We start from the raw sequence: 144,179 nt of genomic DNA, 5'->3' as shown, positions 1-144,179 counted from the left end.
GAGATGTACTACTTTCTCAGGCTGCTGTAGACGTAATACCGGGGGTGAACACACCGGTATATAAGCACTGTGCAGTAATCTTGTATTCAGTGTAGTCCCTACCTCCAACCAGTAAAGACCTGTTTTATTGTTACTGATTAAGTCTGAGTATTAATTACTTGAACAACTCACAGACATAACAGGTGGCTCTGAACTTTTATGCAAGTGGCTCCTTCCAAGCCGCTGCTGGGGACATAGCGAACATCTCCCAGTTCGCCGTGCATCACTGCATCCGGCAGGTCACCGATGCACTTTTCGCGAGGAGACACCAATTCAACTCCTTCCCCATGACCCGACAGAGGCAGGAGCAGCATGCAGTCGGATTTGCCAGGATCGCGCGCTTCCCCATGGTGCAGGGCACCATTGACTGCATGCATGTGGCTATGCGGGCACCTTTCGACAATGCCGAGGATTACTGCAACCGGAAGGGCTACCATTCCCTAAATGTACAGCTGGTGTGTGACCACAGGCAGCGCATCCCAGCTGTCAATGCCCGCTTCCCAGGAAGCAGCCACGATGCATTTATCCTGCGCCAGACTACTGTGGCTGACATGTTCGAGGCACAGCCTCCACCAAGGGGATGGCTTATCGGGGACAAGGGCTACCCTTTGTGTACATCGCTCATGACTCCGCTCCGCGCGCCCAGGACCCCAGCGTAGGAGGCATACAACGAAAGCCATCAAGCCACAAGGAACATCATAGAGCAAACGATAGGCATCCTCAAGCAACGGTTCCGCTGCCTGCATCGTTCCGGCGGATCTCTACAGTATTCGCCGGATAGAGTCTCCCAGTTCGTCCTCGTGTGCTGCATGCTGCACAACCTGGCTATCCGCAGGACTCAGGCACTGCCACCTGACATTGCACCACCACCTCAGGAGGACGAGCAGGAGGACCATGAGGAGGAGGAGGAGGAGTACCAGCCCAGGAGGGAGCCACAAGGTCCAAGGGCCGTCCGCCGGTGGCTTATTGATCGACACCTCTAGGCCACCCTGTCAGGTAATCGGCTGTGGCAATGAACGCACCTGAAGCCAGCCACACCGCAAGCCCTCAGCCGGTTAACGCAACAACCACTTGAAAACTGAGACGTGGACATGCTGAATAAATAAAAAGCTTTATTTCACAAACTCAGGGCCCTTCCCACATGAAACAGATAAACAGGCAAGACCCCCAAAAAACAGTCAAAAACATCTGTCACTCCCAAAACCTGGGGAGGACTAACAAAACTTGGCCATCCAAATGGCCTTCATCATCGGCCTTACAAAAATAAGCCCCCCCCTCCACAACACAAACACCCCCATAAAAACAAAAAATGCCTTGATCCTCGGACTTACCAAAATAATGCCCCCCCAGAACACAAGCCCCCCAATATAAAAAAAACCGCTATCACCACACTCTAATGGGTGTGCCGAGAGGGCGAGTCTTTAGACAGGCTACTCTGGACCCTGCCCGACCTGCTGCTCCACCTCAACCTGGGCCCTGCGCGTGTGGCAAGGCTGGGGGAAGGCTCATGAGGGCCACAATGCGTGTCGGCAGATGCCCTTGGAGGTCGGCCTAGATGAGGCCCGGCCCGGGAGGGGCCAGCTGCTGACTGCTGCAGCTGTGGCTGGCCAGCATCAGTCTCAGCAGCAGCTCGTCGCACCTTGGCTGGGGGAGTGGCAGTGTCGGCTGCACCAATGGGGGCAAGCTGGCTGATGGCAGGCGCGCGCTGCTCACCAGAGACACTGGCACTCGGCCGGCCTGGCAGTGCAGCAAGTGCAGCAATCTGGTGGAGGCCAGGCCGCTGTGCTGCAGCAGGGCGGCGGGTGCTCTGGCGATGCTTCCGCGCCACAACGAGTGTGGCAGAAGTGAGTGCCCGAACTGCCCTGGTATGTGTCCGCATCAGCTCTGCCAGTGTCTGGACGGCACCACTCATCTCGCAAGTCGCGTCATGGGCTGCCGCGAGTTGCTGGACACCCCTGTCGTGCGCTGGCGTGAGTTGTTCCACCACCCTGGCCTGTGATTCCCCAAAAGCGACCACACTATGAGCCAGGGACTCAATGGCCTGAAGCATCTGTTGCACAACCCCCATGAACTCCTGGTGGCACCGCTCAGACGCCGCCGACATCTCATCGAGGAGGTGCACCGCCTGGGCGAGTACCGTCTCCGGACTGGAGGGCGGACTCTTCCTCTGGGGAGAAGGCCGCCGAGCTGGCCGACCCTTCCCGCGTGCCTCGAGCCCACTGGACCCAGGATCTGCCCTCCCCTGCAACACTACCCCCTGGCTCTCCTGCAGGCCAGATGTCTCCCCTCCATTGCCATCCCCTGGTGCGGATGAGGGTTCCCCCGATGTGCCGCCTTCCTCCTGGTCCTCGTCGTCCTCCTCCTCCAAGGGCCTGGCACTCTGAGCTTCAGGGACCACCTCCTCCTCACCAGCTGAAAGCAGGAAGGCACAAGAGTGGCTTTAGAGTGAGGAGAGGGCGTCAGCGAGGGAGGCCTGAGTGGTGGCATTATGCGCATTTGTCGGTCAGTGCGAAAGGATGTAGATCTGAAGCGCAAGGGCAACGACAGAGGTCCAACCGGTCATGTCCTTACCAGTGGGTCCCAGTACAGGGTCCGCATCTCCGATCGCAACAGGGCCAGTCACCCGGGCACGCATGTGTCGAGCCACGCTCTCCTCCAGCTCACTGAGCGGCTGGTACTGGGGACGGCCTCCCCCGGTGGCAGACTGGCTCCTCAAATTCTGCGCCAGCTTGGCCTGCAAGAGAAAGGACGGCCTCTAAGCACAGAGTGGTGCCCTGTTGCTGTGTGCACTGCCTCCCATGGTGGAGTAGCTTGGCCAGTGTGGTGCCCTGTTGCTGAGTGCACTGCCTCCCATGGTCGAATAGCTTGGCTAGTGTGTTATGTGCAGAAAGTGCTATTGATGATCATGCCAGTGCCATTGCTGCGGGAGGAGGGCTGCCCATTAGTCCTTTGAGGTCCCTTTGCCCATAATGTGAGGTGCACATGCAAGGATGAGGAGGACACTGGAAAGGGTACTCACCTTCACCATCCGACTGAGGTCGTTGTACTTCTTGCGGCATTGGTCCGCACTCCTGGGGACATCGCAGGTGGATGGCACCCTGCGGGAGATTTCCCTCCAGGCTTTCCTGTGCTGGCTCCTGGGAGCCTTTTTGCCACTGTCCGGGCACAAGATCTCTCTTTGGTTTTCGACACCATTAATCAGCTCCCTCAGAGCATGCTCTGAGAAGCGCTGCGCTCGTTCACGGGCCCTCTCCATGGCTCCAGGCGCTATTTTGGCCCACCAGCACTGTTGAGGCCTAGCTGCAGGGCTCCAGTATGCAGGGCGTGGCAGCAGTCAAAGTCGACCCTTCCCCCTTTAAGAGCTGGCCGGCGTCAGGGTGTCTGCTGTCAATCAAAGCATGACCGCACCTGCGCTGCGCCCGGCCTCGGCGTTATCAGGCCGCATCGCCGGCTTAGCCCCTGAAGAGAGCATTGCAACGCCAGTTTCAGCGCTCGGCCAAACTCTTGGCCAACGCTACTGAATTTCGGCGATGTGGCCTACACTTTCCGGCGGGCGCTAACTTTAGCGAACGCCCGACTTTAGCGCCCCAAAAGTGTCCAGACTGAATTTCTAGGCCAATGTGTCTTGTTGCCCAATAGCTGTTGACTATCTCACTTTTAATGATTATTTAACAGATTCCGGTAATATCCTCACTGCAGAGACATTTATCCACCGGGATAATCAGTGAATATAAATGCGGGAATGCCAGCTGTCCGTGCAGCCGCTGACGCGCTGTTCTCCTCGGTAGGTGGTTTCCCTATACTGAGGGAGGGCGAGGGTGATTCCCCGGCACCTCCAAAAGTTCATAATTCAGTAAAGGTAGTGTTGCTCAGTGTCCACAGTAATCACTTCATTTGTGCTGTCGTTCCCTGTCTACATTAAGTTGATCATTCCTCGGACTGCAGACACCTCCACCCAACAGGGGACTTTGAACAATATTTTGAGAAATAATTGCAGCTCGGGAATGTGTTCCCATCCTCTAGGCAGCGGTTGGAAATAAATTGAAAGCTTTTGCCTCAGCTGATTATTTTATTTGAATTATATCTTTCCATTAATTGCTGTGGAATTATATTAAATACTTGACTGAAGTTTGCTGGAGGGACGGTGGATTTTCAGTTCCTCTATTTTGAATGTTCAATGATTTCATTACTTTAAATAAAATGTCGTGGACACTCGCTTATATTAATGAGAATAATCAGTGTCTCTGATCCTAAGTAGGGACAGATCTGAACCTTTCCCCCCAATAAGCTGTGAGATGTGTCCCAGTGTCCCCGTTACTGACCTCTTCTCCCTCTTTCTCACAGCGAACCTACTGACAATGGTGATTCTCTCCCGAGGAAACTGCGGCACTTCCAAGAGTATCTCTGTCTACATGGGGGCCATGGCAACAGCAGATCTACTGGTCATGATCATCAATATATTTGTGAACCGCATTTTACGTTATCACTTGCCACATCCATTCTTGTCCTACACTGTCGTTTGTAAGATCATTATGTACGTGCAATGTGTCGCCCTGTATGTGTCGGTGTGGTTTACAGTCTCGTTCACATTTGACCGATTTGTAGCTATATGTACTGAGAAGTTAAAAACCAAGTATTGCACAGTGAGAACTGCGGCCGCGGTTATAACAACGGTCTCTGTCCTGATCTGTTTACAGAGCCTCCCTTTTTGTTTTGCATATGAATCTGATCGAATCATTAACAATGGTCCCTCGGGTTGCCGCTCCAGAGTAGCGTTTTTATCTTCGCCTTTAGGTGTGGCGTTTTCCTGGTTACGAAGCATTTGTTTTGCTTGGTTTGCCTTTGCTTTGATATTACTTTTTAATGGACTGACAGTCAGACGTGTTTTAGTGGTCAGCAGAGCCCACAGGGGTCTCCGGGGTCACAGCAGTGAGGATCAGAGCGATCCAGAGATGGAGAACCGAAGGAAATCCATCATTTTACTGTTCAGTGTATCGGAAAGTTTTATACGGTTGTGGCTGACAACTGTCATTAAATTTGTAAATACCAGAGTGACAAGCACCGTGCATTACAAAGGCGATTATGCAGCCCCTGCCTATATTGCTGCTGAAACCGGATATTCCTCATGTATTTGAGTTCCTGTACAAACACGTGCATTTATGCAGCTACTCAAACTAATTCAGGGAAGAGCTGAAGCAGGTGATGAAAATTCCTTTGACATTTATTGGTAAAAGAATGAAAAGTAAAATCAAAGCTTCCTATCCTAACCAGAGTTCAATTACAAACTGCGATCTATTGTAGAATAGCCATCTGTCTGTTAGGATGAAAATCGTTTGTTGTTGTGGGAATTAACAGGTATCAGAAAATATTTCTCCCATTTTATGCCTTGTGTTTCATGTCGGCTACTTTCCTCGGGTGAACATAATCGAGTTCTCATAAAATAGCGCACTTCCCACTCAAGATTCAAGGAGAACACTGATGTGGAGTAGAACATGTGGGCGTCAGCGTTAAGTGCCTCACACCGCAGTCAAAGGAAAGAGTCACCACAGTTTAATTAATGTTTAAAGCTTCCTTTAGTGTAGAATCACTGGCCCAGATATTCCGATTCCTAAGGGTGGGTACGCGCGGTGTACCCCCGCGTAGGTACATCAAAAATGCTGGTTTCAGACATGCACAGCGCATGCGCTGAAAACCATTGGTCCAGAAATTTGGGTCGGGGATATCCCGCGGGTGCAAGCCCCTGACCTGCACTCACTTGCACGCTGGCAGTTGAGCTGTAGGGCCCCGTGGAATTCCGATCAGGGGCCTGGCCCAGGTGCCGGCGCGCAGTGCTTGCATGTCCGAGGGGCGCAGTTAGTTCGATGCATCCCCTGGGATCACGTGGGCCATAGGCAGCCAATTGGAGCAGGGAATGCTCCATTCATAAGACTTGACAGGAAGTGATGTCAAGACTTATAAATACTACGGCCCCAAAATAGCAGTAAACCTTCAAATAAAAATAAAAAATCAAATTTTCTAAATAAACTATAAATTACATTAAATAACTATTTTAAAGAATAATTAACATTTTTTGAATTTTTTTTTAATATTCTAACGGTGCTAAAAATAAACTTACCTTGCTTTAAAGTATTTAAAAATAATAAACCTGTGGAAAAAATGTTTTAATTTTAATTAATTGACCACTTCCCTTGTGAAAAGCAGGCCTTACGCCTAAATTCTAAATTCTAAAGACTTACCCTCACAGAAAAACTTGTAAAAATACCATAAGTTCAAAGCGCACACGCAGACTCCCCCGTGCACGTGTTCAACCTCTGAACTCCTGCATTCAGAGGAACGGAAGTGCCAGTTTCCCACGCATGTACAGTGCATGCTGGAAACCGACACTTCCATTGGGCTACGGCTGAGTACCCCATGAGTACTCAACCGTGGAGAACCGAATCTCTGGGCCAATATTTCCGATCTGTCAAGAATGGTCTTGACAGATCCTCCAGCTGCCCTGGAGAAGGGCCTCTGTGGACGGATAGTTCCGCTTCTTGGAGACCCTCCGCCCGCAGAAATCCCTTACAATTCTTATGCCTGGTAAAAGCATAAGGCCTGCTTTTACCAGGGTAAGAGTTGAAAAAATAAAACAGAAAAATGTCACTGATATATCATTATCAATATTTTACAAAAAGGTAAAATGATTTTTAGCCAAGTAAAAAACTTCCATTATTTTTATCAAAATATTACATTTTTGTTTTAAATACTTAATTTATTGTAATTTCAAGTTATTTATAAAATGTGATTTTTAAATGTATTTAAAGTTTTACTATGTTTTTGGGATGATCGCCATTCATATATTGGACAGGTCTTTGTGTAAAGTTTATGAAGGGAGACTCCTTTCTTTGATTGGCTCCCCATGGCCCACCTAATCCCATGGATAATGCGAACTACATGCGTCTAAGGGATAGTTGGGCCCTGCGCATTTGTAGTTTGGAGAGGCCATGGTGCCGAAATGTGTGTGTCCCGGTAGCAATCAGGTAAGGGCGTAGATGTTTCCAGATCGCAGACCTCCACCCACGGGAGGCCTGCGATTGGAAAATACGGGTGTTACAATGGTGGATATTTGTAATTCTGTAAACTCAGTGTGAATGTTGCAAGCGCTGTTCTCCACATCACACTCCACCCACATTGTCTCCTGGACCAATAGAATGGGCCCCTGCCTCCTGATCAGTGTCTAATGCTGGAGACAGTAGTGACTTGACTCGTCAATGTGACATTAGACATCTTTGTTCAAAGTTATTTACGTGAAATCTCAATTGTTCATCACAATGTTGGAATGTTATAACAGGGGCACAATCCATAAGTTCCAACCAGTCCTTGTCGGCGTTTACACTCCGCCCCAGTAATTAGTTCTATCCAATTTACCCGCCATGTGTCAACATCACTTCAACCTGTTGTTACTCATCCATCTATATAAATTAAACTTCAATATTGACATAATTTCTGCCTCCGTTATTTCAAGTCTCACAAATCTCCGTGTAAAGTGGTTCCTACTACCATTAGTTCTAAATCTCTAACATATATTGGTCCGGATACTCAGATCCCTAAGTGTGTGGATGCACCCGTAGGGACATCGGAAATTCCGGTTTCAGGCATGCACAGCACATGTGCTTAAAAGCGGCATTTCCGATCTGCCAAGGATTCTCTTGACAGATCCTCTGCCTGCCCTGGAAAAGGGCCTCTACGGGCAGAGTATTCCGCTTTCTGGAGATCCTCCGCCAGCAGACAATCCTTAGAATTCTTAATCTTGATAAAAGCAGGCAAAAGGACTGCTTTTACCAGGATAAGAGTTGAAAAATATTTTCTTTTTCACTCATTAATCATTTAAAAAGACTTTTGAAAGAAGTAAGTTTATTTTAAGCCCCGTAAAAAACTTTAATTATTTTTTCAGAAAAATACATTTTTGTTTAAAATATTGAATTTATTGCAATTTCAACTAAGTTTAAAAAGGTGATGGTGTTTTTTAATGTATTTAAAGCTTTCCTGTGTTTTGGGGTGATCTCCATTCATATATTTGACAGGTCTGTCAAGTGCATCAAGGAGATTCTCGTCTTCTATTGGCTGGCCTGGCCCACGTGATACCCGGGACGCTTGTGAACTTCCTTCGCCTCTGAGAAACGTGGGCCCTGCACACTTGGAGTTTGGAGAGGCTCAGGATCGGAAGTGTAGGCACCTTGGGATCCCTCAGGTAAGTTCGTAGATTTTTCCTGATCGGAGTTCTCCACACGCAGCGGGCCTCTGATCGGAAAATACGGCCCAGTATATGTATCTCTGGCCGTTAGCTCTTGATCCTCAACTAATGGAAGCAGTCTGTTTCTATCTATACTTTCAAGTCCCCTCTCAACTTAAATCACCTGGGTACCATTCGCCGAAATATATCAATCTGCTATCGAATCACAATCTAGTGAAAGTCAGGTAGCTGTAGTTTAGATGGATAATTGTTAACTTTTGCTTGGAAATGGCTGAGTCCTTGTTTATACTGAACAATGAGAAGAATGTATTTGATAGCTTGGTCACTATCCGAAACATCAGGACCATGCAGGGGGAGATTCTATTCAAACACCCCACGCATACCTGGTCGTTCGATATGATAGCCAGAAAGGAAAGGGGAGGCTTTATTCAATTTCTCGCACGGCATAATCTTTGGAATCGCTGAGTGTTCAGAAGTGACATGTCGTGCATAAAACAAACAGCATGTGATATGCTTGATGAAGAATGGATCCCAAGGCATGGTCAATCAAGTTGATAACACCACTACATGAAATGGTTAATTTGGCTTAGGTGAGTGAGAGCATATGTAAAATCAAGGTGCAGATTTCTGTGCCATAGAATAGGTCGAGACAGATATATGATGCTGATGAAAAGTTTTTAGTGTTGACCCTAAATATTTTATGCCAACAAAGGGGGCATTGTAAGGAAATGGTTAATCAGACCATCCGAAATTCTTCTCATGCTATAATGTATTGCTTTGTCTATCTATTGTAGTAATGTTAACCTTTAGTCTTTTCCTGTTACGCAGGGAAGTGTAAATCTACGTCAAGTACAACTGGGCTATTAGGCCAGCGCTGACGCTGCAGCAATGGCCAGTTTCAGGATGAAGTCATAAGCGATTTAATTAAACTCATCCATTGCAAACAGATTCATCAATTTCAGGGAACTATAAACATTTGTTAACAGTGTGGGAAGACAGTTCTGCAAAGGAAAACATCCGGGCATCCATCATCATTTCCAATTAGTACAATAGATACAGAAACAAAGACAGTCTTACTACTAAATATATCAACTGGTACAATTGGAATTATATGGATCAAGAGTAAAATTATCGATCATGTATGCCAATTAAATTAGCTTTAGATGGACTTTTGTTTTAAATGTGATAGAATCTTGTAATGCAGGATTGTGTGGATTGACAAGTACAGGGAATGAGAAAAATGCATGAAAACTGGCAGTTTTATTTAATATTTGTTTTTAAAAGCCAAAGAAACCTGAGCTCAGAAGTGTGACATTTTTGGCTCACCACCCAACCAATATCAGGTGTGATCTAACGTCTAACGTTTAAATGTATACTTCAATACTATTGCATTTAATATGTGCATTTAATAAATCTATAGCAAATCACTCCAATATTCAAGAGGCTTATTGAAAACATTACGCTAATCCCTTTGGAATTTAATTGTGAATGGGCTCCATTTACTCACTGTGATTAAGAGTCCACTTTAGCCGACATTCTTTAAGGTTCCGCTTGACCTTGACATTCTCCAAAAGTCAAAATACAATTGGTGTCAGGTCCCCATGGAAGCTGCGCTCGGCAATCCGGATGACATCCAACTTCTGGGGAATATGCTCATCAGTTGCAGACAGTTCTGTGTAAGAAGCACATTCTCATTTATCTCAATTCAGGCGAACCACAATATATAAGGCAGGAGGCAGATATTTTAGTTCCATCTGCACCCAGCTGCAATCGTGAAAAGGCGACCTGCAATCAATCACATCATCCAAACTCAACAAGTAAAATAGAAAAGAAAGGCAAGAATAATTAACCATTACATTAACGGATCACTTTCAGTCTGATGTGGTTGTGATTCCTTGTCCCCTGTTTATAATTGAAACGTTCTTATACTCCCTTTGAGTTCCTCTATTTCTAATTAAACAGTTATTGTGTTTCCCTGACATTCCATGCCCTCTATTTGTTATTAACCAATAACTGTGTTCCCCTGTCAAGTAAATCTATATCCATGGTTACTATGTTCCATGCACCACAATTTCTAAGTAAACAGTTACTATCTTTCCATGACATTCCCTTCTCCTCTATTTCTAAATAAACAGTTACTGTCTCCCCAGTCCCCTACTTTTAAATCAACAGTTACTGTGTTATCCCATGTCTGCTTTTATACTATTTCTAACTAGACAGTTCGTTTATTCCCGTGAGTTCCCTTGTCCTCTATTTCTGATTGAACAGTCGCTTTCTTCCCCTGTCCTCTATTTCTAATGAAACCCTTTATGTGTACGCCTATATTGCCTTTATTCTTGTTCTAATTAATTGTTAATTTATTGCACTTAACTTTACTGTGCTCCATTTCTAATTAAATATTTACAGTGTTCTCCTCAATTGCCCTTTATTACATTTCTAATTTTGCTGCTCTTGTTCCCCTGAACTCCCCTGTCGTCTAGTTTTAATTACAAAGATTAGGAAGGAATCCTGTTCCATAGATAGACAGTTGCTCACTGAAATAATCTTTCCAGAGATTAGTTTTGAATTTACCCCCCTTCAATCTCACACTGTGTCCTCTGGTGCACCTGTTCTGGACAAGATGAAACAGCTCGTCATGGTCCACCTTATCGAGTGGATTAAGACCAGTGTCACGCACACATTCAGGTCCCGGATATTCCTATAACCTTTGTATGTTTGTAATAGGATTGTTAATACGAAAAAGTATAATTAAAGTGCCGGTGGTGTAATCAACTTTATTTCAACAGTTTCAGTGGTTTACATTATATTTTAATTCAAAATCTAACAGCCTATAGCTTCGGCCAATATATCATCCAAAGTATACATGTCCTATTACTTCAATGTCACTATGATATCTCACTTACAAGCATTCTACTTCACTACACATTCGCCTTAAATAAACGTTGTGAGTATCACGCAAGATCCCATTGGATTTAATGTGGTCTGAATTACAAGTAAAGTCCGCACCTACCTGGTGCCTCCTTCCCTTCGAAGACTCACGCTCCTGGGTCTGCAGGCGTACGCCTGAGCAAAGGCCCACATATCCCAGGGTCGCATGTGGTATTTGACCATTCCTGGGATCATGAGGGCAGGGCCAACCAATCAAAAAGGGTGATTTCCATTATGCTTATTGGGATTCCACTTAAGTATGGACTCCCCATAAGCATAATAGGAATCCCAAAAAACACACCTTTGCACCTCTGAAAATAAATATTCACATGTCCAAAATAATTAATATACAATTTAATTAACCATTTAAAATAAAAATTATATGGTTAACTGATTTTAAAAATATTTAAATATAGATTTATACACTTAGCCTGGTAAAAGAATGCATCACGCCTGCTTTTTCCTGGTTGTGTTTCATGGGCATTCTTTATGCACTAGTTGAAAAAAGAGCCCAACTGCGTGCCAGTCAATTTACATTTCCTGCAGATGTGCATGTTCTGTGAAGCAACAACTTGACAGAGCGCGCAAATTTCAGGTTTTCGCGCATGCGCATTACATGCGGAAACCCTGAATCTTTAAGGCACTTACAACGACTACCATGGTAAAAAGCCCCGGAAAAACCACGCCAATGTTTATTAGGTAACGTGCTCGTGGCCCAGTGAAAAGGCTAACGGAATGTGAACGTTTATCTCAAGCGGGCTGGAAAATAAAGTGGAGCAAGTTATGCTTGAGTTGTTTCGAGCTTTCGTTAAACCCCACTTCTTTCGGTTTTTTGCACTGCACCCCAGAAAGGGTACATTGGCCTTGCAGGCGTTACAGCGAAAAGATCACCTAAAATATTCAAAACCAACACAAGCAAGAATGGGGGATCTACCCGCACTCTGCAGATTACAAGAACAACGGCTTATCATTTGTTCACTGCAAAGCCTCAATGCTTTATCAGTGACTTCAGACGCTACACTCCCGATGTCAAACTCCAGAAGCCAGACTCCAGATCTTCAACAATTTTCAATGTTATTATATGAAATGACCTCCCTCCACACAGAGCTGGGGTTCTGACTGATAGCCGGTACTTTTCCATTTCCCTTTGTGATGCATTAATGCTATTCGCCTCAACATACTCCGTGTGGTTGCGACTTCAACATTCTAAATACTCTCTGGGTAAAGAAGTTTATCCTGAACTCATTTTGGATTTATTAGTGACTCTCTATATTTATCACCCCTATTTTCGGATAACCCCCACAGCCTGAAACATGTTCTCTACGTCTACAACTCATAATTTTAGAAACTCTATTAGGTCACACCTCAGCCTTCTCTTTTCTAGATAAAAGAGTCCCTGCCTGTTCAGTCGTTCCAGAAAGTTATAACCTCTGAGTCAAGTAGGTTTTCCCTCGTGTTGGTTCTCTCACCACCTGCCGCAAGCCCAGTCTGTTTGCACCTCCTCCAGTGCCTCAATATCATTTTTTGTAAGATGGAGTCCAATCTGTGCACAGTTCACCAAGGGTGGTCTAACCAAGCGTCTACACAAGTTTAATATAACTTTTCTGTCGGAGTATGCGGCGTCCTTATTACTGCTACCAAAATAGATAACTTCACATTCTTATACTGAAATTAGTTGGCCATTTACACTCACATTCAGCAAGTTTGTTACAATTTTATTGTATTTTGTTGCTATCTTCCTCAGAATTATAGAATCATAGAATGGTTACAGAAGTGGAAATGCGGTAGATGATCGGCCATTATCTTATTGAATGGCGGAGCCAGCTCGAAAGTCTAAATGGCCTAGTCCTGCCCTTTTACTTGGCTCGTCGAGCCCCTGACAGTTCTCTGCAAGAGCACTTCATCTCGTTTCACTCCCAAGCCCTTTCCCCGGAGACCTGCACTTTCTTATCCTGCAGAATCTTATCAAACTCCCTTTTGAAAGCTGTGATTGCGTCTGCTCGCACCACACTTTCAGGAATTGCATTCCAGATTCTAAACATTTGCTGACTAAAAAGTATCTCCTCATGTCGCCTTTGGTTCTTCTGACAATCACCTTAAATCTGTGTCCTCTGGTTCTCAACCCTGTTGCCAATGTAAACAGTTTTTCTCTATCAACTCTGTCCTGACCCCTCGTGATTTTGAACATCTCTATCAAATCTACTCTCAACCTTCTCTGCTCTAAGGAGGATAATCCCAGCTTCTCCAGACTATCTGGGTAACTGAAGTCCCTCATCCCTGGAATCATTCTCGTAAATCAGTTCTGCACGCTCTCTAAGGCCTTCACATCCTTCCTAAAGTGCGGTGCCCAGAATTAGGAATTATACTCCTGTTGATGTCGAACCAGTGTTTTGTAGAAGATTCATCATAATCTAAATGGTTTTGTACCCTATTAATCTTTTTATGCAGCCCAGTATCCCGTAAATTTCTTTTAACTGCTTTCTCAAACTGCCTCTCAGTATTAACTTTACCTTCCATTTTGGTGTTAAACGCAAATTCTAATATTGTTCTTCAGATTCTCGAGTCCACACAATCTGTGTAAATGGTGAGCAGCTGTGGCCCCAGCACCGATCCTTGTGGGACATCACTTTCCATCTGCTGCCTGTCTGAGTAAATATCCTTAATCCCCACTCTCTGTTTTCTGCTCTGTAGACAGTTAGCTTTCCATTCTGCTGCTTGCCCCTGACTCCACATGGTCTGACATTAGTAACATGTGTACTCTGTGGTAAATTATCAAAGGCCTATTGAAGTTTCAGTGGACTGGGAAATTTCCATGCATTGTGAAAGTCAATGGACTGGTTCATATCAATGGATTGGGAAAGTCAATGGACTTGGTCATATCAATGGATTGGGACAGACAATGGACAAGAATCTGTTAATGGGTTGGAAAGTAAATGGACTGGGATATATAAATGATTGGTAATTCGATGGACTGGGTGATATAAATGAATGAGGATAGTCAAGTATTGAAAACACCAATGTTTTCAGTAACGGCAACAGATTACTTTAGCATGGTAGTTATGTTTTTGACACAGTAATCCAAAAGTATGGGCTAATTATCCTGTGACGGCAGCTCAAATCCCACAAATGGCAATTTGCTGACTTTGAATTCAGTTAATTAAATAAATCAGAAAAAAAATAACATGATTAAAGTTGACCATGAAGCTACTGGATTGTCATATAAACCTAACTGGTTCACTGATGTTATTCAGTGAATGAAACATGTTGCCTTTACTCGGTTTGGCCAGTATTTTAAATTCGTTCCAGGGATGTGGGTTTCGCTGGCAACACCAGCATTTATTGCCCATGCCTAGTTGCCCCTGAGAAGGTGGTGCTGAACCATCTTCTTGAAGGACTGCCGTCCATATGTTGACTCAGGCTGTTAAGGAGGGAGTTCAAGGATTTTGACTCAGCGATGCTGAATGATCAGTGATATATTTCCAAGTCAGGATGGTGTGTGACTTGTAGTGAACTTGGTGGTGGTGGTGTTTCCATGCGCCTGCTGCCCTTGTCCTTCTAGGTGGTAGAGTTCGCTGGTTGTGAGGTGTTAGTCCACAACCACATATAATGTTAGAACAGCGACACAACAGTTAATGTTAATTTCGGGATTCCCACCCAGCAATGTTAGTAGTGGAATCAACACCTGCAATGTTGGTAGTGGGATCACCACCAGCAAAGTTAGTAGTGGAATCACCCCCAGTGATGTTAGTATTGGGATCACCAGCAGCAATGTTAGTACTGGGATCACCACCCGCAATGTTAGTATTGTGATGACCACCAGCAATGTTAGTAGTGGGAATCACCACCAGCAATGTTAGTATTGGGATCACCACCGGCGATGTTAGTAGTGGGAGCACCACCAGCAATGTTAGTAGTGGAATCACCACCAGCGATGTTAATATTGGGATCACCACCAGCGATGTTAGTATTGGGATCACCAGCAGCAATGTTAGTATTGGGATAACCACCAGCAATGTTAGTATTGGGATCACCACCAGCAATGTTAGTATTGGGATCACCAGCAGCAATGTTAGTAGTGGAATCACCACCAACAGGGTTAGTACTGGGATCACCGCAAGCGATGGTAGTATTGGGATCACCACCAGCGATTTTAGTATTGGGATCACCAGCAGCAATGTTAGCAGTGGGAGCACAACAAGCAATGTTAGTATTGGGATCACCACCAGCAATGTTAGGAGTGGGATCACCACCAGCAATGTTAATATTGGGATCACCACCAGCGATGTTAGTATTGCAATCACCAGCAGCAATGTTAGTAGTGGGAGCACCACCAGCAATGTTAGTAGTGCAATCACCACCAGCAATGTTAGTAATGGGAGAACCACGTGCAATGTTAGTACTGGGATCACCACCAACAATGATAGTAGTGGGATCACCACCAGCAATGTTATTAGTGGGAGCTCCACCAGCAATTTTAGTATTGGGATCACCACCCACAAGGTTAGTATTGGAATCAACACCAGCAATGTTAGGACTGGGATCACCAAAAGTGATGTTAATATTGAGATCACCACCAGCAATGCTAGCATTGGGATCACAACCAGCAATGTTAGTATTGGGATCACCACTGGCAATGTTAGTATTGGGATCACCACCAGCATCATTAGTATTGGGAGCACCACCAGCAATGTTAGTATTGGGATCACCACCAGCAATATTAGTATTGGGATCACCACCGGCAATCTGACCTTAAGGTTATGGGTGCGGTAGCATAGTGGTTATGTTACTGGAGTAGGATTCCTTAGGCCCCGACAGAGTGATCTTGCTAGATGTTAGTTCAAAACCTCCAAAGAACCTAAAATGTGAAGCTAGTTTCACGTAATGTTGACCATGAAAGCTAAGAGATTGTTGTAAAAGCCCAACTGAATCATTAATGCCCTTAAGAGAAGGAAATTTGCAGTCAGTTCTTTCCTGCTCTTGCCAATATATTTGACTCCAGACCCAAAGCCAGGTGTTTGACTCATTCAGAAATGGTTTAGCGAACCATTCGGTTGCATCAAATTGCTACAAAAGCCTTGATCTTATTGAATGGCTGAGCAGCCTCAAATGGCCTACTCCTGCTGCTTTTTCACATTTTTAAAAATCCAATCCGGCCAATTAGCGCCATAACAGCCGACTCTCAATCATCAGCAAAGTGATGGAAGATGTCGATAGTGCCATCAAGCTGCAGTTACCCACGAATAAACGGCTCACCGATTCTCAGTTTGAATTCCACCAGCACCACTCGGCTCCAGACCTCATTACATCCTTTGTCCAAACATGGATAAAATTTATAAATTCCAGAGGCGAGGTGAGAATGACTACTCTTGATAACAATGAAGCATTAGACCGAGTGTGGCAGTAAGAAAGCCAAACAAAACTGAATTCGATGTGGATGACTGTGAAAACTCTCCACTGGCTAAAGTCTTGCCTAGCAGAGAGCGGTTGTTGGAGGCCAATAAGCTCAGCCCCATGACAAAGCTGCAGAAGTTCCTCAGTGCAGTGTGCTAGGCCCAAGCATATTCAGATGATTCTTCAATGACCTACCCATTGGTATAATGTCAGACTGAACATATTTTCCCTGAAGATTTCAGAGTGTTGCATTCGCTATTGCGCAGACAAAGAAGCAGTGCGTGCCCACATACAGCATGCCCTGGACAACATCCAATGTTGGGCTGATAAGTGACAAGTGTCATTCACGCCAAATAATGCCAGGCAATGACTAGCTCCGAAAGAGAAAACCACTGCCCTTTGGCATTCAATGCCATTACCATCGTCGAATCCCCCACAACCAACATCCTAGGGATCACAAGTAATCAGACATTTAACTTGACGAGCTTGATAAATACTCTGAGTACAAGGGCAGGTCCGAGGCTGGGTATTCTGCGGTGAATAACTCTCCTCCTGACTCCCCAATATCTATCCAACGCCCACAAGAGGGAAGTCATGAGTGTGACGGAATACTCTCCACTTGCCTGCATGTATGCAGCTCCAACAATACTGAAGAAACTCAACACAATCCAGGACAAGCAGTCCACTTGATCAGCACACCATTCACAACCTCAAACAGTCACTCTGTCCACCATCGGTGCACTAAGGCTGCAGTATGTACTATCTACACGATGCACAACAGCAACATGCCAAGGCTTATTCGACAGATCCTGCCCAACTCGCGACATCTTGCATATAGGAACAGGGCAGCAGGCGCATTGGAACACCATCATCTTCAATTTCCACTGCAATGAACACACCATATTGACATGGAAATATATAGTCGTTTCGGCTTCGTCAATGGTTCAAAATCCTGGAACTCCCTATCAAACAGCTTTGTGGATTAACTGCACCTCATGGACTACAGCGCTTCAAGAAGATGAGTCACCACCACATTCTCAAGGAAAACTAGTGATGGGCAATAAAGGCTAGCCTTACCAGTGGTGGCCACATCCGAAGAGAAAAAATAAAATAAAAAATAACTTAAATATTCCCTTGGTGCTGCTGATCTCTATGTTATTCCTTGAATACCAGGTGACAACTGAGATGGGAGACATCAGCAACTTCATTCACAGAGCCGCCTCATAGCCAGAACCTGTCACTACATCGATGCTTTGGATACAGCAAAATTGAATGTGAAATCATAATATTTTAACCACCTAGATTATATCAAAATATAAATGTCACTATATTGTTTTCTGTTTTAAAGCCTTTCCCATTGTTGTACTTTCAGAGACTGGCAATACCGTGCAGAGAACTCCAGCTTCGAAAATGAAATCAGCGAAACACACAAATTTTGCAGGAAATACATATTGTGTGGTTACCAGGAAATTTGAAAACTATGCATTGGGAAGCCCCGAAATCCAACTGTTTTTCAAGTGGTGGTAAGGCACATATAGACCCGATGAACACATCTGGGCCACGAGCCACAGAAAGCCCGACGTTCCAGGTAGCATCTGCATCACCTATTTGCCAACAAGTTCTACTCTGAAATGGGCAACGCAGTTGTGTCTCTAACCTGTGTCACTCTGGCTCTCTCTCCCTGTCCCATCTGTCCTTCTGTTGGTCTCTTGCTCTTTCTGTTTTTCTGTCTCAGTCCTGTCTACCTTTAAGTTTCACCCCTGGCTACTTGTGACTCCCTATCGCCCTGTCTCTCTCTCTGACTCTCTCTGTCTGTCTTGCTCTGTCCCTCTCTCCTTCTGACTGTCTCGCCCCCTCTCTGTCTGTTTCTCTCTCCTTCACTCTCTGACTCTCTTTTTTGTCTCTCTCTCTCTATCGATGATGCTCTTTCTCTGTTTACTATTCCCTCAATCAGCTCTTTCCAATAAGCTTTCCATTGTTGTACCGTTTCTCAGTTACATGTTCTTTCTATCCTGCTAACTCTCTGTAATTTTTCTATCCCAGTTCTCCCTCTGTTTCTGGACATCAGTCCCTCACCTCCAAATCAGTATTCACATCTTCTTGATTCTGCCTATTTTCAAAAGTAGCTTCTCCCCCTCATTCCATTTCTCTCTCCTTTCTATCGTTATTCCAATTCCCATTCTTCCTTCCATTCGCTATGCCTGTAATTATATCTTTCTCGGTCTATCTGTCTCTATCAGTCTCTCTCTGCTCTCTTTACCTCTCTGCTTTCGTCTGTCTCTGTGGCCCTCCCAGTCTCTCCCTATGCTTCTCTCTTTATCTCATTCTCTTCCATATCACCTTCTTAACATTTATATGTATGTCCCTCTCTCCGTGTCTGTCTATCTGTTTGTTTCTCTCTCTCTGTACAATCTAAACTAGAACAGTAATTAATACTGAACAAAGTTCCCGTGTTAGACCTGGCCCACAGCTTAATCTTTGGACTAGGCTTGCGAATTTTTATGGCATCAGACTGAAGATCCAATGAATTCGAACCCCACTCCTAATAGTTCTAATAGAAGGATATTTCAGATGAATATGTGGCTAGAGGAATGGTGCAAGGGGGAGGAATTCAAATTCCTGGGACACTGGAACTGGGGGAGGTGGGACCAGTACAAACTGGATGGTTTGCACTGGGGTGGGACCTGGACGGATGTCCTAGAGGGAGAGTTTGCTAGTGCTGTTGGGGCGGGTATAAACTAAAATGGCAGGTGGTTGGATACCTGTGCAGGGAGATAGAGGAAAGGGAAGTAAGGATAGAAACAAAAGACAGGAAGGAGAAAAGCAAATGTGGAAGGCTGAGAAATAAAGTGTGTAAATCAAGCAGGGCTAGAGTAAATAATAATTCTAAAAGGACTGAGAGTGTTAAAAAAACAAGCCTGAAGGCCTTGTGTTTTAATGCGAGGAGCATTCGTAATAAGGTGGATGAATTAGCTGCTCACATTGATGTAAACAGATATGATGTACTTGGAATTACGGAGACATGGTTCCAGGGTGACCAAGGCTGGGAATTCAACATCCAGTTTCAGGAAGGACAGGCAAAAAGGAAAAGGAGGTGGGGTAGCATTGCTGGTTAAAGAGGAGATTAACACAATACTAAGGAAGGATATTACACCCTAGGGTACATAAGATAATCTACATCCTAGGGTACTTAAGGAAGTGACCCTAGAAATAGTAGATGCCTTGCTGGTCATCTTCCAAAATTCTATAGACCCTGGAATACTTCCCATGGATTGGAGGGTAGCCAATGTAACACCGCTATTTAAAGAAGGTGGTAGAGAGAAAATAGGGAATTATAGACCGGTAAGCCTGACATCAGTAGTGAGGAAAATGGTAGAGTTCATTATAAAAGATTTAATAGCAGAGCACTTGCAAAACCGTGATAGGAAAGGACAAATTCAACGTGGATTTACCAAAGGTAAATCATGCTTGACTAATCTATTGGAATTGTTTGAGGATGTAACTGGTAGAATAGATAAGGGAGAACCAGTGGATGTGGTGTATTTGGACTTTCAGGAGACTTTTGATAAGGTCCCACATAAGTGATTGGCGTGTAAAGTTAAAGCACATGGGATTGGGGGCAAGATACTGACTTGGATAGAGAACTGCCTGGCAGACAGGAAGCAAACATTTGAATAAATGGGTCTTTATCTGAGTGGAAGGCAGTGACTAGTGGGTTACCGCAGGGATCGGTGCTCGGACCCCAACTATTCGCAACATATATTACTGATCTAGACAAGGGAACTAGCTGTAATATCTCCAAGTTTGCAGATGACAGAAAGCTGGGTGGGCGTGTGTGTTGTGTAGAGGATGCAGAGAAACTCCAGTATGATTTGGACAGTTTGGGTGATTGAGCAGAAGCATGGCAGATGCAATATAATGTGGATAAATGCGAGGTTATCCACTTTTGTGGCAAAACAAGAAGACAGATTATTATCTGAACGGCAATATATTGGAAAAAGGGGAAGTGCAACGAGACGTGGGTGTCCTTGTGCACCAGTCGCTGAAGGTAAGCATGCAGGTGCAGCAGCGGTTAAGAAGGCAAATGGTATGTTGGCCTTCATAGCGAGAGGTTTCGAGTACAGTAGCAAGGATGTGTTATGCAGTTGTACAGGGCCTTGGTGAGGCCACACCTTGAGTATTGTGTGCAGTTTTGGTCGCCTTACCTAAGGAAGGATGTTCTTGCCATGGAGGGAGTGCAGCGAAGAATCAGTAGACTGATACCTGGGATGGCAGGAATGACGTATGAAGAGAGATTGGGTCGATTAGGCTTATATTCGCTCGAGTTTAGAAAAATGAGAGGGGACCTTATTGAAACTTATATAATTCTAATAGGACTAGACAGACTAGATGCAGGAAGGATGTTCCTGATGGCGGGGGAGTCCAGAACCAGTGGTCGCAGTCTAAGGATAAGGGGTAAGCCATTTAGAACTGAGTTGAGGAGGAATTTCTTCACCCAGAGAGTGGTGAATCTGTGGAAAAGTGAATGGACAGATACCATCTTTGGATTGAGAAAGTGAATGGATGGATACCATCAATGGACTGGGAAAGTGAATGTACAGATACCAACAATAGATTGGGAAAATTAATGGACAGATATCATCAATGGATTGAAAAATAGAATGAACAGATACCATCAGTGGATTGAGAAAGGGAAGGGACAGATAACATCAATGGATTGGGACATTGAGTGGACAGATTCCATCAATGGATTGGGAAATTTAATGGACTGATAGCATCAATGGATTGGGAAAGTGAATGGTCAGATACCGTCAATGGATTGGGAAATTGAATGGACAGATACCATCAAAGGGTTGGGAAAGTGAATGGACAGATACCATCAATGGATTGGGAAATTGAATGGACAGAAACCATCAATGGATTTGGAAATTGAATGGACAGATACCATCATTGGATTGGGCAATTGAATGAAAAGATTCCATTAATGGATTGGGAAAGTGAATTGACAGGTGCAATCAATGGATTGAGAAAGGGAATAGACAGTTACCTTCAATGGATTGGGAAATTGAATGGACAGATGTCGTCAATGGATTGGGAAATTGAATGAACAGATACCTTCAATAGATTGGGAAAGTGAATGGATAGATACCATGAATGGATTGTGAACTTGAGTGGACAGATACCATCAATGGATTGGATAAGTGAATGGACAGATTCCTTCAATGGATTGGGAAATTGAATGGACAGATACCATCAATGGACTGTGAAAGTGAATGGACAGACACCATCAATGGATTGGGAAAGTGAATGGACAGATACCATCAATGGATTGTGAAATTGAGTGGACAGATACCGTCAATGGATTGGGTAAGTGAATGGACAGATTCCTTCAATGGATTGGGAAATTGAATGGACAGATTCCATCAATGCACTGGGTAACTGAATGAACAGATACCATCAATGGATTGGGAAAGTTAATGGACAGATACCATCAATGGATTGGGAAAGTGAACGGACAGACACCATCAATGGATTGGGAAAGTGAATAGACAGATACCATCAATGGATTGGGAAATTGAATGGACAGATACCATTAATGGATTGGGAAAGTGAATGGACAGATACCATCAATGGATTGGGTTTAGCGGACTAGGGAGTTGGAATTGATTGGTACAGATGAACAGCGTATAAATATCAATTGATTGGTGTAAATCTGATGGATGTTCATCCACAGACCTGCAGAAATGTCGAGACTCCGATAGGTGGGATCAGTCCTCAATGTCCGTAATCAGCAATTGAGGAAATTATCCAATGAAGTACACACTGTTGTTTTACCGGGGCTGGCGCTTTGTCTCAGTAGGTAGAAGCCTTACCCCCGATCACCATCCGTGCTGAATGTTTGGGTGTCACGCTCCCGGATATATCAATGAATGGGGAAGTCTCTTTGCTGGGGAATGTAAGTGTATCTGTCCTTCTCTATCTCTGTCTGTCTCCAGGTCTTTCTCAATTGTGTTAAGTCCAATTCCTCCATCCCCTTCATCTACCCTTGTACATGCGAGAGTTTAGATTACAGACCGGGAGCTGAGAAGCGCGGGATCTCTGAGTGAGTGTTTTCGGAAAAAAATTGGTTCAGGGGATATAAAGGGGTGGGCCTCATTATTTGACCGGTATAACATGTCTGAAAGTAACCATTCAGTCTTGTTAGGCTGGAAAACAAACGCAAAGCACCGTGGGATACCTGGTTATATAAACCCTTTTTAAACTAACATAAATAAATTTAGCTAACCAAAGACATTCTGAAGTGTTGCCTGTGGACCAAAGACATTCTGAAGTGTTGCTTGTGGTTGCACTGAGCAACTATTTAGAAAGAAACAGTTCGCGAAAGAGATAGGAGTACAAAGGCATGATTAATGAATAGCAGCAAGGCCTTGAAGAGTAGTCAGCAGGCTACATAACTCACTGTGGCTTTCTAGTGATCCAGCCATGTCTCTGATGAAAATACCTTCCCATACTGATAACAAGAGTAAGAGATAGCTGAGGAATATAGAAGTTAGAATGAAGCCTCTGCAGTCCATAAGCTTCTTACTGCCATATCCAGAGGATACTCGAGTTCAAAGGACAGGCCTAATAGTTGATTGATTGATTAGTCATGTAAACCAATGGAGTATCAATATTCTCCTGTATACACCCGCAAAAATAATAAGTGGGTGATCTCTAATAAACTGTATAAACTAAGCTGGTTTGCAACTTTTTCCCTTGAGAATGCTGTCTCTAGCTAAGGGTAGCTGAGATAGTTCTCCCATGTGCACCCCTAATAAAACTATTGATCTGGGTAATACCGGAGTCTGTTAGATCTATTTCACCTTCCAGGTTTTCCTCGCTTACAACTTGGTGTCAGAAGTGGGATGCCGCCAGACTGCTGATCGATCCTCCACAACGACATACATGGAAGGGTGAGTAGTAATATTCACCCTTAGCGTGGAAGTCCATGAGATGGATCGGGGTAGCGGTGGTATGAAGAACAGCGAATGAAGGAGCAACAGGCTTCAGGAGTGGACCAATAGGGTGCGTTTTAAGGTATAAAGCTGTGCTTGACGTATTAAGTGGGAACAAACCGACCCGAGGAGTTTAGAAACTCTCGGGTGGGAAAGACGAAAGCGTTTAGAAACCCGGGTGGGAAAGCGTTAGAGGATTTGGAAACCCTCGAGGAAACGGGTTTCGAAACCTAGAGTATGGAAATACCGGGTGACGATCTGAAGGGATTCAAGTTAAAGGGTGTTCAGAGTATAAGTGTTTAGCTGTTTAGAGTGTAAGTTTTGTGTCGTTGCTCTTGTAAAGTATAAGTTTGGATCCTTGCGAGTCACGGGGTGATCGACACAGACAAGGGTGGTTGACTATCTCAAAAACTAGCCTGAGCACGAATTAGGAGGACGTAGTCCCACGTGACGGCCAGGGACAAGTAGGTGTAGGGAACTATAAACACCACAGGATCGTGATCCCGTGACGAGTGAGTGTGCGCAAAATAAGTGTGTGTGGGTGGATGATAGAGTACCATATGAACCATTGAGAAGTAAGACGCAAGTTATATAGAATGCCTAAAAAGGATGCAGAAAGAAAAGGAGGGACGGACCATCCCCTTGGGGAGATCCAAACTCTGCCATCCGCTATTTAGTGGACGAAAATCAGAAACTCATTGAAACTATGAACAAGAAAGGATGGGATCCCGATGACAGTGCAGAGAGCCAAAGGGCTTGGTGGAGGGGCAAACCAAAGATAAAGAGGGAAAGGTAATCTTAGCTTGTTACCAGAAACAATGTAAGAAATTGAAACAGAAGGATTAGATAAATAAGGAAAACGATCTAATTTGCAGGCTAAGAAATTTGAAAACTCAGCAAAGGAAGGGAAAAAAACGGATTTGGAAAGCCAGGAAAAGCTGCTGAGTCACCATTTTAAAAGGAAAAAAAAGATAAACTTAAAGCTTTACCAACATGGAAGTTATTAACATTTGTGCCGAGACAAATAAAGCACAAGATTTGCTGAGTGAAAGGAACCTTAAAAATATGCTGCAATTTCAGTTTGTATGAGAATGTGTGTTAAAGTGTGAAAGTTTTCCTGACTATGAATGTTTAAGAAGTTACAGTATTTCTTTTGTCTGAAAATCTGTCTTTAAAAGAAAGATTCTGTCATGTTTGTTTTAGCTCCACCCACTTCTCTGTGTTAAACACGTTTATCTCTTTTGTCTTGTCTTGGATTTTGGAAGTTTTAAGAATGTGCGAATACGATTGTGCCCCCAGATTTACTTGGAACTAATTTAAGTTAAGCTGGTGTGTAAAAAACTGAGAAGAACAAAAACAATTTGTTTAACAAAACATTAAGATTCAGTCTAAGATTTAACCTTGGAGTTGCGGATGCTATGATGAAATCTTCCAAAGAAGTTTGATTTGATTTGTTTAAATGTTGAAAAACTAATTTTTCTCCAATGTTTTTACAGTATTTTGGAAAGACATCTGAAGAAATGACAAGAAATATGATGTACTTTACTGTTTTCTGCAAGAATGTGCTGTTTTGTTTTGTTTTATCTGTTCACTGTTTTACAAAAGGTAATCTTCAGCCTTGAAGTTACAGTTGCCAATGTGCTTGGAAGAAAATGAATTTGAATGTTTACAAGGCATGAGTGATTGTTTCTTTGTTAATGTGGCTTCTTTGTTTGCTTTCAAAGTTAGATTAAAACAATTGCTCTGGCTTAAATTGGAGTTATGAGGTTAATTAACCTATTAAAACCAGACTTTCATTGTGGCCACGGTGAAATTCTGGTTGGTGTAAATTGGTGTAGTCCGAATTGAATAAGATAACTTCGCTCCGCAAGAACATCCTATAGTGGCAGGTTCCTCTACAATATTTAATTGACTACGGTACTGGGAGCCCTACAGAATGCGGGACTAAAGTTAAACCATAGAAATGTACAGGTAGGGAAGGACGAAGTAATCTACCTAGGATATATAATAACACAAGGGAAGAGACAAATGCCCAAAGTCGAATGGGAGGGGCACTAGGACCAAATGGGAAAGTTAGCAGCAGTAGCATGCAACAACTGGCTGCGTGCTATGGTTTCTCATAGTCCCGTACTTAAAAGCAGCTAGGGATAGCAGCAGCAAGGGACCACGCCAGAGAGGGGAGGGGGTCAAGCATGTATTAGGGCTATTTAATTATTTCTGGAACTTTATCCCAGAATATGCAGAAATGGCCCAGCCTATACAGGATTTGATCAAAGGGGGGAAACCATCCCAGGAGCTGGTGGACTGGGGCCTGGACCATGAAGCAGCTTTTGTAAAATGAAACAAGCCCTCGTAAGTGCTCCTGCCCTGGGATTACCAGAACAGAATAGGCCATTTCCCATCTATAACTACCACAGTAAGGATCAATACAATGGCAACGGACAGGTTAAAAGGGAATGTCAGCTAGAAGGTAAGCCTATCGGCTCAGGTAGCAGAATTGGTGGCTCTCACGGAAGCCCTGAGGTTAGCCGAAGGAAAAAGTGTAAACATATACAGATAGTCAGTATGCCTTTGGGGTGGTGCCTGATTACATGGTAGCCTGGAGTAGATAGGGATATATGACATCAGAAGAAGGACCCATAAGACACGAGAATATAATCAAGGAATTAGTAGTAGCCTCTCTCCTATCCCAACAGTGTGCAGTAATAAATTAAAGCACACAAGCAGATTACTGACCGGGCAGATGAGGCATCCAAGCGGGTAGCTGAGAAAGGGAATCTGACCAATGAAGCCCAAGTGTTCATGTTTAGTTAAAGTGTGAAAACACAACAGCCTTTTTCGATCGGGAATTTTTAAAAAGTTACGTGAAGTGACGGAATAGCGTGCATCTGATAATGTTTTGGTCCACCTTCAAAAGCCTGGAAAGGAGTTAACCCTTTCCACTAACAGCTGTTTAAGTTCACCAAGCAACAACTTCAGTATTACTGAATGAAATTTAAAGATATTGGACATTATTAAATTTAAGTTTCTTAATGTTAAGTTAATATTCCCCCACATGATCGTAGAGCTGCTAAATGCAGGAAGACTGAAAACTCTCTCAGACAGGAGAAGGGCCAAATGGGAAGCAGTATTACTGCCCAAGGATAAATCCATAAAAGTAGTTAGGGACATTAAGACCAATCCAGCCGAATGGGTTGTCACTGAGGGAGAAGACCACAAGTGTACGGATATGGAAGAAAATGAAAATGTAGGACGAATTGGGGAAGAATCAAAGGAGCAAGTAGATTTAACCCTGTATGTAGATGGGTCAAGGAAAGTAACTGATGGAGTAGCACGTACAGCTTGGGCAGCCATACTTCCCTTTATCTTAATGAAGCTAAGAGCTACCCCGAACCATGCAGCGGGGTAAACCCCTTATGACTCATGACTGGGCGAGCTATGCAGCTCCCAGCTGATGTAATTATAGGAGGGGCGGATGTAGGACCTGTCAGGGAGAAAGTCTGAAACTATGTTAGACAGTTATGTGAACACCTGCACGATTTAAAGGGTGAAGTACGAGATCGACAGATCATTAAAGATCTCGAGGGAAAAACGCAACAAGCCAAGATTAAATTACCAGAGATAGGGGATCGGGTTATGGTTAAAAAAATACCAGCCAAACCCCGGCTGATGCCCCGGTTGACAGGGCCACATCAACTGGTAATATTAAGTGATACTTGTGCATGTGTGGACACTAAGCAGGGACCGCGATGGCAACACTGGTCCCAAATGAAGCCACATGCTGCCACCACTAAGAGCCGTCCGTTTGTTTCCACCTACAGGTGCTTCACCTACTGGAGTAACCCAGGAAACGGGGACACCTTCTGGCAAACTACATTGTAAACAACGAAATGGGCAGGATATGGGCACTCCTCCTCCTGGGAGATTTGTGTGCTGGAGCCACAGCAAAGATTCCAGCGAAAACCAGGAGATGTGAGTTCCCCGCACATTCGTTTAATGGTAATAGTACCACAGGTTGTGTATGTATAGTCACTCACCCTAAGTGTGTGGATAACTCCTCTGAACAGTCATTATGGGAGCATAACACAGATCCAACAACACTTATATGTGGGACACGGGAAAACAACAAAGTATGCAAACAATTGATGCATCTGGATGTAGGGTGCCGCTGGGCTAACAATCAGGGGTGTCCTTGCCAAATGACTATCCGGCCTTTTACAAGGTGCCCCCTGGTGTACCCACAACCCTCACCTCCAGAAGGGGTATATGGATTACTGTGTGGGTTCTTTATACAATCAGGAGACCAGTGTTCCGACCGGAGTACCATAATCACCCAAGAAAGGCAAGGCCAGAATATAACCGTATGTTGCTCGGGGATGCGACACGCAACATGTGTTAGTACGATCACACGGGGAAGCCTCAGCTGTGTGGGGGAAGGGAAGTCAACTTGTACCCGGACGTACACAATACAGCAGCCCCCAACAATCCCCATGTCAATCAAACCTATAACGAACTCACCGACTGCCTTTCGACCCCTGGCCTGCCCAATGCAATCACCGGGCACTACCAGTGGCTTGGTTATAACCCTCACTGAAAATGTATTGTATGATAATGTGCAAAGTGAGCTTGTACCGGCAGTGCTAGATTTGACAGATACGGCCGTACCGATGTGATGTTCTAAGAAAACTCATCAATTATATCATCACCTTCTAACTCAAGTTTTAAAACAAGGCACGACATGGAGTGGTGGTGGGCACACTAAAAGAGATAAACAAATATAGAGACATGAAAGGTCTGTGATAAATAACGCAGCAGCTGCATTTAATGTGGGTACCTCCGTTGTTAATACTATTGATTTGGCGACACTGGATCAAAAGGTTAGAGACCTAGGGTCTCGCATTAAAGCTGTATTACAAAAAACACATGAGAATACGGATAAGGAATTATCTGAGGATCAAACGTTGACCATACATTTGCAAATGATAGCTACAGTGCTAGAAACACACGCCCAAACGATTATTAAATTAATAAAGGAAGAATACAGTGCATCTCAGCAGGCGGCTGCTAATGACATATGTAGCACATATGGTAACTGGATTGTGGAACAAACCAGAGAAAACCTGGCCCAGATACAGGCAGGGGAAGTACCCTTATGGATAACAAATCAACAATTGAGGGCGAACCTGACCAGTGGGCACAAGGGGGATGGTACCTCCAAACGGATGATGGCAAGCAGAAGCTTGATGGCTTGCCAGTTGAGAGTAATGATTCGGGTGTACCCCACACAAGTCGAGTGTAAACCTGACGGGGGAGGGTTCCTAGTGTTGGTATTGGTAATACTGGCGATGGCACCCGAAGCCCAAGGACAGGAGGTGTACCGAATCCAGAATATTGGGGTAGTGAAGGATGGAATGCACATATCCCATCACAATATGTTACCATATGCTGTAAAGATTAAAGGAAATTTGGCTGGAACGAAATTGGAGGGATGTGTTACTAGACATGCTATCACTGTATGTCCACATAGTATTGGACACAGTCCAGAAGCAGTGTGGGTTTAACAATACTGGTAACAATCAAGATATTAAGTGTACCATGGAGGCCCCAGAGGCGGATTTAAAACCCACTCAAGTGGCATATTCCGGAAAGGGTGAATATTGTGTTAAAACTAATTTGAAAATGTTTAAATATACCAATCTAACTTGTGATATTCCAAGTCCAGAGTTCTGCTAAACCCCTGAAATCCCGGTACGGATTGGAAACGAGGGATTGGTGGACTTTCAGAAGGCTTTCGATAAGGTCCCGCATAAGAGGTTAGCGTGCAAAATTAAGGCACATGCGATTGGGGGCAAGGTATTGACTTGGATAGAGAACTGGTTGGCGGACAGAAAGCAAAGAGTTGGAATAAACGGGTCGTTTTCCGAGTGGCAGGCAGTGACTAGTGGGGCACCGCAAGGATTGGTCCTAGGATCCCAGCTGTTCACAATATATATTAATGATCTGGACGAGGGAATTGGATGTAATATCTCCAAATTTGCAGATGACACAAAGCTGGGTGGAAGGGTATGCTGTGAGGAGGATGTCATGAAACTCCAGTACGATTTGGACAGGTTGGGTGATTGGGCAGAAACATGGCAAATGCACTATAATGTGGATAAATGTGAGGTTATCCACTTTGGTGGCAAAAACAGGAAGGCAGATTATTATTTGAATGGCAATAGATTGGGAGAAGGGGAAGTGCAAAGAGACCTGGGTGTTCTTTTGCACCAGTCGCTGAAGGTAAGCGTGCAGGTGCAGCAGGCGGTTAAGAAGGGAAATGGTATGTTGGCCTCCGTAGTAAGAGGGTTCGAGTACAAGAACAAGGATGTCTTGCTGCAGTTGTACAGGGCCTTGGTGAGACAGCACCTTGAGTATTGTGTGCAGTTTTGGTCACCTTACCTGAGGAAGGACGTTCTTGCCATGGAGGGAGTGCAGCGAAGATTCACCAGGCTGATACCTGGGATGGCAGGAATGACGTACGAGGAGAGATTGTGTCAATTGGGCTTATACTCACTGGAGTTTAGAAGATTGAGAGGTGATCTCATCGAAACCAATAAAATTCTGTCAGGTCTGGACAGACTAGATGCTGAAATGATGTTTCTGATGGCCGGGGAGTCCAGAACCAGGGGTCATAGTCTAAGGATAAGGGGTAAGCCATTTAGGACTGAAATGAGGAGGAATTTCTTCACCCAGAGAGTGGTGAACCTGTGGAGTTCTCTGCCACAGAGGGCGGTGGAGGCCAGTTCATTAAATACATTTAAGAAAGAGTTGGATATATTTCTTGAGGCTAAAGGGATCAAGGGATATGGGGAGAAGGCAGGGACAGGGTACTGAATTTTGATGATCAGCCATGATCTCATTGAATGGCGGAGCAGGCTCAAAGGGCCGAATTGCCTACTCCTGCTCCTATCTTCTATGTTTCTATGTTTCTATGACCTCACCACCTTACAAGTTTCTGAAGATATCAATAAAGACTTAAAGGACTGTCAGAACACATTTGGGTATCCGATACCCCCGTTACCTGAACAGTTGAAAGTATTGTGAATGAAGATACGCCTCTCCCAGTAGCTTTATTATAACCTACAACAGAGTAATAAAAGCATTAAGTATGACATTGACCAAATTATATGTGTGGTAAACCACTGTTAACCCTGTACATATCTGTGTGGTAAACCACTGTTAACTCTGTACAAGTCCGGGCATGTCTCCACCCCTGGCTCCACCCCTAAGCCCGGGTATAAAGGTGACTCACCACACTTCCCCCGGGAGCTCTTAGGATGGATTCACTAGCAGAGGCATGCTCCAGTTCTTAGTCAATTAAAGCCTACTTCATATAAGTCCATCTCATAGTCTTTGGTGTTGTTGATAGCGCATCAAGTTTATTGACTAATTTTCGACATGGAGCAAATCTTGAAGCCGGAACGTTTAGACCTGGATCCTCAAGCAGCAGATGCAGCCAATAACTTTGAACACTGGCTGAGCTGTTTCGAAGCCTTCCTGGAGGCCTCCAGCACTACCGTCACTACAGATGACGTGAAACGGCTTGTCTTGAACTCACGGGTGAGCCACCGAGTCTACTCGATCATCCGATACGCCACTACTTACGCGGCCACCATCGCGATGCTAAAGGAACAATATGTGAGGCCTGTTAACAAGGTCTACACCAGACACCTCCTGGCTACCCGAAAACAGCGCCCCGGGGAATCGGGCGCCGAATATTTACTGGCACCGAGAGTCCTCGGCCGGGACTGTAATTGCAAAGCAGTGACGGCCAAGGAATGCACGGAAGACCTGATCCGAGACACCTACGTAGCCGGCATCAGGTCCAACTATACTCGGCAGAGGCTGCTGGAACAGAGGGGGCTCGACCTGCAGAGGACGGTGGCCCTCGCTAACTCGCTAGATCTGGCCCTCCAGAACATGGACGCCTACCCCACTGACCAGATGGCCACGTGGATGCCACGGGAGCAGCCATCTTGGGACCTGGTAAGGCCACAAGCCGCCAGCAGCCCAAGTACAGCTGCAATGACCAGAGGCCAGAAATGCTACTTCTGCGGCCAGGCCAAGCACCCCAGACAGCAATGCCCAGCAAAGGACATGACCTGCGCCAAATGCGGCAAGAAAGGCCACTACGCGAGAGTGTGCAGGGCGAAATCGGCCCCCAATTCCAGCAGCGCCGCGTGTGAACCATACAGGCCGCCATTTTGGACCCCACCAACCACGTGTGAGCCGTGCGGGCCGCCATTTTGGGCACCACCAGCTGAGGGGGAGCCGCCATCTTGGACACCATTCCGGGACCAGGCACCAGGCGCGGGCGATTACTACAGCGATCCACCGACCTCGATGATGGCCTCCATCGCCCTGGGCCAATCTAGGCCCCATCAACTAGTCAGGTCCATGATGAACGTAAAGGTAAATGGCCATGCCACAAATGGCCTTTTCGACTGCGGAAGCACGGAGAGCTTCATCCACCCCGACACGGTGCGACGCTACTCCCTATCAGTTATGCACACACACCACCAGGTCTTTATGGCCTCAAAGTCCCATACGGCGGACGTCGGCGGCTACTGTGCAGCGACTCTGACAGTGAACGGCGTGGAGTACAGAGAGTTTAAATTCCTCATCCTGCCACAGCTCTGCGCTCCCGTACTGCTAAGATTAGACTTCCAGTGCCATCTGGAGAGCGTCACGATGGCATATGGCGGGCCCCTGCCCCCAGTTACAGTCTGCAGCCGGCAGAAATTAAACACGGTGCCGCGCAAAGTATGCAGCCTGTCCACCCTGAAGTTCAAACCCCCCCCGTTGTTCGCTAACCTTGCCAAAGACTGCAAGCCAATTGCTACTAAAAGCAGGCGGTACAGTGCCGGGGATAGGAGCTTTATTAAATCAGAAGTAGAGAGACTCCTGAGGGAAGGGATTATCGAGGGCAGCACCAGCCCATGGCGAGCCGAAGTGGTGGTAGTAAAGACCGGCGAGAAACAGCACCTGGTTATTGATTACAGCCAGACGATCAATCGATACACGCAATTAGACGAATACACACTTCCCCGCATATCTGACATGGTCAACCAGATAGCACAATACCGGGTATTCTCGACGATTGATCTGAAGTCAGCATACCACCAGCTCCCCATCAGGCCTGAGGACCGCCAGTACAAGGCCTTCGAGGCTGACGGTCACCTCTACCACTTCCTCTGAGTCCCCTTCGGCGTCACCAACGGGGTCTCGGTCTTCCAAAGGGTGATGGACAGGATGGTTGACCAGAACGTGCTGCAGGCCACCTTCCCCTATCTAGGCAACGTCACCATCCGTGGCCATGACCGGCTGGACCACGACGCCAACCTAGAAAAATTCCTCCGTACGGCCCACCGGCTGAATCTGACATACAACAGAGAAAAATGTATGTTCCGCACCGCGCGCCTTGCTATTCTTGGCTGCGTGGTGGAAAACGGAGTCATCAGCCCCGACCCCGACCGAATGCGCACCCTCCTGGAACTACCCCCCCCCACTGCCTAAAAGCCCTGAAGAGATGCCTAGGGTTCTTCTCTTACTACGCCCAGTGGGTGCCCAACTATGCGGACAAAGCCCGGCCCCTCATCAAGTCAACCTCCTTCCCCCTGATGGCAGAGGCCCGTGCGGCCTTCACCCTCATAAAAGAGGACATTGCGAAGGCCACAATGCATGCAGTGGATGAGTCCATCCCTTTCCAAGTGGAGAGCGATGCATCCGACTTCGCCCTCGCCGCAACCCTTAACCAGGCGGGGAGACCCGTGGCCTTCTTTTCACGGACCCTCCAGGGCCCCGAAATTCGACACTCCTCAGTCGAGAAGGAGGCCCAGGCGATAGTGGAGGCTGTACGGCACTGGAGGCATTACGTGGCTGGTAAACGTTTCACCCTGCTCACTGACCAACGGTCAGTAGCATTTATGTTTAACAACAGACAAAGGGGGAAAATCAAAAATGATAAGATATTGCGGTGGAGGATCGAGGTATCCACCTACAACTACGATATCTTATACCGGCCCGGGAAACTTAATGAGCCCCCAGACGCCCTATCCCATGGGACATGTGCCAACGCACAAGTCGATAGGCTACGGACCCTCCAAAATGATCTCTGCCACCCGGGGGTCACCAGGTTCTTCCACTTTATTAAAGCTCGCAACCTGCCTTACTCCATCGAGGTCAGGACCATGACCAGGAACTGCCAGGTCTGCGCCGAATGCAAACCGCATTTTTAAAGGCCAGACAGGGCACACCTGATTAAAGCCACCCGCCCCTTCGAACGTCTCAGCGTCGATTTCAAGGGGCCCCTTCCCTCCTCTGACCGCAACACGTACTTCCTCAATATTATTGACGAGTTCTCCCGTTTCCCATTCGCCATCCCCTGCCCGGACATGACCAGCGCCACAGTCATCAGGTGCCTCAACGACCTATTCGCCATATTTGGCTTCCCCAATTACATCCACAGCGACAGGGGCTTGTCGTTCATGAGCGACGAGGTGCGCAAGTACCTGCTCGTGAAGGGCATAGCCACGAGCAGGACTACCAGCTACAACCCCCGGGGTAACGGACAGGTAGGGAGGGAGAACGCAGCGGTGTGGAAGACCGCCATGCTCGCCCTAAAATCCAAGGGCCTCCCAATCTCCCGCTGGCAGGATGTCCTCCCCGATGCGCTCCACTCCATACGATCACTGCTCTGCACTGCCACAAACGCCACCCCTCACGAGAAGATGTTTGTCTTCCCCAGGAAATCCACCTCGGGGACATCACTACCACCATGGCTGACGTCTCCGGGACATGTCCTGCTCAGGAAACACGTGAGGAGCCATAAGACAGCCCCCCTGGTCGAAAAGGTTCACCTCCTCCACGTCAACCCACAGTCTCAATTCGAGACCTCGCACCCTCAGGTACCACCCGAAACACCATCGATCACCATTCACTACCTCCAGCCACCACCACGACCCGCGACGCACCACCGGGGTGTCTACCACGAACTGACGACATGCCGGTGCCATCCCTACCCCGAGAGGATGACACGCCAGTGCTCCGTCCCACGCGAGAAGCGGCCGCGGGCAAAGAACCACCGCAACCGGCACCCCGAAGATCATTTCGGCAGACAAGACCCCCGGAGAGACTTTCGTATACGAACCTTTGAAACACTTCACCCCGCTGGACTCTTTTTTAAACGAGGGGTGAATGTGGTAAACCACTGTTAACCCTGTACATGTCTGTGTGGTAAACCACTGTTAACTCTGTACAAGTCCAGGCATGTCTCCACGCCTGGCTCCACCCCTAAGCCCGGGTATAAAGATGACTCACCACCCTTCCCCCAGGAGCTCTTAGGATGGATTCACTAGCAGAGGCATGCTCCAGTTCTTCGTCAGTAAAACCTACTTCATATAAATCCATCTCCTAGTCTGTGGTGTTGTTGATGGCGCATCAATAAGTCACCACTTGGTGGGATGACCTCGAGTTGGGGACTGAATATACAGATTCATCCTTGGATTAGATTAATCTCACATGTATTAGTAGTGCAGTTTGTTGTAATGTGCTTCTTGAATTTCATGACCTGTAATAAATGTCATAGGCAGAGGACGAAAAGTTCGGCAAAGGCAGTAAAACAGAGCCTGGGTGAGAATGTCCCCAGTGTCTCTGATCTCAACAAAGAACACGCCTGAGTGGTACAGGGAGGAGCATCTAACGGGGTAAGGTCCATATAGAAGAGGAGACAATCATAGATTGATAGGACTATCAGATGTTCTGCCTTTCTTCCACCCAGACTGGTGGCCACCACGAAGGGAACTTGGTTTGATGAGGTACAGCATCTTGCATATGTAAATATCCAGGGGATGCCTAGGTGCTTGCAAGAGGGCAACACCTAGCGGGGCTCACCTATGGGCAACCATGGGTGACAGATAAGGGTTGGCTACCTTGGGGTTAGCCAAGGGCCAAAAGGGGGGATTGTTAGGATAAAATTTGGTTTAGGGGATATAAAGGGGTGGGCCTTAATATATGACTAGTATAATATGTCTGAAAGGTACCATTCAGTCTTGTTAGGCTGGAAAACAAACGCAAAGCACCGTGGGATACTTGGCCAAATTAACCCTTTTTAAACTAACATAAATAAATTTAGCTGACCAAAGACATTATGCAGTGTTGCTTGTGGTTACACTGAGTAACTGTTTAGAAATAACCTGTTCTTGAAAGAGATAAGATTACAAAGGCACGATTAATGAATAGCAGCAAGTAAGGCCTTGAAATGTATGCAGCAGGCTATATAACTCACTGTGGCTTTGTAGTCATCCAGCCATGTCTCTGCTGAAAATACCTTCCCATACTCATAACAAGAGCAAGAGAATACAGAAGTTTGAATGAAGCCTCTGCCGTCCATAAACTTCTTACTGACATATCCAGAGGGTACTCGAGTTCAAAGGACAGGCCTAATAGTTGATTGATTAAGCATGTAAACCAATGAAGTATCGATATTCTCATGTAGACACCCCCATTAGTAATAAGTGGGTGTTGTCTAATAAACTGTATAAACTAAGCTGGATTGCCACTTTTATCCTTGAGAATTATGTCTCTAGCTAAGGGTAGCTGAGCTAGTTCTCCCGTGTGCACTCGTAATAAAACTATTGATCTGGGTAACACCTGAGTCCGTTAGTTCTATTTTACCTCCAGGTTTTCCTCGCTTACAGAGGGTCACCATCTCTGTCAAACTCTCACACCCAGAAATCTGAGACTCTTGAGAGACAAAGAAGGGAAGTGTTCTGGGTTTTTCAGCCACCGTCCGATTTCAAACAAGTGAATCAAAGAATGACGAGTCTTGTAGAATTTCTCAATATGTATCATGTGCAAGTTTATTTAGAGAGGTTGTCACAGGAGCTGAGACAGTAAGAAATAAAATGGCTGGACGAGTCAGTCAAAAAATATCGCCTGAAATATTCAAAATTAGCATAGGCAAGGACGCGGGTTGAAACCACGCTCTTTGGTTGACAAGACCGATACTTTACCATTGGACCACGGTGCCACCTCCACAACAGCACCGCACATGATACTCCAGATGTCACACTCAAGATGTCAAATATTGTCCAATGTTAATTTCGGAATTGACCTTTCCCCACGGGAACTGGGGTACTGACCGATAGCTCGACCACCAAATGACCTGATAATGGCTTCGGTTTAACATTTCATTCGAAGAAGCAGCGCCGCTGACAGTGCGGCAGACATTGCAATGCCGGGGCGGAGCCAACAGCTGCCTCTCTGCAATAAGTGACAATGACGGAGCATTGGAACAGGCCCGGCCAGCTCAGTTGGTGGAGCGTTAGATTCTCAATCTCAGGGTCCTGGATTCCAGCCCCACTTTGCTCTAAGTTTTATTTTACTTTCACAGCCGAAGTCCGGTTCTAAATACTCGTGTAGTGGCACCACGCTGAAAATGCGTCTTTAGCCAGTACCTTGTGCTTAATAATATAATTATACTGTCATAGCGTCAAAACGGAACAAAATGAGTCCATTCTGCCCATCGCGTCCTTGCTTGCTCTTGGTAGAACAATTCAGTCAGTACCATTTCCCCAGTCTATCCCCGTAGCCCCAAGTTTATTTCCCTCAAGTGCCTATCCAGCCGCCCATTGAAAACATAGAGGCCTAGAAATTTGGTATTGCCGCGTTTGGGGTGCTAGTCCTGGCGATGCACAAAGTTTAGCGCCAGGCGCAATTTAGCGCCACCTGGCGTGATATTGGGTTGCAGCGCCCCTAAGGTGGTTGCGGCGTTAAATCAGGCGCTGCAGGCTACTCTTAAGGTGCTAAGCCGGCAGCGCAACAGAATTTCGCGGCGGCACGGCGCAGCGAGGGTGCTGTCAATAATCACTTTCTCTGAGACACACTGGCGCCGGCCAGCTCTTAAAGGGGCGGGTCAATTGGCATCACCAGACACACACTGCCTTGTAGGCCTTCAAAGCGGTGGGAGCCTACCTGTGGTGCACCAGCCGAGCAAGACGTGGAAAGGATGAGGCAGAGGGCGGAATGCCTCACTGATGGGGCATTGGATGCTTTGGTTGGCGCAGTGGAATCAAGGCCAAGGAAGATGGTCAGAATGTGATTTATGTTTTGGACAGTCTCCTGGGTGTGCGATGCAAGTATCCATAGTTTGCTCATGGTGTTTGAAGGAACCACATTTTGTTTAATAAAACACTTTCTTCATTTACAATGGCTATGCCTTCTATTTACATGCATCATGCCCTTCACAGGCTTGGGGGTATCGGACCGGTTCCATTCCTGTTCTTGGAATGGCAGCAAGCATTCCATAAGAGGGGCCTAGAAGCGACTTCTGATCAGCCTCTGACGCGCAGCCTGTGAAGAGCCGCTGGCGTAGAAGTTCAGGCCAGCAGCCATCTTCCCAGCCACCGACAGCGATGTCCTGCACCTTATCTGAGGCTGCAGATCTGGCTGAAGCAGCTGGCACAGCTCAGTCACCACCTCCTTTCTAAATCGCAGCCTTCTGACACACTGCTCCTCCGGCATGTTCATGTAGGAAAACTGCTGTCGGAAAATCCTTCCAGCGTAAGGTCTGCTGTGGCGATGTCTGTTGGCTCTCCTCCATCTGGCCATGCCCGCCCCCCTCTCCCAGCGTCTCAGTGCCCTTTCCAGATGATTCAGCAGCAGGTCGTTCCCCTCCAATGCAGCCCCAATAATAAGTGCCCACAGGAAGGTTCCCCATTGTCAAGGCTCACCAACAGCAAGGTGATGGTCAGAAGGCTGAATATCGTCTGCCTGCTCAGGCTCAGTGGTCAAATGGCTCTCAGTGTGCAGCTCAGCAACTCTTTGTAGCTCTCGAGGAAGTGGTGCTCCAAAAATGGCTGCCGCTTTTAAACCACACCAGTCCCCTTTAAATAACGCTCCTCCAGCCCGAGAGTGACTTGGTAAGGGCCAGGTAAGCTGTCACTATTAGCACCAGGTGCTACGGAGGGGGGCGCCACTGAAATTCCGGTCTGGGGCGCCCATAAGGAGTTGCACACTCAAATGACATCATAATCAGCCTGCGCCCATGAGCGGGCGCTAAGATTTAACGCTGGCGCTAAATGCATGCAAAATATGGGGCGAGGCCTTGCGCCCGCCTGGAAATTGGCCAGTGCCCCACTTCTCGGCCTCTTTAGGCATTAATCGGTGGCGCTAACAAACATATTTCCCCACCTTTGAGTCAAATGTGCATGTGTGTGCCCACAAAGGGCCATGGGTGCTTGCTGGCAGATGGCCAATGGGGCACAGGCCACCCTGTAGCCATAAAGTCATGTGCAAATGAAAGGATGCAGAAGTTTGCAGAAACAACACTCACCCTCACGACCCGAGTGAGGACATTGAATTTCTTTCTGCATTGGACAGGGCTCCTGGTCACCATGCTGCTGGAGTTGACCCTCTGGCATACATCCCTCCAAGCTCGTCGGTAGTCCTTATGATTCGGCCTCCTGCCATTGTCTGGGTAGAGAACATCTCGCCGGCGCTCCACTGCGCCCACCAATTGCTCCAGAGCCTCATTGGTGAAGCGCTCTGCTCTGTCTCACCTTCTCCATCTGGTCCAAGTTTTTAGCGCCAGAGAAGGGCCTGCGCCGATTCTGAGGCATGCAAGGTGCAGAGTGTGGACGCTGAAGCTGACTGACCCACCCCTTTAAGAGCTGGCCGGCGCCTGGAAGTTTCGTGGTCATCGGTAATTGAGAGCACCTGCGGTGCGCCCGTCTGCTCTGATATTGGGTTGCCCCGGAAGTTTAGCGCCTTACGAGTCCCATGTAATGCCTGAATTCACGCCTCAATCACCTTTAGGGGCGTTGCAAACCAATATCGTGCCAGGTGGCGATAAGTTGCGTCTCGCTATAAACTTTGCGCTGCGCCAATTCTAATGCCCCAAGCGGGGCTATACCCAATTTCTAGGCCCAGGCGTCATGTAAGGGCTCTTCCACCATGGGGGGCATGAGATGATCACTCAGGGCATCAGGTAACATAACTTCCCCTCCTTTCCCCTGCAGTCCAAGATGGTGAGGATTGGCAAAGACCAGCTTCGCACCGGTGTAGGACCTCCACACGTGGTCTCTCTCATGGATCTCGAGGAGAGTGTCCACCAGATTCTTGGAGGATGTCCGAGTGGTCCTGTAATCACTGCAGCTGCCGACCCCATTGTCGACAGCGATGGTAAGGTTCTCACCTTTTACAACTGTCTCCTTCCACTTGTTCCCCCCGCCAGCATGCTTTCTCACTGTGGACCCATGTCATAGCCTTGCCGCAATCTGGCATCCCTTGCTGCCAAGCTGTCCTTTTGCTAAAGCCACTCTTCCACCTCCCTGCTTTCAGATGCTGCATCATCAGCTCGGGAGCCGGGCCCTCAAGCTGCCAGTGCCAGTGCCTGCGAAGGCTCAATGAGAAAATTACTGTCCAACAGAAGGTCAGCAACTCTCTCCAGCAACGATCAGAATTGCCAGGCCAAATGGCTGCAGCTTTTATACTGGTGCTGTCCCCGTTAAATAGCGCCCCCGAGTCCGAGAAGGGCCTGGGAACGCTACATCCAACTGTCACTGATAGCGCCAGGCGGAATGGTTGCGGGCGCCACCGAATATCCGGTCCGGGCCGCCAAAAAGGCGTTGCACACTGAAATGACGTCATGATCTGCCTGCGCACGTGCAAAGAGTTAGCGCCGGCACTAAAAGAATACTCAATATGGGAGGTGGCACTATATTCACTGCGCCCACCCGAAAATTGGGTAATGCCCCAATTCTCGGGCTCTTCAGGCGCTACCAACCGAATTTCTAGGCCTAGGTGTTAGTCCCTATTGGATCATGGAATTCATCCCAGCTGAGCAGAACCGGTCCCCATCCTGAACCCACAGAGGTTCACTATCCAGCAGGGTCAATAGGCACTGATACTCAGTGGGAACCCTGGATAATGCTATCCCCAAACCCAGGAATACTGAGTGCAATATTCAGTGTCCCACTGCAGCCCAGACTGAGCCCCACCCTGGGCCCTTCCTGTCTGTGCATTTCCCCAGTGCCCCATTGGGGAACATTCAGCCCCGGATATCCTGCAGAAGCAGCGCTGTGGGGCCGGGCGACTGAGACTCGGGACCCTGTGGCTGGGCCTTTGACATCACAATGGGAGATGACGCTCGCTCAGCTCGAGCTGGATACCCTTAAAGGGCTGCTTAAAGTGGAGGGGCAGAAAATACGTCAAAAATGATCATGTGATAAGAGCAGTGATGGTCATCAATTGAAATGTTCACACATCCACCCTCAGTCCATGTCTTGTTCCCTGCAGTGACTTCATCTGATTCTGTCCATTTGAACTGAACCGATTCCCACTCAGCCTGAAACAGATTAAATATTAAACTGGTTAATATTTCAATAATAATTACAGACAAATATTACACATAAAACTGACTCAATCCCATTGATATTTAATCACAGAAATCACAGAAATCACAGAAACCCCACAGTGCAGATAGAGGCCATTTCGGCCCATCGAGCCTGCACCGACACACATCCCACCCAATCCCCGTAACCCCTACACCAACACATATCCCCATTTAATCCCCCTAACACTAAGGGTCAATTTATCATAGCCAATCAACCTAACCCGCACATCTTTGGACTGTGGGAGGAAACCGGAGCACCCGGAGGAAACCCACGCAAACACGGGGAGAATGTGCAAACTCCACACAGACAGTCGCCCGAGGCCGGATTCGAACCCGGGTCCCTGGCGCTGTGAGGCAACAGTGCTAACCACTATGCCACCGTGTAATATATAACATTACAAATTAGCACCAAAACTCACTCGATCCACTTCAGGCTTTTGCAATTCAGTATGAGGCGGCGGAGAGCGGGGACAGATTGGTCTGTGAAGGAGTTTGATCCCAGGGTCAGATTCGTCAGTGACCGGTTTGTACTGAGCGCGGAGGCGAGATCCCCGACACAGGAATCTGTGAGATCAGCATCATACAGCCTGGGATCAGAAACAGAAATAACAGAAATCAGAATAAATCCCCAGTGTGATTTATAACACTATTTACTGATACTAATAATAACGTACAGTTATTATAGTTTCCTAGAAATTTAGAGCAGAGGAGGCCATTCGGTGCGGGCCTGTGCTGGCTCTTTGAAAGAGCATCGTTCTCAGTCCCACATCCCCGCTTTTTGTCCGTAACCCTGTAAGTTGCTTATCCTGAAGAAATTCTCCAACTCTGTTAAAATTATTTAAGAAGTCAGCTTCCACCAACTTTTCAGGTAGAGCGTTTCCGATCCCGACTATTCTCTGCGTAAAAAAATTCTTATCTCCTATCTGGATATATTTCCAATGATTTTGAATCTCTGACTTTTAGTTGTTGGCCCACTCACCAGAGGGAATAATTTTTCCCTATCTACTGTATCAAAACATTTCATCATCTTGAAAACATCCATTAGGTCTCCTCTTAACCTTCTCTTTTCCAAGGAGAACAGTTCTAACTTTTCCAACCGACCTTATAACTGCATTCCCTCATCCCTGGTAACATCCTCTGTACCCTTTCTACGGCATTTACATCTCTCCTGAAATGTGGTACACAGAATTTTCTACAATACTTCAGCTATAAAGATTTAGCATGATCTATTTGCTTTTATATTCTATTCCACTATTTATAAAACCAAGTAACCCATGTGCTTTTTGACCACGACATTAACTGGCCCTGCCACCTTTAAGGATGTATATGGACAGCAAGTTATCTTTCCTCATCTACACTTTTCAAAACCATGTCATTTATAGTGTACTGTCTTCCCATATCGTTTCTCCCAAAGTGCATCACTTCACCTAAAAGGTAGGTCATGCCTGACGAGCCTGATTGAATTTTTTGAAGAGGTGACGAAAGCAGGGGACAGTGGAATATGTATGGATGTTATTTATATGGACTTCCACAAGGCATTTGATAAAGTCCCTCATAAGAGCCTGTTAACGAAAGTTGAAGCCCATGGAACTGAAGGCAAGTTATTGAGCTGGTTAGGAAATTGGCTGAGCGGCAGGAGGCAGCAAGTAGGGATAATGGGCGAGTACTCTAATTGACATGATGGGACTCGTGGTGTCCCTCAGTAATCTGTGTTGAGGCTTCAACTATTCGCTCTAATTATTAACGACTTACACGATGGGCTAGAAAGCCACATATCCAATTTTACCGACGACGCAAAGGTAGGCATCATTGTAGGTAGTGTAGTTGATAGCATAGAATTGCAAAATGATTAATAGATTAAGTGAATGGGCAAAATTGTGGCAAATGGATTTCAATGTCGGAAAATGTGAGGTCATCCAATATGGACCAAAAAAAGGAGAGGTCAGAGTACTTTCTAAATGGCGAAAAGTTAAAAACAGTGGAGTTCCAAAGAGACCTGGGGGATAAGGTATATAGATCATTAAAATGTCATGAAGAGGTACAGAAAAAAACAAAAAGGCGAATGGAATGCTGATCTTTATATCTAGAGGACTAGAGTACAAGGGGGTAGAAGTTGTGCTACAACTATACAAAACCTTGGTTAGACCACACTTGGAGCACGGTGAGCAGATCTGGACACCAAACCCTAGGAAGGATACAGTGGCCTTGAAGGGAGTGCAGCGCAGATTTACCAGAATTATATCGGCACTCCAATGGTTGAATTACAAGGAGAGATTACACAACTGATGTTGTATTCCCTTGAATTTAGAAGGGTAAGGTATAATTTGTTGGGTGCTTTCAAGATATTAAGGGGAACAGAGAGTGTCCCAGACTCCACCACCATCCCTGGGTATGTCCTGTTCCACCGGCAGGACAGCCCCAACAGGGATGGCGGCTCAGTGGTATGCAGTCGGGAGGGAGTGGCCCAGGGAGTCCTCAACACTGAATCCTGACCCCATGAACTCTCATGGCATCTGGAAAAGCATGGGCAAGGAAAATTCCTGCTAATTACCACCTACCGCCCTCCCTCAGCTGATGAATCAGTACTCCTCCATGTTGACCACCACTTGCACGAAGCACTGAGAGTAACACGGGCACAGAATGTACTCTGCGTGGCTAACATCAATATCCATGACCAAGAGTAGCTCGGTAGCACCATTACTGACCGAGCACCGAAGGATGTAGCTGCCAGACTGGGTCTGCGACAGGTGGTGAGAGAGGAAAAACCTACTTCACCTCATCCTCACCAATCTACTTGTCGCAGGTGCATCTGTCCATGACAGCAATGCTGGAAGTGACCACCGTAAAGTCATTGTGGAGACGAAGTCCAGTCTTCACACTGAGGACAACCTCCATCGTGTTGTGTCGCACTACCACCGTGCTAAATGTAATAGATTCAGTACAGATCTCGCAGCTCAAAACCGAGCATCCACGAGGCTCTGTGGGCCATCATTCGCAGCAGAATTGTATTCCACCACAGTCTGTAACCTCATGGCCCGGAATAATCCTCACTCTACCAGTTCCCTCAAGCCAGGGGACCAATCCTGGTTCAATAAGGAGTGCAGAAGAGCATGCCAGGAGCAGCACCAGGCGTATCTAAAAATGATGTGCAACCTGGGGAAACTGCAACGCAGGACTACATGCATGCTAAAAAGCGGAAGCAGCATGCTATAGACAGGGCTAAGCGATCCCATGATCAACGGATCAGATCAAAACTCTGCAGTCCTGCCACATCCATTCGGGAATGGTGGTGGACCATTAAACAACTAACTGGAGGAGGAGGCTCCATCCTCGATGATGGTGGTGCCCAGCACGTGAGGGCAAAAGACAACGCTGAAATGTTAACAACCATCTTCACCGGAAGTGCCGAGTGGATGAGTCATATCAGCCTCCTCCTCCTCAGGTCCCCACCATCACAAAACAAATTCCTCAGCCAATTCGAGTCACGTGATATCAAGAATGGCTGAGCGCACTGGATACAGCAAAGTCTCCACTTGGAGAGGCAAGGATTAATCAAGGATTGTCAGCATGGCGTTGTCAGGGGGAGATAATGTCTAACCAATTTGATTAAATTTTTCGAGGGGTTGACTAGGTGTGTGGATGAGGGTAGTCCAGTTGATGTAGTCTACATGGACTTCAGTAAGGCTTTTGACAAAGTCCCACATGGGAGACTGGTCAAGAAGGGAAGAGCCCATGGGATCCAGGGCAATTTGGCACACTGGATCCAAAATTGGCTTAGTGGCAGGAGGCAGAGGGTGATGGTGGAAGGTTGTTTTTTTGACTGGAATCCTGTTTCCAGTAGTGTACCGCAGGGAACGGTGCTGGGTCCTTTGCTGTTTGTAGTGTACATTAATGATTTAGGTGCGAATGTAGGAGGTATGATCGGTAAGTTCGCAGATGATATGAAAATTGCTGGAGTGGTAAATAGCGAGGAGGGAAGCCTCAGGCTACAGGACGATATAGATGGGATGGTTAGATGGGCAGAACAGTGGCAAATGGAAGTTAACCCTGAAAAGTGTGAGTTGATGGATTTTGGGAGGACTAACAAGGCAATGGAATATACAATGAATGGTAGGATCCTAGCACGGACATGGATCAGAGGGACCTTGCTGTGCATGTACATAGATCCCTGAAGGCAGCAGGACAGGTAGAGAAGATGGTTTAAAAGGCATATGGGATACTTGCCTTCATTAGCCAAGGCATAGATTATAAGAGCAGGGAGGTTATGATGGAGCTGTACAAAACGCTATTTAGGCCTCAGCTGGAATACTGTGTGCAGTTCTGGTCGCCACACTATAGGAAGGATGTGATTGCATTTGAGAGGGTGCAGAGGAGATTCACCAGGATGTTACCTGGGCTGGAGTGTTTCAGCTATGAAGAGAGACTGGACAGGCTGGGGTTGTTTTCCTTAGAGCAGAGAAGGCTGAGAGGGGACCTGATTGAGGTGTACAAAATTATGATGGGCATAGATAGGGTAGATAGAAAGGAACTTTTCCCCTTAGTAGAGGGGTTAATAACCAGGGGGCATAGATTCAAGGTAAGGAGCATGAGGTTTAGAGGAGATTTGAGGGGGAAATAAATCACCTAGAGGGCGGTTAGAATCTGGAACTCACTGCCTGAAAGGGTGATAGAGGCAGGAACCCTCACAACATTCAAGAAGCATTTAGATGAGCACTTGAAACGCCATAGCATACAAGGCTATGGGCCAAGTGCTGGAAATTGGGATTAGAATAGATAGGGCTTGACGACTGGCACAGACATGATGGGCCTCTTTCTGTGCTGTATAACTCTATGACTATGGGCCCCGACAACATCTCCGCTGTCGTGCTGAATACTTCTGCTCCAGAACTAGCTGCACCTCTAGCCAAGCTGTTCCAGTACAGCTACAACACTGGCATCTATTCGGAAATGCAGAAAACTGCCCCGGTATGTCCTGTCCACAAATCCAGGACAGATCCAACCCAGTCAATTACTGCCCCATCAGTCTACTCTCAATCATCAGCAAAGTCATGGAAGGTGTCGTTTACAGTGCAATCAAGCGGCACTTACTCGGCAATAACCTGCACACCGATGCCCAATTTGTGTCATCAGGACGGCACAGCTCCAGAGCCCATTGCAGCCTTGGTCCATACATGGACAAAGAGCTGAATTCCAGAAGTGAGCTGAGAGTGACTGCGTTTGACATCAACGCAGCATTTCACTAGCTGTGGCATCAAGGAGCCCTAGTAAAATTGAAGTCAATGGGAATCAGGGGAAAATCTGTCCACTGGCTGGAGTCATACATAGCACAAAGGAAGATGGTTGTGGATTGAAGGTCAATCATCACAGCCCAAGGACATCGCTGCAGGTGTTCCTCAGGGCAGTGCCCTAGCCCCAGCCATCTTCATCTGCTACATCATTGACCTTCCCTCCATCAGAAGGTCAGCAGTGGGGATGTTCGCTGATGATTGCAGTGTTCAGTGCCATTTGCAACTCCTCAGATAATGAAGCAGTCCATGCCCGCATGCAACGAGACCTGGAGGACATTCAGGCTTGGGCTGATATGTGGTAAGTAACATTTGTGCCACAGAAGTGCCAGGCAATGACTAGCTCCAACAAGCGAGAGTCTAACCAGCGCCCCTTAACATTCAACGACATTACCATCGCTGGATCCCCCAACATAAGCATCCTGGGGGTCACCATTGATCAGAAACTTAATGGGACCAGCCACATAACAACTCTGGCAACAAGAGCAGGTTAGAGGCTAGTTATTCTGCAGTGTCTCACCTCCTGACTCCCCAAAGCCTTTCCACCATCTAAAAGTCACAAGTCAGGAGTATGTTGAAATACTGCCCACTTGCCTTGATGAGAGCAGCTCCAACAGCACTCAAGAACCTCGACACCATCCAAGACAAAGCAGCCCGCTTGATTGGCACCCCACCCACCACCTAAGTATTCACTCCCTACACCACCGGCATACAGTGGCTGCAGTGTTCACCATCTATAACATGCACTGCAGCAACTCCCCAAGGCTTCTTTGGCACCTCACAAACTTGTGACCTCTAGCACCTTGAAGGACAAGGGCAGTAGACAAGTTCCACTCCAAGTTACATGCCATTCTGACTTGGAAGTATATCGCTGTTCCTTCATCATCACTTGGTCAAAATCCTGGAACAACCCTCCCTAACAGCACTGTGGGAGTACATTCGCCACACGGACCATAGCGGTTCAAGAAGACGGCTCACCACCACCTTCTCAAGGGCAGTTAGGCATGGGCAATAAATTCTGTTCATGCCAGCGACACCCACAAGCCATGACCGAATAAAAAATAAAGATAGAGAGAAATTATTTCCGCTGGTTGCAGATTCTAGGACTTGGGGGCATAGTCTAAACATCAGAGCCAGACCATTCAGGAGTGAAATTACGAAACACTGCTACACACAACGTGTGGTAGAAGTTTTGAACTCTGTCGCAAATGGTGATTGATACCAGATCAATTATTAATTTTCAATCCGAGATTCTTTACAGTTTGTTAACCAAAGGTTTTAGGGATATGGGTCAAAGGCGGGCATATGAAGTTAGATTGGTGATCAGCTATTGTCTCATTGAATGGTGGTACAGGCTCGAGGGGCTAAATGGCCTCCTCCTGTGTCTGTGCTCCTGTGTTCACATTTCTCTGCATTGAACTTCATTTGCCATGCCCATTTCACCATCTAAGTCAGACTGAAGCCTAGACCAATCTTATATATGATCTACTACTTTGCCTAGTTCTGTATCATCTGCAAACGTTATAATGCGGCTCCCTACACCAGAATCTAGTTCATTTATAAAAAACTGAAAACAGTAATGAACCCAAAACTGACGCTTCGGGAACACCACTGCAAACCACCTCCCTGTCTGAAAAATACATCCATCCACCACTACCCTTTGCTTCATGTCACTGAGCCAATATTGTATCCATTCCGCCACATTCCCCTTAATTCCATGGACTTCCGTCTTCTTAATAAGCTCCTGTATTGCCTATTGTCGAATTCCTTTGTAAAGTCCATATCTGCAACATCTACTGCGCTATCTTGATCCACCTTCTCTATTACCTCGTCAAAGAATTAAATCAAGTTCGTCAAGACAATATTGCCTTTAACAAATCCATCCTGGCTCTGCTTGATTAACCTTGAGAACTAAAAGGATGTGACCACTGCCTCTGCTATTTCTACCTTTGCTTCTTTCAGCAACCTAGGATGCTTGCCATCTGGACCAGGTGACCGACCAGCTTTTTGTAATACTAAACTGTTTAGTACATCTTCACTATCTATCATTATCCTGTCCATAACCTCTCTCTCCTATTTTAGTGTAACCTTCACATCATCCGCTTCCTTTGTGAGGAGAGATGCAATTACTGGCTTAATGCTTTTGCCATGTCCTCTGCCTCCACCTGGAGATTTCCCTTTGGTTCCTTAATAGGCCCAACTTTTTCCCCAGCAAACTGCTTACACTTTAGAGGTTTATTAAACATTTTAGGGTTCAATTTAATGTCTGCTTGCAAATCTTCTCGTAACATCTCTTTGCCTCACGTATTAACTTTTTTTTCAATTCCCTCCCGTACTTTCCATAATCTTCCTGGTTATTAACTGAATCTTGCTCCTGGCATTTTTCATAAGACTCCTTCTTCTGTCTTATTTTAACTTTTATTTATTTTTTCATCCAGGTGCTCATTGGCTTTGGATAATCTATCTTTTCCCTTCAAAGGAATATGCCTAGTTTTTACCTGAACTATCACTTCACTGAATGCCCCCCATTGCTCCGTTACTGTTTTACCCTGCAATCACATTTTCCAATCTACCTGTGCTGGATTCTTCAATTACTGAAATTATCTCCTCTCCGTTTAACATTTTTAACTTCGACATTTTCTGGTCTCTTCCCATAATTACTTTAAACCGAATTATGTTGTGGTCACTGTTAGCTAGATGTTCTCCTACTGTAACAGACTCCACTTGTCCTACTTCATTTCCCAGAATCAGATCCAATACTACTTTCTTCCTTGTTAGACTGGAGCCATATTGACTGAGAAGGTTATCTTGTGCACATATCAGAAATCCCTCTCCTTCCCTTCCATTAGCACTATGTTTACGCAGTCTATATTAGGGTATTTAAAGTTTACTAATATCACTGCTCTATTTTTGTAACACACATTTGAAAAGTGCCAACAATTTTGCCCATCTATCTTCTTCTCACTGTTTGGAGCTCTGTAAAAAAAAAACTTCCAACAATATAACAGTTCTCCCTCTGTTCCTCTACTCAAGCCAACATACAATTTAATACCTCCTTCATCACTTTCACTATGTTCCTCAATCTTTTCCCTTCAATTAATGGGACATTCCTAATTGCACCACTGTTTAGATCACTCTGCCCTCTAATCTTATTTTGCCCCTCTCTGCTATTTCCTGGTTCCCCTTCCCCTGCCAAATGTTTTTAAACCCCAACAGTACTAGTTAACCACACATTGAGAACATTGGCCCCGGCTTTTGTTCAGGTGCATTCCATCCATCTTTTACAGGTTCCCCTTGCCCCAGAACTGGCCCCAATGACCCAGGAATCTGAAACCCTCTCTCCTGAACTACTTGCCCAGCCACGTACTTACCTGCAGTAACATCATGTTTCTATATTCACCAGCACGTGGCACTGGGAGTAACCCTGACATTACTACCTTTGAGGTCCTGTTTTTGAAATCTTTTTCCTAGCTCCTGAAACTGCTTTATCTACATATGTCATTATTCTGTCATGGACCACGACCGCTTGCTGTTCCCCATCCCCTCACGGAAAGTCCTGCACCCACTCGCTGATATCCTTTACCCTGTCACCAGGGAGGCAACATACCATTGCGAATCACGTTTTCAGTTACAGAAACAATGACCTTAACTATCGAATCCCCTGTGCCTATTGCATTTCCACTCTTTCTTTTTCCCCTGTCTGAAGTCAAATTTCTCGTGGAGCAGTCACCCTCCCGGGTATTCAAAACTGAAAACCGGTTAGCAATTGCTACTGGCTTGGGAAATTCCTGCAGTCCCTGTGCATTCCTGCTATCCTGTCTGGTGGTCACCTATTGCTTCACCTTCTGCAGCTGTGGGGTGACCACATCCTAGAACGTATGTTCAAGGAAACTCTCCAGCTCCCGGATTCATTGCAGTGAATCCCGCCGCTCCCCATGCTCTGAAATTCGGAACTTGAGCTCGAGCAACTGACGGCACTTCCTGCACACGTGGTCAGGAAGTGCCCTGGAGTTCCCACATAAAGCAGGATGCAGATACAAGGAACCCAGCTGGCCTGCCATTGTAGTCAACCCACTGACCTGTAAATCACAGAGAGCTGACTATGAAAACTCAAAGTCTAAAAAAACGACGTCTAAGACTCTAACCTATAAAATTGCAACTGTAATCATGTTATTCAAGAAAGGAGGGAGAGAGAAAACCGGGAACGACTGGCCAATTAGCCTGACATCAGTTGTCGAGAAAATGCTGGAATTCATTGTTAGGGAAGTGGTATCAGGGAACTTAGAAAAATCATAACATGATTGGGCAGAGTCAACATGGTTTTATGAAAGTGAAATCATGTTTGACAAATTTATTAGAGCTTCTGAGGATGTAACTAGCATGGTAGATAAAGGGTAACCAGTGGATGCAGTATATTTGGATTTCCAAAAGGCATTCGATAAGGTGCCACATCAAAGAATGGTACGCAAGATAAGGGCTCATCGATCTGGGGATAATATAATAGCACCGATAGTGGATTGGTTAATGGACAGAAAACAGAAAGTAGCGATAAACGTGTCAGTTTCAGGTTGGCAGGCTGCAACGAGTGGGGTGCCACAAGAACATAAGAAATAGGAGCAGGAGTAGGCCAATCGGCCCCTCGAGCCTGCTCCGCCATTCAATAAGATCATGGCTGATCTGATCCTAACCGCCAATCCATTATCACAGAACCATCTCCTGAATCTAACAGAATTAGACACACGAAATAGGAGCAGGATCAGGCTACACGGCCCCTGGGACCGCTCTGCTACCCACAGGGCCATGACCGATCCGAACCTAGACTCATGTCCAAATTCCTGCCCGCTCCCTGTAACCCTTAGTTCCCTTTACTTCTAGGAAACTGTCTATTTCTGTTTTAAATTTATGTAATGATGTTACTTCTACAGCTTTTTGGGGCAGCATATTCCATGGACCTACCACCCTCTGAGTGAAGTAGTTCCTCCTCATCTCAGTTTAGAAAGAGCAGCCCCTTATTCTAAGTCTATGCCCCCTAGTTCCACCCATCATCGGGAACATCTTCCCCGCATCCACCCGATTCAACCCCTTCACAATCTAATATGTTTCAATAAGATCGCCTCTCATTCTTCTGAACTCCAATGAGTAGAGTCCCAATCTACTCAACCTCTCCTCATATGTCCATCCCCTCATCCCCGGGATTAACCGAGTGAACCTTCTTTGTACTGACTCGAGAGCAAGTATGTCCTATCTTAAGTATGGACACCAAAACTGTACGCAGTATTCCAGGTGCGGTCTCACCAATACCTTGTACAACTGAAGCAATACCTCCCTATTTTTATATTCTATCCCCCTAGCAATGAAAGCCAACATTCCATTGGCCTTCTTAATCACTTGCTGCACCTGCATACTAACCTTTTGAGTTTCGTGCACCAGGACCCCCAGATCCCTTTTACTTCAGTACTTTCCAGTTACTTGCCATTAAGATAATAACTTGCTCTACGATTTTTCCTGCCACAGTGCATAACCTCACACGTTCCAGTATTGTATTCCATCTGCCAAATCTCTGCCCACTTACTTAGCCTGTCTATGTCCCCTTGCAGGTTTTTTATGTCCTCCTCACTCACTACTTTCCCTCCCATCTTAGTATCATCTGCAAACTTTGATATGTTACACTCGGTCCCCTCCTCCAAATCGTTAATATAGATTGTAAAGAGTTGGGGACCCAGCAATGACCCCTGCGGAACACCACTAGTTACTGATTGCCAGTCTGAGAATGAACCATTTATCCCAACTCTCTGCCTTCTCTTTGATAGCCAATCCTCTATCCATGGCAGAATATTACCCCCAATCCCGTGATTTTATATCTTAAGCAATAATCTTGTGTGGCACCTTATCAAATGCCTTTTGGAAGTCGAAATACACTACGTCCACTGATTCCCCTTTATCCACCCTATATGTTACTTCCTCAAAGAACTCCAGCAAATTTGTCAAACATGACTTCCCCTTCATAAAACCATGCTGACTTTGTCCTATTAAATTATGATTATCCAAATGTCCTGTTACTGTCTCCTTAATAATGGACTCCAAAATTTTATCTACCACAGATTTTAGGCTAACCGGTCTATAGTTTCCAGCCTTCTCTCTACTGCCCTTTTTAAATAAGGGTGTTACATTAGCAGTTGTCCAGTCTGCCGGGACCTTTGCTGAGTCCAGGGAGTTTTGGGGTCATTGGGGTCATTGCTTGGGCCTCACCTATTTACAATCTATATTAATGAACTAGGTGAAGGGACAGAGTGCAATGTATCCAAGTTTGATGAGAATACAAAGTTGGTGGGAAAGTAAACTGGGAGGCGGACACACAGATTTTGCTAAGACATATAGACAAGCTAAGTGAGTGGACAATAAGGTGCCAGATGGAATATAATGTGAGGAAATAAGAGATTATTCACTTCGCTAGGAAGGCTAGAAAAACAGGATATTTTTAAATGATGAGAAACTATTAAATGTTGGTGTTCAGAGCAATTTAGGTGCCCTTGTACAGGAAATACAGAAAGTTAGCATGCAGGTACACCAAGCAATTAGGAAGGCAACTAGCATTTTTGCCTTTTTTTTGCAAGGGGGTGAAGTTCAAGAGTAAGGCAGGCTTACTCCAGTTGTACCGGGCTTTGGTGAGACCACACCTGCAGTACTGTGCGCTGTTTTGGTCTCCTTCTCTGAGAAAGGAGATACATGTCTTAGAGGCAGTGCAACCAAGGTTCACCAGATTGATCTCTGGTATGAGAGGGTTGCCATATGAGGAGAGAGTCAGTAGTTTGCGCCGATACTCTCTGGAGTTTAGAAGAATGAGAGATGACCTCATTGCAACATATTAGATTCTGAGGGGGACTGACAGGGTAGCTGCTGAGAGGTTGTTTCCCCTGACTGGAGCATCTAGAACTAAGGGGCATAGCCTCAGGATAAGGGTTCGGCCATTTAAGAGACAAGGAGGAATTTCTTCACTCAGAGGAAGGTGAATCTTTGGAATGCTCCACCCCAAAGGGCTGTGGAAGCTGAGTCGTTGAGCACAATCAAGGCTGAGAGAAGATAGGTTTTTGGACTTTAGGGGAATCACAGAATATGGTGATCAGGTGGGGAATTGGAGTTGACGTCGATGATCAGCCATGATCTTATTGACTGGTGGAGCAGGCTTGAGGGGCGGTATGGCTGACTCCTGCTCCTAATTCTTAAAATTCTGAGAAGCTGACTTCTGAAAGACTGAGATAGTAAAATGGTAAATAGTTAAATAAAGGCACTGGATATTGTATTTATCGATCTAAAACTGAATGGAAACTGCGATAAAGTTAACAAATTATAAACACAATTGCTCAGAGTCTGGCACTTACCACAGCTTCTGAATTTTACTGCTGGGATCCCTCAGAGCCGCAGACAATAGTTTCACTCCTGAATCTCCCACATTATTACAACCCAGGTCCAGGGACATCAGTGATTGGTTAGTACTGAGAGTAGAGGCGAGATCCTTGGTAGAAGAAACTGTGAGACCGTTTTTAAACAGCCTGGGATCAGAGAGAGAGAATTAACAAAATCAGAGTAAATCCCCAATATTTATTAATAACAGTACAATTGATGCTAATAATAATGTACAGTGTTTATTAATAACACTATCACTGATACTACAACAACATGTATTTATCTAGCGCTTTTAAGTTAATAAAACATCCCAGGGAGCTTCACAGGAGCGTTATCCAATAAAATTTAACACTGAGCCAAATAAGGAGATATTAGGGCAGATGACCAAAAGCTTGGTCAAAGAGGTAAGTTTTAAGGAGCGTCTTAAAGGAGGACAGGTAAGTAAAGAGAAGAGAAGTTTAGGGAGGGAATTCCAGAGCTCTGGGACTTGGCAGCTGAAGGCACGACCACCAATGGTGGAGCGATTAAAGTCAGGGATGTTCAAGAGTCTAGAACTGGAGCAGTGCTGATATATCTCAGAAGGATGTAGGGCTGGAGCAGGTAACAGAAATAGGGAAGGGCGGGGCCATGGAGGGATTCGAAAACAAGGATGATCATTTTAAATTCGAGGCATTGCTTAACCGGGAACCAATGCAGGTCAGCGAGCACAGGGATCATAGGTGAAAGGTGAAAGGGACTTGGTGAGAGTTAGGACACAAGCAGCAGAGTTTTGGAGGACCTCAAGTTTACAGAGGGTAGAAAGTGGGAGGCCAGCCAGCAGTCGTTTGAAATAGTCAAGTCTACAGGTAATAAAGGCGTGGAGGAGGGTTTCAGCAGCAGTGAGCTGAGGCGGAGGCGGATTCGGGTGATGTTCTGGAGGTGCACTTGATGATGGTGCTGATATGTGATGGGAAGTTCATCTCGGGGTCAAATATGACACCAAGGTTGCGAACAGTCTGGTTTAGCCTCAGTCAGTTACCAGGCAGAGGGAAGGAGTCAGTGCCTAGGGAATTTAGATTGTGGCAGGGAACATAAACAATGGCTTCGGTCCTGCCAATATTTAGCTGTAGGAAATTTCAGCTCATCCCAACCGGGTGCCGGACAAGCAGTGTGAGAATTTAGGGAAAGTTGGGTGTTCGAGATAGGTGGTGGTGAGATGGAGCTGAGTGTAGTCAGCATACGCGTGGACACTGATGCTGTATTTTCAGATTATGTCACAGTGGGTCAGCATGCAGATGAGCGGGCCAAGCATAGACCTTGGGGGACACCAGAGGTAATGGTGTGGGATTGTGACAAGAAGCCATTGCAGGTGATTCTATAGGTACGACTGGACAGATAAGAATGGAACCGGGTGAATACAATTCCACCCAGCTGGATGACAGTGAAGAGGTGTTTCAAGAGAAGGTGCGGTAAATCGTGCCAAAGGCTGCAGGCGGGTCGGGATGGGTGAGGAGCAATTGTTTATCTTTGTCACAGTCAAAAAGGATGTCATTTGTTACTTTGAGAACAGCCGTTTCGGTGCTGTGGCAGGGATGGAAACAGATTGAAGAGATTCATACATGGAGTTCTGGAAAATACAGGCACGGATTTTTGAGGAGACAACACGTTCAAGGACTATGGAGAGGAAAGAAAAGTTGTTGATGGGGCTGTAGTTTGCAAGGATGGAATAGTCAAGGTTTTTTTTGGAGCAGTGGCCCTGGGTAGAGCCTGAGCGAGGACACTGAGGATTTAAGCAGCAGGAGAGCGAGCGAGCGAGACCCAGACTCATCGGCCCTGGGTGGAGCCCTAAGTGCGGTTTAAACAGAGTGCTGCGAGTTGGGAATTGGTTCTTACTTTACACCAAGGAAAGAGTCCAAGAGCGGGAGCAGTTTAACAACAACAACTGCAAAACCACTAAAGTGACGTCACAACCAGGGAAGAAACTGATTGGTAACGAGGAGCTGGTGAGTATTTCTACAGTCCAGTCGTTAAAGTCAAAGTAAGGTTGTAGTGTCCATGTGTTGATAAAGACACTGAAGACAGGAGTTGTTTCATTGGTATTTACAAAGCAAAGTCTGGGGGGGGGGGGGTTTCTAACGGATATACACAATATACAGGCTTATATAGCCCGAGTGGCAATTACCGGCATTACAGCACACCTGGGGCCCTTAAAGGCACATACACCACAATTCCTCCCCTTTTAGCTAACCAGTACATCATATTTTAAGTAATTATTAATTACATGTTATAAGCAAAATAATATACATTGCTGCAGTTAATTAATTATATGTCAGTCTCTCAGGAGGATTCCTGACTCGGTCCGGATAATGCCTCGGGGGTGTATTAGTTTCTGGTGGTGTAGTAGATTCTTCTGGCAGGGCTGATTCGGCTTGAATGCCACTGTTGGGTTCATCGGGTTCCAGTATCACCGGATCGGAGGTAGATATGGGTATCTCTACTTCATCGTTAGATGTATAGAGTTGTGGTGTAGGTTGTCCCTTTTCGGATGACTTTATGATTTGGTCAGTATGGCGCCTTATTATGCTTTCTCCGATGTCCACGGTATACATCAGTGGTCCTAGTCGTGTGCAGATAGTTCCAGGCTGCCATTTCTCGGTTCGGTAGTCCCGGGCCAAAACTTGTTGACCTATCTGGAAGGTTCTAGTTGGCCTTTCATTCATGCCTTGAAACTGCTGGTTCTCCACGTCCCTTCTGATGTTGGGCTTGACCAAATCCAGCCGGCATCTTAGGTTTCTATTGAAGAACATCATGGCGGGAGTTTGGTTGGTTACCATATGTGTTGCATTCCTGTATGCGAATAAGAAGTTATCCACCTTGTGCTGAAGTTTTATGTCTTCATTACCCATGGCCTTTATGGCCTTCTTGAAGGTCTGGACAAATCTTTCAGCCAATCCATTGGTGGCGGGATGGTATGGGGCGGACATGTAGTGCTTAACCCCATTGTTTTTTAAGAATTTTCTGAATTCTTCGGACACAAATTGCAGTCCATTATCAGAACATATCTGTTCCGGCAGCCCATTCCTGGCAAATATGGTCCTTAATACAGTAGCGGTTTTTTCCGTGGTGGTGGAGGGCATCTTTATTACCTCCGGCCACTTGGAGTGTGCATCAACCGCGATTAAAAACATTGAGTGCATAAATGGACCAGCAAAGTCGATGTGCACCCTTTGCCAGGGAGATGAGGGCCACTCCCATGGAAGTAGAGGGGCTTGTGGTGGAGCGTTTTGGAGCTTTTGGCATCCTAGGCAGCTCTTGGTCATTTCTTCGATGTCTCCATCGATACCTGGCCACCATACAAACGCCCTAGCTAGGTTCTTTATTTTCACTCCACCCAGATGCCCCTCGTGAAGCTCCTTTAGCACTTTATCCTGGAGTTTGGGTGGAATCACCACTCTGGATCCACACATCAAGGTTCCTCGGCACACTGACAGCTGTTCTATTCTTTGCGAGAATGCTGGCCACAGTGGTTCGCCATGTGCTGGCCATCCCTTCACTGTTAAATCGTAGACCCGTGAGAGAGTCGGGTCATTTCTCGTCTCTCTTTCAATGGCAGAATTTGTCACTGGTAGACATTCCACTATGGTAGAGTGGAACATCTCAACTGGGTCTACTGTAGGTGCCTCTTCTACCGTTGGCAACGGTAGGCGCGATAAACCATCAGCATTCCCATGCTGTTTTGATCCTTTGTATTCTATGTTGTATTGGTGTGCCCCTAGAAAAAGGGACCACCTCTGTAGCCTTTGCGCTGTCATAATGGGAACACCTTTTTTAGGGTTGAATATGGAGATGAGGGGTTGATGGTCAGTCAACAAGGTAAATTTTTGTCCGTGTAGGTTATGGTTGAATTTCTTCACTCCCCATACCAGGTGGAGTGCTTCCCTGTCGATTTGGGCATAGTTACGCTCAGCTGAGTTTAATGATCGTGACGCAAAAGCTATCGGCTGTTCTGAGCCATCAGGGAATTTATGGGATAATACTGCTCCTATGCCATAAGGGGATGCATCGCACGCCAGTCTGATTGGCAGTGATGGGTTGTAATGAGCCAAAACTTCTTCAGATGTGATTAAGTCTTTGCATTTATGGAAGGCATGTTTACAGTCTTCGTTCCATTTCCAAATCACTCCTGTTTCTAGAAGTTCATTAAGAGGGTGTAGAAGAGTCGATAAGTTCGGTAAAAATTTATGATAGTAATTTATTAATCCCAGGAACGACCTTAATTGTGAAACATTTTCGGGTGCTGGGGCTTTTATGACCGCTTCAATTTTTTCAGGTGACTTATGCAACCCTTCATTATTAATTATGTGGCCACAATATGATATCTGATTTTGGAAAAATTCGCACTTGGGGAAATTCGCTCGTAGGCCCCGTTCTTTCAGCCTAGTGAGCACCTGCTCCAAATTGGCAGGGTGCTCGTTGTCGTTTTCTCCTGTTACAAGGATGTCGTCTAGGTAGCATTGAGTCCCCGGAATCCCTTGCAGGACTTGCTCCATAGCTCTTTGCCAGATAGCTGGAGCTGATGCTACTCCAAAAACCAGTCGATTGTACTGGTACAGGCCTTTGTGTGTGTTTATCGTGAGATACTTTTTAGAGGCCTCCTCAACCTCCATCTGTAGATATGCCTGTGCCAAGTCAATTTTGGTGAAACGTTTCCCTCCGGATAGTGAGGCGAAAATATCTTCTATCCTCGGAAGAGGATACTGTACTGTGTGAAGGACCGGGTTTACAGTCACCTTGAAGTCACCACAGATGCGAATCTTTCTCTGTTCTTCAGATTTATCTTTATTCAATGCTTTTTTCATGACTGGAACGATGGGTGTTGCCCATTTGCTCCAATCTATTTTGGATAATATGCCTGCTTTTTCCAAATTCTCCAGCTCTGCCTCGACTGCTGGACGTATTGCGTATGGCACCCGTCTTGCCTTAAAAAAATTGGGATTTGCTGCATCTTCCACTTTTATTGAGGCGGTGATGCCTTTCAAGGTTCCTAGTTTCTCTTGAAACACTTCTTTGGCGTTGGTCAATATGTCTTTTAATCGTTCAGGTATGATGTCATCATTGTTTTTTTCCTTTCTGGTCACCGTCAGTGCCTGAATGGAGTGCCAGTCTAAACGTATCTTTCTGATCCATTCACGTCCCAACAACGGTGGTCCACCATCTTGTAGAATCTATAAATACAACTTTTGTATTTCTTTGCTGTTGTATACAACAGACACCCTTATTTTTCCTTTGGGGTACACATTCTGCCCCGTATATGTTTTTAAGATAATGGATGTGTCTTTTAGAGATATATGCGAAAATAGCCTCTCGTAATCCCGTCGATTTATTACGGTTAGAGCTGATCCTGTATCTAGCTCCATTTTAACTGGGGACCCTGCTATTGTGAGGGTAACCCAAATGGTTTGGTAATCATCTTTGGCAAGTACATTATGTAATTTGAGACAGCTTAGCCTCTTGTTTTCGAAGTTGCTATCGCTCTTCTGGTCTTCGGAGCTACTGTCCATCATCATTTGTACCTTCCTGTACTTTTCTTTATTGATTTTTTTTTTTTCCGTCTGTGGATTTATTTTGTCCAGATCGGCATACCCGTGCAATGTGTCCAATCTTTCCGCATCGCCTGCATGCTTTGTCCTTGAACCAGCTGTCCCTCTGGTTATGGGTGGATCTGCCGCAGCGATAACATCTTTCAAAACCCTGTCATTTCATGGGTGCCGAAGTCCTGTGTCTTTTGTTGTATCTCTGCAGCTCCTTTTGCTGCTGCTTCGTATGATACAGCCATACTGAAAGCTTTGTCCAATGTTAAATCTTTTTCAGAAAGCAGCCTTTTTTGTGTTCCTTCACTTAAGAGACCGGAAACGAATTTGTCTCGAAGATAATCCGATAGCCCTGCCCCGAATTGGCAGTACTTTGATAGATTTCTTAATTCGGTTAAGTAATCAGTGTTACTTTCATTCTTGTGTTGATTTCTCTTGAAGAATTTGAATCGTTCTGCTATCAGCAGCGGTGTTTGGTTTAAGTGCTCCTGCAGGGTATCAACAATTTCTTTAAAATTCTTGTCCTTTGGTTTGGCTGGAGTGATTAAATTTCATAACAGCCCGTATGCCTTTGCGCCCATTAAGTTCAGAAGTACTGAAGCTTATTTTTAATCTTCTATTCCATTTGCAGTGCAATATACCTCTACTCTTTCCAGGAATGTGGTCCAATCCTCTATTTCGCTATCAAAAGCATCAATATTGCCAGACTTAGGCATTTCAGAAAAGAAATGGCGCTTCCCGCGCTTTTTTATCTTTTCTGTAGCAAAGATATGGCGCTTCCGGCGCTTTCCCGCCGCTGCTGCCGATAACAACGCTGTTTACTGCGGTTTCCGTTCATTTTTTTTGTTTTTTTTTGTTTACTGTTGGAGACTCGTTCCCGCCGGAGTTTCTCTCCAGGTCTGAATGCTGACCTGCTTGCCGCACCGGCCGTCTCCCGAGTGCTCCATCCCAGTCCGTTATTGCTTGCCTCCGATTTCGCTGCCTGTCCCACCTGTAGAGCCAGTCGCTGGAGCCCCAGCCTGGCGCCTAGGAAGGATTAGCGCAGTACCTGCCACCAGCTTGGCCAGCTGGTGAAACCACAGCTTCTCTCACTTCCTTGAGTCTTCTGGACGCCCGAGGAATCGATGTCCTTGAGGTTTTTCCGAATTGCAGGTAAGTCCGTTTCCACTTCATCGCCACTGTAGTGTCCGTGCATTGTTAAAGACACTGAAGACAGGAGTTGGTTCATAGGTATTTACTAAGCAAAGTCTGGGGGGGGTTTCTAACGGATATACACAATATACAGGCTTATATAGCCCGAGTGGCAATTACCATCATTACAGCACACCTGTGGCTCTTAAAGGCACATACACCACAAAGGTCTCTAATTTAGAGCAAGTAGTGTTTAAAGGGAAGTAAGGTCCCTAGTGTATGTAATATTCTTTAATTTAAAGGAAGCAAAGGGAGTAAATTAAGGTTAGGACAAGACAGGGCAGCTCAGCAACGTGAAGAGCTCCTCCTGTGTTATGTGGGGAGTCAGGGACACTTTCGGTGTCCAGGGCGAACACATGTGCAGGAAGTGTCTCCAGCTGCAGCTACTCTAAATCTGCGTTTCGGAGCTGGAGCTGCGGTTGGAGTCACTATGGCGCATCCGCAAAGCAGAGATCTTCGTGGATAGCACGTTTAACAAGGGGGTCACACCGTAGGTAAATAGTGTACAGGCAGACAGGAAAAGGGTGACCACCAGACAGAGTAAAAGAAATAGGAAGGTGGTGCAGGAGTCCCCTGGGTCCATCTCCCTCGCCAACAGATTTTCCGTTCTGGATACTGATGGGGGAGATGGTTTCTCATGGGAATGCAGCAAGAGCTAAGTCCATGGCACTACGAGTGGCTCAGCTGGGGAGGAAAAAGAGTGGGAGAGCAATACTGATAGGGGATTCTATCATAAGGGGAACAGATAGACGTTTGTGTGGCCGCAGATGTGACTCCAGGATGGTATGTTGCCTCCCTGGTGCCAGGGTCACGGATGGCACTGAACAGCTGCAGGGCATTCTGAAGGGGGAGGGCAAACGGTCAGAGGTCGTAGTTCACATTGATACCAACAACATAGGTAGAAAGAGGGATGAGGTCCTGCAACAAGAACTTAGGGAGCTATGTAGCAGATTAAAAAGCAGGATCACAAAGGTTGTAATCTCTGAATTACTCCTCGTGCCACGTGCTAGTGAATATAGGAATAGGAGGATAGATCTTCACTGCACGTCAATTAGAAGAGAAATGCAGGGAACAGCACCAACCACTGCACATGGCCTTCTTGGATCTCACAAAGGCCTTCGACACTGTCAACCGTGAAGGATTATGGAGTGTCCTCCTCAAATTCGGCTGCCATCAAAAGTTTGTCACTATCCTCCACCTGCTTCACGACGGCATGCAAGCCATGACCCTGACCAACGGTTCCACCACAGACCCAATTCACATACGAACTGGGGTCATCGCACCAACGCTCTTCTCAATCTTCCTTGCTGCAATGTTCCATCTCACCCTCAGTAAGCTCCTCACTGGAGTGGAGCTAATTTACAGAACAAACGGGAAACTGTTCAAACTCTGTCGCCTCCAGTCCAGATCCAAGGTCGGCCCATCCTCTGTCGTCGAATTACAATATGCAGACGATGCTTGCATCTGCGCTCACTCGGAGGTCGAACTCCAAACCATCGTAAACACCTTCACCGAAGCATACGAGTACATGGGCCTTACACTAAACATCCGTAAGACAAAGGTTCGCTACCAACCTGCCCCCGCCACACAGTGCTGCCCCCCGATAATCAAAATCCACGACAAGGCCTTGGACAACGTTGGCCACTTTCCATAGCATGGGAGCCTATTGTCAACAAGAGCAGACGTCAACGACGAAGTCCAGCACTGCCTTCAGTGTGCCAGTACAGCCTTCAGTCGCCTGAGGAAGAAAGTGTTTGAAGACCAGGACCTCAAACCCGGCAGTAAGCTCATGGTCTACAGTGGAGCAGTGATACCTGCCTTGCTGTATGCCTCAGAGACATGGACCATGTACAGCAGGCACCTCAAAGCACTGGAGAGGTACCACCAACGCTGCCTCCGCAAGATCCTGCAAATCCATTAGCAGGATAGGTGCACCAACGTCAGTGTTCTTGCTCAGGCCAACATCGAAGCTCTGACCACGCTCAATCAGCTCCGATGGACGGGTCACATTGTCTGCATGCCCGATACGAGGCTCCCAAAACAAGCGCTCTACTTGGAGCTCCGGCACGGCAAGAGAGCCCCAGGTGGGCAGAGGTAACGCTTCAAGTACACCCTCAAAGCCTCCTTGAAAAAGTGTAACATCCCCACTGACACCTGGGAATCCCTGGCCCAAGACCGCACAAAGTGGAGGAGAAGCATTCGGGAAGGCGCCGAACACCTCGAGTCTCTACACCGGGAGCAAGTGGAAGCCAAGCGCAGGCACCCCACCCACCCGCACCATCAACCACCATCTGCCCCACCTGTGACAGAGACTGTAGGTCCCGGATTGGACTCATCAGTCACCTGCGAGCTCATTTTTAATGTGGAAGCAAGTCATCCTCGGTTCCGAGGAACTGCCTGCCTAAGAGGAGGATAGAGAAGATGAATGCGTGGCTAAAGAGTTGGTGCAGGAGGGAGGGCTTTAATTTCCTGGATCACTGGGTCTGCTTCTGGGGAAGGTGGGACCTGTACAAGTTGGACGGGTTGCACCTGTACCGGAACGGGATCAACATCCTTGCGGGGAGGTTTGCTGATGCTGTTGGGGGTGATTAAACTAACTTGGCAGGGGAATGGGATACGAAGTGGAGCTATAGTAGGGGGTGATGCACAGCCAAATATAGAGGAAAAAGCAAGTTAGCCTGGAAGGCAGAGCAAATATGCAACGGCATAAGGGAGTATGGCAAGGCTGGATGACATTTATTTAATGCAAGGAGACTTGCGAGTAAGGCAGATGAATTGAAAGTGTTGATGAACACATCGGAGTATGATATTGTTGCTATCACAGAGACATGGTGGAGGGAGGGGCAGGACTGGCAGCTCAATATTCCGGGGTATAGAATCTTCAGGCGAGACAGAGCGTGGTGCAAAAGAGAAGGGGATGTTGCAATATTAATCAAGGAGTCAATTATTTCTGTAAGGAGGGATGATATCTCAGCAGCTTCCTCTAATGAGGCCATATGGGTAGAACTTAAAAACAAAAAGGGGGCAAGCACTTTGCTGGGAGTGTACTATTGGCCCGCAAACAGTCAGGGGGAGATAGAGGAACAGATATGGAGGCAAATCTCTGAGAAGTGTAGAAATAATAGGGTAATTATAGTGGGGGATTTCAACATCCCCAATATTAACTGGGATAGTCAGAGTGTGAAAGGCTTACAGGGTGCAGAATTCTTAAAGTGCATCCAGGAGAGCTTTATGAGCCAGCATGTAGATCCTACAAGAGAGGGGGCGGTACTGGACCTAATTCTAGGGAATGTGGCCAGGCAAGTGGTAGAAGTGTCAGGAGGAGAGCATTTTGGTGACAGTGAGCATAATTCGATGAGATTTAAGGTAGTCATGGAAAAGGACAAAGGTGGACCGGAAATAAAAGTTCTAAATTGGGGGAATGCCTATTTTAATATGATAAAGGCACGATCTGGTCAAAGTGGACTGGGATCAGCTACTTGTAAGAAAATCCACATCAGAGCAGTGGGAGTCTTTCAGAAAGGAAATAAGAGAGTACAACACCAACATGTTCCCGTAAAGGTCAAGGGTGGGACAAACAAGCCCAGGGAACCCTGGATGTCAAGGGATATACAAGAATGGATTAGAAAAAAAAGGGAGGCTTTTGGCAGATACAAAGTGTAAAGATCAATAACATGTCATTCTATAGTGGACACTAGGTGGAGCCGTAGAGCTGCATATAGCTCTATGTAAAAGACTACACTACCCAGCTGTACATATATTAAGACATTACCCATGAGGCACTAGGTTGCCCACAATGCAGCAGTCAAGATGGAAGCCTCTACAGATACTGTACCTAGTCCACATGTGCCCAATAAAAGGTCTAGCAAAAGCTAGCTGTGTTCCTAATAAGAATGTCTATTTATTAATGAACATAACATGGTACCAGGATGGTGAAGATCTGCTGAAAATTGTGAAAAGCGAAATGGAGAATTTGAAGCCACCAGAGCGTTTGAAACTCACAGGAAAATCAACTACAATTGGCAGATTTTAAACAACAATTCGAAATCTACATTGCAGCCATCGGATTCGGTACGAAGCCAGATGCAAGGAAGATAGCGTTGCTGCTTACGGTTGCAGGCCCACAGGCGATAGAGGTATTTAATACATTTGCATTTAATCCAGAGGAGAACAGAGGAAAATTAGACGATGTGCTACAGAAATTTGATGCACATTGCTCTCCCAAAAAGAATGAGACCTATGAAAGATACATCTTCTGTTCTCGGACACAGCAGCAAAATGAGACTTTTGATAGCTTCATAACTGATCTGAAACTGAAAGCACAGAGATGTAATTTCTCTGAGCTCAAAGCATCCATGATTCGTGACCAGATTGTGTTTGGTATTCATGATAAAACAAGTCAGGGAACGTCTGTTGAGAGAAACCGAACTAAATTTGGAAAATGCGGTGAAAATATGCCAAGCCAGCGAGCTAGCTCGAAAGCACGCGAAGACTTTCAGTGAAATCAATAATGATGCGATTGTAATGAGTGATAATGCTGCTGTCGTTGCTGTGTCCTACAAGGGGAAGAAACGTGGGCAGAACAGAAATGAAAAGCAATCGGAGGATGAAATTTTTAATTGTAAATGCTGTGGTTACAAACACCAGTTAAGACAATGCCCAGCGTTTGGAAAAATGTGCAGAAGGTGTAATGGAAAGAATCACTTTGCCAAACAATGCTTTTCAAAAGTAAAAACAACGAAAGGGCAACAAGTTAATGATTGAGGACACTGATTTAAGTGAGACATTTTTTGTGTGTTCACTATGGAGAAGGATGATTTAGACATAGAAATCAGGCAGGGGGATTGTGATATACTTGAAGAATTAAGTATTGAGAGAGGAGGTACTAGCGGTTTTAGCAGGCCTAAAAGTGGATAAATCCCCAGCCCAGACAAGATGTATCTCAGGCTGCTGTGAGAGAAAGGGGGGGAGATTGCAGGGGCTCTGACACAAATTTTCAGACCCTCTCTGGCCACAGGGGAGGTGCCAGAGTACTGGAGGACAGCTAACGTAGTACCATTATTCAAGAAGGGTAGTAGGGATAAACCAGGGAATTACAGGCCAGTGAGCCTAACATCAGTGGTAGGGAAAATATTCGAAAAAATTTTGAGGGACAGAATTAGACTCCAGTTGGAGAGGCAAGGATTAATCAAAGATAGTCAGCATGGCTTTGTCAGGGGGAGATCATGTCTAACCAATTTGACTGAATTTTTCAAGGGGGTGACTAGGTGCCTGGATGAGGGTAGTGCAGTTCATGTAGTCTACATGGACTTCAGTAAGGTTTTTAACAAATCCCGCATGGGAGACTGGTCAAGAAAATAGGAGCCCATGGGATCCAGGGCAATTTGGCACATTGGATCCAAAATTGGCTTAGCAACATAGAAACATAGAAGATAGGAGCAGGAGTAGGCCATTCGGCCCTCGAGCCTGCTCCACCATTCAATGAGATCATGGCTGATCATCCAAATTCAGTACACTGTCCCTGCTTTCTCCCCATATCCCTTGATCCCTTTAGCCTTAAGAAATATATCTAACTCCTTCTTGAATATATTTAATGAATTGGCCTCAACTGCCTTCTGAGGTAGAGAGTTCCACAGGTTCACCACTCTCCGGGTGAAGAAATTCCTCCTCATTTCAGTCCTAAATGGATTACCCCTTATCCTTAGACTGTGACCCCTGGTTCTGGACTCCTCCGCCATCGGGAACATCCTTCCTGAATCTAGCCTGCCTAGACCTGTTAGAATTTTATAATTTTCAATGAGATCCCCTCTCAATCTTCTAAACTCTAGCGAATATAAGCCTGATTGACTCAATCTCTCTTCATACGTCATTCCTGCCATCCCAGGTATCAGTCTGGTGAATCTTCGCTGCACTCCCTCCATTGCAAGAACATCCTTCCTCAGATAAGGCGACCAAAACTGCACACAACAGTCAATGTATGGTCTCACCAAGGCCCTGTACAACTGCAGGAAGACTTCCTTGCTTCTGTACTCGAATCCTATCGCTATGAAGGCCAACATGCCATTTGCCTTCTTAACCGCCTGCTGCACCTGCATGCTTACCTTCAGCGACTGGTGCACAAGGACACACAGGTCTCGTTGCACTTCCCCTTTTCCCAATCTATTGCGGTTCAGATAATAATCTGTCTTCCTGTTTTTGCCACCAAAGTGGATAACCTCGCATTTATCCACCTTACAGTGCATCTGCCATGCATTTGCCCAATCACCCAGCCTGTCCAAATCATACTGGAGTTTCTCTGCATCCTCCTCACAGCACACACGCCCACCCAGCTTTGTGTCGGCTGCAAACTTGGAGATATTACATCTAGTTCCCTCGTCTAAATCATTAGTTATATATTGTGAATAGCTGGGGTCCTAGCAGCGATCCCTGCGGTACCCCACTAGTCACTGCCTGACACTCGGAAAAAGACCTGTTTATTCCAACACTTTGCTTCCTGTCTGCCAACCAGTTCTTTATCCAAGTCAGTACCTTACCCCCAATCCCATGTGCTTTAACTTTGCACGCCAATCTCTTCGGCAGGACCTTATCGAAAGCCTTCTGAAAGTCCATACACATCCCATTCACTAGATCTCCCTTATCTATTCTAACAGTTACATCCTCAAAAAATTCCAGTAGATTAGGCAAGCATGATTTACCTTTTGTAAATCCATGTTGACTTTGTCCAATCCTCATAGAGTCATAGAGTCATAGAGTTTTACAGCACAGAAAGAGGCCCTTCGGCCCATCGTGTCTGCACCGCCCATCCATCCCAGTCCAGTCTAATCCCATTTTCCAGCATTTGGTCCATAGCCTTGTATGCAATGGCATTTCAAGTGCTCATCCAAATGCTTCGTGAATGTTGTGAGGGTTCCTGCCTCTACCACCCTTTCAGGCATTGAGTTCCACATTCCAACCATCCTCTGGGTGAAAAAGTTCCTTCTCAAATCCCCTCTAAATCTCCTGCCCCTTACCCTGAATCTATGCCCCCTTGTTATTGACCCCCCTACTATGGGGAAATGTTCCTCTTTGTCTACCCTATCTATGCCCCTCATCATTTTGTACACCTCAATCAGATCCCCCCTCAGCCTTCTTTGCTCCAAGGAAAACAAACCCAGCCTGTTTAGTCTTTCTTCATAGCTGAGGTGCTCCATCCCAGGTAACATCCTGGTGAATCTTCTCTGCACCCTCTCCAAGGCAATCACATCGGTCCTATACTGAGGCGACCAGAACTGCACACAGTACTCCAGCTGTGGCCTCAACAGCGTTTTGTACAGCTCCATCACAACCTCCCTGCTCTTATATTCTATGCCTCGGCTAATGAAGGCAAGTATCCCATATGCCTTTTTAACCACCTTATCTAACTGTTCCACTGCTTTCAGGGTTCTATGTACATGTACACCAAGGTCCCTCTGACCCTCTGTACTTCCTAGGGTCCTACCACTCATTGTGTGTTCCCTTGCCTTATTTGTCCGTCCAAAATGCACCACCTCGCACTTTTCAGGGTTAAATTCCATTTGCCACTTTTCCGCCCATCTGACCAACCCGTTTATATCGTCCTGTAGCCTGAGGCTTTCCTCCTCGCAATTTACCACCCCACCAATTTTCGTGTCATCTGCGAACTTACTGATCATACCTTTCACATTCTCATCCAAATAATTTATGTAGATCACAAACAACAAGGGACCCAGCACCGATCCCTGAGGTACCCCACTGGACACAGGTTTCCAGTCACAAAAGCAACCTTCGACCATCACCCTCTGCCTCCTGCCACTCAGCCAGTTTAGGAACCAACGCGCCAAGGCACCCTGGATCCCATAGGCTCTTACATTCTTGACTAGTCTCCTATGCGGGACTTTGTCAAAAGCTTTACTGAAGTCCATGTAAACCACATCCACAGCAATTCCCTCATCCACCCCCTAGTCACCCCCCTCGAAAAATTCAATCAGATTTGTCAGACATGTTTTACCCTTGACAAAGCCATGCAGACTATCCCCGATTAATCCTTGCCTCTCCAAGTGTATACTAATTTTGTCCCTCAAAATTTTTTCCAATAATTTCCCTAACACAGATGTTAGGCTCACTGGCCTATAATTCACTGGTTTATCCCTGCTACCCTTCTTGTATAATGGTACAACATTAGCTGTTCTCCAGTCCTCTGGTACATCCCCTGTGACCAGAGAGGTTCTCAAAATTTGTGTCAGAGCCCCTGCAATCTCCTGCTTTGCCTCCCACAGCATCCTGGGATACATCTCGTCCGGGCCTGGGGATTTATCCACTTTTGGCCTGCTAAAATCGCTAGCAGCTCCTCCCTCTCGATGCTAATATGTTCAAGTATATCACAGTCCCCTTGCCCGAATTCTATGTCTGCATCGTCTTTCTCCACAGTGAACACAGATGCAAAAAATTCATTTAAAACCCCGCCTACATCATCTGGCTCTACACACAGATTGCCACTTTCGTCCCTAATGGGCCCTACCCTTTCCCTGGTTATCCTCTTGCCCTTAATATACTTATAAAACATCTTAGGATTTTCCTTTATTTTGCTCGCCAGTGTTATTTTATGGCCCCTCCTGGCCCTCCTAATTTCTTTTTTAAGTATGTCCCTGCACTTTTATATTCCTCTAGGGCTTCTTCCGTCTTTAGTCTTTTGTAACTGCCAAAAGCCCCCCTTTTATTTCTAATGCATTTTTGTATATCCCTTGTCATCCAAGGTTCCCTTTGCTTGTTGGTCCCACTCTTGACCTTTACAGGAACATGTTGGCGTTGTACTCTCTCTATTTCCCTTCTGAAAGTCTCCCACTGTTTTGTTGAGGATTTTCCTATAAGTAGCTGCTCCCCGTCCACTTTGGCCAGATCCTGCCTTATCATATTAAAATCGGCCTTCCCCCAATTTCCGGGCCGTCTTTGTCTTTTTCCATGACCACCTTAAATCTCACCGAATTATGGTCACTGTCGCCAAAATGCTCTCCTACTGATACTTCCACCACTTGCCCGGCTACATTCCCCAGAATTAGGTCCAGTACCGCCCCCTCTCTTGTAGGATTTTCTACATGTTGGCTCAAAAAGCTCTCCTGGATGCACTTTAAGAATTCTGCACCCTCTAAGCCGTTCACACTCTGACTATCCCAATTTATATTGGGGAAGTTGAAATCCCCCACTATTATTACCCTATTATTTTCGCACTTCTCTGAGATTTGCCATCATCAAAGACCCTACCCACCCCAGCCACAGTCTGTTCGCCCTCCTACCACCTGGAAGACGCTACAGATGCATTCGCACCCGTACGACCAGATTTAGGAACAGCTTCTTTCCCAGGGCTGTCATCCTACTGAACTCCACAAATAAACACTAAAGCCTGCACATCTGCCAATGCACTTTATTATGGTCATATTAATGCTAATATATATGTACAAATGTATGTTGAAATGTTTAAGTGTCCTAATCCAAATTGTACACTCTCAGGAGCCGCAAGCCTACATTTCGTTGTACTGCACTTGTGCACTAACAATGACAATAAAAGTTGATTTGATTTTTTGATTTGATATCTGTTCCTCTATCTCCCCCTGACTGTTTGGGGGCATATAGTACACTCCCAGCAAAGTGCTTGCCCCCTTTTTTTTTTTAAGTTCTACACATATGGCCTCATTAGAGGAACCCGCTAATATATCGTCCCTCCTTAGAGCAGTAATTGACTCCTTAATTAATATTGCAACACCCCCTCCCCTTTTACACCCCCCTCTGTCTCGCCTGAAGATTCTATACCCCGGAATATTGAGCTGCCAGTCATGACCCTCCCTCAACCATGTCTCCGTGATAGCAACAATATCGTACTCCCATGTGTTCAACAACAACTTCAGTTCATCCACCTTATTTGTAAGATTCCTTGCATTAAAATATATGCCTTCCAGCCCTGCCATATTCCTTTATGCCTTCACATATTTGCTCTGCCTTCCCAGCTGACTTGTTTTTTCCTCTGTATTTGGTTGTAAATCACCCCCTACTATAGCTCCACTCTGTACCCCATCCCCCTGCCAAGTTAGTTTATACCCCCCCCGGCAGTGCTAGCAATCCTCCCCGCAAGGATATTGGTTCCCCTCTGGTTCAGGTGTAAACCGTTCGACTTGTACAAGTCCCACCTTTCCCAGAAGCAGAGCCAGTGATCCAGGAAACTAAAGCCCTCCCCCCTGCACCATCCCTTTAGCCACGCATTCATCTGTTCTATCTTCCTATTCCTATTCCCACTAGCACGTGGCACCGGGAGTAATCCAGAGATTACAACCTTTGAGGTCCTGTTCTTTAATCCTTCACCTAGCTCCCTAAATTCTTGCTGCAGGACCTCATCCCTCTTTTTACCTCTGTCGTTGGTACCAATGTGGACCACGACCTCTGGCTGTTCACCCTCCCCCTCCAGAATGCCCTGCAGCCGCTCAGTGATATCCTTGACCCTGTCACTGTTCTCCAAGTGCTCTGCTATTACATCTTTTATAATGGACTCTGCCATTTTCCCCACTACCGATGTCAGGCTTACAAGTCTATAATTCCCCGTTTTCTCTCTAACACCTTTTTTAAATAGTGGGGTTACATTAGCTAGCCTCCAATCCATGGGAACTATTCCAGAATCTGTAGAATATTGGAAGATGAGCCGCAATGCATCTACTATTTCTAGGGCCACTTCCTTAAGTCCCCTAGGATGTAAATTATCAGGCCCTGGGAATTTGTCAGCCTTCAATCCCATCTATTTCTCTAACACCGTTTCCCTACAAATACTGATTTCATTCAATTCCTCCCTCTCATTAGAACCTATGTTCCCCGAAATCTCTGGAAGGTTATTTGTGTTCTCCTTTGTGAAGACAGAACCAAAGTATGTATTTAATTGTTCTGCCATTTCTTTGTTCCCCAGTATAAATTCCCCTGATTCTGACTGCAAGGGACCTACGCTTCACTTTACAAATCTTTTTCGCTTCACATATCTATAGAAGCTTTTACAGTCAGTTTTTATGTTCCCAGCAAGCTTACTCTCAGATTCTACTTTCCCCCTCTTAATTAATCCCTTTGTCCTCCTTTGCTGAATCCTAAACTGCTCCCAATCCTCAGTTTTGCAGCTTTTTCTGGCCAATTTATATGTCCTCCCCTTGGATCTTATGCTATCCCTAATTTCCCTTGTTAGCCACGGTTGAGTCAGCTTTTTTGTTTTATTTTTATGCCAAACAGAGATGTACAAATTCTGTAGTACATCCATGTGATCTTTAAATGTTTGCCATTGCCTATCCACCGTCAACCCTTTAAGTAACATTCCCCAGTCCATCCTAGTCAACTTGCGCCTCATACCATCGTAGTTTCCTTTATTTAAATTCAGGACCCTAGTCTCTGAGTCAACTCGTTCACTCTCCAACTTAATGAAAAATTCTATCACATTATGATTGCTCCTCCCCAAGGGGCCTCGCACAACAACATTGCTAATTAATCCTCTCATTACATAATAACCAGACTAAGATGGCCTGATCTCGAGTTGGCGCCTCGACATATTGGTGCAGGAAACCATCCTGTATACACTCTAGGAATTCCTCCTCCACAGTATTGTTACTAATTTGGTTAGCCCATTCTATATGTCGATTAAAGTCACCCATGATAACTGCTGTGCCCATATTGCATGCATCTCTAAATTCCCGTTTAATGCCATCCCCAACCTCAGCATTACTGTTTGGGGGTCTGTATACAACTCCCACTAATGTTTTCTGTCCCTTGGTATTTCTCAGCTCTACCCATACAGATTCCACAACATCAGAGCTAATATTCTTACTTACTATTGTGTTAATCTCCTCTTTAACCAGCAATGCTACCCCACGTCGTCTTCCTTTTTGCCTGTCCTTCTGGAATATTGAATACCCCTCGATGTTGAATTCCCAGCCTTGGTCACCCTGGAGCAATGTCTCCGTAATTCCAATTACATCATATCCATTTACATCTATTTGCACAGCTAATTCATCCACGTTATTACGAATGCTCCTCGCATTAAGACACAAAGCCTTCAGGCTTGTTTTTTTAACACTTAGTCATTTTGGAATTATTATTTACTGTAGCCCTGTTTGTTTTACACCCTTGATTTCTCTGGCATCCACTTTTGCTTTTCTCCTTCCTGTCTTTTGTTTCTATCCTTGCTACCCTTTCCTCTGTCTCCCTGCAGAGGTTTCCAACCCCCTGCCATTTTAGTTTAAACCCTCCCCCAGAGCACTAGCAAACACTCCCCCAAGGACATCGGTCCCGGTCCCGCCGAGGTGCAAACCGTCCAGTTTGTACTGGTCCCACCACCCCCAGAACCGGTTCCAATATCCCAGGAATTTCAATCCCTCCCCCTTGCACCATTCCTCTAGCCACGTATTCATCTGAAATATCCTTCTATGTCTACTCTGACTAGCACATGGCACTGGTAGCAATTCTGAGATTACTACCTTTGAGGTTCTATTTTTTAATTTACCGCCTAACGCCCTATATTCAGCTTTAAGGACCTCATCCCATTTGTTACCTATATCGTTGGTACCTATATGCACGATAACTGGTTGCTCCCCCTCCCCCTCCAGAATGCTCTGCAGCCACCCCGTAACATCGTTGACCCTTGCACCATGGAGGCAACATACCATCCTGGAGTAACAACAGAAAATGATGGAAAAGCTCAGCAGGCCAGGCAACATCCGTGGAGAGAGAAATAGAGTCAACGTTTCAGATCGAAACCCTTCGCCAGGATGGAAAAAACACAGGAAATGAAACAGATTAAAAGGCCAGTTTGGGGGCTGGGATATGGGGATAAAAGAACAAAAGAGACATTAAGAGGTATTCAAAACGAGACGAGATGGCGATAGGACTTGTAAAGAGACAAAAGGCGGCACTAGATTAGGAGTGCAATGCGCTGGCAGAAAGAGAGACAGCTGCCGTGTGGGAGAGAATAAAAGGGGGAACGGCAGAAAACAAAGGTGTGGATAAAAAATATATATAAAAATGTAATAGTGGCAGAGGTAATGATCAGAAATTGTTGAACTCGGTATTAAGTCCGGAAGGCTGTATGGTGCCTCATCGGAAGATGAGGTGCTGTTCCTCGTGCTTAAGCTGGGTTTCCGTGGAACAATGCAAGAGCCCGAGTACGGTGAGGACTGAGTGGGAATGGGGTGCTGAATTAAAATGGCAGGCGACTGGAAGCTCGTGGTCACCCTTACAGACTGAATGGAGGTGTTCCGCAAAGCGGTCACCCAATCTGCGTTTGGTCTCCCCAATGTAGTGGAAACCACATCGTGAGCAGCGAATACAGGATACTAGATTGCAAGAAGTACAAGTAAATCGCTGTTTCACCTGGAAGGGGAGTTTGGAGCCCTGGACAGTGGGAAGGTATAAGAGCAGATGTTGCATCTCCTGCGCTTGCACAGGAAGGTGCTGGGCGAAGGGGAAGGAGTGCTGGGGGTGATAGAGGAGTGGACTAGGGTGTCTCGGAGGGAGCGGTCCCTACGGAATGCTGAAAGGGGAGGGGAGTGGAAGATGCTTTTGGTGGTGGGATCACGTTTGAGGTGGCGGAAATGGTGGAAGATGATCCGTTGAATGTGGAGGCTGGTGGGGTGAAAGGTGAAGACAAGGGGAACCCTATCGTGGTTCCGGGAGGGAGGGGCAGGGGTGAGGGCAGAAGTGCGGGAGATAGAACGGACACGGTCGAGGGCCGTAGAGGGGAATCCTCGGTTGAGGAAAAAGGAAGACATGTCGGAAGCACTGATGTGGAAGGTGGCATCATCAGCGCAGATGCGGCAGAGATGGAGAAACTGGAATAGAGTCCTTACAGGAGGCGGGGTGGGAGGAAGTGTAGTCTAGGTAGCTGTGGGAGTCAGTGGGCTTGTAGTAAATGTTGGTCAATAACCTATCCCCAGAGATGGAGACGGAGAAGTCGAGGAAGGGAAGAGTTGGAGATGGACCATGTGAAGGTGAGGGAAGGGTGGAAAGTGGGGGCAAAGTGAATGAAATTGTCTAGTTCAGGGCGACAGCAGGAAATGGCACTGATACAGTCATCAATGTAATAGAAAAAGAGGTGAGGGGGGGAACCCAAGCAGGACTGGAACAAAGAGTGTTCCACATATCCCACGAAAAGGCAGGAGTAGCTAGGACCCATGCAGGTACCCATAGCAACACCTTTGATTTGGAGGAAATGAGTGGAGTCAAAGGAGAAGCTGTTCAATGTGAGAACAAGTTCAGCCAGGCAGAGGAGGGTGGTGGTGGTGAATGGGGACTAGTTGGGCCCCTGTTCAAGGAAGAATCGGATCGCCCTCAGGCCATCCGGGTGGAGGATGGAGGTGTAGAGGGATTGTACGTCCATGGTGAAAAGGAGGCGGTTGGGGCCAGGAAACTGGAAACTGTTAAAGTGGCGGAGGGCATCAGAAGAGTCGCGGATGTAGGTGGGAAGAGACTGGACAAGGGGAGAACAGATAGAGTCGAGATAGGAAGAGATAAGTTCCGTGGGGCAAGAACAGGCTGAAACGATGGGTCTACCAGGGCAGTCCTGCTTGTGGTTCTTGGGAAGGAGGTAGAAGTGGGCTGTGCGGGGTTGGGGAGCTATGAGGTTGGTGGCCGCGGGGGTGGGGGGGGGAAGATCTCCAGAGGAGATTAGGTCAGTGACAGTCTTGGAAACGGTGGTTTGATGTTCGCTAGTGGGGTCATGGTCCAGGTGGAGGTAGGAGGAGGTGTCGGAGAGTTGGCATTCAGCTTCGACTAGCTAGACATCGGTTCGCCAAACAACAACTGCACCACCCTTGTCAGCAGGTTTAATGACAATGTCGGGTTTGATTTGAGAGAATGGAGTGCTGCAAGTTGAGAGGGAGGTAGGTTGGAGTGAGTGAGGGGAGCAGGGAATTGGAGACGGCCGATGTCACAGCGGCAGTTAGCAATGAAAAGATCTAGAGAGGGTAAGAGTCCAGGGGAAGGGTCCAGGTAGAACGATAATTCTGAAAGCGGGAGAAAGGGTCAGCCATGCGGCGGGAAGAATCCTGGCCAGAGAAGTGAGCATGGAGACGAAGGCAGCGGAAAAAGAGCTCAACATTGTGCCAAGCTCGAAATTCATTGACGCGGGGGCGTAAGGGGATGAACCTCAGGCCTTTGCTGAGGACTGATTGTTCGGAGTCAGGGAAAGGAAGGTCAGAGGGGATAGTGAAAACGCGGCAGGCGGTGAGATTGGGAGAAGGGGGGTCAGAGGAAAGTGAAGGGGAAGAAAGTTCCGGAGGGGCGTTGGTGTTCAAGAGTTGATGAAGCTTGCGACTCTTGCCATCAGAAAGGAAGAAAAAAAGTTTTTTGTTGAAGCGCCGGATGAGTCAATGGATAAAATGGAACCGTGGACCCGGACAGCTTTGAGATAGAGTGCGTCGGTGCTGCTGAAGAGAGAGGTCGAGAGTGTTCATGTGGAGCCGCATGGGGTTGAGCGTGGATCTCAAGATGCGGCGAGAGCAGTAGTTCGAGGAACAATGAATATCTTGGAGACATTTGTAATCCTGGGTGGATCCGAAACACGAAGGGTGGATGTTTAGTTGGATCCACGTGGAATAAATCGGAACCGAAGACAGTTGCTGAGGAAAATTATGTGGCTGTGAAACCGAGTCTTGGCAGATACCTGATCAAACAGGAGAAGGGAAACTCAAAGCAATGAAGATGAACAAGTTTGAAGAGCCAAACGGAGATCTCGTCGAAGAGAAGAGCAGAACTTCTTCAATGTCGGCATTCCTAGAAGAGGTGTGACAGTGAACCAAACACTAGTACGATAGCAAAATACTGCGGATGCTGCAAATCCGAAATAACAACAGAAAATGCTGGAAAAACTCAGCAGGCCAGGCAACATCCTTGGAGAGAGAAATAGAGTCAACGTTTCAGTTCGAAACCCTTCGTCAGGACTGAAGAAACACAGTAAATGAAATAGGTTGAAAGGCCAGTTTGGTGGCTGGGAAATGGGGATGAAAGACAAAAGAGAAGTGAAGAGACAATGGCCCAAAAATTCGGGTCCCCACGCGTGAGGACACGCTGGGTACACACGCACAGGCCCAATGAAAGTGCCGGCTTTGTGCATGCACTGTGCATGCGCGGGAAACCGGAACTTCCGTTCCCTTGAAAGAAGGGGTTGACAGGTGGAATGCATGCGCCGGAGATGCAATGCGTGCGCATCGAATTTCCATTTTTTTTGCAGGTTTCACCGGGAGGGTAAGTCTCCAGCAGTTACACTTTTAAAAAGCAGGCGCAAGTCCTGCTTTTAACAAGGTAAGTGGTGAATTAATTAAAATGAAAACATTTTTTCCACAGGTTTATTATTTTCAAATATTTTAAAGAAAGGTAAGTTCATTTTTAGCCCCGTTAGAAAATGTAATTAATTTTTTCAAACATTTAAATGATTGTTTTAAATAGTTATTTCATGTAATTTATAGTTATTTTAAAAAGGAGATCTTTTTAAAAATGTATTTGATGTTTTAGTTATGTTTTGGAGCTTATAGTGTTTATAGGTTTGACAGCTCTTCCTGTCAAATTTATGAATGAAGCGTTCCCTGCTACCATTGGCTCTCCATGGCCCATGTGATCCCAGGGGACGCTTTGAACTAACTGCACCCCTGGGATACACATGCAATGCATGCCGGCAGTTGGAGGAGGCCCAGGATCGAATACCACGCGGACCAACAACTCAACAGCTGGCGTGCACGGTAAGTGCAGGTCGGAGGCTTGCACCTGCGGGAAGCCTCCGAACCGAATTTCTGGGCCATTAAGAGGTATTCAAAACGAGACGAGATGGTGATAGGACTAGTAAAGAGACAAAAGACAGCTCTAGTTTAAGCTGTGAAATGCGCTGGCAGAGTGAGAGACAGCTGCTGTGTGGGAGAGAAAAAAGGGGGAAGGGCACAAAACAAAGGTGTGGATAAAAAATATATATAAAAATGTAATAGTGGCCGAGGTTCTGATCTGAAATTGTTGAACTCGATATTGAGTCTGGAAGGCTGTAAAGTGCCTAATCGGAAGATGAGGTGCTGTTCCTCGAGCTGGGTTTCCGTGGTAAAATGCAAGAGCCCGAGTATGGTGAGGTCTGAGTGGGAATGGTCCTGTCACCAGTTCGTCTCGGTTTGAATACCTCTTAATGTCTCTTTTGTTCTTTCATCCCCATTTCCCAGCCCCCAAACTGGCCTTTTAATCTGTTTCATTTCCCGTGTTTTTTCAGTCCTGACAAAGTGTTTCGACATGAAACGTTGACTCTATTTCTCTCTCCACGGATGTTGCCTGGCCTGTGAATTTTTCCAGCATTTTCTGTTGTTATTTTGGATTTCCAGCATCCGCAGTATTTTGCTATCGTACCATCCTGGAGTCTCGTTTGTGGCCGCAGAAACACCTATCTATTCCCCTTAATATAGAATCCCCTATCACTATTGCTCTCCCAGTCTTTTTCCTCCTGTCCTGTGCAGCAGAACCACCCATGGTGCCACGAAGTTGGCTGCTGCTGCCTTCCCCCGATTAGCCAGCTCCCTCAACAATATCCAAAGTGTATATCTGTTTGAGAGGGGGATGGCCACAGGGGACCCCTGCACTACTTGCCTGCACCTACTACTCTGCCTGGTGGTGACCCATTCCCTTGCTGCCTGTGTAGCCTTTACCTGCGGTGTGACCAACTCCCTAAACATGCTATCCATGATGTCCTCCGCATCGCGAATGCTCCAGTATGTATCCATTCGCAGCTCCAGCGCCGCAATGTTGTCTGCCAGTAGCTGCAGCTGGATACACTTCCCGCACACATGGTCGTCAGGGACACAGGAAGTGCCATGATTTCCCACATAGCGCAGGAGGACCATGCCATGGGGCCGAGCTGTACTGCCATAACTTACCCTTTAATTAATTTAAATTAATTTAATTCAAATCCATATCATTAATTACACTACAATTAAATGATATACTCAAGGGCACTTGGTTACTAGCACTCCCCGATACACAACAGAGACCTTAGAAACAATAACCACAACAATTAAGACCCTCTAAATTTTATAAACTTTTAATCTTAACTATCAAACTATAGAGTAGTATGAATACTCACCTGGCCCTACTCACCAAATCAGCGGCTTCTTCTTGCCCGCATCACTTTTTGAATCGTGACGTGGCTCCGGAACTTTGCCGCCGCTCTGTGAGATTGGTAAGCCTCAATCAGCTCCCTCCCCTTGTGCTGATGTCACTTTTGAATTCTGACATCACTCTTTGAAAATTCTGCTGGTGCTGAGTTGGTACCACCGCCTCGCCGCTCCTCCCAGGTCTGCACTGCCACCGCTGCTGCTGCTGCTGTGGGGCCTACCTGTGCCTCAGTCTCACTTTATACCGCCGCCGTAAATAAGGTGGCTTAGTGGGCAGGAGGCAGAGGGTGATGGTCAACGGTTGCTTTTGTGACTGGAAGCCTTTGTCCAGTGGTGTACCACAGGGATCGGTGCTGGGACCTTTACGGTTTGTAGTGTACATTAATGATTTAGATATGAATGTAGGAGCTATGATCAGTAAGTTTGCAGATGACACGAAAATTGGTGGAGTGGTAAATAGCGAGGAGGGAAGCCTCAGGCTACAGGACCATATAGACGGGTTGCTCAGATGGGCAGAACAGTAGCAAATGGAATTTACCCCTGAAAAGTGTGAAGTGAAGCATTTTGGGAGGACTAACAAGGCATGGGAATACACGATGAATGGTAGGACCCTAGGAAGGAGAGGGTCAGAGGGATCTTGGTGTGCATGTACATAGATCCCTGAAGGCAGCAGGACAGGTAGATAAGGTGGTTAAAAGGCATATGGGATATTTGCCTTCATTAGCCGAGGCATAGAATATAAGAGCAGGGAGGTTATGATAGAGCTATACAAAACGCTAGTTAGGCCACAGCTGGAATACTGTGTGCAGTTCTGGTCGCCACACTATAGGAAGGATGTGATTGCATTGGAGAAGGTGCAGAGGGGTTCACCAGGATGTTACCTGGGCTGGAGCGCTTCAGCTATGAAGAGGGACTGGACAGGCTGGGGTTGTTTTCCTTGGAGTAGAGAAGGCTGAGCGGGGACCAGATTGAGTTGTAAAAAATTTTGAGGGGCATAGACAGGGTAGATAGAAAGGAACTTTTCCCCTTAGTAGAGGAGTCAATAACCAGGGGGCATATTTTCAAGGTAAGGGGTAGGAGGTTTAGAGGGGATTTGAGGGGAAAAAAATTCACCCAGAGGGTGGTTGGAATCTGGAACTCAGTGCCTGAAAGGGTGGTAGATGCAGGAACCCTCAGAACATTCAAGAAGCATTTAGGTGAGCACTTGAAACGCCATTGCATACAAGGCAACGGACCAACTGCTGGAAAATGCGATTAGAATAGACAGGGCTAGATGGCCGGCACAGACACGATGGAGCAAAGGACCTCTTTCTGTGCTGTATAACTCTATGACTCTATAATAATGTACAGTGTTTATTAACAACACTATCACTGATTCTAATAATAATTTACAGTGTTTAATAACAACAATATTACTGATTCTAATAATAATGTTGTCTTTATAAACAACAGTATTACCGATACTAATAATAATGTAGTGTTAGACATCCAGTTATAAACATAATCTCACAGGCTGGTTCTTACCGCAGTTCCTGAATTTTACACTCCTGGTTCCTCAGAGCCACAGACAATAGTTTCACTCCTGAATCTCTCAGTTTATTATTATCCAGGTTGAGAACCATCAGTGACCGGTTTGTATTGAGAGCGGAGGCGAGATCCCCGGCAGAAGAATCTGAGAGACCATTTTCATTTAGCCTGGTGATCAGCAACAGAGTTAAAAAGGGTGGAAGAGAAAGAGAGAAAGGCCAAAAAACATAGGATTCAGTGCAAACACCATGTGTTTATTACTAACACTATTACTGATACTAATAATAATGTACAGTGTCAGACATCCAGTTATTATACACACAATCTCAGAGAGTCTGGTACTTACTCCAGTTGCTGTATTTTACAGTCCGGGTTCCTCAGAGCCGCAGACAGTAGTTTCACTCCTGAATCTCCCAGTTTATTGTGACTCAGTCTAAGCACAAACAGACAGAGTTACAAACAAACTGAATGAAACCCCAGATCAGATACATTTTTTCTCTTTCGGATAATACAGCAATCACTGAAAGTTCTTCAGGAAATTAATAATCCAGTTTTCCTGTCACTGACAATGAATCTCACTCTGTCCAACTCCCCATATATTCAGGGACTGTCAGTAAATGTGTTTATTAAATAAAGTGCGGTCTGTGTGAAGCCTTTAAATGTCCATCAGTCCGGTGTCATTCCCTGATGATCTGAATTACCCTCCTGGAGCTCAGTGACCGTCCCCTTCATGTTTGGGGAAGCTTGCCTCATTTCTGCTGCTTCTTACATCCCGGATTTTATGGGAATGCGGCGATTTTCCCAGAATTAAATGATAAAGCGGTGATTCCGTGTACTTTATAGTCTGTGCATTATATTAATCTGTATAATATCTCAGGGGGAGTTATATTGTGAAACGGCGCTAACTGCTGCTGTAAAATCCGTCCCCAAGGATTTTATGCAACAAGGAGAGTTTATTCTGTCCCATTATAAGTTTTAAATGTCCTTGTGCTCCTAGATTATAGGGGAGTGGACTCTCTCACGTTATTCCTATTAAACTGTCTCTACATTTATTTCAGGTGTAACTGGCCAGTTTTGGGGAATTTTCAGAAATTCCCTCCCCGAGCGGGATCTCACACCAAGGGGGTGGATTATGGGGAATTCCCGGGTTCACTGCCCCCGGTTTACCCATGAGCTGCCCGCTGTGTGCGGGGCCCCACCACTGGCCGGTGTGTGTCTGTACTCCGGGGTTAATACCCCACAACACATTAGATGGGAACCTTTCTAATTGGCAGATTTTAGCTCTCAAATGTAACCGAAGTATCAGGCCGGATTACGAGTGTGTGGCCTAAATCCACGACCCTGACTCAGAGGAATGAGTGTTGCCAGCTGGGCAAAGAGATGGTGGATGGATTGGAGAGTGTCAAGTGTGGTTTCATTGATGAGTTAAGATAACGTACCGACGTCCTGCGGGGAATGCTCTGCTCGCCTACTGGCGGTTCACTGACCACAGGCTGTGTTTTGCTCATTGTTACTGAATGTTTGGTGTTTGATTCCCTCTCCTACACACATTGACAGTCCAGTGACTGTCACTTGCCCCAACACCTGGGGAAGAGGATCGGATGCTCCGACACACGGACTGCTGCAGCTAGTGTCTGTCTATGTGAGTAACAGTGAGAAGGAGCCTCTTCAGTGAACGTATCTTAGGCAGCTAGAAAATAGCAATAAATATGATTTATTACAATTAAATTATCAGACTCTCAGCGGCCTGTCTTTGCTGATATGATAAATCCTGTACAATCCCTACTTGTTCACAAGGATCAATTTTAGATTCTCCAGTCCTTAGGGAATTACTAACTGATCCTCTTATTATTGGTCATATTTGTGTTGAATCTGCTTTTCTCTGGGTTATCTGAACTGTTTGTTTCGCTTCATTACGGAGCAACAACAGAATCTGTGACTGTTCTACAATTCCCCCAACAGTAAGTGACAAATAAACAGTTACCTCAACACCTGACATTTGTGCAGTATGGGTCCCAGCCGTTGAAGTCCTTCACACTGAATGGAACAGAGCATCAGGTCAAGTCCTTTTATTGTATCACAGAGTCCAATGATATGAGAGAGGACCGCACAGTCAATCGGGGTCAATGTCAATCCACTAAATGTAAGTTTTTCCACAGATCCCACTGTGTTCCGAGCCAGTGCTTTATTCTGAGACTCAAACAGGTAGTGGAATGTGTTCAGGACGTCCATTTTATGAGTTTTACTCTTTGTCTCCCCAATCTGTGTTTCAACCTTCTCCTTCACCCAGTCAATCACTCGGCAGGTGGTTTGATGAAGAAATGAACCCAAAAACTCCTCCAGGGGCCGAGCTGCCTGTGGGGAGGAGAGACCTGCAACAAAACGGAGAAATATCTCAAATCGCCCGTCTTCCTTGCTGTGGGCTTCACGGAGGAGTTTCAGGATGTCCCCGGGATCTGGAGTCAGGAATTGTGCGAGTGCGGCCACAAATTCTTGGATGGTGAGGTGCGGGAATGTGTACACCACGCTCTGGGCAGAATCATCTCTCTCCAAAAGTTCCATCATGAACCCAGACAGGAACTGGGAAGGTTGCAGATTGTACTTGATCAAATCTCCATTTCTAAATACAATCTTCTTCTCGAAGATTCCTGCGAATGCCATCTCACCGATCTTTAGTAACACATCACGGGGGCTATCAATCTCTCGGCCATGGTTTTTCAGAATGTTGTAAATATAGTAGGAATATAGTTGGGTAATCGTCTTTGGAACTCGCTGCTGATTCCTATCTCTTTGTGTAAAGAAGGGACCCAGTGACAGAACGAGGATCTTGCAGTATGAAGGGTTGTAGCACATGGTGTACAGGATCTCGTTCTCCTCCACGTGTTTGAAAACAGCTGCTGCCACCGTCTGATCTTCAAAAAACTTGTTGAAATATTCCTTCCGTTCTTCACCAACAAACCCCAGGATTTCAGCCCAGACACTGATCTCAGCCTTTTCCAATAAATGTAATGCAGTGGGGCGGCTGGTCACCAGCACTGAACATCCTGGGAGCAGCTTGTGCTGTATTAAACTGTACACAATGTCAGACACTTCACACCAGTCTTCGGGATCTGTGCACATGTGCTGTGGTTCTGTATTTCTCCGATTGTCAGCAAAATCGATCCTGTCCTTGAATTCATCCAAACCATCGAATATAAACAGCAATCCCTCTGGGTTCTTCCAGAGCTCTCCCAGAATATTCCCAAAGTAAGGATACAGATCCAGGATCAGATTCCTCAGGTTTATTGTACAGTTAATAGCGTTCAAATCTCGGAATTTAAAACTGAAAACAAATTGAAAGTGTGGGTATATTTTCCCAGTGGCCCAGTCATGTACAATCTTTTGTACCATTGTTGTTTTTCCAATCCCCGGGACTCCGCTCACTGCTCCTGAACTCCCACATTTGGATTTTCTCTGGGAAAAACTGCTCTGGAACAATTGATCAGTTCGGAGTTTTTCCAGCTCGCTCCAGAGCTGTTCCTCTCTCCGCTTTTCATGGTCTCGGCCTCTTGCCAGCAGTTCATGTTCTACAAGTGTGCGATCTCGAACAGTAGAAATGACCGTTAGCTCAGCGTACCGATCAACCAGCTGGAAAATCTTAACCTTCTCTTTTATTAGGATAGTGCTCACTCTCAGTGTTTCAGTTTGTAACCGGAGTGTTTCCTTGTGTTTCTGTTGAAGATCTTCAAGTAGAAGAGAAAGTGGCCTCAATGTTAATTATATTGTCAAAGAAAGTTCTGACATGCTCTGCTTTTCTGTAAAATGAAACACGATCTATTTCGATGCTACAAAAGCAACATTAACTTTTCATGAGAACCTTGGTTGAATGGAAATTTCTGAGAGAAGTTTCAAATCTTCATGGGACACTAATAATTACTTTACATGGCGAGCTGGGTGAAGGTGAAATGTTGGCTCTGATAGTGAATACTATCTGTTGCACAATGTACTGCAGACATCTCATTACAAATCCACCGGTGATTCTGGTTACATGGCTGTGGTGGTTATAATGGATAAATGATTGAACCTCCCACCCAGCAGATAGCAAATCGGGAATTGGGCAGAACTGAGAGAGGGACAGACTCACAAGGTACTGATTGAGCAGCACAGAGAGGGACAGACTCACAATGTACTGATTGGGCAGCACTGAGAGAGGGACAGACTCACAATGTACTGATTGGGCAGCACTGAGAGAGGGACAGACTCACAATGTACTGATTGACCAGCACTGAGAGAGGGACAGGCTCACAGTGTACTGATTGACCAGCACTGAGAGGGACAGGCTCACAATGTACTGACGTTCCCCAATTATTTGGTCAGATCTTGGACAGGCTTTTGGGGAATGCTATACAGTTCCAGTCAACATGTCACAGGGAAATGTTAATGTTATTGTGAAGGTAAAAATGGGATTGAATGGATAAAACTTGAATGGATATAGCCCCTGTAAAATAGTATTAACGTCCCAAGAGGCTTAGTAGAAGCGTAATCAGATAAGATGAAACACTGATCCAAATAAAGAGATATTAGAACGGGTGACCAAAAGCTTAGTCAAAGAGGTAGAATTTTAAGAGTGAAAAGCGATAAGTGGAGGCGGATAGGTTTGGAGAGGGAATTCCAGAGTTCAGGGTCGAGGCTGCTGAGAACACAGCCACCAATATTGGAGATCTGAAAATAAGGGATGCACAAAGTTCAAAATTGATGAGTGCGGATATCTCGGAGGGTTGTAGGCCTGGAGCACATTACAGAGATGGGAATGGGTGAGATCATGGAGGGATTGAAAACAAGGTTTAATTTCAAAATCAAGGCTTTGCCACACCGGGAGCCAAAGTAGGTCAATGAACTCATGGGTGATGGGTGGTGCGAGGCTCACTGAGAAGAGAATCAGGTACTAACAGAAAGTTCCAATTAGGAGACCAGGTGTAAGATGGAATTGAGGTTCAATTATTTCACCCAAAGGTGAATAGAATAGGGGATCAATTTACCAGGGAAGGGCATTTGGGGCAGTGTAAATGGGTCCAAGACACAATTAGTTGTGTTTGCGCAGAAACAGAACAGGTGGGCGGGTGAGATTTTCACTGTTACAGAGACAGACTGGTTTGGGCCAAGTGGATTGATTCTGCTTTTCAGAGTTTTTCTGCTGTAATTTTGTTTCAGAAAATAGTATTTGAGTGGTGTTGCACAGACTGCATGGCCTAGAATTTGATCGGGCGTGCAGTGAATGGAACGTGCACTGTAAATGCCTCTCATCGTTGACTCAGGCAGCAGGTATTATTTTAATTGCAAAATACTGCGGATGCTGGAAATCTGAAATAACAACAGAAAATGCTGGATATACTCAGCAGGCGAGGCAGCATCCGTGGAGAGAGAAACAGAGATAACGTTTCGGGTCTGGGACCCTTCATCAGAACTGGAAAAAGCTGGAGATGTAACAGATATTAAGCAGGTGCAGAGACAGTGGGGGGTGGTTAGGAGGGGAGGAAGAAATAGAAAGGACACCCTGTGCTTTTGTAAGAGGCAGGAAAGATAAAATGTTGCAAATGGGAATGGCATAAATCATACTGCATGAAAAATGGGGGCAGGGATAATTATCTGAAACTGTTGAACTCAATGTTGCGTCCGGCAGGCTGCAAAGTGCCCAATCGAAAGATGAGGTGCTGTTCCTCGAGCTTACGTTGAGCTTCATTGGAACAATGCAATAGCCCGAGGACAGAGAGATCAGAGTGGGAGTGAAGCGGTGAATTAAAGTGACAGGCGACCGGAAGCTCAGGGTCACCTTTACGGCCTGAACGGAGGTGATCCGCAAAGTGGTCGCCCAATCTGAGTTTGGTCTCCCCAATGTAGAGGAGACCGCATCGTGAGCAGCGAATACAGTATATTAAATTGCAAGAAGTACAAGTAAATCGCTGTTTCACCTGGAAGGGGTGTTTGGGGCCCTGGACAGTGGGAAGGGAGGAGGTAAAAGGGCATGTGTTGCATCTCCTGCGCTTGCACGAGAAGGTGCCAGGTGAAGGAGCAGGGCTGTTGGGGGTGATTGAGGAGTGGTCCAGGGTGTTGCGGAGGGAGCGGTCCCTTCGGAATGTTGAAAGGGGAGGTGAGGGGAAGATGTGTTTGGTGGTGGGATCACGTTGGGGGTGGCAGAAGTGGTGGAGGATGATCCGTTGAATGTGAAGGCTGGTGGGGTGAAAGGCGAGGACAAGGGGAACCCTATCGTGGTTCTGGGAGGCAGGGGCAGGGGTGAGAGCAGAAGTGCGGGAAATAGAACGGACACGGTCAAGGGCCATGTCAACCACGGTAGAGGGGAATCCTCGGTTGAGGATAAAGGAAGATATGTCAGAAGTACTAGTATGGAAGGTGGCATCGTCAGAACAGACGCGGCTGAGATGGAGAAATGGGGAGAATGGAATAGAGTCCTTACAGGAAGCGGGGTGGGAGGAAGTGTAGTCCAGGTAGCTGTGGGATTGGTGGGCTTGTAGTGGATGTTTGTTGAAAGCTGATCGGCAGAAATGGAGATGGAGAAGTCAAGGAAGGGAAGGGAAGAGTCGGAGATGGACGATGTGAAGGTGAGGGCAGGGTGGAAATTGGAAGTAAAGTGTATGAACTTATCCAGTTCAGGGCGAGAGCAGGAAATGGCACCAATACAGTCATCGATGTGCCGGAAAAAGAGGTGAGGGAGGGGACCTGAGTAGGACTGTAACAAAGAATGTTCCACATGTCCCACGAACAGGCAGGCATAGCTAGGGCCCATGCGGGTTCCCATAGCAACAACTTTAATTTGGGGGAAGTGAGTGGAGTCGAAGGAGAAGTTGTTCAATGTGAGAACAAGTTCAGCCAGTCGGAGGAGGGTGGTGGTGGATGGGGACTGGTTGGGCCTCTGTTCAAGGAAGAAACGGAGCGCCCGAAGGCTGTCCTGGTGGGGGATGGAGGTGTAGAGTGATTGGACGTCCATGGTGAAAAGGAGACGGTTGGGGCCAGGAAACTGGAAACTGTTAAAGTGACGGATGGCGTCGGAAGAGTCGTGAATGTAGGTGGGAAGAGACTGGACAAGGGGAGAAAAAATAGAGTCAAGATAGGAAGAGATATATTCCGTGGGGCAGGAACAGGCTGAAACGATGGGTCTACCAGGGCAGTCTTGTTTGTGGATCTTGGGAAGGAGGTAGAAGCGGGCTGTGCGGGGTTGGGGGACTATGAGTTTGGCGGCCATGGAGGGAAGATCTCCAGAGGAGATGAGGTCAGTGACACACTTGGAAACAATGGCTTGATGTTTGCTAGTGTGGTCATGGTCCAGGCAGAGGTAGGAGGAGGTGTTGGAGAGTTGGCGTTCAGCTTCCGCACGGTAGAGGTCGGTTAACCAAACAACAACAGCACCACCCTTATCAGCAGGTTTAATGATAATGTTAGAGTTGGATCGGAGAGAATGGAGTGCTGCAAGTTCAGAGGGAATTAGGTTGGAGTGAGTGAGGGGAGCAGAGAAATGGAGACGGCCGATATCACGTCGGCAGTTAGCAATGAAAAGATCTAGAGAGGGTAGAAGGCCAGAGGGAGGGATCCAAGTAGAACGAGAATTTAGAAAGCTGGAGAAAGGTTCAGCCGTGCAGGGGGAAGACTCCTGGCCAAAGAAGTGGGCACGGAGACGAAGGCGATGGAAGAAGAGCTCAGCATCGTGCCGAGCTCGAAATTCATTCAGGTGGGGGCGTAAGGGGATGAAGCTCAGGCCTTTGTTCAGGACTGAACGTTTGGGGTCAGAGAGGGGAAGGTCAGAGAGGATAGTGAAAACACGGCAGGGGGTGAGACTGGAAGAAGGGATCAGATCGGATGAAAGTAACGGGGAAGAAGGTTTGGGGGGGCGTTGGTGTCCTCTCTGACCCCGAACGTTCAGTCCTGAACAAAAGCCTGAGCTTCATCCCCTTACGTCCCCACCTGAATGAATTTCGAGCTCGGCATGATGCTGAGCTCTGCTTCCATCGCCTTCATCTCTGTGCCCACTTCTTTGGCCAGGAGTCTTTCCCCCGCACGGCTGATCCTTTCTCCCACTTTCTAAATTCTCGTTCTACATGGATCCCTCCCTCTGGCCTTCTACCCTCTCTAGATCTTTTCATTGCTAACAGCCAACGTGACATCGGCCGTCTCCATTTCTCTGCTCCCCTCACTCACTCCAACCTAACTCCCTCTGAACTTGCAGCTCACCATTCTCTTCGACCCAACCCTAACATTATCATTAATCCTGCTGATAAGGGTGGTGCTGTTGTTGTTTGGCGAACAGACCTCTAATGTGCGGAAGCTGAATGCCAACTCTCCAACACCTCCTCCTACCTCCGCCTGGACCATGACCCCACTAGCAAACATCAAGCCATTGTTTGCAAGTGTGTCACTGACCTCATCTCCTCTGGAGATCTTCCCTCCATGGCCGCCTAACTCATAGTCCCCCAACCCCGCACAGCCCGCTTCTACCTCCTTCCCAAGATCCACAAACAGGACTGCCCTGGTAGACCCATCGTTTCAGCCTTTTCTTGCCCCACGGAACTTATCTCTTCCTAACTTGACTCTATTTTTTCTCCCCTTGTCCAGTCTCTTCCCACCTACATTCGTGACTCTTCCGATGCCCTCCATGACTTTAACAGTTTCCAGTTTCCTGGCCCCAAACGTCTCCTTTTCACCATGGACGTCCAATCCCTCTACACCTCCATCACCACCAGGACGGCCTTCGGGCGCTCTGTTTCTTCCTTGAACAGAGGCCCAACCAGTCCCCATCCACCACCACCCTCCTCCGCCTGGCTGAACTTGTTCTCACATTGAACAACTTCTCCTTTGACTCCACTCACTTCCTCCAAATTAAAGGTTTTGCTATGGCAACCCGCATGGGCCCTAGCTATGCCTGCCTGTTCATGGGACATGTGGAACATTCTTTGTTCGAGTCCTACTCAGGTCCCCTCCCTCACCTCTTTTTCCGGCACATCGATGACTGTGTTGGTGCCGTTTCCTGCTCTCGCCCTGAACTGGATAACTTCATTCACTTTACTTCCAATTTCCACCCTGCCCTCACATTCACATGGTCCATCTCCGACTCTTCCCTTCCCTTCCTTGACTTCTCCATCTCCATTTCTGCCGATCGGCTTTCAACAAACATCCACTACAAACCCACCGACTCCCACAGCTACCTGGACTGCACTTCCTCCCACCCCACTTCCTGTAAGGACTCTATTCCTTTCTCCCAGTTTCTCCGTCTCCGCCGTGCCTGTTCTGACGATGCCACCTTCCATGCTAGTGCTTCTGACATGTCTTCCTTTTCCCTCAACCGAGGATTCCCCTCTGCCATGGTTGACACGGCCCTTGACCGTGTCCGTTCTATTTCCCGCACTTCTGCTCTCACCCCTGCCCCTCCCTCCCACAACCATGATACAGTTCCCCTTGTCCTCACCTTTCACCCCACCAGCTTCCACATTCAACAGATCATCCTCCGCCATTTCCGCCATCTCCAACGTTATCCCACCACCAACCACATCTTCCCCTCACCTCCTCTTTCAGCATTCCGAAGGGACCGCTCCCTCCGCAACACCCTGGTCCACTCATCAATCACCCCCAACAGCCCTGCTGCTTCACCTGGCACCTTCCCGTGCAAGCACAGGATATGCAACACATGCCCTTTTACCTCCTCACTTCCCACTGTCCAGGGCCCCAAACACTCCTTCCAGGTGAAACAGCGATTTACTTGTACTTCTTGCAATTTAATATACTATATTCGCTGCTCACGATGCGGTCTCCTCTACATTGGGGAGACCAAACGCAGATTATGCGACCGCTTTGCGGAACACCTCCATTCAGTCCGTAAGGATGACCCTGAGCTTCCAGTCGCCTGTCACTATAATTCACCGCTTCACTCCTACTCTGATCTCTCTGTCCTTGGGCTAATGCATTGTTCCAATGAAGCTCAACCTAAGCTCCAGGAACAGCACCTCATCTTTCGATTGGGCACTTTCCAGCCTGCCGGACTCAACATTGAGTTCAACAATTTCAGATAATTATCCCTGCCCCCGTTTTTCATGCAGTATGATTTTTGCCATTGCCATTTGCAACATTTTATCTTTCCTGCCTCTTACAAAAGCACAGGGTGTTCTTTCTATTTCTTCCTCCCCTCCTAACCGCCCCCCCGTCTCTGCACCTGCTTAATATCTGTTGCATCTCCAGCTTTTTCCAGTTCTGATGAAGGGTCCCAGACCTGAAACGTTAACTCTGTATCTCTCTCCACGGATGCTGCCTGGCCTGCTGAGTATTTCCAGCATTTTCTGTTGTTATAGCAGGTATTATTTGTTCTGATTGTAATGAGCCATTGGTGCAGTTAGCGCTACCTGGACTATTCACTGACTATGCGCCTGTGTTTCTTTTGTCCGGGGATGGGTGCCAGATATTGGGCCGCCCTGACGTGACTGAAAAGGTAACCAGCACTTTGTAAAGGTACTCTCCGAGTACAGACAATAGGAATACAATGGTGAATTGGTCAAATGGCTGCTAGAGCTACAGAGAGCAGCAAGCAATTAGGAAAGCAAATGGTATGTTGGATTTTATAACTCGAGGTTTTGAGTATACGAGTAAAGACGTCTAGCTGCAATTATGTAGGGCCCTGGTGAGACCACACCGGGAGTATTGTGTAGACTTTTAGGCTCCTCACCTAACGAAGGATATACTTGCCGTAGAGGGAGTGCAACAAAGGTTCACCAGACTGGTTCCTGGGATTGGGGGATTTTCTTATGAGGAGAGAATCAATAAGCTAGGCTTATATTCTCTAGAGTTTAGAAGAATGAGAGATGATCTCATTGAAACATACAAAATTCTTACAGGGCTTGACAGGGTAAATGCAGGAAGGAGGTTTCCCCTGGCTGGGGAGTTTAGAACCAGGGTTCACAGTCTCAAAATAAGGGGTCACCCATTTAGGACTGAGATGAGGAGAAATTTCTTCACTCAGAGGGTGATAAATCTTTGGAATTCTCTACCCCAGTGGCCTGTCGAGGCTCAGTCGTTGAGTATATTCAAGACAGAGATCGATAGATTTTTGAATATTAAGGTAATCAAGGGAAAGTGGAGATGAGGTAGAAGATCAGCCGTGATCTTATTGAATGGAGAAACAGGCTCGAAGGATCAAATGGCCTATTCCAGCTCCAATTCCTTATATTCTTAGATTGTGCCCGTTAATGACCTAGAGGCCCTGGTCATGGCAGTGGACAAGAGGAGGGACATGCTCTGTCCCCTAGTGGGCAAAAAACCCTCCAGTCATCAACTCCATCCACAGTGGGAAGAGGCGGCCGAGCAAGTCAAGGAATCAGAGAATCATAGACGTTTACGGCACAGAAGTAGGCCATTCGGCTCATCGTGCCTGTGCCGGTTGATAAAGAGCTATCCGGCCTAATCCCACTTTCCAGCCCTTGGTCCATAGCCCAGCAGTTCCTGGCACCTCAAGTGCACATCCAAGTACTTTGTAAATGCAATGAGGTTTTCTGCCTCTACTACGCTTTCAGGCAGTGAGTGCTAGACCCCCGGCACACTCTGGGTGAAAAATGCACTCAACTCCCCTCTAATCCTTCTACCAATTACTATAAATCTCTACCCCCTGATTATTGACCTCACTTCTAGCTAACTAGGTGCTTCATATCCACACTATCTAAGCCCCTCATAAGTTTATACACCTCCCTGATAATTTTAGCAGTGCTGGAGGCTTAGCTCCCAGGACATGGCTGCAGTTCTGTAATGACACCATTGGAGTGGTCAAGATAAGAACACGTTCTCCTACTCTCTGCTCACACCTTCCCCATCTTCAGTCTCACTACTCACTATACTCATAATACTCTCCTAGCCACATCTCTACAGCCCCTACAAACACTGCACCACACTTCACTATATATCCTTCCCCTCAAAGTCACACACCCCAAATCTAACATCTCACGCTCATACCAGCTTTTCTACCATGATATGGGCATTTTCAAACACCTCACAAGAATATTACGAACACATCCCCTTCTTCCTTGCAGATGTTCAAGTGGACATGCGACAGGAAACTGTCACCAGATGAAGCCGCGCCTGTCTGTACACACTCTCCCATCGCCGAGAATATGTACTGACCATCTCCGGCAGGGACAGAGCCATGTCCGTGGCGACTGGTATCACCGGAGGAAACGTTGCAGATTTTCCTCACACCTTTTCCTATTTTTCGCTTCTTACTTCTATTTCACCCTGACACTGTGCACGCCAAAATCCAGAAGCTTTCACCAGAAACTGTGTTCCAACTTTAATCTAAAATATAACAATTGGCTGTCTCTTTCATTCAGCTGCTGAAGATGTTGACATCCTTCTGCCAGTAGAGGAACAGGAGGCCAGTCTTCCTGGAGATGCAACATTACTCGAGCTAACCATCACAAGCAGCAGCTCAGATACTGGCACCACATGGACTTTAGAGGCTAGGCTAGATAAGGGGTCCTCACATGGTGAATATGCAGGAAATGGGGGTGGAGGATTGGGCACGTACTCAGTGGAGGGCGAGATCGCCTTCTAGCTTTGCTGCAGTGGACTCAGACACTGACTTTGAAGGGCCCGGCTACCGAAGAAAGCTAATGGACGTATACCAGGAAATGCTCGCTGCATGGGGCAGCCTGCCAGTGCACAGTGTTGCAAAGCATGGAGGTGTCCAGCTGCAACTTGTTTCAAGGCTTTGCGCAGGCCTGGAGCCCACTCTGTGCAATATGGGCCGAGTGATCAGCTCCATCAGCACACCAGCGCCCACCATGATGGCACTAACAGGAGCACTGGTGGACTGGCTGCTGGCATCTTCCATGGAATCTGACATTGCTGCTAGGAGTGCTGAGGCACAGTCCCAGGAGGATGGTTTTGGCTCCATGGGAGAGGCACCTGCTGTCCTCTCTCAGGAGGACAGCATGTCTGCTCCCCCAGCAAGCATCTATTCCAGCAGCATTGGTACCTGGAATAGATGGCAGCTGAAGTTGAGATGAGAGAAACGATCTGTTAATGGTGAGAGATGTTGCTCCAAGGCGGTGACAGTGAATAGAGAGTTTACTCCAAACACTTGCTAACTGCATAAAGCACAAAAGTGAGTTACAAATCATGAAGGCTCCAGCTTCAAAGTTTTTGAAATGAACTGGTTGGTTTTAGACAACTTTGGAATCTGTCACCTATTCACAGCAATGGAGAGTCATTGAGAACATGACATGCTTAACTGACATAATACCAGCTCTCTAGGAACCTCGTTAGAAACCATGTCAAATGGTAAGTACATGGGGCAATGATGCTTAACTACCTTTTAACAAGCTTTTAAGTATTTAAATTGGCCGAACCGCCGCTTGGTGTCGGGTCAGTTCAGGGATGACAGACCCGACACTTGGGAAACTGATAAGGAGGTGGGTTTACAGCGGGATACCGACCCACCATCAATCTTTGTGCTTTTGACCGCGGACCCACCTCCAAACCCGCACTCTGAACGCCAGCACAATTCCGGCCAAAGAGCTGGCACAAGGATGATTCTTCATTATTTCTGTTAACTATTAGATTGAGATGTACTTGCATTGTTTGATGAAAGTGTTAATTGTACTGAATTTGGTGCTGGTGATGATCTTTGTAGTGGAGTGAGAGATAGTGGAGTGAGTGGAGACAGTTCCTGCTTAAGAGATTAGCGTATAAAGTTAAAGCACATGGGATTGGGGATATGGTATTGTCTTGAATAGTGACAGCGGCTGGACCTGGGAGTGACAGTGGCTGGACCTGGGAGTGGAGAAGTGAACGAGCCCTGACCAGAGTGGACCTGTGTGTGGAACGAGGTGAGGTGGAGGATAAAAGGAGCAGCGAGCAGTGAGGCCCGACCACAGCGGATGGACCTGGGAGTGGAGCAGCGAACGAGGCCCGACCAGAGTGGACCTGTGTGTGGAACGAGGTGAGGTGGAGGATAAAAGGAGCAGCGAGCAGTGAGGCCCGACCACAGCGGCTGGACCTAGGAGTCGAGCAGCGAACGAGGCCCGACCAGAGTGGACCTGTGTGTGGAACGAGGTGAGGCGGAGGATAAAAGGAGCAGCGAGCAGTTAGGCCCGACCACAGCGGCTGGACCTGGGAGTGGAGCAGCGATCGAGGCCCGACCAGAATGGACCTGTGTATGGAACGAGGTGAGGCGGAGGATAAAAGGAGCAGCGAGCAGCGTGGCCCGACCACAGCGGCTGGACCTGTGAGTGGAGCAGCAAACAAGGCCCGACCAAAGTGGACCTGTGTGTGGAACGAGGTGAGGCGGAGTATAATAGGAGCAGCGAGCAGTGAGGCCCGACCACAGCGACTGGACCTGGGAGTGGAGCAGCGATCGAGGCCCGACCAGAGTGGACATGTGTGTGGAACGAGGTGAGGCGGAGGATAAAAGGAGCAGCGAGCAGTGAGGCCCGACCACAGTGGCTGGACCTGCGAGTGGAGCAGCGAACAAGGCCCGACCAGAGCGGACCTGTGTGTGGAACGAGGTGAGGTGGAGGATAATAGGAGCAGCGAGCAGTGAGGCCCAACCATAGCAGCTGGACCTGGGAGTGGAGCAGCGAACGAGGCCCGACGAAAGCGGACATGTGTGTGGAACAAGGTGAGTCGGAGGATAAAAAGAGCAGCGAGCAGTGAGGCCCGACCACAGCAGCTGGACCTGGGAGTGGAGCAGCGAACGAGTCCCGACCAGAGCGGACCTGTGTGTTGAACGAGGTGAGGCGGATGATAAAAGGAGCAGCGAACGAGGCTTACCAATTCAACAGCGGGGGAGAGAGGTAAAAAGTAATCAAAGTGTGACATCACCAAAAAGCAGGTAGGTGTTTGGTTGGTGAGTATTTCTCTCTATTTTTAAAGTTTTACTGTGTAGTTTATAGTTTCTAAGGTCTCTGTGATGTAGCGGGGACTGTTGGTAAACCAGTTAACTAGTGTTATTAGTGGGATTGATTAATTTAATTTAAATTCAATTAATTAAAGGGTAATTCATGGCAGGACAGCCTGGCCATGTGATATGCTCCTCCTGCGATATGTGGGAACTCAGGGACATTTCCTGTGTCCCTGACAACTACATGTGCAGGAAGTGCATCCAGCTGCAGCTACTGACAGACTGTATTGCGGCACTCGAGCTGCGATTGGATGCATACTGGAGCATTCACGATGCTCAGGACATCGTGAATAGCACGTTTACGGAGTTGGACACAACGCAGGTAAAGGTTGGACAGGACGAAAGGGAACGGGTGACCAACAGGCAGAGCATTAGGCGCAGGAAGGTAGTGCAGGGGTCCCCTGTGGCCATCCCCCTCTCCAACAGATACACTACTTTGGGGGGGATGGTTTACTAGAGGAAGGCAGCAGCAGCCAACTTCCTGGCACCAGGGGTGGCTCTGCTGCACAGAATGGGAGGAAAAAGAGGGGTAGAGCTATAGTAATAGGGGATTCTACTATAAGGGGAATAGATAGGCGTTTCTGCAGCCGCAAACGAGACTCCAGGATGGTGTGTTGCCTCCTTGGTGCAAGGGTCAAGGATGTCTCCGAGCAGCTGCAGAACATCTTGGAAGGGGAGGGTGAACAGCCAGTTGTCGTGGTGCATATAGGCACCAACGATATAGGTAAAAAGCGGGATGAGGTCCTAAAAGCGGAATATAGGGAGTTAGGAGATAAATAAAAAAACAGGACCTCAAAGGTAGTAATCTCAGGATTGCTACCAGTGCCACGTGCTAGTCAGAGTAGAAATAGATGGATACTTCAGAAGAATACGTGACTAGAGTAATGGTACCAGGTGGCGGGATTCAATTTCCTGCGACATTGGAACCAGTTCTGGGGGAGGTGGGACCTGTTTAAACCGGATGGTTTGCACCTGGGCAGGGCCGGGACTGATGTCCTACAGGGAGTGTTTGCTAGTGCTGTGGGGGAGAGTTTAAACTAACATGGCAGGGGGTTGGGAATCTGAGCAGGGAGACAGAGGAAAGGGAAACAAGGATAAAAGCAAAAAATAGGAAGGAGAAAAACAAAAATGGCAGTCAGAGAAATAAACGGTTTAAATCAAACATGGCCACAGTAAATAATAATTCTAATACGTCTAAGAGCGTTAATAAAACAAGCCTGCAGGCTTTGTGTCTTAATGCGAGGAGCATTTGTAATAAGGTGGATGAATTGGCTGCGCAAATAGAGGTAAACGAATCTGATTTGGTTGGGCTTACGGAAACGTGGCTCAAGGATGGCCAAGACTGGGAACTCAACATCCAGGGATATTCGATATTCAGGACAGATAGGCAAAAAGGAAAGGGAGATGGGGTAGCATTACTGGTTAAAGAAGGGATTAAGACAATTTTAATGAAGGATATTAGCTCTGATGATGTGGAATTTGTATGGGTAGAATTGAGGAATACTAAGGGGAAAAATACATTAGTGGGAGTGGTATATAGACCTCCAAACAGTAAGGCAGAGGTTGGGGATGGCATTAATAGGGAAATTAAAGGAGCGTGCAATAAGGGCACAGCAGTCATCATGGGTGACTTTAATCTATATATATATTGGGCCAACCAAATTAGTAACAATACTGTGGAGGACGAATTCCTGCAGTGTTTACGGGATGGTTTCCTGGACCAATATGTGGAGGAACCAACCAGAGATCAGGCCATCTTAGACTGGGTATTATGTAACGATAAAGGATTAATTAGCACTCTTGTTGTATAAGGCCCATTGGGTCGGAGCGATCATAATATGATCGATTTCTTCATTAAGATGGAGAATGAAGGAGTTGACTCAGAGACAAGGGTCCTCAATTTAAATAAAGGAAACTACGATGGTCTGAGGAGCGAGTTGGGTAGGATTGATTGGGAAATGGCACTCAAAGGGTTGATGGTGGATAGGCAATGGCAAACATTCAAAGAACGAATGGATGAGCTACAGAATTTGTTCATCCCAGTTTGGCATAATAATAAAACATAAAAGGTGACTCAACCGTGGCTAACAAGGGAAATTAGGGATATCATAAGATCCAAGGAGAGGACATATAAATTGGCCAGAAAAAGCAGTAATCCTGAGGATTGGGAGCAATTTAGGATTCAACAAAGGAGGAAAAAGGGATTAATTAAGAAAGGGAAAATAGAATATAAGAGTAAGCTTGCAGGCAACATAAAAACTGACTGTAAAAGCTTTTATAGATATGTGAAGAGAAAAAGATTGGTGAAGTCAAGCGTAGGTCCCTTGTAGTCAGAATCAGGGGAATTTACAATGAGGAACAAAGAAATGGCAGACCAACTAAATAGAAATTTTGGTTCCGGCTTCACAAATGAGGACACAATTAACCTCCCAGAGATGCCGGGGAACATAGGGTCTGATGAAAGGGTGGAACTGAAAGAAATCAGTATTTGTAGGGAAATGGTGTTTGGAAAATTGATGGGACTGAAGGCCGATAAATCCCCATGGCCTGAAAATCTACATCCCAGTGTACTTAAGGAAGTGGCCCTAGAAATAGTAGATGCATTGCTGGCCATCTTCCAGAACTCGATAGACTCTGGAACAGTACCCATGGAACAGTACCCATGGATTGGAGGGTAGCTAATGTTACCCCTCTATTCAAAAAAGGTGGTAGAGAAAATGTGGGGAATTATAGACCGGTAAGCCTGACATCGGTAGTGGGGAAAATGCTAGAGTCCATTATAAAAGATGTAATAGCAGAGCAATTGGAAAGCAGTGACAGGATCGGACAAAGTCAACATGGATTTACAAAAAGGTAAATCATGCTTGACTAATCTACTGGAATTTTTTGAGGATGTAACTGATAAAATAGTTAGCGGAGAACCAGTGAATTTGGTGCATTTGGACTTTCAGAAGGCTTTCGATAAGGTCCCACATAAGAGATTAGCGTGCAAAAGTAAGGCACATGGGATTGGGGGCTGGGTATTGACTTGGATAGCGAACTGGTTGGCGGACAGAAAGCAAAGAGTTGGAATAAATGGGTCGTTTTCCGAGTGGCAGGCAGTGACTGGTGGGGTACCGCAAGGATCGGTCCTAGGGCCCCAGCTGTTCACAATATATATTAATGATCTGGGCGAGGGAATTGGATGTAATATCTCCAAATTTGCAGACGACACAAAGCTGGGTGGGAGGGTATGCTGTGAGGAGGATGTCGTGAAACTCCAGTACGATTTGGACAGGTTGGGTGATTGGGCAGAAGCATGGCAAATGCAAGATAATGTGGATAAATGTGAGGTTATCCACTTTGGTGGCAAAAACAGGAAGGCAGATTATTATTTGAATGGCAATAGATTGGGAGAACGGGAAGTGCAAAGAGACCTGGGTGTTCTTCTGCACCAGTTGCTGAAGGTAAGCATGCAGGTGCAGCAGACGGTTAAGAAGGCAAATGGTATGTTGGCTTTCGTAGCAAGAGGGTTCGAGTACAGGAACAAGGATGCCTTGCTACAGTTGTACAGGGCCTTGGTGAGACCGCACCTTGAGTATTGTGTGCAGTTTTGGTCACCTTGCCTGAGGAAAGACGTTCTTGCCATGGAAGGAGTGCAGCGAAGATTCACCAGGCTGATACCTGGGATGGCAGGAATGACGTATGAGGAGAGATTGTGTCGATTGGGCTTATACTCACTGGAGTATTGAAGATTGATAGGGGATCTCATTGAAACCTATAAAATGCTGTCAGGCCTGGAGAGACTAGATGCAGGAAGGATGTTTCTGATGGCCGTGGATTCCAGAACCAGGGCTCATAGTCTAAGGATAAGGGATAAGCCATTTAGGACTGAAATGAGGAGGAATTTCTTCACCCAGAGAGTGGTGAGCCTGTGGAATTCTCTGCCACAGAGGGCGGTCGAGGCCATTCATTAAATATATTCAAGAAAGAGTTGGATATATTTCTTAAGGCTAAAGGGACCAAGGGATATGGGAAGAAGGCAGGGACAGGATACTGAATTTGGATGATCATCCATGATCTCATTGAATGGTGGATTGGGCTCGAAGGGCAGAATGGCCTACTCCTGCTACTATCTTCTATGTTTCTATCTTCTATATTTCTATGAACTAGTTGGCAGACAGGAAGCAATGAGTTGGAATAAACAGGTCTTATTCCGAGTGGCAGGCGGTGACTAGTGTGGTACTGCAGGATCGGTGCTAGGACCCCAGCTATTCACAATATATATATATATGATCTAGACGAGGGAACTAGATGAAATATCTCCATGTTTGCAGACGACACAAAGCTGGGTGGGCGGGTGTGCTGCGAGGAGGATGCAGAGAAACTCCACTAAGATTTGGACAGTTTGGGTGATTGGGCAGATGCATGGCAGATGCAGTATAATGTGGATAAATGCGAGGTTATCCACTTTGGTGGCAAAAACATGAAGACAGATTATTATCCGAATCGCAATAGATTGGGAAAAGGGGAAGTGCAATGAGACCTGGGTGTCCTTGTGCACCAGTCGCTGAATGTAAGCATGCAATTGCAGCAGGCGGTTAAAAAGGCAAATGGTATGTTGGCCTTCATAGCGAGAGGATTCGAGTACAGGAGCAAGGATGTCTTGCTGCAGCTGTACAGGGCCTTGGTGAGACCACACCTTGAGTATTCTGTGCAGTTTTGCTCACCTTATCTGAGGAAGGATGTTCTTGCCATGGAGAGAGTGCAGCGAAGATTCACCAGACTGATACAACAGCAAAAGACTGCTGATCCTGAAAATCTTTAACAGAAAATTCATGGAAAAACTCTGCAGGCCAGGCAGCATCCGTGGAGAGAGAAACAGAGTTAACGTTTCAGGTCTGGGACCCTTCATCAGAAGTGATGCTGCCTGGCTTGCTGAGTTTTTCCTGCATTTTCTGTTGTTATTTCAACAGACTGATACCTGGGATGGCAGGAATGACATATGAAGAGAGATTGTTCGATTAGGCTAATATTCGCTATAGTTTAGAAGAATGAGAGGGGATCTCATCGAAACTTATAAAATTCTAACAGGACTAGACAGACTAGATGCTGGAAGGATGTTCCCGATGGCCGGGGAGTCCAGAAGCAGGGGTCACAGTCTAAGGATAAGGGGTAAGCCATTTAGGACTGAGATGAGGAGGAATGTCTTCACCCAGAGAGTGGTGAACCTTTGAAATCCTCTACCACAGAAGGCAGTTGAGGCCAATTCATTAAATATATTCAAGAAGGAGTTAGATATATTTCTTCAGGCTAAAGGGATCAAGGGAAATGGGGAGATAGCAGGGACAGGTTACTGAATTTGGATGATCAGCCATGATCTCACTAAATGGCGGAACAGGCTCGAGGGGCCGAGTGGCCTACTCCTGCTCCTCTCTTCTATGTTTCTTTGTAGACCCAGTAGGCTAGGCGGAAGGAAGGCCACAGAATGGTGGTAGTAAGCAAGGTGGTAAGGGTTGTGGGACATTTGGTTTATTGGGAATGGGAGTGATGATTTAGAGGAAGCACGCTTCGATGAACTGATTCGAGAGCTGACTCAGCTCAGGGCACTGTGATCGATGCCACTCTTCCTCCTTCCGCGCTTCGGGCTCCACTTGTTTCTTGAGTACATCTCGTTGCTCCTCACGATGGCAATGATTTGCAAAATGCAGCAGACGACCACAAATCTGAACACTAGCTTAGGCAAGTAGTGGTGCTGGATTGTTTGGTCTGTGAGGTTTCTCAAGACGGCATGGCTTTCATGGTAGGCCAGATCGGCAGCTGTGCTTGGGTCCCTGACAGTAGTGAGCCCCGACTAGCGGGACTGGTCCTCGTCGACAAGCACCAGCCTGAACCTCAAGGACCTGGCTTCAATAGATGATTCACAGAGGACTGGCGCAGGATTAAAGAGTCATGACTGCTCCCAGGATAATGGGAACTGATCCGTATGACATGCTGCCTGTGGTCGCTAACCAACTGTGCGTTGAGGGAATGCACCCCCTTTCGATTGATCAACATGCCAGGTTGGTGATGGGGAGCACTCAAGGCAAGGTAGCGGTTGTCTATGGTACCTTACACCCTGGGAACGCCTGTCATGTGGACGCAGCCTAGTGCTCTCTCATCCTACTTTGCTCTCTCCTTATGGAAAACTTATAGGAGTTCATCCTGGTAAAGAGAGCCTCAGTGACCTCCCTGATACAGCAGTGGACTGCTGACTCTGATAGGTCACTGGTGTCAACTGCTAAAGCCTCAAAGGTGCCCATGGTTTTGAATTTAAGGGCAACAGTGACTTTGATGGCCACAGGCAGTGCTGTCCTCGCTGGACTTGTGTCTGCAGCAGGTGACATAGCTCGATGACAGCCCCCTTGGTGAAGTGAAGGCGCCTCAGTGATGTTACATAGAATTACCATTGAATTTTTATCACAGAAACAAGTAATTCAGCCGAAAAGGTCTCTGCAGGTGTTTAGGCTCTGCATGAACCTCATCCCACCGCACGATCTCACCCTATCATTCTATTCCTTTTCCCTCATGTACATTTCCAGGTTCCCTTTAATGTAGGAGAGATGCTCCCTGAATACTCGCTGTGGGCATGGCCTTCTGCGGAGTGCCTCTGCTGATCCTTCCTGTGTCAGCTGTACTTGTCCTCTGCTGTATTCCTCGCTGCTCCTGCTGCTTTCCCCGCTGCTCCTGCTGCATTCCCCGCTGCTCCTGCTGCATTCCCCGCTGCTCCTGCTGCATTCCACGCTGCTCCTGCTGCATCCCCGCTGAGTTCCCCGCTGCTCCTGCTGCGTTCCTCGCTGCTCCTGCTGCGTTCCCCGCAGTATTCCTTGCTGCGTTCCCCGCTGCGCCTGCTGCGTTCCTCGCTGCATTCCCCGCTGCTCCTGCTGCGTTCCCCGCTGCTCCTGTTGCGTTCCCCGCTGCTCTCCTCGCTGCTCCTGCTGTGTTCCCCGCTGCTCCAGCTGCGTTCCCCGCTGCTCCAGCTGCGTTCCCCGCTGCTCCTGCTGCATTCCCCGCTGCTACTGCTGCGCTCCCCGCTGCTCCTGCTGCGTTCCTCGCTGCTCCTGCTGCGTTCCCCGCTGCTCCTGCTGTGTTCCCCGCTGCTCCTGCTGCGTTACTCGCTGCTCCTGCTGCGTTCCTCGCTGCGTTCCTCGCTGCTCCTGCTGCGTTCCCCACTGCTCCTGCTGCATTCCTCGCAGTGTTCCTTGCTGCTCCTGCAGCATTCCTCGCAGCGTTCCTCGCTGCTCGTGCGGCGTTCCTCGCAGCATTCCTCGCTGCTCCTGCGGCGTTCCTCGATGCTCCTGCTGCATTCCCCGCTGCTCCTGCTGCGTTCCCCGCTGCTCCTGCTGCGTTACCCGCTGCTCCTGGTGCCTTCCTCGCTGCGTTCCTCGCTGCTCCTGCTGCATTCCTCGCTGCTCCTGCAGCGTGCCCTGCTGCTCCTGCTGCGTGCCCCGCTGCTGCTGCTGCGTGCCCCGCTCCTCCTGCTGCGTTCCCCGCTGCTCCTGCTGCTTTCCCCGCTGCTCCTGCTGCGTTCCTCGCTGCTCGTGCGGCGTTCCTCGCAGCATTCCTCGCTGCTCCTGCGGCGTTCCTCGATGCTCCTGCTGCATTCCCCGCTGCTCCTGCTGCGTTCCCCGCTGCTCCTGCTGCGTTACCCGCTGCTCCTGGTGCCTTCCTCGCTGCGTTCCTCGCTGCTCCTGCTGCATTACTCGCTGCTCCTGCAGCGTGCCCTGCTGCTCCTGCTGCGTGCCCCGCTGCTGCTGCTGCGTGCCCCGCTCCTCCTGCTGCGTTCCCCGCTGCTCCTGCTGCTTTCCCCGCTGCTCCTGCTGCGTTCCTCGCTGTTCCTGCTGCGTTCCCCGCTGCTCCTGCTGCGTTCCCAGCTGCTCCTGCACTGTTCTGTGCTGCTCCTGCTGCGTTCCTCGCTGCGTTCCCCGCTGCTCCTGCTGCATTCCCCGCTGCTCCTGCTGCATTCCCCGCTGCTCCTGTAGCATTCCTCACTGCTCCTGCTGCATTCCCCGCTGCATTCCTCACTGCTCCTACTGCATTCCTCGCTGCTCCTGCTGCATTCCTCGCTGCGTTCCTCGCTGCTCCTGCTGCGTTCCTCGCAGTGTTCCTTGCTGCTCCTGCAGCGTTCCTCGCAGCATTCCTCGCTGCTCCTGCGGCATTCCTCGCTGCTCCTGCTGCGTTCCTCACTGCTCCTGCTGCATTCCCCGCTGCTCCTGCTGCGTTCCCCGCTGCTCCTGCTGCGTTCCTCACTGCATTCCCCGCTGCTCCTGCTGCTTTCCTCGCTGCTCCTGCTGCGTTCCCCGCTGCTCCTGCTGCATTCCCCGCTGCTCCTGCAGCTTTCCCCGCTGCTCCTGCTGCGTTCCCCGCTGCTCCTGCTGCATTCCTCGTTGCTCCTTCTGCATTCCTCGCTGCTCCTGCTGCCTTCCTCGCTGCTGCTGCTGCGTTCCCCACTGCTCCTGCTGCGCTCGCCGCTGCTCCTGCTGTGTTCCTCGCTGCTCCTGCTGCGTTCCCCGCTGCTCCTGCTGCATTCCCCGCTGCTCCTGCTGCATTCCTCGCTGTTCCTGCTGCTTTCCCCGCTGCTCCAGCTGCATTCCCCGCTGCTCCTGCTGCTTTCCCCGCTGCTCCTGCTGCATTCCCCGCTGCTGCTGCTGCGTTCCCAGCTGCTCCTTCTGCTTTCCCCGCTGCTCCTGCTGCATTCCCCGCTGCTCCTGCTGCATTCACCGCTGCTCGTGCTGCCTTCCTCGCTGCTCCTGCTGCATTCTCTGCTGCATTCCTCGCTGCTCCTGCTGCATTCCTCGCTGCTCCTTCTGCATTCCTCGCTGCTCCCTCTCCTCCTTCAGTCCCAAAGGCAGTCCTGTGACAGCACTCATGATTACAGCCAAACAATCTCTGAGGCAGCTAACATCAGTGCAAGATCAGCAGCATCTTACTCTCTTTAGACAAAGCAAACTTTCGGGAATGATACAACAAAGCAAGAAATGCCCAGAAGTTAAGCAGCTTCCTGAAACGACAAGGCATTTACCAAACTATAAATTCCCCATGATCCCTTTCACTAACGCTGGTCAGGGCTCCTTCCTGCCAGTTTGTGCCAGTTGTTGCTAGGTGGATTCAGCACATGGTGCGTGATGTTGCGGTGCGCCAAAAGCGGGAAAATTCCACAGGAAGCGGAGGACCCTCATTTAAATAACATTTCCACTCTTAAATTATACTGACGTGCACTCCCGACATCACAGCGAAGGCCGATCTGCACTTCAGGCTGGAAATGCGCGTACATTTCCTGTCCACCATATTGGCCACAGGAGTCCGACAAGCAGCTGAAAAACGGGCAGTGCGCGACCGAATATCTAAGCCAATGGCTAAGTGCTACACTCACTGGTACATCATCCATTGAGTCATCCAGGGAAGCCCCAATAAATACATTTTCTCCGCTGATTAATCGCTCTATTAGACCGAATGACCACTGGGAGTTTGATGTTTTATCCCGGTCAGTGACGTGCACTGGCAGCAAAGGCCAGTCAATGAACAGCTGGATAAATTACTGGAGTAATGACAACATCTGCAAATTTACAGATAATCCCAAGCCTCGTGTGAATTGTAACATCAGCCCACACATTTCAATGACACATTTCAGAATCAGTGACAAGTGAAAATGAAGTTGAATTCTGTTTGCCCGGCACTTGAACTGTTAACCCCCAGATTCTAGACATCTCTAAACCAATGGTCAAAGTTAAAGCCTCTGATAATCAGAACCGAAATAATCAGTGAAATCTTCACCCCATCACCTACCTTTCAGCTGAGTGGGAACTTCGGATAAACATTCTGTGGCTTTCATGTCATTAAATCGAAAGAAACCTGTGTAAATACATTAGATTTCATGAAAGCAAATCTGTGCACTACTTTAGTAAAATATGTAATTTTAGGTGTGAAGTTGAATTCAGTGTGATTTTACCGTACCAAGGTCCTGTATTTCTTTCAGTATTTTGTCCAACTTTGGTACCCCATGGCGCATTTTCACAAAGGATACCCACATTGTCCTTCGGGCCCGAGAGCCTTTCTCCATCACCAGATTTAGGAGAAGTTTGGAACTGTCTGCCCGGTTTCCCTTCTCCGCGAGCTCAAAGACTTTCTGTAGAGAATAATAATGAATATATTGATGAGCGGAGGGAAAGATCAATTTCACCCCATACTCATCCGGTTTATTGAATTTGATATTTTTGATTCCATTCAACAGCAGGACCATGGTAATTAATTTCATTGCAGTGAATATTAGTTGCCGATTGGTTAATCTTTTGACACTAACTTCGCCAGTCTGTTTAACATGGATGAATGACGCTGTTGAGCAGAATATTGTGCAGCAGGTTATAAATACTCACACACAAGGATTTTACTTCATCTCAGGAAGTGCAGATACTCTGAGGTCCATGAAACCTCAATGATTCCTGCAGGGAGTTACTGAAGCGGTGGGATAAACTCGCCTTTCCATAGCAATATGCGAGGCCATTTTACCAGAAGGTCTGCTCCTGCTAAGGCCATGTAGACCCCACCCCACCAGGGACTGCACGTCATCTCCACACCTCAATCTCCCCACATTAATCTGAACACAGCTGTCTGACTCCATCCAATGATGCCAAGGGGAATCCTGAACATCTGCTCATTGACATCTCCACTAATTAACTGTGGTTGGATTATTTATACTTATTGCTTCTGCTGCAGCAACATTGTTTTCTCTCCAGTATTTTTTCACTCTATACTTATTTTGATAATCCACAGTTTTATTCAATTGACACCAATTTTTTTGAGAAATGTTTTGGACACATTAATGCTTTCGAGATTGCACGGGCTGCTACACATTCAATTCAATGTGAATTGGGGGTGACCATTGTTCTCGTCTGAGGCTTGTATCATGTCTCTGGTTTAGTACTTACGGCACAACGTCCACATTATTATCTAAAGTTCGATTGTTTTATCGTTTCAAGATTTCATAAGACCCAGATCATGTTCCCCTCATCTGTTTTTTTTTCGAGTTAGATCATAAATTCGGCTCTGTGACTGTGTTTTATAATGGAAGGTCCTAGATCCTAGTATGATCCGTTTTGCCCTGCTCTGACCCCACTCCCCATTATTCGTTCATGTTAGGGGGCTCAATACTGCTGAGACCTTTGTGGCCTTAGCAATGCTCTGAGTAAATATTTGCCATGAATGAGAGTGTTTAACCTAATTTGGTAGGGGGACGGGAACCAGGGTGAAGAATTACAGAGGAGAAACAAGTTGTATCGAGCATCGCGAGATACAAATAGCGCTAGAATATGAAACAATCCAGAAAGAGGAGGAATCAGAGCGGGTAGATATGTAAAACAGACTAAGGCATGTCTAGAATGCTTCTGCATCAATACACGTGGCATGACCAATAATGTCGGTAAAGATATGGGTTATGATATAATAGCAATATGGAGACCTGGCTCAAACAAGGGGAGGAATCAGAACTTAGCATTCCTGGATACAATGAGTTCAGGGGGAATGAGGAAAAAAAATAGTGGGGTGGGGGAGGGTGACAGTAGACTGGGGAAAACACAGAGTAAATGCCAAGGAGGGATGGAATTCCTGAAATGTGTAGAGGAGAACATTTTTGATTAGTACCTTTCCAGCCCAACAAGGAAGGAAGCAGTGCTCTATCTAGTTATGGGCAATGAAGTGGGAAAGTGGAGCAGGTTTCAATGGGACAGCATCTGGGGAACAGCGATCACAATATCATTAGGGTTCGAGTATTAATGGAAAGGGACAATGAACAATCTAAGGTGAAGAAGCTCAACTGAAAGAGGGCTTACTTCAGTGAGCTGTAAACGGATCAGTTGAATTGGAAACAAAGATGGCAGGTAAAACTGTAAATGAGCAATGGGAGGCCCTTCAAAGAGGAGATATCACAGTACAGACCAGACACGTTCCTATGAGGGGGAAAGGAGGGCATCCAAAGCTAGAGCTCCCTGGGTGACTAAAGATATAGAGGATAATATTAAACAGACAAAGTTGGCTTATAATAAATGTCATATTCATAATACAATAGAGAGAATGGAGAAGAATACAGAAAGTGCAGAGGAGAACTGAAACGGGAAATACGAGGGCCTACCAGATATGACAAAATATCATTGGTTAACGTAATGGGGAATACTATAGTCATTTATAAATATTTAAATAGTATAAGGTTAATCAAACGAAGGGTGGGGCCGATTTACGACCAAAAAGGAGATCTTTTGTGGAGGCAGAGGTCATGGCTGAGGTACTAAATTAATACTTTTCATCTGTCTTCACAAAGGAAGAGCATGCTGCCAATGTCACAGTAAAAGAAGCGATAATAGAGAAATTGGAAAAGATGCAAATAGGTAAAGGGGAGGCACTTAAATTATTGGCAGCACTCAATGTATAAAAGCCACCCTGTCCGGATGAAATGCATCCTCAGTTGCTGAGGGAAGGAAGGGTGGAAATGTTCGTTGTTCTAGTTACAATCTTACAATCCTCCTTGGACATGTGAGTGGTGCCAGAGGACTGGAGAGTTGCCACTGTCACACCGCTGTTCAAAAAAGAGGAGAGGTATAAACCCAGCACCTACAGGCCAATCGGCCTAATGTCGGTGGTGGGGCAACTGTTAGATAATCATACAGGACAAAATTGTCACTTGGAAAGACATATGTTAATAAATTACAGCCAGCACCAGGGCTGAGTGACTTCAGTTACTTGGGTAGGATGGAACTGTCTGTTTGACACCCCTGATCTAGGTGTATAAATTGAGGCACTTTCAGTAATTCGTTGGTATCCCGTGCTGAGAACTGTCTGGATTGGCTAGTATTCAGACTCCAAGGTTTCCTACTACGAGGTTGGTAAAGTTAGGAACGTTCTCCTTGTAACAAAGAAGGTGGCCTAATAGGGGTTTTAAAGATGATGAGAGGTTTGATGGAGTAGATAGAGAAAAACTATTCCCTCTGGTGAGTAGCTCAAAAACCAGAGGTCATAGGTTTAAAATCATTGAAAAAGATCTATCCACTGTATGGATAGATCTGTATTTTCGTGTACAAACATGAATGTTTTTCGATGCTTTGACAACATAAGATGTAACTTGTCATGCCAATAAAGCGATTTGAATTGAATTGAATTGAATTGAGAGGATGAGGACAATTGCTTCCACTCAGAGTTGTCAGGATTAGGAACGCTCTACCTGAAAAGATGGTGAAAGCTGATTCCATAAATAATTATGAAGGGAGTTGGACAAGCACTTGAGGATGAGGAACTTACAGGGTTATGAACAAAAATTTGAAACTTGGGACTAAACAAGGCTGTTATTTCAAACAGTGAGCATGGACACGACACATCGAATGGCCTACTTCTGTGCTATAAGTTTCTGTGATTCTACTAACTATAGCTGTATAATTTGCTTGAACATCCTGAGGATCTTCATAGAACCAACAAGTTGATTTATCTCTGGTATCTGAATCAATATAAATTGGATCCTTCTATTCGGTTGATCCAACACTCCCCACAGGTTTTCTTTTTTAGATTGTTTGCGCTGTTTGGGTCCAAAACTTGTTCACTGGTTTAGCATTTTCTAAAACAATTAAGTTTCATTTAGCAGGCGCATGGTTATCATCTCACAGTTCCTCAGTAGTTTGTAAGTCAGTCAACTCTTGAACTTCCTTCCAAATCCTGTCAGTTCTTTCCCGCCTGTTTCCCAGTGCTACTAAAATTATTGGTTCCCTTTTTTTCAGCCCACGAAGGGTTGTATCTAACCTGTTACCCTCTCCTTTCTTTGTAGAACTGACAGTCTGCTGGGTATTTTCACATTTGTGTTGGTGTTTCAGATTTACACCATTAACAGTTTTAATCCTTTCTTTCCTATTTGGCCTGTTTTTCTTCTGTAACATTATGTGTTCGAACTATCCTATCAGGTCAGTGATGTTTAAATAATCCAAACTCACTCTCTGTCCCTGCAACTCACCCGATGTTCTTGTCCACTGAAATGCCTCTCGAATGTTAACAACAAGCTGACACCGTCCACCCCTCCTTCAATCGCCTGTTCCAGTCTGTCCCGGTAGAATTTCGTCAACTGGAACAGCTGGTAATCGTCGCAATTTGTCAAGAACTCAGTGATTGTACAGTTCGGATCTATGAACACAAATGGAGAAAACTAAACACATTATCCACTTTATATCCAAGCTGCAACATTTCCTCTTATACCAGATGGCTGAAGCCTCCTGTGAGCTACATCGAACACCTTCTGAACAACCACATTCAACGCACTTCCCATCAATCTACAGTCAATTCTTGAATAAAAGTGTTTAAATTATTCAAACCTTTCCAGCCTCCCCTGATCATTCCCGCTGTCTCAACGTTCACTAATTCAACCTTAAATTACAAACTCCAGGAGTCTGCTCATGACTGCCATAGATTAACTGTTCTAGTTGCCCGATTGTTCCTCTCTCCTCCATTGTTGAACAGAGACGTTACTTGGGCTCCTTCAGTGAACAAGTATATTGTTTATATCTAAAGAGGATTTTAAAATTGTGCAGTCTCTCTCCTATCGCCTCTGTGACTTCCTTTAACATCCTGGAGCGCATTCTCTCAGAGACCAGTGACTTACACACATTGCTATTTTTCTCAAATCCAAATCCTTCTCTACAGTTATCTCTAACTATGGCCCCAGATCCTCCTCTATTACACCTACATTCGCACTACCAAAATCATGCTTAGAAAGTAAAGAAAATATATGGTATCTCCTCAAAACTTCATCCTCCACAATTAGATTCTGCCTTCATCCCGAGTCCCACAGCCTTGAATTATTATTTCACTTCTTATAAACCCTGACGTTTTATATTATCCGTTGGCTTTGTCCCATATACCATTTTAACTACCCCCGCCCTATCTCCCGTTTCACCTTGCTACTACAGGTTCTACATTCCTCTTGATTTCCTGCAGTATTGACTGCTCTGGTCTGATTTTGGGACTGATACAAACCAGCTATTAATACAGCCACCCACAACAATGTTATCTCGCTGCTGAAAACATTCTAACCAGAAGCATTTCTCTCCTAGTCCTGTACAAACGTCGCATAGACACTGGACTCCATCATCTTCCTTTTAGCTTTCATATGTGTTAGGAACGATGTTTACATTCACACACATAACATTCAGTCGATGTTCTTTTTAATGCTCATCCTCGTTTGTTTCCCTTCTGAAAAAATAAAATTACTATCGCTCATTACTTCAAAATCTCCCTCCTTTTTTCATAGTAATATCTTTACAAAATTTCATAAATCTGCCGATCCTGCTCCAAAAAAGTTATATTAATTACACTCCCTATTCTCAGATCTGGATTTCCCCAAACTCCGGTCATGTCAACTGATTCTCTTTCGCCTGCTGCATCTACCTTTTCTGAAAACCATTATTAATGGTCTGTTCAGATCGTGGCCGTCCCTTCCCTTTTCCCCGAACTCACTCGAATGTCCCAGCAACGTGAACCCTTCCCTGCTGTTCCAGCACTGAAGTCACACATTGACCAGCCTCCTTAAGCAGCCCAGTGCTAAAAATTGCAGAGATCACCATCTTAATGCCTTGTTTTTCAATCTATTGCCTGACTTTCAATTACCTCAATATATTCCTCAAACCAGGGCAGCGTACTAGCCACAACTATCTCAAGCTGATCCACCTTCACTCCATCATAAGATCAGAGGTGGGGCTGCTCATTGATGAGTGCTCAGTGTGTTTGGCTCTGTTGGTAATTCCTCAGATAATGAAATAGTCCATGCCCGCATGCAGCAAAACCTGGAAAACATCGAGGCTTGGGCTGGTAACTGGCAAAAACTTTTCGAACCACACAAGTGTCAGGCACTGTACATTTTTTTTCCTTCCTGGGATGTGGGCGTCGCTGGCAAGGCCAGCAGTTCTTGCCCATCCCGAATTGACCTTGATGTGGAGGTGGTGAGCCACCTTCTTGAACCGCTGCAGTCCCTGCGGTTAAGGTACTCTCTCAGTGCTGTTACTGACTGACATCCATGATTTTGACCCAGCGACGATGAAGGAATGGCGATATACTTCCAAGTTAGGATGGTGTTTGATTGGGGGGGTGGCGTGTTTCTGTGCGCTGGATGTCATTTTCCTTCTAGGTGGAAGAGGTCGCTGGTTTGGGAGGTGCTGCCGAAGAAGCATTGGCGAGTTGCTGCAGTGTATCTTGTAGATGGTACACACTTCATCTGGGTTGCACCGATGGTGAAGGGACTGCCGAGCTTTGTTCTGATCCATTGGTTGTGGAATCAATTAGTTATGTCTATAGCATGCTGTTCATGCTGTTTCTGTGTTGCAGCTTCCCCAGGTTGGCACCTCATTTTTAGGTACGCCTGCTGCTGCTCCTGGCATGCTCTTCTGCACTCTTCATTGAAGCAGGTTTGGTCCCCTGGCCTGATGGTAACGTTAGAGTGAGGGATATGCTGGGCTATGAGGTTACAGATTGTGGTGGAATACAATTCTGCTGCTGCTGATGATGGCCCACAGAGCCTCATGGATACCTAGTTTTGAGCTGCTAGATCCATTCTCAATCTATCCCATTTCGCACATTGGTAGCGCCACACAACACGATGGAGGGTGTCCTCAGTGTGAAGACGGGACGTCGTGTCCAGAATGACTTTGTGGTAGTCACTGCTAACAATACTGTCATGGACAGATGCATCTGCGACAAGTAGATTGGTGCGGCCGAAGTCCTGTAGGTTTTCCCTCGAGTTGCTTCTCTCACCACCTGTCCACAGGCCCAGCCTGGCAGCTATGTCCTTCAGGATTCGCCCAGCAGTGGTGCTACCGAGCCAATCTTGGTGATGGACATTGAAGTCCCGCACCCAGAGTACATTCTGTGCCCTTGTTAATCTCAGTGCTTCTTCCAAGTGGTGTTCAACATGGAGAAGTACTGATTGATCAGCTGAGAGACGGTGGTAGGTAGTAATCGGCAGGAGGTTTCCTTGCCCATGCTTGACCAGTGCCATGAGACTTTGTGGGTCTGGAGTCAATGTCCAAAACTCCCCGTACCACTCTCTACTGACTGTATCCCAATACCAGGCATCTATTTGACAGTTCCCGTGCTCAGTGGCTCCCTCCACCTGTGACTGCAGTGCCTACCCAGATGGTCACTCACTTCCTGCTTTGTACTCAGCCCCTGCCTAATTCCATGAGGTGATTTCATTGAAACTTAAAATTCTTAAGGGGCTTGACAGGGTAGATGCTGGGAGGATGTTTCCACAGCCTGGCGAGTCTAGTACAAGGGGTCAGAGTCTCAGAATAATGGGGTCAGCCATTTAGGACTAAAGCGAAGGAAATATCTTCAGTCAAAGGGTTGTGAATCTTTGGAATTCTCTACCACAGAGGCTGTGGATGCTCAGTCGTTGTGTATATTCAAGACAAAGATCGATAGATTATTGGATACTAATTGCAGAACAGGCTCGAAGGGCCGAATGGCGTACTCCTATTTCTTATTATAAGTTTCCTCTTCCTGTGTGAGCTCAGGTTGTTGCACGAGATCAGGACCATTTGTCGGGATGGAAATTATATTTAAAGAATATTGTGAACCCACCTGTGTTCATTCTCAGTCTTGTTGAAGATATTGGATCTTCTCCCCGGTTTGGACCTTCAGCCATGGTGGTGACAGGTGTTCCCAGGCTCTGATGCTCTGTAACAAATATAATATTAAAAGGAGGGTTAGACAGAAATATTAAAATGAGAAGGAGAACGTTGCCTTGTTAAACATGATACCAAGCCCCTCCTCCCCATCAGTACACCAGCTGTTAGCTCCGGGGTCGAGCATTTCCCCGAGTGTTACGATCAACTCTCCACATCAGGTGTGACACAGACAGCTGCCCAGTGAGTCCCGCTGATCTCCACAACCCAGTTCGAGATGGGCTACCACCAGCCGAGACTCTGCACTGGGAGTGCCCATTGGTGAGATTTACTCACTGTTCAGGCCAAAACCAGCCTTATTCCTGAGGTAGAGAATATTCTGCAGGGAAATATGCAGCGGGGTGAGCATTGGTGGATTCAATGATCCTGCACTCGATTTTAAACAGGGTGGCCGTGTTGGATTATTTTTATTTACAGGTTTGTTTTTAATATTTTTGATTTGTTCGAGTTTGATATTAAATTCTGGTATTTTATGAATATGATATCTCTCCACATACACAATATACAGCTGCGTGTGATCCCTCTGGGGTCTATGGGCAGTGACAATTTCCGTGTGTCCATGGAGATGTCTCCTGGTTGGTGCTTCTATTTGAATATATTGAACATCTCTCATGATGTCAGCACCTGACTAATGAGCCCGTGCAAAGTAGAATCATAGAAAGATAGAATCATAGAATGTTTACAGCACATAAGGAGGCCAATTGGCCCATTGAGCCCGTGCCGAATCTTTGCAAGAGCACATCAACCAGTCCCACTCCCCCACCCTTTTCCCATAGCCCTGCATTTTTTTCCTTCGGGTACTTATCCAATTCCCTTTTGAAAACCACGATTGAATCAGCCTCCACCACCCTTTCAGGTAGTGCATTTCAGATCCTAACCACTCACTGCGTAAAAAGTTTTTCCCCATGGCGCATTTGATTCTTCTGCCAATCATCATAAACCTCTGTCCTCTGGTTCTCGACCCTTCTGTCAATGGGAACAGTTCCTCTCTATATACTCTGTCGAGAGCCCCTCATGAATTTGAAAACCTCAATCAAATCTCCTCTCAAACTTCTCTGCTCTAAGGAAAAAAAAAACAGCTTCTCGAGTCTATCCATGTAACTGAAGTCCCTCATCCCTGGAATCTTCTCTAAGGCCTTCACATCCTTCCTAAAGTGTGGTGCCCAGAATTGGACTCAATACTCCACTTTTGGCCGAACCAGTTTTTTTGATGAGGTTCATCATAACTTCCTTGCTTTTGTACTCTATGCCTCTATTTATGAAGCCCAGGATGCTGTATGTGTTTTAACGGCTTTCTCAACATGCCCTTCCACATTCAACGATTTGTTCACGTATACCCCAGGTCTCTCTGTTCATGCACAGCCTTTACAACTGCAAGCTTTAGTTTATATTTGCTCTCCTCATTCTTCCAATCAAAATGGATAATTTCGCACTTTTCTGCAATAAGTTTCTTCTGTCACGTGGCCAGCCAGTCCACCAGCCCTTCTATGTCTTCTTGAAGTCTATCACTATCCTCCTCACTGTTCAGTGAAATTCCAAGTTTTGGGTCATCTGCAAATTTTGTAACTGTGCCCTGTGCACCTAAGTCTAAGTCATTAATACATATCAAGATAAGCAGTGCTCCTGGTACTGACCCCTGGGGAACCCCACTGTATACCTTCCTCCAGTCCGAAAAACAACCGTTCACCACTACTCTCTGTGTCCTGTCACTTAGACAATTTCTATTCAGGCTGCCACAGTCCCATTCATTCCATGTGCATATTATTTATATGCCTGCAGAAGACTTTTGGATTTCCTTTTATGTTACATGCCAGTCTATTCTCATACTATCTCTTTGCCCCTCTTATTTCCTTCTTCGCTTCCCCTCTGAACTTTCTATATTCAGCCTGGTTCAACCTGACATCCTTTTTCTGCTTCATCTTACTCTGTCTCTTTCGTCATCCAGGGAGCTCTGATTTTGGTTGCCCGACCATTTCCCCTTGTGGGAATGTACCTCGACTGTGCCTGAACCATCTCCTCTTTAAAAGCAGCCCATTGTTCGATTCCAATTTTGCCTGCCAATATTTGATTCCAATTTACCCATCCATTCTCAACACACTGAAAGTGGCCTTGTGCCAATTAAATATTTTTTTTTACTCTAGATTGCTCCTTGTCCTTTTCACTAGCTAATCTAAACCTTATGATACTGTGATCACTGTTCGCTAAATGTTCCCCTCCTGACACTTGCTCCACTTGGCCCACTTCAAACCCCAAAACCAGATCCAGCAATGCCTCCTTCCTCGTTGGGCCGCAAATGTACGAATCAAGAAAGTTCTCCTGAACACACCTCAAGACATTCTTCCTCATCTCTGCCCTTTTCACTGGTGCTATCCTCGTCTATATTAGGACAATTAACTCTCCCATTATTACTACTATAAGTGGTAGATTTGCCTGCTGTTTTACAGTGAATATTCTTCACTTGTGCGCCTGTCTCGCTGTGTGTGTGTCCACGCACGTTCGTCCAATCAAACACTCAGTCAGCGTCATTTCCTTTCCCCACTGGGAAATGTAAATGTGATTCAGTCTCGGATCAGTAATTTCTCCAAAATATAGTTGAAATTATGCTCCAGAATTAAGTTATAACCAACTTTGAGATCTTGTAAGATTCAGTTATCTGCTGTGTCACTCACACTCACACTGGTATAATAAACACACAGCAACAACTTCCATTTCTACAGCGCTTTTAACTTCGAAAAGCATCGCTAGGCGCTTCACAGGAGCTGTATCAGAAAAAAGGTGAATGCTGAATAAAGTGGGTAGAAGGAAGGCTGATCACAGATTAGTGAAAGAAGTGAGTTTTAGGAGTGCCTTAAAAGAGGAGGGAGGAGGAGAGGTTTAGGTTGGGAATTGGTGAGCATTGAGCCGGGACAGCCAAAGGCACAGCCGCCATAGATGGGGGGAGGAGAGGATGAATTGCACAAGAGGCCAGAGTCAGAGGAATAGAAAGGTTGGGGATTGTAGGTCTGGAGAAGGTTCGAGACAGAGCGAGGGATGAGGCCATGGAGGGATTTAAACTCGAGGATGGAATTTTAATTTGGAGGTGCTGAGGGACCGGGAGCCAATGTAGGTTTGCAAGGACAGGGGTGATCGGTGAGCAGAGTTTTTGATGTGTTCAAGTTTAAGGAGAGTGAAAGGAGTAAAGTGGCTCAGAGTGCACTGGAAAAATCAAGTCTCTGGGTGATATAAGAATGGACGAGGATTTCAGCAGCAGGTCGGTTGATGCAGGGGCGAAGATGGATAATACTACGGAGTTGGATTTAGGCAGTCTTTGTGATGGAGAGAATATCGGGTCGGAAGCTCAGCCTAACGTTAAATCGAATGCTGAGGTTGTAAATAATCTGGTTCAATCCGAGGCACAGCCTGGGACGGGGATGGAATCATTGGCGAGGGAACAGAATTCATGGCGAGGGCTGAAGACCATGTCTTCGGTCTTCCAAATGGTTAATTTGAGAAATATGTAGCTCATCTCAGACTGGATGTTGGACAAGTAGCGTGAGAAAGCAGAGGTAGTGGATGGGTGGAGAGAGGTTGTGGAGATTTGGAGCAGGGTTGTCAGCGTGCATGTGATAGTTGATCTCTTGTCTTCAGATAATGTCTCCATGTAGAACATAAATAGGAGGGGACGAGGGGCAATCAATGGGGGACTCCAGTGTTAACAGTGAGGGAGCAGGAAGATAAACCATTGATTGAGATTCTCTGCTACGACTGGATGGGTAAAAGTGGAGCCAAGCGAAGTCAGTCCCACTGAGCTGGACAACAGAGGAGAGGTGTTGGAGGATGTTGTGTTCGACCGTGTCAAAGACTGCAGAGGTCAGGAAGAATGAGGAGAGATAGTTTACCACGGTCACAGTATTTTTCATTTGTGACCTTGATTTTTGTCATTTCAAATCTGTCGCAGGAGAGATTCAAACATGGAGTTAAGAGAAAGAAAGGCAGAGGTTTGGGAGGCGACAAAACATTGAGGGGAAATGGAGGCTGGAGATGGAGATAAACTTGTCTAACTCTTCACCCACATGTCAAATGGGTGCATCCCTTTGATCAAAATCTCTCCTCTGAAATACACAAGTCTCATTTGTGGTTTAATGTTACATGGATTGTTAAACTCATGTCACTTTCATAAAACATTCCACGTGCCCTGGCTGGGTGACTGGAATCTCCCAGTTCCACGGAGGGGTTTGCGTTTTTCAGGTTACAGAATTAGAGCAAAGCTTCCGATATTCTCCTTTGATAAAACTGCTTCAGAAAATGCAGCGCCGTCACTTCCCTTTTTAATACAGAGAATTACACAGAATGTAGAGCTCACAAACAGTCCATTCCTGTGTTTATACTCCACATGAACATCCTCCCGTCCCTCTTCATCTAACCCTATCAGCAAAATCTTCCAATTCCTTTCTTCCTCGTTTATTAAGCGTAACCTTAAATAAATCGGCCCGTACTTTCTGATCGCAGGCCTCCCGCGTGCGGAGACCTGCAATCTGGAAAAATCTACGAACTTACCTGCGGGCTCTCAGGAGGCACACAGTTCCAGTGCTGGGCCTCTCCAAACTCCAAGTGTGCAGGACCCACGTGTCCATGGGGCACAGGCAGTTCGCAGCGTCTCTGGGATCACGTGAGCCATGGGGAGCCAATTAAAGGGAATCTCCCTACATACACTTGACAGGAAGACCTGTCAAATATATGGCTGGAGGTCACACCAAAAACATAGAAAAACTTTAAGTAAAGTAAAAAAATCATATTTTTAAACTGACTTGAAATTACAATAATATATTTTCAACAAAAATGTAAACTTCTGAAAAAAATAATTAAAGCTTTTTTACGAGGCTAAAAATAAACTTACCTTTTTAAAATTATTTTTAAATAATAAACCATGAAATTAAAAAAAAAAAAATTTTCAACTCTTATCCCGGTAAAAGCAAGCTTTATGCCTGCTTTTAAAAGGTGTAAGAATTGTAAGGGTTTTCTGCGGGCGGAGGGTCTCCAAAAAGCAGAACTCACCACCCGCAGAGGCCCTTCTCCAGGGCAGCCGGATGATACATAGATACATAGATACATAGAAGATAGGAGCAGGAGTAGGCCATTCGGCCCTTCGTGCCTGCTCCGCCATTTAATGAGATCATGGCTGATCCTTTAATTCAGTATCCCGTCCCCGCCTTCTCTCCGTAACCCTTAACCCCTTTTGCCCGTAGAAATATATCTAATTCCCTCTTAAATATATTTAATGAGCTGGCGTACACTGCCCTCTGTGGCAATGAGTTCCACAGGTTCACCACTCTCTGAGTGAAGAAATTCCCCCTCATCTCTGTCCTAAATGGTTTAGCCCTTATCCTTAAATTATGTCCTCTAGTTCTGTTTTCACCCGCCAAGGGAAACATTCCTTCTGCATCCAGTCTGTCTAGACCTGTCAGAATTTTATACACTTCTATGAGGTCCCCTCTCAATCTTCTAAACTCCAGTGTGTACATCCCTAAACTACATAGTCTCTCCTCATAGGTCATTCCCGCCATTCCTGGTATCAGCCTGGTGAATCGCCGCTGCACCCCCTCCATGGCAAGAACATCCTTCCTCAGATGAGGCGACCAAAACTGTACACAGTACTCGAGGTGTGGTCTCACCAGTGCCCTGTACAGCTGCAGCAAGGTATCCCTGTTCCTGTATTCTAACCCTTTTGCTATGAAGGCCAGCATACCGTTTGCCTTCTTGACCGCCTGTTGCACCTGCATGCTCGCCTTCAGTGACTGGTGTACAAGAACACCCAGGTCTCTCTGTACTTCCCCCTCTCCCAATCTATTGCCATTTAAATAATAATTTGCCCTCCCGTTCCTGCACCCAAGGTGGATAACTTCGCACTTGTCCACATTATAGTGCATCTGCCATTTATCCGCCCAATCGCCCAGTCTGTCCAAATCGCTCTGGAGCTTCCTGGTCTCTTCCTCTGAGCCCACCCCACCTCCTAGTTTAGTGTCGTCTGCAAATTTGGAAATGCTGCATCCGACTCCCTGATCCAGGTCATTAATGTAAATTGTGAACAGCTGGGGGCCCAGGACAGATCCCTGTGGTACCCCACTTGTTACTGCCTGCCATTCAGAAAATGAGCCGTTTATTCCAACTCTCTGTTTTCTATCTGACAGCCAGTTCCCTATCCACGCCAAAACTTTCCCCTTTATCCCATGAGCCTCAATTTTCCATGCTAATCTTTTATGTGGGACCTTATCGAAGGCCTTTTGGAAGTCCAGGTACACCACATCTACTGGCTCTCCCCCATCTATTCTACCAGTTACTCCCTCAAAAAATTCCAATAGATTAGTCAAGCACGATTTACCCTTTGTAAATCCATGTTGACTCTGTCCTATCCTGTCCCCATTTGCTAAGTGCTCCGCTATTTCATCCTTAATGATGGACTCCAGCATTTTGCCCACAACTGATGTAAGGCTTACAGGTCTGTAATTACCTGCTTTTTCCCTACCCCCCTTTTTGAATAGTGGGGTAACGTTAGCTACCCTCCAATCCATCGGCACTGTTCCCGAGTCTAATGAATTCTGAAACATTCTTGACAGATCGGAAATGCCGGTTTTCAGCGTATGCGCTGTGCATGCTTGAAACCAGTATTTCCAATGCCCTTACGGGTGGGTTAACAGTGCATACACACCCATAGTGATCGGAATATCTGGGCCATCGTTTCTTTGTAGTGAGGCTCTATAACCAGGAGCTTGCCTTCTCACCGACCGTGTATAGTATACACGCTGTTGTTCATCCATCCCACTGACACAGCCCGACACAGAAACCCCACTGACCAAGCCCCACACCAAAACCCCACTGACCCAGCCCCATACCGGCACCCCACTGACCAAGCCCCATATCGGCACCCCACTGAACCAGCCCCACAGCAAAACCCCACTGTCCCAGCCTCACACCAAAACCCCACTGACCCAGCCCCATACCGGCACCCCGCTGACCCAGCCCCACACCAAAACCCCACTGACCCAGCCCCATACCGGCACCCCACTGAACCAGCCCTACACCAACATCCCACTGACACAGCTCAACACCCACACCCCAATGACACAGCCCCACACCCACACACCACTGACCCAGCCCCACAACCACACCCCACTGACCCAGCCCCACACCCACACACCACTGACCCAGCCCAACACCCACACCCCAATGACACAGCCCCACACCCACACACCACTGACCCAGCCCCACAACCACACCCCACTGACCCAGCCCCAAACCCACACACCACTGACCCAGCCCCACACCCACACACCACTGACCCAGCCACACACCGACACACCACTGACCCAGCCCCACACCTACACCCCACTGACCCAGCCCCACACACCACACACCACTGATCCACTCCCACACCCACACACCACTGACCCAGCCTCACCCCCACACACCACTGACCCAGCCCCACACCCACACCCCACTGACGCAGTCCCACACCCTCACCCCACTGAACCAGCCCTACACCCACACCCCACTGACCCAGCCCCACACCCACACCCAACTGATCCAACACCACACCCACACCCCACTGACCCAGCCCCACACCCCACTGACCCAGCCCCACATCCCACTGACCCAGCCCCACACCCACACCCCACTGGCACAGCCCCACAACCACACCCCACTGACCCAGCCCCACACCCACACACCACTGACCCAGCCCCACAGCCACACCCCACTGACCCAGCCCCACACCCACACCCCACTGACACAGCTCCACAGCCACACCCCACTGACCCAGCCCCACACCGACACCCCACTGACCCAGCCCCACACCCACACCCCACTGATCCAGCCCCACACCCACACCCCACTGACACAGCTCCACAGCCACACCCCACTGACCCAGCCCCACACCGACACCCCACTGACCCAGCCCCACACCCACACCCCACTGACCCAGCGCCACACCACACTGACCCGGCCCCACACCCCACTGACCCGGCCCCACACCCCACTGACCCGGGCCCACACCCACACCCCACTGACACGGCCCCACACCCCACTGACCCAGCCCCACACCCACACCCCACTGACCCAGCCCCACACCCACACCCCACTGACCCAGCCCCACACCGACACCCCACTGACCCAGCCCCACACCCACTGACCCAGACCTACACCCCACTGACCCAGACCCACACCCACACCCCACTGACACAGCCCCACACCGACACCCCACTGACCCAGCTCCACACCGACACCCCACTGACCCAGCCCCACACCGACACCCCACTGACCCAGCCCCACACCGACACCCCACTGACCCAGCCCCACACCGACACCCCACTGACCCAGCCCCACACTGACAATACACGGACCCAACCCAACCTACAGGGTGACAGTGCACAGTGTCTGGCACAAGATGGCGGGCAGAGTACTCTAGGGCGTGGGGGCCCACAGGATGGCGCTGTAGCTCGCCCGGCAAAAGGTGGTGGACAAGCTGAATGTGCTGTAGAGTATCTGAAGGACCCGAATATGATGGCGTACAGCAAAGATCCTGGCTGGTTAGATTTATTTGGTTGATGAGTCAAGATTACAGGTCTCCACAAATAGCATCTTTCATTTATATAGCTTTTTTAATGTAATACGATGTTCCAAGGCACTTCGCAAGAGCGTTGACAAACAAAATTTGACTCTGAGCCACATATTAGGATAGGTGACCAAAAGCTTGGTCAAAGAGGTAGGTTTTAAGGAGCACCTTAAAGGAGAGAGGGGGAATTCCAGACTTTAGGGCAGTAGAAGGCATGGCCGCCAATGGTGGAGTGATTAAAATCACGGGTGCACAAGAGGCCAGAATCAGAGGATCGCAGAGATCTCTAGGGTTAAGGGTTGGAGGAGGTGACAAGAGCTAGGGAGTGGCAAGGCCATGGAGGGATTTGAAAACAAGGATGAGAATTTTTAAATCGAAGTGTTGCGAATGTAGGTCAGAAAGCACATGCGTGATGGATGCTTTCTATATCAAATCTGTACTGACACATCTCAGAAATGCTGCAACAAATTCGTCAAATACAACTTTCTACAGTTAATCTGTTCCAGCTTCCCCTTCATCTCTAAATGTTTACTGATTCAACCTGGAAATACAGATTCGAAGAGCTTGCTCACAAATAACAGACTAATTGGTCTGCAGTTACCCGCTGATCCTCTCTCCCCATTTTAACAGAGACATTGATTGGGCTCTTTCAGTCCACCTCTACATTTCTGATTATGAGGATTGAAAATCTGTGGTCAGAGTCCCTTTTATCTCCCCTCTGATTTCCTTTAACAGCCTGGGGTGCATTATCTCTGGGCCCAGTGACTTATCCACCTCGGCTATTTTACTCAGATCCAAATCCTTCCCTACAGTGATCTCTAACTATGGACCCACATCCTCCTCCTTTAGTACATCAACATTCTCACTTCCACCATCAAAGGAAATATTTTGTGTCTCCCCAAACCTTCACCTTCCACGAGTTTCCCCAAGCTCCCCCTCTATCTCATCTCCACTGCAACGTTCCCGCTAAGCCGCACAGCTACCTGGAGATCCCACATAGGCCGCTTACCGGCTTTACCATGGTAGATTCGGCACATGCATGAAATTGTGAATTGGTCCCGCACGCAAAAAAAATTAGGGGGAACATTGCTGTTTCCCTTCTTATTGCTGAACTGTGTACATATGGATTACATAGAATTACAAACAATATACAGTACAGCACGGTGGCATAGTGGTTAGCACTGTTGCCTCACAGCGCCAGGGACCCGGGTTCGAATCCGGCCTCGAGTGACCATCTGTGTGGAGTTTGCACATTCTCCCCGTGTTTGCGTGGGTTTTCTCCGGGTGCTCCGGTTTCCTCCCACAGTCCAAAGATGTGCTGATTGGCAATGATAAATTGGCCCTTAGTGTTAGGGCGATTAAATACGTGGGGATAGGGTGGGACATGTGTTGGTGCAGGGGTTACGGGGATCGGGTGGGATATGTGTTGGTGCAGGTTCGATGGGCCGAAATGGCCTCTATCTGCACTGTGGGGTTTCTGTGATTTCTGTGAGAAACAGGCCATTTGGCCCAACCAGTCCATTTATGCTCCCCTCGAGCCTCCTCCCAGCCTTCCTCATCTATCTATCAGCATAACCCTCGATTCCCTTCTCCCTCATAGTCTTATCAAGCCTCCCCTTAGATGCATGTGTACTGTTCACTTCAACCACTCCCTGTGGTAGCGAATTCCACAGTCTCACCACTCTCTGGCTAAAGCCGTTTCTTCTGAATTCACTATTTGATTTCTGGGTGACTATCTGATATTGATGGCCTCTAGTTTTACTCTTCCCCACAAGTGGAAACAGTCTGTCTACTGTATCAAAACCTTTCATAATTTTAAATACTTCTAACAGGTCACCCTCATCCCTTTCTTGTCAGAAGACCCAGCCTGTTCAACCTTTCCCGATAGGTATAACCTCGCCGTTTTGTATCATCCTTGTGAATCTTTTTTGCACCTACTCCAGTGCCTCTATATGCTTTTTTTATAATATGCGACCAGAACTATACACATTAGTCCCAGTGTGGTTTCAACCATGGTTCGATACAAGTTAAGCATAACTTCTCTACTTTTCAATTCTATCCCTCTACAATAAAACCTAGTGCTTGGTTTGCTTTTGTTAAGGCTTTATTGACCTTCGTCTTGACTTTTTATGATTTGTGTATTTGTACTCGGTGATCCCTTTGCGCCTCCACCCCATATAGTTACTTATTTTCTAAGTAATATGTGACCTCCTTACTTTTCTTACCAAAATGTAGTACATCACACTTATCTATGTTGAAATTAATTTGCCAATTACATGCCCATTCTGCAAGTTTATTAATGGCCCAGAAATTCGGGTCCCAACGCATGAGTACGCACGGGGCACTCACGCGTGGACCCGATGGAAGTGCCAGTTTTCTGCATGCACAGCGCATGCGCAGGAAACCGGCACTTCCGTTCCCCTGAAAGCAGTGGTTCAGAGGTGGATCACGTGCGACGTATGAGGCAGCACGTGCGCATTGAACTTCGGTGTTTTTGTGAATTGGTGCAGTGAGGGTAAGTCCCCAGCATTTACACATCTAAAAAGCAGGAGTAAAGCCCCCCAGAAGCTCCGTAACGCTCAGGAGGAAGAACTCTTTCAGCAGTGGAGCTTCTGAACGGCACATTTTTGGTTGTGAAAGGGAGAAAAGTTATTTTAAGAAAGTCTGAGGTAAGTTTGCAACTTTAATTTTTTTTTTTTAAAACGGGTTTTCAGTAATGTAGGTATAAGGAGCAACTCATGCTGTGTGCAAGGCCTAATTGAATTTGAGTTGTTTATTAAATGTGAAATTGACTGTTTAAAAATGAAATGTAGCATTTCCAACATTTTTAAGAAAGAAACTTTTCATCAGTAATATATATTCTTTTAAGTAAGTATGTATGTATGTCTGTATATATTCCTTTAAGTATGTGTATGTATGTATGTATATATTCCTTTCAGTATGTGTATGAATGTATGTATGTAATTATGACTTTCAGAAAATGTTTGTTATTGGAAAATCATCTCGGGCTCTGATATTCATCAGGCGGGTATGACGTGTTACCAAACCAACAACGCATGTTTCCTGCCATAGCCCGGGGTGATTTTCTCGCCAGTCACTTTATTAAAATTACTTTAACAATTCCTTCCATTTTTTCCTTACAATGACATCTGTGTAAAGAGGCCTGTGAGCGAGAAGCATGCCCTCTAGAAATGCTGCCCTGATGCTCTGTGTGATTTTGCTTCAAATAATTTGAAACGCTAGGGAACAACATAGAAGACTGAGGAACCATAACCGTCTCCTGATCAGAAGGAATTACTACCCACCCCAGAGAGTGTACAGGGAGAGGCGATCATTTTAGATGCCGTCGGAGATGTTGTGTGTGAGGAGGCTGCGCTTCAGTAAAGAGGCAATCGGCCGACTATGTGGCATGTTGAAGGAGGACCTTCAACCATGCTCAAAGGCCCGCACTGCCTTGTCAGTGAACATGAAGGTAACCACAGCTCCCTACCGCAAGACCAATAATGAGGCTCAGGAGAGATACAACCAGGCACACGTGTCCACACGTCAAGTGGTGGAGAGGACAATCGGAGCTCTAAAATCACCCTTCTGGTGCCTGGATAGGTCAGGGGGGACCTTGCAGTATTCTTACCAGAAAGTGGCAAGGATTGTGATGGCCTGTTGTGCTTTGCATAACTTTGCCCTGCAGGAAGGACTGACCCTTAACACTGCAGAGGAGCTCCCTGCTGAAATGGAGGACATAAGCGCTGCCAATGTGCCTGTGCCCAGGCCTGATGGGGAGGAGCGAAGTGCTGCCGAAAGTAAGGCTGCTCGGGAACTGATAGTCGCCAACACCTTCACGAGGTAGTTTCACCTTGTACCTCCCCCTCCCCCAGCAAGGCAAAGAAAGGAGCAGACGCATGTTAAAGTGAAACAGTGAACTTTTATTGCCGCATCAAAGACTTTTGAGGTTCAGTTTTGATGTAGATAGTTTATAACTTTTAAATGTTAACTAGCTATTTTCTAGTTTTCAAAGATTTTTAAACATGAATAATTTGGAAAAACTTTGTAAACAGTTTAAAGTAACTTTTTTTGGTTTCTTAGTGCAATAAAGACTTTCAAGATGGAAACTAGCTATGTTCTAAATTTCAAACAGTTGTAAAAATATTATAGCTAAAATAAAAGTTGAAATTTTTTACAAACTGACTACATGCTGTACTTTTTAAATGAAAAGGTTACATATACTTTCAGTCACAAATAAAATTTGCTTATTAAATAAAATGAATGAAAAAAATGCTTTCAATGCTATTAAAGCTCTTTAAATTGCTTCAAATCTCTTTAAAACTGTTTAAGATTCTTCCAATTCATGTAAAAGTATTAAAAAATTTATAAAAGTTACCAAAAGATTCCTAAAAATACAAAGAACCAACTTACCAGGCTGTTTCTGCATGTACCAAGCCTTTGGAGCTCGTGAAAAAGATTGGGGGCGTGTCCTATGCTAATGCGACCCCACAGGGCGTGTCTCCCTTACACTCCGCACTGGACGCTCCGCACAGGCTGCACTCATGGGCGGCGTGACGTCAGTAGCTGCTCAGGAGTGCTCCTCAATAAAACGGATTTCCACGCACGCCGAGAGCACAACGGCCGGCACGCTAGGCAAGTGCATATCGGGGGCTTGCACCCGCGGCAAGCCCCCGAACCTAATTTCTGGGCCAATGTCTTCCTGTAATTTATTGCAGTCCTCCTCAACAGTGACTATCCCTCCCAATTTGATGTTGTCCACAAATTGAGAAATTGTGTTTTTGATTCCAAACTCGAAATTGTTAATGGCCCAGAAATTCCGGTTGGAGGCTTCCCGCGGGCGTAAGCCCCCGACCTGCGCAAACGAACTGCGCCGACCATAATGCTCTGGGCCGGCATAGAATTCCGTAGCTGTGCCTCCTCAAACTGCCAGTGTGCAGTGCTCACGTATCCCCGGGGCGCAGCGAGTTCGCAGCGTCCCTGGGATCACGTGGGCCATGGGGAGCAAATCAGAGCAGGGAATCTCCATTCATAGATTGGACAGGAAGACATGTCCAATCTATAAATAGAGATCAGCCCCAAAACATCAAATAAAACTTCAAATAAATAAAATAAAATAAAAAAATCACATTTTTAAAATTAATATAAATTACATAAATTAACAATTTTAAACAAAAATTTAAATTTTTGAAATAAAAATAAAGATTTTAACAGGTCTAAAAATAAACTTACCTTTCTTTAAAGTATTTTAAAATGATAAATGTGTGGGAAAAAAATTTCACTTTTGCTTTCTTTACCTCTTACCTTGTTAAAAGCAGGCGGCCTTGCTCCTGCTTTTCCAGGCGCAGCTGTTTCAGACTTGCCTGGACTGAAGCACTGCTGGAAAAAATGGAAGTTGCGGCCGTATGCGCTGCCTATCTGGCGCCGGTGTTTGACCTGTGAAGCACTTTCTCCTTTGAACGGAAGTTCCGGTTTCCAACATATGCGCGGTGCACGCGTGAAACCGGCACTACCGTTGTCCCTACGGGTGAGTACACATCACGTACACACCCGTAGGGAACGGAATTTCAGGGCCAATACAAATTGTGATCAACAATGGTCCCAGCACTGATCCATGTGGAACACCACTACCCATGTTCAGCCACTCTGAATAGCTACCCTTTACCCCACTCTGATTTCTTGCAGCCACCTAGCTATCCATTCTGCTACCTGTCCCCCGAATCCTTATGCTCTCACCTTACACATAAGTTTATTATGTGGTACCTATTATAAATCTCATTCATCAAGAAACTACTCATGAAATAATGCTGGACGGCCAGCTGGTTGTGCCGTCCAAGGAGTATAAATACTCAGGCGTCGGCCCCAGCTTTCCAGGGAAATTTTGTAAGACAAGGAACTAGTGAAGTACAACTAGACCTCCATGTTCTGAAACAAGTTGATTAAAGCCTTGCTTTATGATCAAACCAAGTGCTTAGTGAATTTTATTACATCAATTTAATCTACTTGATATCGACTCCACGCTTTGGATGATTTGAGGAACAGCCAGCTACGACTCGAACCATAGAAGGGAACTCAGACAAGTAATTGATCCATCATGGAGAAACTACTCAGACCCGCCCGTCTCGACCTGGACCCAAATTCAATTACAGCCGCCAAGGGATTAATCAGGAAGGGCAAAATAGAATACGAAAGTAAACTTGCAGCAAACATAAAGACAGACTGCAAAAGCTTTTATCGGTATATCAGGAGGAAAAGACTGGTAAAATCCCAAGTCGGTCCCTTGCAGTCCGATTCGGGAGAATATATAATGGAGAATAAGGAAATGGCAGACCAATTAAACTCATACTTTGGTTCTGTATTCACAAAGGAGGACACAAATAACCTCCCAGGAATATCGGCAAACATAGGGACTAATGAGAGGGAGGAGCTGACAGAAATTAGTATCTCTAGGGATATGGTGTTGGGTAAGTTGAGGGGACTGAAGGCCGACAAATCCCCGGGGCCTGATAAACTACATCCTAGGGTACTTAAGGAGGTGGCCCTGGAGATAGCAGATGCTCTAAGGATCATCTTCCGGAACTCCATTGACTCGGGAACAGTACCCGTGGATTGGAGGGTAGCTAATGTTACCCCAATATTTAAAAAGGGGGGTAGAGAGAAAGCAGGGAATTATAGACCAGTAAGCCTTACATCGGTTGTGGGCAAAATGCTAGAGTCCATTATTAAGGATAAAATAGCGGAGCACTTGACAAATGGGGAAAGGATCGGACAGAGTCAACATGGATTTACAAAGGGTAAATCGTGTTTGACTAATCTGCTGGAATTTTTTGAGGAGGTAACTGGTAGAATAGATGGGGGAGAGCCAGTGGATGTGGTGTACCTTGACTTCCAGAAAGCCTTCGATAAGGTTCCACACAAAAGATTATCATGCAAAATTAAGGCTCATGGGATTGGGGGCAAAGTATTAACGTGGATAGAGAACTGGCTGGCGGATAGAAAACAGAGAGTTGGAATAAACGGCTCGTTTTCGGAGTGGCAGGCAGTGACCAGCGGGGTGCCGCAAGGATCTGTCCTGGGACCCCAGCTGTTCACAATATATATAAATGATCTGGATCAGGGAATTGGATGCAATATTTCCAAATTCGCTGACGACACTAAACTAGGAGGAGGGGTGGGCTCTGATGAGGATGTCAGGAGGCTACAGTGCGATTTGGACAGGTTGGGGGAATGGGCGGATACGTGGCAGATGCACTATAATGTGGATAAATGCGAGGTTATCCACTTTGGGGGTAAAAACAGGAGGGTAGATTATTATCTAAATGGCAATAGATTGGGAGATGGGGAAGTGCAGAGGGACCTGGGTGTTCTTGTGCACCAGTCACTGAAGGAGAGCATGCAGGTGCAACAGGCGATTAAGAAGGCAAATGGTATGTTGGCCTTCATATCAAGGGTTTCGAGTATAGGAATAGGGATACCTTACTACAGCTGTACAAGGTGCTGGTGAGACCGCATCTGGAGTATTGTGTACAGTTTTGGTCGCCCCATCTGCGGAAGGATGTTCTTGCCATGGAAAGAGTGCAACGGCGATTCACCAGGCTGATACCTGGAATGGCGGGAATGACCTACGAAGAGAGATTAAATAGTTTGGGCTTGTACTCACTGGAGTTTAGAAGATTGAGAGGGGATCTCATCGAAACATATAAAATTATGGCAGGCCTGGACAGGCTGAATTCAGAGAGAATGTTTCCAATGGCCGGGGAGCACAGAACCAGGGGCCACAGTCTAAAAATAGCGGGCAAATCATTTAAAACAGAGATGAGGATGAATTTCTTCACTCAAAGAGTGGTGAGCCTGTGGAATTCCCTGCCACAGAGGGCTGTGAAGGCTAATTCAATAAATATTTTCAAGAGAGAATTGGATATATTTCTGAAGGCTAAGGGGATTAAGGGTTACGGAGAAAAGGCGGGGACGGGGTACTGAACTGGTAAGATCAGCTATGATCTCAGACGAAGATCAGCCATGATCTCATTGAATGGCGGAGCAGGCTCGAAGGGCCGAATGGCCTACTCCTGTTCCTATCTCTATGTATCTATGTAAGGTATGGAAACACTGGTATCGCACTTTCAGCAACTTCCTCAGAGCGTGGGGTGAAAATGTTCCTGGTAAATTAGTGATACTTGCTAATCATGTATCCCCTCATGTGTTTGATTATATCGAAGACTGTGTAGTCTATAACGCCGCTATCCAAATACGACAGCAGCTATATGTCAAGTCCCACGCAGCCACAAGTTTTCGGTAAATGGACACATTTTGAGTGCACTAATCGATACATGCAGCTCTGACAGCTTCATTAGTGAGCGGGCTGTCAGTAAGTTAAAACTGTATATTTACCCCTCAGACAGGGAAATTGCAATGGCTCCGACAACACTGACCACCAATTATTCCGGCTTTTGTCTTGTCGACCTTATTCTCAATGGCTGCACTTATTTCTCCACCCGGCTTGGGGTGCTCAAGAACCTATAGAGTGATGTGCCCCTGGGACAGGTTTTACAGAAACAACACAAAAGACTCACTTTCGAATTTAGAGGGTCAAAGCCGGAGCTTAATATTTCCAAAGTACCATTCTGTGCGCTTTTGTTGGATTCACGCGACGAGCCCTCCTTGTTTGCCAATTTTTCCACCCTGATGCAAACCCATAGTCACTAAATCACGACGTTTCAGCCAAGATGATCGATCCTTTACCGAGGCAGAAATCTCTCGCCTTCTAGCTGACGGTATCATTGAGCCATGTTCATCTTCCTGGCGGGCTCAAGTCGTCGTTATCAAAAATCCTCTGAAGCAACACAAGAAACGTCCTTGCATCGATTACTCGCAAACTATTAACCAGTATACCAAACTGGATGCCTACCCACTACCACGCATCAATGACATGGTCAATAACCTTGCTAACTACAAGGTATTTTCAACCTTTGATTTAAAGAGCGTGTACCATCACGTACCGTTAAAAGACTGACAAGAAGTATACAGCCTTTGAGGCCAATGGTCGGCTTTACCAGTTTTGTTGCCTTCCATTTCGGGTCACCAATGGGGTGGCCGTCTTTCAACGGCCAATGGATAGCCTAATCAAACAGGAGAACTTAACGGACACTTTTCCATATCTGGATAACATCACCTTTGCTTGTCATGACCAGAAGGAGCATGATGCCAAACTCCAGAAATGTTTTGACGTTCTCCGTCATCGCAACTTAAACTTAAATGAGTCCAAATATGTGAAATCAGTACCATCAGTCAACATCCTTGGCTACTGGGTGGGCAATGGTATCATCAAACCAGATCCGGAGTGACTTCGTCCGCTTCAGAAACTCCCTGCCCCTACGAATCTCAGCTCTCTTCATCGGGCACTCGGCATGTTCGACTATTATGCGAAATGGATACCCCACTTCACCGACAAGATCCAGCCCCTGCTTCATGCACTCATTTCCATTACAAGCAACAGCTATTTCAGTTTTCAACCTCCTCAAGCGACAACTGGAAAAAGCCACGCTTCATTCCATTGATGAAAATCTTCCTTTCGTGGTCGAGTGCGATGCATCGGATGTGGCGATCCCTGGTACCTTGAATCAAGGTGGTCGACCTTTTGCATTTCTGTCCAGAACTTTGCAGGGTAGCGAGCTCCATTATCCTCCTGTCGAGAAGGAGGCTACGGCCATCATCGAAGTGGTACATAAATGGAGTCATTTTCTCGCTCGTCATCATTTCACACTTATAACCAATCAGCGCTGCGTGGCCTTTCTGCTGGATAACCGCGAATGCAAGAATAACAAAATACAACTTTGGAGGATGGAATTGGCTGCCTTTGGATACACCATACATTATCGACCCGGCAAAGAGAATGTGGCCCCAGTCAACCTCACACGGGCATTCTGCTCTTCTATGTCAACTACGACTCTGGCGGATCTTCATACTGACTTATGCCATCCTGGTGGTACCCGTATGTTGCACTTTGTGCGATCTAAAAATCTCCCATTTTCTACGGAAGAAGTGAAAAGAACATTCTCCTCCTGTAGAATTTGTGCGGAATTAAAACCTCAATTCTGCCATCCATCGGATGGCTCGCTCATACACGCTATGCAGCCTATGCAGCGATTCAGCATTGACTTTAAAGCGCCATTGCCCTCCTCAACGCGAAACACCTACTGACTGACTATGGTGGACGAATATTCACGCTTTCCCTTTGCTTTCCCCTGTCCCAATATGCTTACTTCCAAAGTGATCAAATGCCTTGATCAAGTCTTTTCCCTTTGCGGTACGCCCAATTTCATCTACTCTGATCGGGGTCCCTCCTTCATGTCAAGTGAACTCAAAAGTTCTCTGTCCCAACGGGGATTCACCAGAAGTAAAATGACACCGTACCATCCCATCAGTAATGGACAGTTTGAGAGATACAACGCTATCATTTGGAATGCTGTTCGCCTTGCGCTGAGGTCACGCAAACTACCAGACCAGCAGTGGGAAACTATGCTCCCTGACGTGTTACATTCCATCAGGTCTCTCGTTTCTATATATACCAATGTCACATCTCACGAGCGATTCTTCAGCTTCCAGCGTCGCTCCACCCATGGGACACCTCTACCATCATGGTTGGCAGCTCCTGGCCCCGTGCTGGTCTGATGATTCGTCCGATCATCTAAAATCGATGCTCTCGTCGACGAGGTAGAACACACAGACGTCAACCCCACGTACGCGCACGTGTGGTACCCGGATGGCCGGGAGTCCACCATTTCGCCCCGGGACCTGGCTCCCTGTCCGGCTGGTTCCACGGACCCAACCGATAGCGGGACCCACGGGGATGATGCCTACACTCTGCACTCCCCCAAAGATGAAGCCCTACCTGGGGCATCGAGAGATCTGCCAGCTGCCCCACCGGATCCACTCAGGGAGCTGCGCACTCCCCATGGGATGGCCACCTGAGGCCTGGACGCCGGTCAATCCCCGGCCATCCAACAGGATGAAGCCAGTTCCGCACCCGGAGTCACAATCTCCCCAGCCTCCCTCAGGTTGATCAGAGCAACAGGGGCCCTGTTGATCCAACGGTATGGATCAAGCGGCCCAGGGACCAAGACACGGTCCGGGGAGACTTGCCTTCTAGCGATAAACAAAAATCTAAGAGACTGTGTCTATTCGTGGTCCACCTGATCTGCTAAGAGGAAGTCGTCGGACTTCCAAATCTTATAGGCTGGAAGAATGTTATAAATCTCATCATTCATCAAGAAACTACTCGTGAAATAACGCTGGAAGGCCAGCTGGTGGCGTCGTCCAAGGCGTATAAATACTCAGGCATCGGCCCCAGCTCGCCAGTGACATTTTGTAAGACAAGCAACTAGTGAAGTACAACTAGACCTCCATGTTCTGAAACAAGTTGATTAAAGCCTTGCTTTATGATCAAACCAAGTGCATAGTGAGTTTTATTACATCAGTATCTTATCAAAGAAGTTTTAGAAATCTAGATATTTTACATCTACTACATTACCTCTGTCTACTCTCTCTGTTCCCTCTTCAAAGATTTCAATGAAACTGGTCAAGCAAGACTTTCCCATTTGAAATCCATGTTGACTATTCGTTATTATATTTTTGGTTTCTAGATGTTTTTCTATTTTATCTTTTAGTACAGAATCCATTATTTTTCCTACTATTGATGTTATGCTGACTGGTCTCTAGTTTCCTAGATATGTTCTATCTCCTTTCTTAAATATACGTATATCGTTAGCCAACCGCTAGTCCTCTGGCATGACACCTTTTTTGAACAAATTATTCAAAATATGTAATAGTGTCTTTTCACTATTTTCTTTTAAAATGCACGGATTCTATCTTAATATAGCCACAGGAACATCCTTGTGTTCAAAATATCTCTTTCATTCTTTGAGACGCTCCTTAAAACTTATCTCTTTGAAGAAGTGTTTGTTCACCTGTCCTAATATCTCTTTATGTGGCTCGGTGTCACATTGTGTTTGATAACAGTCCTGTGAAGCGCCTTGAAACGTTTTACTATGTTCAAGATGCTGTCGAAATCCAAGTGTTTTGTTGTTCTTCTAGTGCTGTCTTTTATTAATTCTGGCATTCACAATTATTTTTCTCTCTCCTGAAAATATTATTACCAGAAACATGTCTGAGTCCAGTGAAATCCCTGGCCCTGTCCTATCGATACTAAAGCACGTCTCTCATACTTCTAACTTTCCAAATGTCTTTGGAATGATTTGTACATTTACAGGCACAACAGTGAATCTTAAATCCAATTCTTTGGAATGTTCACCCTTTTTTATTTTACATTTTTTTTAACACCAAGTCACTTCATCTCTCATTACTCAAAAACAACCTTCCTTTTTCCTGCTAATAATTTTTCACTATTTCATAAATATTCTGTTTCAGCTCCAACAGATTTATTAATTCCGCTCTTTAGTCTCAGATGCAGATAATTTCCACCCTACAGTCATATCAGTTGATACTTCCCACTGCTCCATTCACCTATTCTGTAAAACCGTTGTTGTTGGTGGGTTCAGATGGCAGCCGAACCTGCCCTTCTCCCTGAACTAACGCTAGTGCCCCAAGAACGTGAACCCTTCCCTCCTGCTGCAGCCAAGCAGTCTCAGATTGACCTGCCTCATACTTCCGTCATTAAGCGGCCCAGTGCAAAACAATCCAGAGATCACCACCTTGAGGCCTTATCTTTAGTCTAGTGCCTCAGTCTCAATATTCCCTCTATAATGTATTTTGGTCCATGGAACTGATTCCGACATGAGTAAATTCTGCTGTCTTTCCCTTCCCAGAGATTTTCCCATCTTTTCCAGGATGTTCTACTCCCTGGCACCAGGGAGGCATCTTACCATTCGGAACCTGCTCAGGGCTGCAGACGATTCTGTCCGTGCCCCTGACTATGGAATCTCCCACCACTATCGCTATTCTATTTTTGTCCCCCACCTGCCTTTCACCCCCGCCCCACTGGGTGGCCCCCTGCTCCCTGGTTTCACACTGTTGCTCAGGAAGAACCTCCTCTGAGTCACTGTCTCCATCCACCTTATGGCCCTCAATACCAGGCATCTATTGGACAGTTCCAGTACTCAGGGACTCCCTTCACCTGTGACTGCGATGCCTCTCTAGGTGGTCACTCACATCCCTCTTTGTACTCAGTCCCTGTCCTGTTCCCTCTTCCTGTGTGAGCTGCATGTTCAGGCACGAGATCTGGACATTTTGTCGGGACAGAAATTGTACTTTAAAGTATTTTGTGAACATACCTGTGTCTATGCGCAGGCTCCTGACCATTAATATATCTTCCTCCCAGTCTGGACCTTCAACTGTGGTGTTGACAGGCGTTCCCGGATTCTGATGCTCTGTAATAAATATAATATCAACTGGAGGGTTGGATGGAAATATTAAAATGAGAAGGAGAATGCTGCCTTGTTAAACATGACATCAAGTCCCTCCTCCCCCATCAGTACACCTGCTGTTAGCTCTGGGATCAAGCATTTCCCGAGTGTCACGATCAACTCTCCACATCAGGTGTGACACAGACAGCTGCCCAGTGAAATCCAGCAAGTCCCGCTGATCTTGCATGTGCATGTTGGCTGGCGCTGCGGACCCGAGCAGTTCATTTCCATTGCCCCTTGTTTCTCCTCTTTTCCTTTTCTCTCTATCCCTCCCTGATCACTCTCTCCTGTCACTATGCTTCCTTTCATCTCTCCTCTCTCAGACACGCTGCCCTTCTAAATCCCTACATTAACCCTTCATTCATTTTCGACCATCCTACTCACCTGCTGCAGTCCCAGGCTTGACGCCCTCTTGGATAAGACTACAGCTTCCTTCTGTGCCTCTCTTGGCATTGTCCGAACGGCCCAATATGGCACTTGTCGGTACCTCCTCATGAGCAGCAACCCCAACTGCATTATCCTACTCTTAAACCAACCTTCCACCCAGCCCGCCCGCTGGAGGCTAATCTTGTCAATCTCCATCCCATCCAACTTACCCCTCACAGCGCTGACCTTGTGGACGCTGGCAGTGGGTCAGCCATCACTGAACCTCTCCCCATCTCCCTCCAGAATGTCCATTCCGCTGTGAACAAGGTTCTTGCCGTCCATGAGCTTATCATGGATGATTGCATCGACATCATGGCCCTGATGAAAACTTGGCTGAGGGGTGATGACACTTTACCCTTAAATGAAGCCTTCCGTCCTGGCTATACCTTCTACCACTTGCCCCGCCCATCACCGAATCACACCTTGCTCTGTCCCCGTACTCCTCCGCCACTTTCTCCTCCTTTGAGCATCTCACCTTATTCCACCACTCTCACCTCTCATTTAAAATTCTCATTCTCTACCGCCCACTCAAGTACCATTATAATTATACCACCAAATAGCTTCACAGCTTTCCTCCCTCAGCATCTGCACCGAGCGACTTCTCACCCTCGGTGATTTCAACCTCCATCTCAATTCATCATGCTCTCTGTCCTCATGAACGGATATGGCGGACAACTGGTTCAGCCAATTGCCGCCAGATCTGGCAGGACAACTTAAAGCATCATCGGGTCCTGCTGTTGTGTGCCAAAATTGTTCACTATCCCAGAACCATTCTAGAATGCAAAGCTAAAAACCAGCTTCTCTTCTCCACTGCGAACCATCTTCTTAAAGCCGTATCCCGTCTCCTCCACCCTCACTGCCTTCGTTTCAACCGCTCCCTGTTATAGCGAGTTGCACATTCTCACCACTCTCTGGCTAAAAAGGTTTATTCGGAATTCCTATTTGTTTTCTTGGTGACTATCATATATCTTGCTCATCCACCCCACTGACACAGTCAAACAGCGCAACCAGCACACTCGCGTCTGCCCACCGACTTAGCCCCACCCCCGGCCAACCCAGCCCTGCCACCCCAGCCCCGCCGCCCCAGCCGCTCCGACCCAGCGCTGCAACCCCAGCTATTTGTGCTGTAAATTATCTGTACGATCCAGGGACTGATTCCGAATGACATGGCGTGCAGCAAAGCTCCTGGATGGATATGATAGCCAAATACCCGAATTATCAGGCTGATGAGGCAAGTTTACAGGTCTCCATAGTAGCAGCTTTCATTTATATACCTTTAATAACGTAATAAGACGTTCCAAGGCACTTTGCAGAAGCCTTATCAAACAAAAATTGACACCGAGCCACATATTAGGACAGGTGACAAAAGCTTGGTCAAAGAGGTAGGTTTTGAGGGGCATCTTAAAGGAGAGAGGGGGCATTCCAGACTTTAGGGCAGTAGAAGGCATGGCCACCAATGGCAGAGTGATTAAAATCGGGAGTGTGCAAGAGGCCAGAATTAGAGGATCGCAGAGATCTCGAGGGTTTAGGGTTGGAGGAGGTGACAGAGATAGGGAGGGGCGAGGCCATGGAGGGATTTGAAAACAAGGATGATAATTTATAAATCAAGGCATTGCTGGATCGAGAGCCAATGTAGGTCAGAAAGCAAACGGGTGATGGGTGGACGGGACAACGTGCGAGTTTGGCTGTGTTCAAGCTTATGGAGAGTATGAGATGGGCAACCGACCAGCAGTGCTTTGGAATAGTCTAGTCTAGAGATAACAAAGGCAGGGATGTGGGCTTCAGCAACAGAGGAGCCGAGTAGGGGTGGAGACATCAATGTTATGGAGGTGGAGGAAGACGGTTTTGGTGGAGTGGATATGCAGTCGGATGCTGATCATAGGGTCTAATATGACAGCAAGTCTGCGAACGGTCTGATTCAGCCTCAGACAGTGGGCAGGGAGAGGGATGGAGTCGGCGGCTAGGGAACACAGTTCGTGGCTAGGACTGAAGACAATGGCTAATGTTACCAGGCTACCTGTCCCACAGGTGCGGCTCACCCGAGAATCCCTCCCGCTGACAGTGCTTGTTGAAGCTTTTCATGCATCTCCACACATCAGCAGGGTGCACGGTCAAGGAAACACTTACTTTGGAAAGCCTGGTCACACTCAGGTGCCGAGGGGTGCTCCGGGGATCGGACTGGGAGGCAGGGGCCCGGTGGGCTGTGCATGGGGGCGGGGAAGGACAGGAACTTATTGCAGTCTCACCCTGAATATAATGGACATTGTAGCTGGGAGGAAACATACATCTCTTCTAATATCAAAGCAAACTTCTAATCTTACTACAAAATAGCTAAATACCGGAAATATGTAATAAAGTCAGAAAATGCTGGAAACACTCAGCGGGTGAGGCAGTGTCTGTGGGGAGGGGATGGTGGGGTTAACGGTTCAGATCAATGACCTTTCCTGAGAACGGGTTCAGGATCTGAAACATTAACCCCACCTTCCTCTCCCCACAGGCACCGCCTGACCTGCTGAATGTTCCAGCATTTTCTGCTTTTATTTCTAATAATTTTACTCATCCCCATTTCAGACTATATTCTGTGTTTTACTTGGTTTCGGTTCTCACCATTTCAGAATACACTGGGAATCTGATGCTCGCTGTGTATCTGACGTTGATTTTGGACGCACGTTCCCTGCTTATCGGTGTTGTTCTACTTCTTTATTGTGTGTGACTGTGACCAATGAAACAGGAGGCAAACGCTCACCCGGCATTTAATGTCTTTCACCATCCCCAGTACTAAACACTGGAGATGTCCAAAGGTAATGAATCTGTGCTCAGCCCTTACTGTCTGACAATACTCTGCACCTGCTCGTCACAGACCATGCTGGTCTTTGATTGTGTTCAATTAATTGACTATAATTAGTTTCTCTTTTCAGTCTTTCTCCTTGATTTGTCACCAGACCTGAACTATTTTAACATTGTGATCTGATGGTGCCGGTGAGGTCAACCCTACCTATAAACAGACACGTGTTAGTCTGCTGGGCTCTGCCCCAGACTGGAGTCACCTCTTCGATCAAACCCCTTTACTCTAAAATACACACAAGATTCAGTGTGACTGTGTGTTTAGAGAAACGAACTGATCTCACTTCACATTTCATTGCACGGCCTCATGCTGGATAATTGTACTCGGTGGTCAGACGCTCCCAGTCTCATTCTCACCATTTCCTGCCTTACTGTGTAGCCTTTGTGGACTCTTTCCAGGACAAGTGTGTATCTGATTCAATGTGACTCTCCCTGACCGTTCTCCCCGGTCCATCTCCAGGACCAGTGTGTATCTGAGTCAATGGCACCCTCTCTGACATTTCTCCCCAGTCCATCTCCAGGAGCAGTGTGTATCTGAGTCAATGGGACTATCTCTGACATTTCTCCCCAGTCCATCTCGAGGACCAGTGTGTATCTGAGTCAATGGGACTCTCTCTGACCTTTCTCCCTGATCCATCTCCAGGACCAGTGTGTATCTGACTAAATGGGACTCTCTCTGACCTTTCTCACCAGTCCATCTCCAGGACCAGTGTGTATCTGAGTCAATGGGACTCTCTCTGACCATTCTCCCCAGTCGCTCTCTCGAAGCTCTTTGAATTAGAACGGTTCTCTGGTTGGTGCTCTCACAATCCTGTGTTGGTTCACCTGCTGTTGTTCCTCAGTCTACAATCCCTGTTTACTCCAGCTGTGGAGCTTTCTCAATCACTCTGTCATTCCCCGGGAGGTCGAATTATAGCAGAGCAGAAATTGATAACACTATTAATGTTGTGAAGTGGGATGTAGTGTACAATTTTCCTCCAACGTTTCAGAGAAGTAATAGTTCAGGGCCGAGTATTCCTGTTTAATTCTCTCAAATTCCTCAGATCCTCTTCCTGCCTGCGGGGCTTCTGGAAAATCACCAGAATTCTGGATGGAAATGAACAATTTCTCTGTGCTTAAGCGAAACCGGCACTATCTGAACTCACTGGGCCCATCCTCGCCGGGTTACACACTGTCTGATCTCACTGGGCCCATCCTCCCCGGGTAACACACTGTCTGATCTCACTGGACCCATCCTCCCAATTTTACACACTGTCTGATCTCACTGGGCCCATCCTCCCCGGATTACACACTGTCTGAAATCACTGGGCCCATCCTCCCCATTATACACACTGTCTGATCTCACTGGGCCCATCCTCCCCGGGTTACACACTGTTTGATCTGACTGGGCACATCCTCCCCAGGTTACACACTGTCTGATCTGACTGGGCCCATCCTCCCCGGGTTACACACTGTCTGATCTCACTGGGTACATCCTCCCCGGGTTATACATTGTCTGATCTCACTGGGACCATCCTCCCCAGGTTACACACTGTCTGATCTCACTGGGTACATCCTCCCCGGGTTATACATTGTCTAATCTCACTGCGCCCATCCTCCCAGAGTTACACACTGTCTGATCTCACTGGGCCCGTCCTCCCCGGGTTACACACTGTCTGATCTCACTGGGTACATCCTCCCCGGGTTATACATTGTCTAATCTCACTGGGCCCATCCTCCCAGAGTTACACACTGTCTGATCTCACTGGGCCCATCCTCCCCGTGTTACACACTGTCTGATCTCACTGGGCCCATCCTCCCCAGGTTACACACTGTCTGATCTCACTGGGTACATCCTCCCCGGGTTATACATTGTCTGATCTCACTGGGACCATCCTCCCCGGATTACACACTGTCTGATCTCACTGGGCCCATCCTCCCCGGGTTACACACTGTCTGATCTCACTGGGCCCATCCTCCCCAGGTTACACACTGTCTGATCTCACTGGGCCCATCCTCCCAGAGTTACATAATCAAAGAAATTTACAGCACAGAAGGAGGCCATTCGGCCCATCTTGTCCGTGCCGGCCGACAAAGAGCTATCCACCATAATCCCACTTTCCAGCACTTGGTCCATAGCCTTGTAGGTTACTGCATGTCAAGTGCATATCCAAGTACTTTTTAACTGTGATGAGGGTCTCTGTCTCTACCACCCTTTCAGGCAGTGAGTTCCAGACCTCCAGCACCCTCGGGGTGAAAAGAATTCTCCTCAAATCCCCTCTAATCCTTGACCAACTGCTTTTAATCTATACCCCCTTGTTATTGACCCGTCTTCTAAGGGAAATAGGTCCTTCCTATCGACTCTATCGAGGTCCCTCATAATTTTATACACCTCAATTAGGACTCTGCTCAGCCTCCTCTGTTCCAAAGAAAATTGCCTCAGCCTATCCAATCTTTCCACATAGTTAAATTCCCCAGCCCAGGCAAAATCCTTGTAATTCTCCTCTGCACCCTCTCTCATGCAATCACATCCTTCCTGTGACCAGAACTGCACGCAGTATTCTAGCTGCGGCCTAACTAGTGTTTCATACAGTTCAGGCATAACATCCCTGCTCTTATATTCGCTGCCTCAGCCAATAAAGCCCTTTCTCCCCGGTCCATCCACTAGAGGGTGCAGAGGAGATATAATTTTATTCACCCAGAGGGTGGTGGGGGTCTGGAACTCATAGCCTGAAAGGGGTGGTAGAGGCAGAGACCCTCAGCACATTTAAAAAGTACTTGCGTGGCGGGTGTGCACTTGAAGAGCCGTAACCTACAGGACTAAGGACCAAGAGTCTGCAGGACCAGTTCATGGAATGCATTCGGGAGTTTCCTAGAACAATGTGTCATGGAACCAACGAGGGAACAGGCAACTTTAGATCTTGTATTGTGTAATGGGACAGGGTTAATTAGCAATCTCATAGTAAAGGATCTTCTGGGGCAGAGTTATCATAATATGTTAGAATTTCACGTTAATTTTGAGAGTGACTTGCCCAAGTTCAAAACTAGAGTCTTAAACTTAAATAAAGCCAATTACATAGGTATGAGGGGCTAGTTGGCAAAGGTAGATTGGAAAAATAAATTATGGCGGTAGATAAGCAGTGACTAACATTTGAGGAAATATTTCATAATTCTGAAGCAAAGTACATTTCATTGAGAAACAAAAACTTCATGGGAAAAGTAATCCAAACGTGGCTGACTGAAGAAGTTATGGATAGCACTAGATTGAAAGAAGATTATAATTTTGCAAAGAATAATAGTAAGCCTGAGGATTGGGAGAGTTTCAGAAACCAGCAAAGGTTGACCAAAAAATTGATAGAAAGGGAAAAAATGGAATGAGAGAAAACGAGCAAGAAATATAAAAGCAGATTGTAAGAGCATCTACAATATGTAAAAAGGAAGAGAGTAGCAAAAGTAAACGTTGGTCCCTTAGAGGCTGAGACAGGAGAAATTATTAAGGGGAATAAGGAAATGGCTGAAATGTTAAACAAATATCTTGTTTCTGTCTTCACAGTAGAAGACACAAAAAGCATACCAAAAATGGTGGGGAACCAAGGGTCAAATGAGGGTGAGGAACTTAAACTAATTAATATAAGTAGAGAAAAAGTACTAGAGAAACTAATGGAACTAAAAGCCACCAAATCCCCTGGACCTGACGGCCTACATCCTAGGGTTCTAAAAGAGGTGGCTGAAGAGATAGTGGATGCATTGGTTTCGATCTTCCAAAATTCCCTAGATTCTGGAATGGTCCCAGCAGATTGGAAGGTCACAAATGTAACACCACTATTCAAGAAAGGAGCGAGAGAGAAACCAGGGAACTGCAGGCCAGTTAGCCTGACATCAGTTGTCGGGAAAATGCTGGAATCCATTGTTAAGGAAGCGGTTTCAAGTCATTTAGAAAAATCATAACATGATTCTGCAGAGTCAACTTGGTTTTTTGAAAGGGAAATCATGTTTGATATTTTATTAAGAGTTTTTAGAAGATGTAACTAGCAGGGTAAATAAAGGGGAACCATTGGATATACAGGTAGACTATCCTTTATCCGCACTTCTGAAAACCAAAACCTCAGATAACCGAATTTTTTTTTGTGGAGGGTAAGTCGTGCGCATGACATAACTGGAGTGGTACCAAACATGACCCGATGCGGCCGATGCTTTTCTGACCTGATTTGCGGTCCAGCTTAGCATAGGAGTCAGCCGATATCCGGCTTTCCCACAACTGGTGGCGGCAGTCGAGCACCAGACCCCCGCTAAGTCAAGGAATTCAGATACAGAGCAGGGGGAGCTGTAAACAGACTGTGAGCAGCAGCACAGAGAAGCAGGAAGGGGAATGAGACACGCAACAGTCGCAAGAGGTAGCCTGAACTTTTAACATTTATATTAAATGCAAATACTAATTACCAAATTAATTTAATGTTCAGAGTTTCCCAGTCTGAAATAATACCTTCTGAAATCCGAAAGTTTCCGAAAACCGAAACACAGCTGGTCCCAAGGTTTTCGGATAAGGGACAGTCAATCTGTAGTATATTTGGATTTCTAAAAGGAAATCGATAAGGTGCCACAGAAAAGGTTATTACACAAGATTAGGGCTCATGTGGTTGGGGGTAATATAGTAGCATGGATAGAATATTGGTTAACAGACAGAAAACAGAGAGGTGGGATAAACGGATCTTTTTGAGGTTGGCAGGCTGTAACTAGTGGGGTGCTGCAAGGATCAGTGTTGGGGCTTCAGCTATTTACAATCTATATTACTGACCTAGATGAAGGGACAAAGTGTAATGTATCCAAGTTTCCTGATGATACAAAGCTAGGTGGGACAGTAAACTGCGAGAAGACGACAGAGAGTCTGCAAAGGGATATACATAGATTGAGTGAGTGGGCAGTAAGGTGACAGATGGAGTATAATGTAGGGAAATGTGAGGTTATTCACTTTGGTAGGAAGAATAGAAAAACAGAATAATTTTTAAATGGTGAGAAACTTTTAAATGTTGGTGTTGAGAGAGATTTGGGTGTCCTTGTGCAAGAAACACAGAAAGCTAGCATGCAGGTACAGCAAGCAATAAGGAAGGCAAATGGCATGTTGGCCTTTATTGCAAGGGGGTTGGAATATAAGAGTAAGGAAGTCTTGTTACAATTGTATAGGGTATTGGTGAGACCACACCTGGAGAACTGTGCACAGTTTTAGTCTCCATATCTAAGGAAGGGTATACTTTTCTTGGAGACAGAGCAACGAAGGTTCACTAGATTGATTCCTGGGATGAGAGGGCTGTCCTTTGATGAGAGATTGTGTAGAATGGGCCGATACTCTCTGGAGTTTAGAAGAATGAGAGGTGACCTCATTGAAACATACACGATTCTGAAGGGGATTAACAGGGTAGATGCTGAGAGGTTGTTTCCCCGGCTGGAGTGTCTTGAACTCAGGGGCAGAGTCTCAGGATAAGGGGTCGGCCATTTAAGACCGAGATAAGGAGGAATTTCTTCCCTCAGAGGCTGTGAATCTGTAGAATTCTCTGCCCCAGAGGGCTGTGAGTGCCGAGTCTTTGGGTATATTCAAGGCTGAGATGGATTTTTGGAATCTGGGGAATCCAGGGATATGGAGATGTGGCGGGAGAGTGGAATGAGGTCGATGATTAGCCAGGATCTGATTGAATGTCGGAGCAGGCTCAAGGGCCGTCACACCCACTCCTGCTCCTGTTTCTGATGTTCTGAAGGAGCTGGAAAGTAAGACTGGGGAGGATCGCTCTCTGTGGGACAGGCTGGCACGGACAAGACTCCTTCTGAGCTGTAAATGTCTGTGATTCTGTGATCCCCACACTCACTCTCCGCCCACCCAGTCTCTGATCCAGCTCCATCCACCGCTCCTCAGTCTGGTTTCCAGCGGCTCCCCCGTAACTCAGCCATTTTATCTCCAGAACCGTTTCTTCCTCAACTGAGTTTTACAGGAGCCTGCGCTTCATCCGGGGAACGGGAGCAGCACCGAGCATGCGCACTGCGGCCACAGAGCACGCAAGCGCAACAAATTATTGTCAATCACTGAGTCCGTCTCTTCAGTTGGCTGTTACTTGTAGATTGACAGCCGCACACACCAATCGGAGCC

The 144,179-nt window shown here is 46.6% G+C and overlaps 1 protein-coding gene across 3 annotated transcripts; it reads right to left on the bottom strand.

Moving 5' to 3' along the window:
• Window positions 1-40,884: 40,884 nt before the first annotated feature.
• LOC147092721 (NACHT, LRR and PYD domains-containing protein 3-like) lies at window positions 40,885-112,746 on the bottom strand. Of its 3 annotated transcripts, XM_085975998.1 has the most exons (11): window positions 112,683-112,746; window positions 109,069-109,235; window positions 105,039-105,210; window positions 95,784-95,810; window positions 93,690-93,717; window positions 82,128-83,888; window positions 80,490-80,576; window positions 80,141-80,311; window positions 53,685-53,855; window positions 41,440-41,607; window positions 40,885-40,972 (listed from the first exon to the last, which is right to left on the bottom strand). In XM_085975998.1, exons 1-11 carry the CDS (start codon window positions 112,744-112,746, stop codon window positions 40,885-40,887), a joined length of 2,904 nt encoding a protein of 967 aa, XP_085832124.1. The 3 variants fall into 3 exon arrangements, with proteins under 3 accessions (XP_085832124.1, XP_085832122.1, XP_085832123.1); XM_085975996.1 differs by lacking the exons at window positions 93,690-93,717; window positions 95,784-95,810 and adding an exon at window positions 104,871-104,936 and having other exon boundaries at window positions 82,128-83,865; XM_085975997.1 differs by lacking the exons at window positions 93,690-93,717; window positions 95,784-95,810 and adding an exon at window positions 104,871-104,936 and having other exon boundaries at window positions 40,885-40,966; window positions 82,128-83,865.
• Between the last annotated feature and the right edge of the window lie 31,433 nt (window positions 112,747-144,179).

Source organism: Somniosus microcephalus, unplaced genomic scaffold, assembly GCF_052327205.1.
Source record: "Somniosus microcephalus isolate GS21.2 unplaced genomic scaffold, FLI_Smic_1.0 unresolved_chr2, whole genome shotgun sequence".
NCBI lineage: Eukaryota > Metazoa > Chordata > Chondrichthyes > Squaliformes > Somniosidae > Somniosus > Somniosus microcephalus.
Note: the sequence above shows the minus strand (reverse complement) of the source record. Positions and strands in the feature narration are given on the sequence as shown.

Bases quoted from the DNA above. Each gene is read 5' to 3' on its own strand.
- LOC147092721 (XM_085975998.1), bottom strand. From the start codon at position 112,746: ATGGCTGAAGGTCCAAACCGGGGAGAAGATCCAATATCTTCAACAAGA. The intron at 109,236-112,682 runs GTGGGTTCACAA...TTGTGTTCATAG, and splicing joins AAGACTGAGAATGAACACAG to ATCCGAACTGTACAATCACT. The intron at 80,312-80,489 runs GTAAGTACCAGA...GCTGATCACCAG, and splicing joins TGTAAAATACAGCAACTGGA to GCTAAATGAAAATGGTCTCT.